Raw genomic sequence first — 128,821 nt, 5'->3', positions numbered from 1 at the left:
ATATAATTAAGACGGCCCTTGTTGTGGACCCTGGGATGCTGTGAAAGGTGGCCAGGGGTTCCGCAGGCAACGCTGGCCTCTGTCCCTCTTTCCTTCGCTCCCTCCTCAGATGCCTTCTTGCATCTCTGCCTCCCAAAGTCTTGCACAGCTGTTTGTTGCAGTAGCCTTGGCTACAAGCTCCGCAGTCAAATGGTGCCTCTGGGGCCGGGCAGGGGCTGCTTCCTAAGCCCCTGTGGGGCAATGTGAAGAGGCACCCCTCTTTGGGGCAGCTCAGAGACCGGGGGGGGGGGCAGCTGCGGCTGTCCAGAGGACCCCAAAGAAGAGCTGGTCAGGGGACCTGTGGACCCGAAAAAGTTGGAAACCTCTGTTCCATGGGGCCCGGGGGCATAGGCGCCGACTCCATGGGGCTTGAGGGGGCCCGAGCCCCCTCAAAAATTCGTTTGGGGGGGCTCTGCCCCCCCAATAATCTCCGGCGCCCCTCCAGCAGAGCGCCATCGCCGCCCCTCCCCCAGCCCAAAATACACAGGGTCGGGCTGCATGCCTCCTGCCCTCCCTCCCGAGCAAAAGCTCCACCCACTTTATTTGCATATTCATGAGCTTATTTATTATTCATGAGCTTTCCCGGGCCCCCCCAATATTTTTTATAAGTCCGCGTCCCTGCCCGGGGGCCGGATCCGTCCCAATCGCCTTCTCAACCCGGCCCACGGATGGTCCGTGAATCGACCTGTTTTTACATGAGTAGAATGTGCCCTTTTATTTAAAATGCATCTCTGGGTTATTTGTGGGGCATAGGAATCCGTTCATTATTATTTCCCCCCCAAAAAAATATAGTCCGGCCCCCCACAAGGTCTGAGGGACAGTGGACCGGCCCCCTGCTGAAAAAGTTTGCTCTGTTCTATGGGATTCATAGCATGCTAGAAGCATCTTCTCCGTGTGTTTTGACTCCTGCTTACCTGGGAAGATTTGCCATAACAACAACCAGAAGGATGGCATTTCTTTAAAATGACAAGGTGCTTGGCACAAGCGTGCAAAGGGTTATCTCATCCTCTGTTTTGGGCTTCCTTGTGGTGTTCTGCCCGTGTGGAATGGTGTCATCGTCGTCTCTGACCTGTTTTGTTGGTTCCCCACAAACAGGTGATCCACCTGTGCTTTGGTTTCGCAACAGCTAGGCTTGACGTCCAATTCCATCATCGTCATAATTTTGTTCTTTGCACCTCGTCCATCTGACTGGGTTGCCCCGGCCGCTTTGGGTGGCTTCCAACGTATAAATAATAATAATAAAATGTTAAATTTTAAAAACACTTCCCTATACAAGGCTGCTTTCAGAAGTCTCCTAAAGGTCCTGGGCTCGGGGGTCAGATAACGTCCTATTCCATCCCCTCCAACGTTTCTCCCGTGAAAATAGGGACATCCTATTCCATCCCCTCCAATGTTTCTCCCGTGAAAATAGGGACGTCCTATTCCATCCCCTCCAACGTTTCTCCCGTGAAAATAGGGACGTCCTATTCCATCCCCTCCAACGTTTCTCCCGTGAAAATAGGGACGTCCTATTCCGTCCCCTCCAACGTTTCTCCCGTGAAAATAGGGACGTCCTATTCCGTCCCCTCCAACGTTTCTCCCCTGAAAATAGGGACGTCCTATTCCGTCCCCTCCAACGTTTCTCCCCTGAAAATAGGGACGTCCTATTCCATCCCCTCCAACGTTTCTCCCCTGAAAATAGGGACGTCCTATTCCATCCCCTCCAACGTTTCTCCGCTGAAAATAGGGACGTCCTATTCCATCCCCTCCAATGTTTCTCCCGTGAAAATAGGGACGTCCTATTCCGTCCCCTCCAACGTTTCTCCCCTGAAAAGAGGGACGTCCTATTCCATCCCCTCCAATGTTTCTCCCGTGAAAATAGGGACGTCCTATTCCATCCCCTCCAATGTTTCTCCCCTGAAAATAGGGACGTCCTATTCCATCCCCTCCAATGTTTCTCCCCTGAAAATAGGGACGTCCTATTCCATCCCCTCCAATGTTTCTCCCCTGAAAATAGGGACGTCCTATTCCATCCCCTCCAACGTTTCTCCCCTGAAAATAGGGACGTCCTATCCCATCCCCTCCAACGTTTCTCCCGTGAAAATAGGGACATCCTATTCCATCCCCTCCAACGTTTCTCCCGTGAAAATAGGGACGTCCTATTCCATCCCCTCCAACGTTTCTCCCCTGAAAATAGGGACGTCCTATCCCATCCCCTCCAACGTTTCTCCCGTGAAAATAGGGACGTCCTATTCCATCCCCTCCTACATTTCTCCTGTGAAAATAGGGACGTCCTATTCCATCCCCTCCTACATTTCTCCTGTGAAAATAGGGACGTCCTATTCCATCCCCTCCTACATTTCTCCTGTGAAAATAGGGACGTCCTATTCCATCCCCTCCTACATTTCTCCGTGAAAATAGGGACGTCCTATTCCATCCCCTCCAATGTTTCTCCAATGAAAATAGGGACGTCCTATTCCATCCCCTCCAACGTTTCTCCCCTGAAAATAGGGACGTCCTATTCCATCCCCTCCAACGTTTCTCCCCTGAAAATAGGGATGTCTTATTCCATCCCCTCCAACGTTTCTCCCCTGAAAATAGGGACGTCCTATTCCATCCCCTCCAACGTTTCTCCCCTGAAAATAGGGACGTCCTATTCCATCCCCTCCTACATTTCTCCGTGAAAATAGGGACGTCCTATTCCATCCCCTCCAACGTTTCTCCCCTGAAAATAGGGACGTCCTATTCCATCCCCTCCTACATTTCTCCGTGAAAATAGGGACGTCCTATTCCATCCCCTCCAATGTTTCTCCAATGAAAATAGGGACGTCCTATTCCATCCCCTCCAACGTTTCTCCCCTGAAAATAGGGACGTCCTATTCCATCCCCTCCAACGTTTCTCTGTATATGCTGTATATATCATTTTATTTTACTTGTAATAATTTTTATATTATATATAAAATAAAAAATTCACACACACATACACACAAAGTCCTTTCCTCATCCAGAGAACGTTCTCGCATTTCATTTGCCTTTTTTCTGCAGCCTCTTTTTTAAAAATAAAAAAATAAAACCATTACAGGTACTTGGTACTTGCCTGCATTTTAAAATTCCTGATTCATTTCCTGACATCATTCCTAACCATTCCTGGGAGGGAGAAGAACTAGCCTAGATACATAACTTGGCCAAGTCAACAATGCTGACTCTACAGATGTCCAGCCAAACAAACAGGAAACTCTCTTTACTTCCGCCACAGATCTGCATAATATTTGCAAGACCGGCTCCAATTTCTCCTGCAAAATCTCTTTTTTGCCTGCAGAAGGCAGGTTCGATCGCCAGGGGAATATCCAGATAGGGCTGGCAGAGAGAGACACCCCCCCCCCGGCTTGAAACCTTGGACAGCAGCTGCCAGCCAGTGCAGGCATAATCTGGCTCTGTATCCAACGCTGCTGCTGCAGCCCTTTATTCAGAAACCAATGAGGACTGGGGTCTTATTTATTGATATTTATATTTACAGTCAAGGGACGCGGGTGGTGCTGTGGGTTAAACCACAGAGCCGAGGACTTGCCGATCCGAAGGTCTGCGGTTCGAATCCCAGCGACAGGGTGAGCTTCTGTGCTCAGTCCCTGCTCCTGTCCACCTAGCAGTTCGAAAGCACGTCAAAGTGCAAGTAGATAAATAGGTACCGCTCTGGTGGGAAGGTGTATATATATATATATATATATATGTAGGTTTTGGTGTCTTCGGGTGTCTTCCCGTGTAAGAGTTGGGGTGTCTAGGCGACGTTTCGACGAGGTCTCACTCGTCATCTTCAGGCTGGTGCTTTCGGCTTCTTGTTACTAGAACAGAGCAGGATCTCAGTGTTTGAGTTCCTATAAATACTGTTGAGGGGGTGTGGTGTATAGCCTCCAACGTTCTGGGCAGAGAGGAAGTTCCTAGGTTAATGTGCCTTTTCTTCTTTTGTTCATTAATTACTTGAGGGATATCTTGAGTGATTACTTGAGTGATATTCTGAGTACCACTTAGGAGGGTCATTAGGTGTGGATTAGTTGCTAAAGCTTTCGTGTCTTGACCTCTTGACCTTGTAAAGAGTTTTTCTGAGAAGATGGCTGTACTGCACTTAGTTGTGCTCTGGCTTGGCTACGTGTATAGGGGCGAGCTGTGGTTTTGTGCCCCTATACACGTAGCCAAGCCAGAGCACAACTAAGTGCAGTACAGCCATCTTCTCAGAAAAACTCTTTACAAGGTCAAGAGGTCAAGACACGAAAGCTTTAGCAACTAATCCACACCTAATGACCCTCCTAAGTGGTACTCAGAATATCACTCAAGTAATCACTCAAGATATCCCTCAAGTAATTAATGAACAAAAGAAGAAAAGGCACATTAACCTAGGAACTTCCTATCTGCCCAGAACGTTGGAGGCTATACACCACACCCCCTCAACAGTATTTATAGGAACTCAAACACTGAGATCCTGCTCTGTTCTAGTAACAAGAAGCCGAAAGCACCAGCCCGAAGATGACGAGTGAGACCTCGTCGAAACGTCGCCTAGACACCCCAACTCTTACACGGGAAGACACCCGAAGACACCAAAACCTACATATATATATATATATATATATATATATATATATATATAAAACCATGATTCCACCCACCACTCGGGAATCCTGGGAACCGTAGTTCTGCCCAGGGTGCCGGGAATTGTAGTTGGGGAAAGCTACAATTCCTGGAATTCTTTAAGGAGGAGTCATGCGCTTTCAAAGTGTTTTCAGCCCTGCGTTTGGACTGCAAAGGAGGCGTCCTCTGCAGCCTGAGTCCAGAGGGCAGGATTCTACCCCGTTACATCAGCCGACGAGCCGGTTTGTGCCTTCGTCATTTTAAGCCCTTTAACATAATTGCATTATTTTTGTATTTTCATTTCCCCATGAGCTCACGCTTGTTTACCTTTCCCCCTCTCCCTGCGCATCATGCAGATGGATATTTACGATGTCTGGGTGTTAGTCATACTCAGAGTAAGCCCATTGAAATGAATGGGCATGACTAAGGCACATGGATTTATTTTCTTTTTTAAGTTTCTATTTATACTGGTCTTTTTTTTATTTTATAAACATTTATTAAGTTTTCACAAATTTTAAAAACACATACAATACACAAAATGCAAAAATATACATACAATAACAAACAAACACGTATAATTTCAACTCCTTTTTTTCCTTAAACTTATTTCATCGACTTCCCCATACCTCCCCTTTCTGCATTCCAATTCCCAAAATTATTTCAGCAAATCCTTCCCCTTAATTTTATCCGATTTTTTCCTTTCCTTTTCTTTTACCTAATCTTTAACAGCTGTAATCCCTTACTTTATATAACCACAACATTTTAACATTCATTAATTATACTGATCAGGCGTATACATTCGTTTGGCAATCATTTTCACGTTGCAAAGTTTGACTTCCTTCCCCCCTCCTTCCGCGGTTCCTTAAATTTATTTTCAAAAATGCCTTCTGCATATGCAAATTCGTTTAATCTGCTGATTTAATAATATTATTAATAATAAATTTTATTTATATCCCGCCCTCCCCAGCCGAAGCCGGGCTCAGGGCGGCTAACAACAATAAAATAGTGCAACATTCTAGAAACATTTCATTATAAAAATTAATTAAAATCAACTCAAATGAATTATCCACTTTAAATATATACTCTTACGAAGCTTAAGGTTGTTACAGTCACCCTGCCAATGTTTTTCTCCGTTTGCAATTTATCTGTAAATATTCAATAAACCATTTCCATTCTTTTATAAAAAGTTTATCGGGATTTCTTAATTCTTCCTGTAGGTTTTGCACATTTCTGCATATTCTATAAGTTTTTTTAAAAAATCCATTCTTCCTTTGTTTTTTTCCATTTTGGGGCGAGTAACCTTCTTGCTGCTGAAGTCGCAAACATAAATAAATTTCTATACAATTCAGGTAGTTCTGTCCGTATAATTCCCGAAAGAAAAGCGAAGCTTCGGGAAAAGGACAATAGGGATTTTTGGGGAAAAAATGGGAACCTTTTATATTACATCTGTAGAAAGAAAGAAAGAAAGAATATTGACCAAGAATATTGGTAGGGTTTAAACATTCACAACTTGATGGATAGGGAACAAATAATGTAATATAAGGAAAAAATACGATATTGGTAGAAAATAGCAGAATATATTAGTGAGGTAAATAAATCAGAAATGGAAGTTGAGGGATGTCCAAAATCGGGGAGGGAGAGATGCTGTGTAAGTTGTATGTTATAAGTATATTTGTAATGGGAGAAAAGAAAATTAATAAAAAATAAAAATGTTGGAGGGAACATCTTTCGGAGAGCAGAGAATGCCTCTTCTTTTATCCGCAAAGGGGAACTTGCATGCACCTAGATATTATTGGAGGGATGCCTCTATCCAGAAGAGGCTTTTCCTCCTGAGAAAAAAGGGAGCTGCAGTTTTTTCCCCTTGGGAGTTGTAGTTTTTTCTCTCCTTGGGAGCTGTAGCTCTTTCTTGGGAATTGTAGCGCAGCAGAATCTGCACATCTGCCAATTCCATCTCCCTGCAGCTAATATATTGCATAAATAAATTATTATTGTTGTTATTAATTTTTTTAAAAATAAAATTATTGCATTTTTTTAAATGACAGGGAAGGCAGGAATTGAACATTACACCCAAATCTTCCAAAAATAAAAGAAAAAATGCAAAAAAGTAAAAATATAAAATGAAAACAAAAAGAATAAAATGCTAATATATTGGGTTTTTATGTGCATTTAAGCCATATATAGGGTTAACAAAAGCTCAGCAACTTTTGTGTCCCTAGCGCTACTCTTCATTTTTTCCCCCTGCCTAGTATCTCTATGGTCCCATCGTTGCTATAGCGACAGCAGAGCAACCGGAAGCGTTGGCGCCTGCGCAGTCCGGCGCCGGAGAAACCCAAGAGCCGGCAGGGAGAGAAAGCCTGCGTCGGGAGAACGCATGCGCAGAGAAAGGAACCCCACGATAGCTTTAAAAAAAATCGCGCGTGCGCAGAACTGCCATTGCTGGCGCTCGTTGGGGAGACAGTGAAGTCTATGCGCATGCGTGGAGTCTACCGTCATAAAACGGCGCCCGGGCGACGCGCTTTGCGCAGGCGTACTTTTGTCGGGTGCTTTGAAAACCTTATTGCGCCTGCGCAGCGCGTCCTTCGTGTTCTTCGAAGCTTCGCCGGGCGCCATGGACGACGAGGAGGAGACGTACCGCTTGTGGAAGATCCGGAAAACCATCATGCAGGTCTGGGCGGGCGGGCAGGGAGAAGGGGAGAAGGGAGCGGGGGTCGGAAGAGCCCGGGAACGGGGTGGGGGGAGGGGGCTGAAGAGGGGGGGCTCCCTTTTATAACGCATGCGCAGTACTTCGGAGGCCTACCTGGGAGGGCCGTTGTGCGAAGACAGTTCTGGAGGGGGAGAAAAGCAATGACAAACCTAGACAGCATCTTAAAAAGCAGAGACATCACCTTGCCAACAAAGGTCCATATAGTAAAAGCTCTGGTTTTCCCAGTAGTGATGTACGGAAGTGAGAGCTGGACCATAAAGAAGGCTGATGGCCGAAGAATGGATGCTTTTGAATTCTGGTGCTGGAGGAGACTCTTGAGAGTCCCATGGACTGCAAGAAGATCAAACCTCTCCATTCTGAAGGAAATCAGCCCTGAGTGCTCACTGGAAGGACAGATCCTGAAGCTGAGGCTCCAAGACTTTGGCCACCTCATGAGAAGAGAAGACTCCCTGGAAAAGACCCTGATGTTGGGAAAGATGGAGGGCACAAGGAGAAGGGGACGACAGAGGACGAGATGGTGGGACAGTGTTTTCGAAGAGGCCAAGATCAGTTTGACCAAACTGCGGGAGGCAGTGGAAGACAGGAGGGCCTGGCGTGCTCTGGTCCAGGAGGTCACAAAGAGTCGGACACCACTAACCGACTAAACAGCAACAACATCCCTGACCATTAGGTCCAGTCATGGCCAACTCTGGGGTTGCGGCGCTCTGAGGCATCTGAGGAGGGAGCGAAGGAAATAGGGACAGAGGCCAGCGTTGCCTGCGGAACCCCTGGCCACCTTTCACAGCATCCCAGGGTCCACAACAAGGGCCGTCTTAATTATATCCGTATAGTTCAAGCTATGCTTTTGCCAGTAGTGATGTACGGAAGTGAGAGCTGGACCATAAAGAAGGCTGATGGCCGAAGAATGGATGCTTTTGAATCCTGGTGCTGGAGGAGACTCTTGAGAGTCCCATGGACTGCAAGAAGATCAAACCTCTCCATTCTGAAGGAAATCAGCCCTGAGTGCTCACGGGAAGGACAGATCCTGAAGCTGAGGCTCCAAGACTTTGGCCACCTCATGAGAAGAGAAGACTCCCTGGAAAAGACCCTGATGTTGGGAAAGATGGAGGGCGCAAGGAGAAGGGGACGACAGAGGACGAGATGGTGTTCTCGAAACCACCAGCATGAGTTTGACCAAACTGCGGGAGGCAGTGGAAGACAGGAGGGCCTGGCGTGCTCTGGTCCAGGGGGTCACGAAGAGGCGGACACAACTAACCGACTAAACAGCAACATGACCTGTCCATCTTGGGTGGCCCTGCACAGCATAGCTCATAGCTTCTCTGAGTTATTCAAGCCCCTTCGCCATGACAAGGCAGGGATCCATGAAGGGGTATGACAAACCTAGACAGCATCTTAAAAAGCAGAGACAGGTTATCTTTGGATAAAATAACTGCTGTTTAGATTTTGGGAGCTAGCGGCTCTTTGGGGTTTTTTCCTCCCACCTCCCCCTACTCCACAGCCTCCCCAAGGAACCCTCTCTTCTCCTCATCCCTCTTTCCTCTTGTGCTGTGTCTTCCCTATCCTCTCTGTGCTCTGTCTGTTGGGCTTCCTGGATGAACCGACCTCTGTGAGAATGAAAGGCTCTTCCTTTGACCCGACTGCTGCAGGGCTCTCTATATCCCACGCTGGCTCTCAAGATGCCCTCTGAATAAATGGACCTCTCTCTCTCTCCCCTCTTGTTCTTCCTTACTTCCAAATCGCTCCAGCTGTGTCACGATCGAGGTTACCTGGTCACCCAGGACGAGTTGGACCAGACCCTGGAGGAGTTCAAAGCCCAGTTTGGCGACAAGCCCAGCGAAGGGCGACCCCGGCGGACGGACCTCACCGTGTTGGTGGCCCACAACGATGACCCCACCGATCAGATGTTTGTCTTCTTCCCAGGTGAGTCGATGGCATTCAGCAAAAGGTTTGATCCCCTTTCGACTGCTGGTTTGATTGTGTCATCTTCTTCTTAGGCTTGGCTAGCTTTCTCTTTTTTTCTTTCAATGGGATCTGCTTTAGTTTTTATTTTTGGAGCTTTTTATTTTGACAAAGTAATAATCATAAGTAAGAATAAAAATGTGCATCCCACCACTGAGACCATTCCGTTGTAACTGTCCAGCCTCCCAGAATTTCCGCACCTCTTGTGATGGTTTGACCCCTTTCCGTTTTAACAGCACCCATTCTACAAACACCCTCCATATCTCCTGAGTATTTTCCATCTTACCTTAATGGCACATGTTAATTTATCATTCATAGCTGTATCCCACACCTCTTTATACCATTCTTCCATTTTATATTCTGCTTGCCCCTTCCATCTTCCTAGCTATAATAATTCGTGCAGTTGTCAGTAAACATGTGAGCAAGTCCTTCATAGCCTGCAAACCTTCCATCCCATCATAAATTGATAATAATAATATTTTTTATTTATATCCCGCCCTCCCCAGCCGATGGTGGCTAACAACAATAAAATAGTACAATATTCTAAAATCATTCCACTATAAAATTAATTCAACTCAAAATGATGGCAACCGTTAGGCTAAAGTTCTGTGAAGATTGCCAAAGGAGGGAGTCAGGGTGTGCCCTGGCTAAAATCCTGGAGGAACAGCTCTGTCTTGCAGGCCCTGCGGAAAGATGTGAAGTCCCGCAGGGCCCTAGTCTCTTGTGACAGAGCGTCCCACCAGATCGGAGCCAAAGCCGAAAAAGCCCTGGTTCTGGTTGAGGCCAGCCTAACCTCTCTGTGGCCTGGGACCTTCAGGATGTTTTTATTTGCAGACCGTAGGTTCCTCTGTGGGGCATACCAGAAGAGGCGGTCCCGTAGGTACGAAGGTCCTAGGCCGTATAGGGCTTTAAAGGTTAAAACCAGCACCTTAAACCTGATCCTGTACTCCACCGGGAGCCAGTGCAGCTGGTATAGTACCGGATGAATGTGATCTCGCAGCGAGGACCCCATAAGGAGTCTCGCCGCGGCATTCTGCACCCGCTGGAGTTTCTGGGTCAGTCTCAAGGGCAGCCCCACGTAGAGCGAGTTACAATAATCCAGTCTGGAGGTGACCGTCGCGTGGATCACAGTGGCTAGGTCAGTGCGAGAGAGGTAAGATGCCAACTGCTTAGCTTGGCAGAGATGAAAAAAATGCTACATTTGGACTTTCGGTCAGCTTTGACCCAGTGATTTCTGCTCATTTGCCTTCAGTAGCAGTAAAGCTCTGCTGGATGAAATACAATTGCCTCTGGTCTATTTTTGGGGAATCCTGCAATGTGTTTAAGTTGTTACTCTGCTAACTTATACACTGGAATCCACTCTGGATCAATATTAAGTAGAATTTACATGACATTTCTCCCCGCCCCCCGCAAGAAAGATTTTCATGTATCATTAAGGGATGAGTTTTTGCTGGAAAGGGGACTCATTCTTCTCAGTTGTGGGGGGAGAAGGTCACCCCGAAATGAAAAGTTGGAATCATCGCATAGGTAACTCAGTGACTGCAGGAACTTGTCAGAAACCTTGCCCCCCCCCCAAAAAAAAACCAAAATAAGCATTGCAGGTATTGGAGAATCGCTGTTTAGGTTGTTACTCTGCATTGGAATGTACTCTGGATCAATATCGAGTAGAAGTTCAATGACAACGCTGTACGTGCAATTTCACAGGTGCCGCTTCGCCGTCACACTGAGGTCTGGAAGCTTGTCTTGTTTATTAAGAAACGAAAGTCTCGCCTGTTGGCTCTAGAGAGGGTGGTGGTGGGGACAAATTATTTCCTCACACCAACCGTGCCGTTTTCTGGTCCTGAATGTGGTCACTGTGCCCCTGAAGGACCAGATGCGCAGCCTGGGAGTCATTTTGGACTCACAGCTGTCCATGGAGGCACAGCTCAAATCCGTGTCCAGGGCAGCTGTTTACCAGCTCCATCTGGTATGCAGGCTGAGACCTTATCTGCCTGCGGACTGCCTCGCCAGAGTGGTGCACGCTCTGGTTATCTCCCGCTTGGACTACTGCAATGCGCTCTACGTGGGGCTGCCTTTGAAGGTGACCCGGAAACTACAACTAATCCAGAACACGGCAGCCAGACTGATGACTGGGAGCGGCCGCCGAGACCATATAACACCAGTCTTGAAAGACCTACATTGCTCCCAGTACGTTTCTGAGCGCAATTCAAAATGTTGGTGCTGACCTTGAAAGCCTTAAACGGCCCAGTAGACCCGAAGGAGCCTCTCCACCCCCATCGTTCTACCCGGACACTGAGGTCCAGCTCCGAGGGCCTTCTGGCAGTTCCCTCACTGTGAGAAGCCAAGTTACAGGGAACCAGGCAGAGGGCCTTCTCGGTGGTGGCGCCCTCCCTGTGTAACGCCCTCCCGTCAGATGTCAAGGAAATAAACAACTATCTGACTTTTAGAAGACATCTGAAGGCAGCCCTGTTCAGGGAAGCTTTTAATGTTGGATGTATTACAGTGTTTTAATATTTTGTTGGAAGCCACCCAGAGTGGCTGGGGAAGCCCAGCGAGATGGGTGGGGTATAAATAATAATTTATGATTATTTCTTCCCTTTCAGAGGAGCCAAAGGTTGGGATTAAGACCATTAAGATGTACTGCCAGCGGATGCAGGAGGAAAACATCACCCGGGCCCTCATCGTGGTTCAGCAGGGCATGACCCCGTCAGCTAAACAGGTAGCCAAGTCCGGCTGCGTGGTGTCCAGCCCAGAGGGCACAGTTGGCGCTAGTTTGGGCACGAGACGTTCGGTGGGCAACGAAACTTCACAGGCGAAGAAATACCGTACTTTTCTGTGTATAAGACGAGGGTGTTTTTTTTTACTCAAAAAAAGGTAAAGGGACCCCTGACCGTTAGGTCCAGTCGCGGACGACTCTGGGGTTGCGGCATTAGGGATGCGGGTGACGCTGTGGGTTAAACCACAGAGCCTAGGACTTGCCGATCAGAAGGTCGGCGGTTCGAATCCCCGCAATGACGGGGTGAGCTCCCGTTGCTCGGTCCCTGCTCCTGCCAACCTAGCAGTTCAAAAGCTCATTTTCCTTTGTTCGGCTTATCTACTGCCAAGGGGGTGGGGTGGGGGGAAGCTGATTCCCTGAAGCCTGACATTAGCTTAAGTCCCTTCTCCTCCCGCTCTTTTTCAGTCTCTCGTAGACATGGCTCCGAAGTACATCCTTGAGCAGTTCCTTCAGCAAGAGCTGCTGATCAACATCACTGAACACGAGGTGAGGCGTCTCCTCTGTTTGATTTAACACTGTGCAAATGCTGCTTTGGCAACAGAAAGCTTCCAAGATGAAAAGGAAACTAAACGGATGCTCTGGGGTGTTCTAAAATGGTGGTCCTGAAAGTGGGCGTTGGAAATTGGGGGGGGGGTGTTAAGTGAGGCTCCTTACGGGGTCCTTGCCGCGGGATCACATTCATCCATTGCTTTACCAACTGCACTGGCTCCCAGTGGAGTACAGCGTCAGGTTTAAGGTGCTGGTTTTGACCTTTAAAGCCCTATACGGCCTAGGACCCACGTACCTACGGGTCCGCCTCTCCTGGTCTGCCCCACGGAGGACCTTAAGGTCCACAAATGGCAACACTTTGGAGGTCCCAGGTCGCAAGGTGGTTAGATTGGTCTCAACTAGGGCCAGGGCCTTTGTTGGAAGCCGCCCAGAGTGGCTGGGTATAAATAATAAATTATTCTTAATCTTATTCTACCTTTCTTTCTTTCCGCCTTTGCAGTTGGTTCCTGAGCATGTTGTCATGACCAAAGAGGAGGTGACCGAGTTACTGGCCCGATAGTATCCTTCTTTTCGTTCTCCTGCGCTATCCTCATAGGTCTCAAAAGTCATGCTAAGTAAAGGTAAAGGGGACCCCTGACCATTAGGTCCAGTTGTGACCGACTCGGGGGTTGCGGCACTCATCTCGCTTTATTGGCCAAGGGAGCCAGCGTACAGCTTCCGGGTCATGTGGCCAGCAGGACTAAGCCGCTTCTGGAGAACCAGAGCAGTGCACAAAAACGCTGTTTACCTTCCCACCGGAGTGGTACCTATTTATCTACTTGCACTGGTGTGCTTCCGAACTGCTAGGTTGGCAGGAGCAGGGACCGAGCAACGGGAGCTCACCCTGTCATTGCGGGGATTTGAGCCGCCGACCTTCTGATCGGCAAGTCCTAGGCTCTGTGGTTTAACCCACAGCGCCGCCCGTGCCCCAAAGGTCATGTTACAGAAACACAAAATACATAAGGAAGATAATTAACGCTGATACTAATCCCCGTACCACGCAGCTTCTGTGTTGATTTCTCCATCCCCTTTTGCCCTCCGAATGTGGCCCTCCGAAGGGAGCGTGGCCCTCGGGCCAAAAGGGGTTGTCCCCCCCCCCACCGCCCTGCTCTGACGCTAGTTGCCACGAGCCAGGACTTGAATGAGTTCAGCAGCAGCTAAAAAAGCCAATGCAATTCTGGGCCGCATCAATAGGAGTATAGCATCTAGATCAAGGGAAATAATGGTGCCACTGTATTCTGCTCTGGTCAGACCTCACCTGGAGTACTGTGTCCAGTTCTGGGCACCACAGTTCAAGAAGGACACTGACAAACTGGAACGTGTCCAGAGGAGGGCAACCAAAATGGTCAAAGGCCTGGAAACGATGCCTTATGAGGAACGGTTAAGGGAGCTGGGCATGTTTAGCCTGGAGAAGAGGAGGTTAAGGGGTGATATGATAGCCATGTTCCAATATATAAAAGGATGTCACATAGAGGAGGGAGAAAGGTTGTTTTCTGCTGCTCCAGAGAAGCGGACACGGAGCAATGGATCCAAACTACAAGAAAGAAGATTCCACCTAAACATGAGGAAGAACTTCCTGACAGTAAGAGCTGTTCGACAGTGGAATTTGCTGCCAAGGAGTGTGGTGGAGTCTCCTCCTTTGGAGGTCTTTAAGCAGAGGCTTGACAACCATATGTCAGGAGTGCTCTGATGGTGTTTCCTGCTTGGCAGGGGGTTGGACTCGATGGCCCTTGTGGTCTATTCCAACTCTAGGATTCTAGGATTCTCCCCGAATCGAACCTGGCTCGTTACACTTGCCTTCTTTCTTCCCGGGGAGGTGAAGCGGATGGATTGCTTTCCCTTAACTGCTTTCCCCCAGTAAGCTCCGAGAGAACCAGCTACCCAGGATACAGGCCGGGGACCCGGTGGCTCGCTACTTTGGAATCAAGCGAGGCCAGGTAAGGACTTGCGGACAGGCCACACATGAATCGAAGGGGATGGGACCAGTTCATGCTCCATAGCAACTCCCAAGAGACTGTGATCTACTCACAGAGCTAAAAACTGGGGTTCAAGTCGAAGTTGTTGACCTTTTTTAGGGAGGAGGAAAAGCCCCATTTTTACCTGTTGGACATGTTTGTTTTACAGTCATGGGAAAGAGAACGTTACAGTAAATTTAAAGGGGGTGGGGGCTGTTTGACTTAGTCTCATGTTTTTTTTAACTACTGAAATTAGCTGCCATCACTGCTGCCAACAGATTCCAATACATGACGTGTGTATTGTGTGAAAAAGGCTACTGGCTCTCTGCGTGCCTTCTCCCAAATCAGTTCCCGATTTTGAAACCAGTACCTGCCTTCTCCCAAATCAGTACCTGATTCTGAAACCAGCACCTCCCTTCTCCCCAATCAGTACCTGATTTTGAAACCAGTACCTGCCTTCTCCCAAATCAGTACCTGATTTTGAGAACTGTCTGCTTCCAGGTGGTGAAGATCATCCGTCCCAGCGAGACGGCCGGACGGTATATCACCTACCGGCTGGTGCAGTAGCCGGCAAAACTACTTTGCAAGGTACTCTTATCTCCTTACCTTAAGAGGAAATGTGGGCGGCCTCATTTCAGAGAGATCTTCTTGGCTGAGAAACGCTTCTTTGACAGATTTTGAACCGCATACCTAACAAGATACCAACACTTCTCCTGTGCCACCTCGTGGCTCCGTCAATTTTTCGGGCAGCGCGTAGACGGCAAACCTGCCTTCCCAGTGACCGCAAGGATTGGAATTTGGGGCGTACGTGTTTGTGTCTCTTCTGGAAATCCCAGGTGGGTGGGAATCTTCTTGGACATACGATTGCTGCTTCGAACCACCCAAGCTTCGAGATCTCAAGATCTGAAGTGGAACCAGTTGCTAACGCCACAATAAGCACCCTTCAGATAATTCCACCCCCAACTGAACTGGGCCTGGGTATATTTTCCTTACGCTGATGGGGTGGAAGCAGCTTTTGGCTGTGTGTTTTGGAAGAAGAAGCGTGATGGAGGACCTATGTAGAGGCCTCTCTGCCTTTAGAGTTTGTGCTTGCAGTAAACCGTTTGTGAGAAAAAGGGTTTTCTGGACTCCTGAGAACATCCCTCTTCCTTTCTCTGTTTTGCTGATCACTGCTGGGGGGAATCCGCCTCTCTCAAAAGGAGCCTCGACTGTCTTAATAAGGTTATCATTTCAATAAAGCATTGGAACTAATAATTTTTTTTATTAGGATTATTATTGAGCACTTGCAAAGTGCCTAACGTTTTGTAGGAAAAAAACTGAAAGGGGAAACCATAGATGGAAAGATGGCCCCAGTTGTGTAATAATAATAATAATAATTCATTATTTATACCCCGCCCATCTGGGTGGGTTTCCCCAGCCACTCTGGGCAGCTTCCAACAGGATATTAAAAACACAGAAAAAGATCAAACATTAAAAACTTCCCTAAACTGTTTATTTCCTTGACATCTGACGGGAGGGCGTTCCACCACCGAGAAGGCCCTCTGTCTGGTTCCCCGTAACCTTGCTTCTCGCAGGGAGGGAACCGCCAGAAGGCCCTCGGAGCTGGACCTCAGTGTCTGGGCAGAATGACGGAGGTGGAGACGCTCCTTCAGGTATACTGGGCTGTTTAGGGCTTTTAAGGGGAGCACCAACACTTTGAATGGTACTTTCCCTCCCTATAAAACTTCAAACATTAAAAAACTTCCCTAAACAGGGCTGCCTTCAGATGTCTTCTAAAAGTTAGATAGCTGCTTATCTCCTTGACATCTGAAGGGAGGGTGTTCCACAGGGCGGGCGCCACCACCAAGAAAGCCCTCTGTCTGGTTCCCTGTAACCTTGCTTCTCGCAGGGAGGGAACCGCCAGAAGGCCCTCGGAGCTGGACCTCAGTGTCTGGGCAGAATGACGGAGGTGGAGACGCTCCTTCAGGTATACTGGGCCGAGACCGTTTAGGGCTTTCAAGGTCAGACCAACACTTTGAATTTAACAACACTTTGTTATTAACCAGCGAGGTATTACAGGTATTTTGGAGACTTCTTGCTAACGCCATTTCCAAGGTGGTTGTTAATTGTTGCAGGAGGGTGGGAAGGAAATTGACACAACGCCATTGGATGGTGTACGCTTACTTTATTTTCATACCTAACGAAAGCATCAGTCCAGGATTGCGAGTGCAGCAGTTTAAAAAGCAAACCAGCGAGCTGCCAAACAGGTAGGCTCTCCAACACAGGGAGGGGTACCTTATGTACAAATAATTAAGAAGCCGAGGTTATTAAGACCTGAACCTCCACACTCTTTCTTCTCATCCACCCTTGACATATGAAACAAAACTCTCACACACGGTACCGTTCCTGCCTTCTCTGGAAGCTGAGATTTCTTTTGCCTCTGTTCCCATTAAAGGTAAAGGGACCCCTGGCCATTAGGTTCAGTTGTGGCCGACTCTGGAGTTGCGGCACTCATCTCGCTTTACTGGCCGAGGGAGCCGGCGTACAGCTTCCGGGTCATGTGGCCAGCAGGACTAAGCCGCTCCTGGCGAACCAGAGCAGCGCACGGAAACACCGTTTACCTTCCCGCCAGAGCAGTACCTATTTATCTACTTGCACTGGTGTGCTTTCGAACTGCTAGGTTGGCAGGAGCGGGGACCAAGCAACAGGAGCTCCCATTGCGGGGATTCGAACCGCCGACCTTCTGATCGGCAAGTCCTAGGCTCTGTGGTTTAACCCACAGCGCCACCCTTTGCTGGGAACAGCCGTCCCATTAAAGCACGACGGAGTCTCGAAAGAGGCGCCTCGGTTCTTCGGAAGCCCTTGCCACTAGGCAGCGCCGTCGTGCTCAGCTTCTGCCAAGACACTGCGAGAACGGGGCGCTGGATTAGATTAGGTGGGTCTCTTTGGCCAGAACCAAATCAAAGCTCTCCTTAACGATGCTGAAAGTGGCTTTTGCATAGGATTTGGCAGGTTAGTTGGCCTCACGGAAGAGAAAGCTTTCTCCCCTGTTGCTGTCTTACATTTGCCGCAGGACTGTTGGCATTACCGGGAAGTGGATCGGGGCCCCCTGACACCCACACCTTTTGCCCTGGGTCCCAGACCTGCCCCCTTTTTAAAGCAATATAATAATTATTATTTATATGCCACCATCTGACTGGGTTAGTTCAGCCACTCTGGGCAGCTCCCGACAAAATGCTAAAAACATGTATATATATATATATAAAACACTTCTACAGGGTGACTGAGTGTGCATAGAGCTGGGCAGATATATCCATATATCGTCCAAAGCGGTTTGAAGTCTGTATCGTGGTGCCACTTTCGTAATTTTTGACCTGGCAATACATCGCGGATCGTGATGTTTGTGTACGCAAAAAATCACAATTGGGGAAACCGTGAAACCGGCCGACGCCTCTACATAGCTCCATCTTTATTTCAGACGTGGTAGATCAGTAGATAAACGCAGTGTTTGGCCGCTGTGTTGAAAACTAGGTTTTGCCCAGCCCTAGTGAGAGCCACAGTCACTGCCCTCTCGTGTTTTGTTCAGAGGTAAATATTCTCTTGGGTACCTAGGAGTGGCGAAATCGGAAACTGCCTAATGCCAAGAATTTGTCCTGAATTGATTTAAAGTTGTATTATACTGAGCCTTGACCACTGCTCCATCTGGCTCAATTCTGGCCACACCAACTAGCGACAAGACTCCAGGGTTTCGGAGAAAGGGAATGTCTCCCAGTCTAAACTGGGAGATACCGGAGATCGCAGCCACCTGAATGCAAAACATGCTCTAAAGCGCAGAGCCACAGCATTTTCCCAGCAACGCATCTATTGTTAGAGTCGGGAAAAGCCGCCTGAAATCTGAACTAAGTGATCGACACACCCATCTTGTGTTCACAAAAGGATGCAGGTTACGCTAGCTTGAAATCATGAGCTGGGATCCGCTCGTCCAACAAACCAGTCTCTCTGGGGGAATAAGCCTCGTATAAGAAAGACTTTTGCTTATTTCTTTTTCTAGCTTAATGAGCTAGGAGTAATTTTGGAGGAGACTGCAGAGAGCAAACTGTGACCGTCGCCAGCAGGCTGCAATCGGCGCTTGTCTGTTCAGTCGCAAGTCCGCGACAGCGTTTGCTTCCCGGAAAGCGTGGATCACAACCTTTCGAGTACCTCGTGATCCAGCAGGCCTCCCCCACGGTCAGTTTGTACCCTGACTTGTTAAAAAACAACACAATGACATAGCTGAAGGGGCTGGCATTTAAAAACCCAACCCTAATCCGTTGCAAAATAAACAAAAAAGAGTTCTGCTTTGCTAAAGTGAAGGACCTTGAAATCAGTACTTTTATAAAGGGGCTGCTTTTCCAGGTAGTTTCTGGGAGAACCGAGAACCTCTGCAAACAAGGACAGGACGGTGCAAATATAATATTGTGACGGGGTTGTATCTAGGACTGTTCTTTTTTAACACGCCACTCATGCAAAAGAGGTTGGGAGCCTGGTAAACCACACGGAAACCTCGGCACGCTCCGGTTTCGCGGCCGATCCAAAAACAGGCGAAAGGATAAACAGGTTTGCGTTGAAAAGGCGGGTTAGATAGAACCCAAGAACTGGAGGACTTGGCTTTTCTTCGTTGGCGGACCGTTCTTTCCTTCCCGTTTTCGAGGCTGGGGAAACTACTCTAACTCCTTGTAGCCGAAAGGCGGTTGCGGAAACGCCACGTTGTTCGACTGGTTGGTGTTGCAAGCCTCCGGCGGCCTTATCACCTGCCCTTCCGCACTCTCCCCGTTGCCCTCTCTCCCGAAAACCGCATCTTCGTCCCCATCGCAGCGGCCTTCCTCCCGGGCCGGGCAGCGCTGCAGCGGAGAGACGTCTTCGGAGTCCGACTGACCGACGCTGTAAGTGCGGCTCAGCGTCCCTTCCTCGCTGGCTTCGTCCGCAGACGGGGTTTCTTCGTCGCCGCTGGTCTCGCTGCCTCGCCGCGGGGGGCCCTCGATGCCCGCCTCTGCGGAGTCTTCTGGATCAGAGTCGGAATCGATGAAACGGGTGCTTTCTTCTGTGTTGGGATAAAATGAAACTCATTACTGCCTTCCTTTCTCTACTCCCTTATGCTTCTGCCAAGGAGATCTGTGTGGGTTCCCCATTTTATCCTCAATAATAATAATAATAATAATAATAATGATACAGTGGTACCTCAGGTTACATACACTTCAGTTTACATACGCTTCACATTACAGACTCCGCTAACCCAGAAATAGTACCTCAGGTTAAGAACTTTGCTTCAGACGAGAACAGAAATTGCACGGCGGCAGCGGGAGGCCCCATTAGCTAAAGTGGTGCTTTGGGTTAAGAACAGTTTCAGGTTAAGAACGGACCTCCGGAACGAATGAAGTACTTAACCTGAGGTACCACTGTATATTATTTATACCCTGCCGATCTGGCTGGGTTTCCCCAGCCACTCTGGGCGGCTCCCAACAGAATATTAAAAACGCCATAAAGCATCAAACATTAAAGACTTCCCTAAACAGGGCTGCCTTCCAAGATAGTTGTTTATTTCCTTGACATCGGACGGGAGGGTGTTCCACAGGGCGGGCGCCACCACCAGGAAGCCCCTCTGCCTGGTTCCCTGAAACTTGGCTTCTCGCAGGGAGGGAACCACCAGAAGGCCCTTGGAGCTGGACCTCAGTGTCCGGGCTGAACGATGGGGGTGGAGATGCTCCTTCAGGTCTACTGGGCTGTTTAGGGCTTTCAAGGTCAGCACCAACACTTTGAATTGTGCTCGGAAACGTCCTGGGAGCCAATGTAGGTCTTTCAGGACTGGTGTTATGTGGTCTCAGTGGCCGCTCCCAGTCACCAGTCTGGCTGCCGCATTCTGGATTAGTTGTAGTTTCTGGGTCACCTTCAAAGGGAGCCCCACGGAGAGCGCATGGCAGTAGTCCAAGCGGGAGATAACCAGAGCCTGCACCACTCTGGACAGACAGTCTGCGGGCAGGGAGGGTCTCATCCTGCGTACCAGATGGAGCTGCCCTGGGCACAAAATTGACCTGCACCTCCATGGACATCTGCGAGTCCAAAATGACTCCCAGGCTGCACACCTGGTCCTTTGGGGGCACAGTTGCCCCATTCAGGACCAGGGAGACCTGCACACCTGCCCGCCCTCTGTCCCCCCCAAAACAGTACTTCTGTCTTGTCAGGATTCAACCTCAATCTGTTATCCGCCATCCATCCTCCAACCACCTCCAGGCACTCACACAGGACCTTCACTGGTTCTGATGTGAAAGAGAGGTAGAGCTGGGTATCATCCGCATACTGATGAACACCCAGCCCAAACCCCCTGATGATCTCTCCCAGTGGCTGCATGTAGATGTTGAAAAGCATGGGGGAGAGGACGGAACCCTGAGGCACCCCACAAGTGAGAGCCCAGGGGTCTGAACACTCACCCCCTAACACCACTTTCTGGACATGCAACCCATTACAGTGGTACCTCGGGTTAAGTACTTAATTCGTTCCGGAGGTCCGTTCTTAACCTGAAACTGTTCTTAATCTGAGGTACCACTTTAGCTAATGGGGCCTCCTGCTGCTGCCACCGCATGATTTCTGTTCTCATCCTGAAGCAAAGTTCTTAACTCGAGGTACTATTTCTGGGTTAGCGGAGTCTGTAACCTGAAGCGTATGTAACCCGAGGTACCACTGTACTGCCTTCCTGTTTTTTATTCCCTTGTCCTTCTGCCAAGGAGATCTGTATTCGTGGCTCACCGTCCCCATTTTATCCTCAAACTAACCCTGCGAGGCGAGCCGGCTGAGAGAGAGAGCCTGCGAGTGTGTGCCTGCATTGACAATTATGGGACCGACTCGGTTTCAAACTGCTTTCCACATTGTGTTTTAATTTCCGCGACCTGCCTGGGACCTTAAGGTGAAGCTGGGAGAGTATAATAAATTGTAGAAATTAAAATATAGTATTATCACCCAGCGTCCAACCTTCGGACAGGTGTGTTCCGCCTCACCTCTGTACAGGTCCTCGTGAAAAGCAGCCTCTGCCTGCTCAGCGGAGGCTGTGAGGTACAGGTCTGTGTCGTCCGACGGCTGGCATGCGTCTTCCTGCACGTAGAATGCAAGACATTGCTGAGGTATTTTATTTATTTTTTAAAAAAAAACGTTTTTTATTTGATTACAAAAAATAAATTTACAACAATATCCATTGCAAACCCATTATAAAGAGATTGTTCTGAATCTCAAAACTTCACCCCCATCGCCTCCATGGATCCTAATATCAACACTTACAACTGCATAAAGGGAAAGGTTAAGGGACCCCTGACCATTAGGTCCAGTCGTGACCGACTCTGGGGTTGCGGCGCTCATCTCGCTTGATTGGCCGAGGGAGCCGGCGTCCAGCTTCCGGGTCATGTGACCAGCAGGACTAAGCCGCTTCTGGTGAACCAGAGCAACACACGGAAACGCTGTTTACCTTCCCGCTGGAGCGGTACCCATTTATCTACTTGCACTTTGTGCTTTCGAACTGCTAGGTTGGCAGGAGCTGGGACCGAGCAATGGGAGCTCACCCCGTCACGGGGATTCGAACCGCCGACCTTCTGATCGGCAAGTCCTAGGCTCTGTGGTTTAACCCACAGCGCCACCACAACGGCATATCAATCAGTTATCCACTTTTTTTCCATCTGAGTCCGAGCCTGAGTGTAATGGCCTGGGATTCGGACTCGGAGGCTGAACCTGAGGGATCCCAGCCTGCACAGGAGTCCCCGCCTCCAGAAGCAGCTGCGCCGGGGCTGGGGCTTCAGCCTGAAGGGTCCTCACCTGTGCTGGGTCCTCAGGTGAGTCTGCTCTGGCTCCTGAGGTGATGGAGGACCCATTGCCTGCAGGTGCTCCACTCCCAGCCCTGTCAGGGGAAGGTGAGGCTGCCTCTGGGTCCGGTAACCCTCCAGCCTCTCCTGAGCTGCAGAGACTCAGGGCAGAGAGGCGGAGGGAACTAAGTTCCTGCAGGAGGAGGGCTCGCCTCCAGGCCAGGAGAGGCGAGTCACCTGAGGATCGGGGCCGCCCTATGCCTCGGGGCAGATAAAAGCCGGCCAGTCCCAAGTTGCGGGAGCAACATGGTTGGTTGCTAGGTCCATCCTGAACCCTGTCCTGCTTTCCTGCCTGAGCTCCTGACCCGCCCTGGCTCCCTGCTTGCAAGCCTGTTCCTGACTTCACCCGACTCCCTGCCCTGCACCCGGCTTCAGCTACTACGGGCTGCCTCCACATTGCTCCTTTGACCACAGACCGGGCTTGGACCTCGCCTCTCGGGTAACCCACAGGACCAGCATACATAGTTTTCGTTACCAAGTTTTGTTACCTTTTCTTTACATTTCCAGCAGATATTTGTGCTTGTTCTATACATTTTTGCTATCTTAAAGGTAAAGGGACCCCTGACCGTTAGGTCTAGTTATGGCCGACTCTGGGGTTGCGGCGCTCATCTCGCTTTACTGGCCGAGGGAGCCGGCGTACAGCTTCCGGGTCATGTGACCAGCAGGAATAAGCCGCTTCTGGCGAACCAGAGCAGCGCACGGAAACGCCGTCTACCTTCCCGCCGGAGCGGTACCTATTTATCTACTTGCACTTTGAGGTGCTTTCGAACGGCTAGGTGGGCAGGAGCAGGGACCGAGCAACGGGAGCTCACCCCGTCGTCGCGGGGATTCAAACCGCCGACCTTATGATCGGCAAGCCCAAGAGGCTTGGTGGTTTAACCCACAGTGCCACCCACGTTAAGTTAGGAAGGATATTAAACAATACATCGTCTCCTGCCACCCTGAATATTCCCACAAATCCAGCAGCGGAAGTCACCGCAGGAAGCTCTCCTTGTGCAACAGCAACCCTCTCTGAAATGTCCCCCCCCCTTACCTGGTTCTCGGCCGCGTCGGCGTCTTCCCGAACCGTGTCTTCGGGGTTTTCCGGCAAAGCGCTGCCGGTTTCAAAGATGGCAGGGTAGAAGGTTACGAGGGCCTCGACGATGCGGGCTTGATGCGGGTAGTCGACCAGCGAGGAGAGGGAAACGGTGGCTTCCGTGGGTCTCGGGCGCATCAGCGTGGGGCCGAAGACGATGCCCAGATTGCCAGGGGTCATCTTGTTTTCTTGTTCGACTTCGACGATCCTGGGGGGAGAACGGGCAGGACAACACAGTTCACAAGGGAACTTAGGTCTGATTTGCAGCACCGAGGGAGCGGGGTCTTCTAATTCTAAATACAGTGGTACCTTGCTTCTCACAGGCCTTGGTACTCAACTTGGAACCCAAACCCGGAAGGAAGTGTTCCGGTTTGGGAACTGTTTTTGGAAGCCAAACGTGATCCGTTTTGAGTGTTTACGCTTCCGTTTTGAGCATAGCTGTCAACTTAAAGATTTGAAAATAAGGGACCAGCAGCCTCGAAAATAAGGGATCAGCAGCCAAAATAAGGGATTTTCCCAGCACAGGTATGTTCGACTTCTGAGCCCCTCCGAGCCAAAGGCAGAAAGCCCAGCCAGCAGCCAAACGAAGCCTCAAGCGGTGGTTCCCACAGCGCAGCAACCCGGCAAAGGGAATGCAGCAAGGAAAACCACCGTCACCTCTCCGCTGGGAAGCGCTGAGCAAAGGCGAGTCCCCAGGCAAGACGGCTGATTTGATTGGCACAAGGCATGCAAGCTCCACCCCCCAGTTGTTCTCAGACTCCTTATTGGGTGAGCAACGCAGCCAAACAACACAGTTGGAGCCTCCCTCCTCCCTGGCCGGCAGGGAGGGAGGGAGAGGAGCTGCTTCCTTTGAAACCCGGGAAATTTAAGGGACATCATCAATAAGGGACAGCAGCGGGACACGGCGCTGGGCTAAAGGAGTTTCCCGCCAAATAAGGGACAGTTGACAGCTATGGTTTTGAGTGTTACACTGAGATCTGTCTGTTTTCGCCATTTATTTTGAGTTTTTGCAGCTCGTTTTGTTTTTGCGACTATGTGGAACCCAGTTCAGCTACCGGTTGACTGATTGTGTGGCTGCGGAAATGGATAAAAGCCCCCCGGCCAAACAATGACTATCAACAGTGCAGGTAAGAAAAAAAAGTAATTTTAAATCTTATCATCTACAATACTGGATTATTCATTTTACAGTACACTACATTCATTTTATGATTCACTGGTCTCATTAGATGGTAAAAATCATGCTGTTTTAGGGGTTGTTTGTCAAAGCCTGGAACGGATTAACCCGTTTTGCATGACTTCCTATGGGAAAGCGTGCCTCGGTTTTGGAACGCGTTGGTTTTGGAACGGAATTTCCGGAACGGATTAAGTTTGAGAACCAAGGGACCACTGTACCGGCTGTTGTAGAAGGAAGAAGAAGAAGAAGAATTTGGATTTGATGTCCCGCCTTTCACTCTCTTTAAGGAGTCTCAAAGCGGCTCACATTCTCCTTTCCCTTCCTCCCCCACAACAAACACTCTGTGAGGTGAGTGGGGCTGAGAGACTTCAGAGAAGTGTTACTGGCCCAAGGTCACCCAGCAGCTGCATGTGGAGGAGCGGGGAAGCGAACCCGGTTCACGAGTTTACGAGTCTACCGCTCTTAACCACTACACCACACTGGCTCTCAGTGTGAGATCAGAAGGTTAGCGGTTCAAATCCCCGTGACGGGGTGAGCTCCTGTTGCTCGGTCCCTGCTCCTGCCAACTTAGCAGTTCGAAAGCACGTCAGAGTGCAAGTAGATAAATAGGTACCACTCCAGCGGAAAGGTAAACGGCGTTTCCGTGCAATGCTCTGGTTCGCCAGAAGCGGCTTAGTCCTGCGGGCCACATGACCCAGAAGCTGAATGCCAGCTCCCTCAGCCAGTAAAGCGAGATGAGCGCCGCAACCCCAGAGTTGGCCACGACAGGACCTAATGGTCAGGGGTCCCTTTACCTTTAAGGAGTCTCAAAGCGGCTAACAATCTCCTTTCCCTTCCTCCCCCACAACAAACACTCTGTGAGGTGAGTGGGGCTGAGAGACTTCAGAGAAGTGTGACTGGCCCAAGGTCACCCAGCAGCTGCATGTGGAGGAACGGGGACGCGAACCCGGTTCACCAGATTACGAGTCCACTGCTCTTAACCACTACACCACACTGGCTCTCACACTGGGAGTGAAAATCTCACCACCCCCCTTTTATTGGAGGCAGGGTCTCCAGCCAGCTGTCCCCTCCCTCTCCCACTTACCTCCTCAGATGCAGAACGATGTACTTTAGGGTGGACAAGTTCTCCGACGGAAGCTCCTTCAGAAGCTCCCTCAGCTTCGTCACCAGGGCCACGACCACCTTCTCGGTCTCGGGTCCTCTGTCCACCAGCTCGGCAATGCTCTTCCCGGGCCTTCCCTCTGCTCCTCCCTGCACACTCTCCTTTGCCAACCCCATAAGGCTGTTGTACATGCGGAATGGCATGATGGGTTCCGGGAGCTGCAGCCAATGATACAATGTCCTTGATCAGCCCAGTATACCTGAAGGAGGGTCTCCACCGCCATCGTCCAGCCCGGACACCAGGGTCCATCTCCCGAGGGCCTTCTGGCAGTTCCCTCCCTGCGAGAAGTGAGGTTACAGGGAACCAGGCAGAGGGCCTTCTCAGTGGTGGCGCCCTCCCGTCAGATGTAAAGGAAATAAACAGCTCTCTGACTTTTAGAAGACAGCCCTGTTTAGGGAAGTGTTTAATGTTTGGTGTTTTATCGTGTTTTTAATATTTTGGGAGCTGCCCAGAGTGGCTGGGGAAACCCAGCCAGATGGGCAGGGTAGAAGCAATAAATTAATATTATATCATCATCATCATTATTATTACTAAGCTATGTCTGGTCTTCCAGTGAGGAGGACAGATGGAAGGACAGATCACTGGAAGGACAGATCCTGAAGCTGAGGCTCCAAGACTTTGGCCACCTCATGAGAAGAGAAGACTCCCTGGAGAAGACCCTGATGTTGGGAAAGATGGAGAAGGGGGAAGGGGACGACAGAGGACGAGATGGTGGGACAGAGTTCTCGAAGCTGCCAGCATGAGTTTGACCAAACTGGGGGAGGCAGTGGAAGACAGGAGGGCCTGGCGTGCTCTGGTCCAGGGGGTCACGAAGAGGCGGACACGACTAAACGACTCAACAACAACAACAACATGTCTGGTCTGGAGGAGGGAAAATGGAGAGGCGTTCACGACTGCCAACTTAAAATATCTCAAGGGCTGTCACATGGGAGATGGTGCAAGCTTGTTTACTCCTGAACCAACAGATTCAAGTAAGAGTGTGGTGCCTGTAACACCGAGGTCACAATTCTATGAAAGGGGTTTCCGACTAAACATCAGGAAGAATTTTCTGGCGGTAAGAGCTGTTCGGCCATGGGATGGAAGATGGCGAACTCTCCTACCCTGGCAGGTTTTTAAGCAGTGGTTGGGTGGCCATCTACCATGGGTGCCCTAGCCAAGATCCCTGCACTGCAAGCAGTTTGACTGGGGTCCCTTCCAACAATTCTATGATTCTACGACCTGCGGACACCGTGGTCATAAAACAGGCATAGGCAGACGCTGGCCCTTCATATGTTTTGGGACTACAATTCCCATCACCCCTAGCTAACAGGACCAGTGGTCAGGGATGATGGGAATTGTAGTCCCAAACATCTGGAGGGCCGGAGTTTGCCTATGCCTGTCCTAAAATCAAGTGTTTCTTCCTTCTCCGCATGGAGAAGGGAGCCCTCGATATTGCCACCTTGCAGCCCAAAGACTACCCAGGCATAGCTGTCAACCGTCCCTTATTTGGCGGGAAAGTCCCTTATCCCAGCGCCGTGTCTCGCTGCTGTCCCTTACTCATGATGCCCCTTAAATTTCCCAGGTTTCAAAGGAAGCAGCTCCTCTCCCTCCCTCCCTGCCGGCCAGGGAGGAGGGAGGCTCCAACTGTGTTGCTTGGCTGCGTTGCTCACCCAATAAGGAGTCTAAGAACGACTGGGGGGGTGGAGCTTGCATGCCTTGTGCCAATCAAATCGGCTGCGTTGCCTGGGGACTCGCCTTTGCTCAGCGCTTCCCAGCGGAGAGGTGACGGTGGTTTTCCTTGCTGCGTCCCCTTTGCTGGGTTGCTGCGCTGTGGGGACCACCGCTTGAGGCTTCATTTGGCTGCTGGGTGACTAAAATCCCTTATTTTGGCTGCTGATCCCTCATTTCCAAATCTGTAAGTTGACAGCTATGTGCCCAGGTCCCACGCACAGCCCCGGGGAGACTCACCTGTCGCAGGTAGAGCTTCAGAACGTTGCTGATGTCGTGAGGATAGGCCTGGGACAACTCAACCAACTCTTTCCCATTCTCAAAGGCCTGGCACAGCTTCTCCACGCGGGTCTTCACGCCGTTGACGCGGTAGATGCCCTAGAGCAGAGGTGGCAAACCGTTTAGAGACCCGAGTGCCCAAACTTGCAACCCGAAACCCACCGATCGATCGCAAAGCCCCAACAACAGGGCAATTTAATAGGGGATAATAATGATTGTCTGCATGACTGGAAGAGTCCGCAATCAGAAGGAGGAGGAGTACCAGGAGGAATAGATGAAATTCAAAGACTATTTAGTTAAATACGCTAAGGTAGCTTCATTGGAAAAGCTTGCAAATTCCAGATAGGCTTAGGATTTAATTGTGTGATTTTTAGAGAATAATATGTTTAAAGTCAAAACGAAAACAAAGTAAGAGGTTAAGGGATTAAGTGAATCTTATGAGAAAATAGGTTTTGGAAAACTGTTAGAATGATACACAGCCAGGGGGATTTGAGGAAGTCACTTAACAATGTTACTAAGATTGGATCAAGTACAGTTAAGATGTCTGTCTGTTTGTTTAAAATTTTGGAAAACCAATAAAAAAAATTTTGGAAAATGAATAAATAAATAAATGATTGTCTGCATGCGCACATAACAAATAAATGTAAATCAATACATAAACCCAGCCAGATGGGCGGGGAATAAAGAATATATTATTATCATTATCATCATTATTATTATATGCTGTTTTTTTAAAAAATATCATTATTCATTTAAAATAAATAGATTTATGAAAAAACAGACGGACAAACAAGTAGACAAACATACAATCAAACAAACATATAACAAAAGAATCACCGCACTATAAGATACGTCAAGATTTGATTTCAGTACCAGGAATAAATATGATGATAGCTGTCATTATATATATTCCTGGTACTGAAATCAATTCTTATAGAGAAGAAAATTAATAACGACTTCCAATTAATCTCACTGTACTTTTAACTATCCATTACTTTATACACCGCACAGTTACATTGGTTTTTTTTTTTTATATCCACCCTGCTCACCTTAGTCTTCATGGCCCGCCTCTCGATCTCGCAGATGCACTTTTTCACGATGAAGGGAACCCCGTCGGAACTGAGGCGGCTCTGCTGGGCAAAGTCCCTGCCGAACAGCTGCAGTTTTCCCTGGAGCTTCTTGTGTCCACACTGAATGGCCAAAGTCTCCAAGCACTTTTTGTGGCAGGCGAGGTAGCACTGCGGGCGACGGCGGCAGGGGAAAAAACAGCGGCGTGAGAGGAGGGTGCCCCCCAGTTCTAGAAAGGGCCACCAGGTGGCGCTGCTTGCCCTGCCCCACCCCGGCTGCTTATAGACTAGGGGTAGGCTGATCGCCGGAGAATGGATGCTTTTGAATTCTGGTGCTGGAGGAGACTCTGGAGAGTCCCATGGACTGCAAGAAGATCCAACCTCTCCATTCGGAAGGAAATCAGCCCTGAGTGCTCACTGGGAGGACAGATCCTGCAGCTGAGGCTCCAAGACTTTGGCCACCTCAGGAGAAGAGAAGACTCCCTGGAAAAGACCCTGATGTTGGGAAAGATGGAGGGCCCAAGGAGAAGGGGACGGCAGAGGACGAGATGGTGGGACAGTGTTCTCGAAGCTACCAGCATGAGTTTGACCAAACTGCGGGAGGCAGTGGAAGACAGGAGAGCCTGGCGTGCTCTGGTCCAGGGGGTCACAAAGAGTCAGACACAACTAAACAACATTTATGGCGGACACGACTAAACAACTAAACAACAACAAGGCAACTTAAGGGATGCGGAAGGCACTGTGGGTTAAACCACAGAGCCCTAGGACTTGCCGATCAGAAGGTCGGCGGTTCAAATCCCCGCAATGACGGGGTGAGCTCCTGTTGCTCGGTCCCTGCTCCTGCCAACCTAGCAGTTCGAAAGAACCTCAAAGTGCAAGTAGATAAACAGGTACCGCTCCGGCAGGAAGGTAAACAGCGTTTCCGTGCGCTGCTCTGGTTCGCCAGAAGCGGCTTAGTCCTGCTGGCCACATGACCCGGAAGCTGTACGCCGGCTCCCTCGGCCAGTAAAGTGAGATGAGCGCCGCAACCCCAGAGTCGGCCAGGACTGGACCTAATGGTCAGGGGTCCCTTTAACTTTACCTTTAGGCAACGTAAGGGATGTGGGTGGCGCTGTGGGTTAAACCACAGAGCCTAGGACTTGCCAATCAGAAGGTCGGCGGTTCGAATCCCCGCGATGGGAGTGAGCTCCCGTTGCTCGGTCCCTGCTCCTGCCAACCTAGCAGTTTGAATGCACATCAAAGTGCAAGTAGATCAATAGGTACCGCTCCAGCGGGAAGGCAAACGGTGTTTCCGTGCACTGCTCTAGTGAGCGGCCCTCGGTGGGGCATGTGGCCCTCAGGGTGGGACCCCCCACTCGAAATGGTATCGTAGAATCGTAGGGTTGGAAGTGGGGGTTCCCCCAAAGGTCATGCAGCCCAACTCCCCTGCAACTTGCAAATCCACAGGCTTCCTACCTCCTCGCACTCAGCTCCCTGGAAATACACGTAGCTGCTGCACTCCCTGCATTTCGAAGGGGCCCGCAGCTTCCTCAGTCGGTGGGTCTGCGCAGCTTTGGATAAACCCATGTGGCGGAAAGGGCCGGTGGGCGTCGAGATCTCCGGGGTCATGTCGTCGATACCTGGGAATCAGGGAAGGGAAAGCGCCGGTGTGATGGCCTGGGATTCGGACTCGGAGGCTGGACCTGAGGAATCCCAGCCTGCACAGGAGTCCCCGCCTCCAGAACCAGCTGGGGCCTGAGCCTGAAGGGTCCTCACCTGTGCTGGGTCCTCAGGTGAGTCTGCTCTGGCTCCTGAGGTGATGGAGGTCCCATTGCCTGCAGGTGCTCCACTCTCAGCCCCGTCAGGGGAAGCTGAGGTTGCCTCTGGGTCCGGAGACCCTCCAGCCTCTCCTGAGCTGCAGAGGCTCAGGGCAGAGAGGCGGAGGGAACTAAGTTCCTGCAGGAGGAGTGCTCGCCTCCAGGAGAGGCAAGTCGCCAGAGGATCGGGGCCGCCCTATGACTCAGGGCAGATAAAAGCCGGCCAGTCCCAGTCCCAGGTTGCGGGAGCAACATTGTTGGTAGCCTGTTCCTGCCGGCACCCTGTCCTGCTCTTCTGCCAGAGTTCCTGACCTCTCCCGACTCCCTGCCTTGGACCCCGCTTCAGCTTTGACGGACAGCCTCCATACCACACTCTCGGACCTTGCCCCACGGTTAACCCTCGGGACCAGCACAGCTGGTTTAGCTGCCCCAAAAGTCCTGCTTTCAAGGTGCAAACGAGAGCAATTCGAACTACTGGAATGTAAATACAGTGGTACCTTGGTTCTCAAACACCTTGGTTCCCAAACGCCAAAACCCCGGAAGTAAGTGGTTTTCTAACGTTTTTCAGAAGCCGAACGTCCGACTCTGCTATTGTTTCTGGGGCGCCTTCGCCAATCAGAAGCCGCGCCTCGATTTTCAAACATTTCAGAAGTCAAACGGACCTCCGGAACGGATTAAGTTTGGCGCTTTTGTTTTTGCTGTTTATTTTGCGTTTTCGTTTGCAGTTTCACCCCAAATACAAAGGCTGTGTTGTATTGTGTACATTCTGCCCCTAGAGGTCGCTAACGTGACACTGTATTGTAATGCATACGATCTGCCGCTAGGTGTCGCTCTTGCAGTGGGCCCCAAGTACAAAGGCTCTGTTGTATTGTACATATTCTGCCGCTAGCAGGCAATCCCTGACCCCTGCAATCCCGTATTCCATGCTACTGTGTCTTTTGTCCTCAGGACCACCGGGTATCTTCCTTGCCCCCTTCCACGCCGGACCCCCTACCCCTCGGCTAACAACAGGCTGCACTTCTGCCCCCCCAGAACGTACTTTGCTCAAAGGAAGGCGAATTCCCGTCCAACTCGTCTCCGGGAGACGTCCCGTTACTTGGCACCGCCTGGGACTTCTGGGGGAACCCACCTACCCGAGAAGGAAACCTGATGTCAGGAGGGGAGATCAAAGCCCAAAGCACATTCGCACCCGGCTCTCTTTATGTCCCACCCAGGCGCAAAGAAGGGGCGGGGTCTGGGGAGAAGGGGCATGGCCTACAGAGATTCCCAATAGCCAGGGAGGTGGGTGGTTCAAGACCACCCAACTTGTGGGCCAGAATTCCTGCATCGCCGGCGGGTTGGGATGGATGACCCCACAGGGTCCGGCCAAGTCTTTGTGACTCTACCTGAGCTCGCGGTGGGACCGGATTCGAGGCTGCCCTTTGTCTCCGCAATAGCCGTCGGCCACGATTTGTGCAGCTGGTGGCCCCGCCCACCTGAGGAGCCAATTACAGGGCAAGGTTTTGTTACCGGGTCGTTTTGAGTTTGGGCGTGGCGAAATTCCCTGCCTTTGCGAGACTGTCCCTTTCAGGAATTGGAAAGGTGTGCATTTTATATATAACATATATGTATAGAATTGTTTTCATAGATATGTATATATCTTTACCCAAGTGTTTTAATTATTGCCTAAATTAATTTTTCAAATATCGTATCTTTTGCTCTGTAAGACTCACTTTTCCCCTCCTAAAAAGTAAGGGGAAATGTGTGTGCGTCTTAGGGAGCGAATGCAGGCTGCGCAGCTATCCCAGAAGCCAGAACAGCAAGAGGGATTGCTGCTTTCGCTGCGCAGCGATCCCTCTTGCTGTTCTGGCTTCTGAGATTCAGAATATTTTTTTTCCTTGTTTTCCTCCTCCAAAAACTAGGTGCGTCTTGTGGTCTGGTGCATCTTACAGAGCGAAAAATACGGTATTTTATTCCTTAGGTTACTCGGAAATGCCTCTGAAGATTCAGGATTCCTTGCTAGCCATTTACTCCCTGCAGGTGTTGCAAAAGGCGGTAGACTGCCTGCCGCCATGGAAGCTCTGCAAAGCGGTTTTTTTGCACGAGTTGCAATCTTGCCGAATTTGTCCTGACTGCAAAAATTGAGGTGTGTGTGCAGCTTTTATCGAGGGCTGCGAGTGCGAAAGAAGACTCACCTCGTCGCTCGGGGTTGGCCGGCCGGCTCGGCGCTCCCTCACCCTCTGAAGCCGCCGCCTCTTTGCCAGATGCTTCAGATCCGCTCGCTGCTGGTAAATCGCTGGTGGTGAAACTGCTTTTTCTCGCCCGGGCCAGAGGCGACCTGTGGGGGAAATAAACAACTATCTGAATCTTAGAAGACATCTGAAGGCAGCCCTGTTTAGGGAAGTTTTTAATGTCTGATGTTTTATTATGTTTTTAATATTCTGTCTGGAGCAGCCCAGAGTGGCTGGGGAAACCCAGACAGATGGGTCATGTGTAAGCAATTAATAATAATAATAATAATAAAATACTGCAGCTGCAAAGCTTGGCAATGCAAGTCAGGTTCCCTGTTGTAGCTCAGTACTTTAAAATCAGAACTGTAGAGTTGGAAGGGGACCTCGGGGGTCATCCAGTCTGACCCCCTGCAAGGCTAGAATTTATTTTGCGCAAAATGGGGTTTGAACCCGCGACCTTGAGGTCAATGCAATTCTGGGCTGCATCAATAGGAGTATAGCATCTAGATCAAGGGAAGTAATAGTGCCACTGTATTCTGCTCTGGTCAGACCTCACCTGGAGTACTGTGTCCAGTTCTGGGCACCACAATTCAAGAAGGACACTGACAAACTGGAACGTGTCCAGAGGAGGGCAACCAAAATGGTCAAAGGCCTGGAAACGATGCCTTATGAGGAACGGCTAAGGGAGCTGGGCATGTTTAGCCTGGAGAAGAGGAGGTTAAGGGGTGATATGATAGCCATGTTCAAATATATAAAAGGATGTCACATAGAGGAGGGAGAAAGGTTGTTTTCTGCTGCTCCAGAGAAGCGGACACGGAGCAATGGATCCAAACTACAAGAAAGAAGATTCCCCCTAAACATTAGGAAGAACTTCCTGACCGTAAGAGCTGTTTGACAGTGGAATTTGCTGCCAAGGAGTGTGGTGGAGTCTCCTACTTTGGAGGTCTTTAAGCAGAGGCTTGACAACCATATGTCAGGAGTGCTCTGATGGTGTTTCCTGCTTGGCAGGGGGTTGGACTCGATGGCCCTTGGGGTCTCTTCCAACTCTATGATTCTATGATTCTAAGAGTCTCGCATTCCATCTAACCTTCCCAGAAACTCCCATGAGGGTTTGAACCCGTTGCCTTCTACACAGAGAGCAGTTGTTCTGCCTCTAACCTTCCCTGAGCGCCTTCCCTCGGGAACTGGAAAGGGGTAGGGGTAGGATTCGAATCCGGGATCACCCACCAGCTGTTGTTGGAGACGTAGGGCTCGAAGTCGTACTGGGTCTCGGGCTCGTCTCCCCGCTGCAGCTGCTTGACGTGTGAGGCGTACTGCTGCCCGGGGTCGTAGAGTTTGCTGCTCTCGCACAGCGTCTGGAAGTAGACTGGCAGAGGGGCTGTCTGCATGTGCATGGTTTGGAAGAAGGAGATGGTAGCCTGGAGATTGCGGACGGAAAAAGGAGGGACACACGTCAGAGGGAAGGAAGCAGGAGGTCTGATCATAGCTGTCAACTTACAGATTTGAAAATAAGGGACCAGCAGCCTCGGAAGTAAGGGATCAGCAGCCAAAATAAGGGATTTTCAGAGCCCTGGTATGTTCGACTTCTGAGCCCCTCTGAGCCAAAGGCAGAAAGCCCGGCCAGCAGCCAAACGAAGCCTCAAGCGGTGGTTCCCACAGCGCAGCAACCCGGCAAAGGGGACGCAGCAAGGAAAACCACCGTCACCTCTCCGCTGGGAAGCGCTGAGCAAAGGCGAGTCCCCAGGCAAGGCGGCCGATTTGATCGGCACAAGGCATGCAACTCCACCCCCCAGTCGTTCTTAGACTCCTTATTGGGTGAGCAACGCAGCCAATCAACACAGTTGGAGCCTCCCTCCTCCCTGGCCGGCAGGGAGGGAGGGAGAGGAGCTGCTTCCTGTGAAACCCGGGAAATTTAAGGGTCATCATCAATAAGGGACAGCAGCGGGACACGGCGCTGGGATAAGGGGCTTTCCCGCCAAATAAGGGACGCTTGACAGCTATGGGTCTGATCCATTGCAGTGGCGTAGCAAGGGAAGGGGGTGCCCGTGGCAACGCAGAACCATCAGGGGCACCGAATTTCGACACCCGGCGCTATGCCGACACAGCTGTGCGCTTCTGTTGAGAACGAAGCAGGAAGGGACCTCTCCAGAACGACTCTTTTCTTATCTCTGTGGTCGCAATGCGCATGCGTACTCCGTCTATCCCCCTCCCTTCCCTAAGGCCCCGGGCACTGGCAACCCACGATACGCCTCTGATCCGATCTGCATATACCCAACTGTGTCCCCAACTCCATACTTCTGTTAAAAGCTGGTGAATGCCCAATTTCAACTCAAGCGTGGTGGGCTGCCCTAAAACATTGGCTCAGGATTTCAGTGTTTGATCTAGGAAAGGGTTTGTACCAACACCTGACCAATGAGGAATTTGTCAGCAAATGGCAGAAAACCATGGCTAAAAAGCCACCTCTATTGGTCTGTCACCCCCCCAACTGTATTATCTGGGTTATGAAGGCGCCCAAAAGACGTTAAAGCAAAGATTATGGGATAATGCACACAGTGACTTGCGATCTTGATCACACGCAGTCTGTAGTCGGCTGGCAGTAGGGGTACAATATGGGTATGTCTTTAAGTCAACATCTTACATTAAAAACCTGACAGTACCAAACTACCGAAGGCTTTTCACCAAAGCCAGACTAAACGTCTTTCCTTCTGCAGCGTTGAGAGGAGTTCCCTACCAGGACAGACTTTGCTTGTGTGCTCAAGACATCGATTCCATAAAACATATTTTGTTGCACTGTGCAAAATATGAGCATGCCAGGGCTGAACTGATACTACCCTTGCTGGTACCTTTCCCGGGAAAATCAGAGGCTCGCTATGTCAGGTTCCTATTGGAAGACCGGACAAACACTAGAACATTAGCAGTGGCCAAGTTTTTATCGGTGGTTGCAAGAACCAGTGATCCCTATTATTCTGAACAAAATGCTTGTTTAACCAAGGCTCACAGTGCGACCAAAGTTGGGCACGGACGTGTCTCTGTTGTGGTTTAAACAAAAAGCAAATTGCCAGTCGTCGCGGTGGCAAGGAGATGTTCGGAAGCACGACTCCGAGCGCTCGAGAGACCCACCGATTTGATGATCTGGTCGCTCTGCTTGACCACTTCGTGGAGCTGCCGCAGGGCGGTCACTTTTGTATCCTCCAACTCCTGCTTCTGCGTGTTGGCGTCGGCGATGCACGTCCGGTAAGTCGCCATCGCCTCGTCCGCCTGGAGCGGGCAAGGAGAGTTAGCGTCGCCAAGAGAGGCAAGAGATGGGTAGCGAGGACGGGCGCCCTCTGTTATTTCAGCTCAAGAAAAAAGGGGCTAACTATTTAAGCTTCTGGTGCAAGTCCGCTATGAGGAAAGCTTACAATGGTACCTTGGTTCTCAAACAATGTCCTGGTTCTCAAACTCCGAAAACCTGGAAGTGTTCCAGTTTTTGAAGGAGTTTTGGAAGCCAAACGTCCGGTGCAGCTGTCGGCTATTGTTTCCGGGGCGCCTGCGCCAACCAGAAGCCACGCCTTGGTTTCTGAACATTTTGGAAATCAAACGGACTTTCGGAATGGATTAAGTTTGGTGCTTTTGTTTTTGCTCTATTTTGCGTTTTCGTGGCTTTTTCGGTTCATTTGTTTTTGTGACTGTGTGGAACCCAGTTCAGCCACTGATTGATTGATTGATTGTGTAACTGGGGAAATGGATAAAAGCCCCCCATCCAAACAACGACTATCATCAGTGCAGGCAAGAATTTTTAAAAACATTATTTTTATCATCTACAATACTGCCTTATCTACTTTATACTACAGTACATTGATTATTGCTTTCATTTTATGGATCGGTGGTCTCGTTAGATAGCAAAATTCATGTTCAATTGCTGTTTTAGGGGTTGTTTTTAAAAGTCTGGAATGGATTAATCCGTTCTGCATGACTTTCTATGGGAAAGCGCGCCTTGGTTTTGGAACGCTTTGGTTTCGGAACGGACAGATTAAGTTTGAGAACCAAGGTACCTGTATAATGTTTTCAGTTGAGAACAGCAAAGCTCACCTTCCAGTGGAATATGCAGAAATGGTGAAACTTACCAGAACAACAAGAAATCAAGATAAACTGTTTATAAAAGAATGGAAATGGCTTATCGAATATTTACAGAAAAACTGGAAACAGATAAAAACATTAGCAGGATTATCGTAAGAACCTGCAGTCTTCATAAGGGCATATATTTACAGCAGATGATTAAATGAGCAGGTGAAACGAATTTGGATATTAAAAATTTTAAGGAACCGCAGAAAGAGCGAGGAAGGGAGTCAGGTTTTGAAAGGACAAATTGATTGTAGAACTAATGAAATGCATAGACTTGAAAAGTATAAATGAAAACTTTTCTTTAAAATCCGTGTCCAGGGCAGCCGTCTCCCAGCTCCATCTGGTACGCAGGATGAGACCCTATCTGCCCGGAGACTGTCTCACCAGAGTGGTGCATGCTCTGGTTATCTCCCGCTTGGACTACTGCAATGTGCTCTACGTGGGGCTACCTTTGAAGGTGACCCAGAAACTGCAATTAATCCAGAACGTGGCAGCTAGACTGGGGACTGGGAGCGGCCGCCGAGACCACATAACACCAGTCTTGAAAGACCTACATTGGCTCCCAAAACGTTTCCGAGCACAATTCAAAGTGTTGCTGCTGACCTTTAAAGCCCTAAACAGCCCAGTAGACCTGAAGGAGCGTCTCCACCCCCATCGTTCTACCTGGACACTGAGGTCCAGCTCCGAGGGCCTTCTGGCGGTTCCCTCACTGCGAGAAGCCAAGTTACAGGGAACCAGGCAGAGGGCCTTCTCAGTGGTGGCGCCCGCCCTGTGGAACGCCCTCCCACCAGATGTCAAAGAGAACAACAACTACCAGACTTTTAGAAGACATCTGAAGGCAGCACTGTTTAGGGAAGCTTTTAATGTTTGATGTATCACAGTATTTTAATATTTTCTTGGAAGCCGCCCAGAGTGGCTGGGGAAGCCCAGCCAGATGGGCGGGGTATAAATAATAAAATTATAATTACTATAAAAGAAAAAAGGAGCGTCTTTGTGGTTCTGAAGGATGGCAAACTGGACCTTTGCCCGTCAGTTTTTCCTGCACAGATTCAGGACCCGCATTTCAAGGGTCCATTTCCCCCCCTTCCCCACTTTCTGACCCACCTTGTTCCTGGCTTCCTCCTCTAGTCGCCTCTTTTTGTCGAGGGCTTTAGTGGCCGCAGTGCTGCTGCCCGCGCTGGACCCCAGCTGCTCCTCTTCTGCCTTCACCATCACATGCTTGGCTTTTTCGGACTCTTCCGATCGCTGCATGTACATCTGGCGGGCTTTTCTGAGATTGCTCTCGGCCTCTTGCTATTGGGGGGGGGGTCCACACAGGTTAAGACCCTGCCATGTTTCTCTCTCTTTTTAAAAAACTCAACTACCGTATTTTTCGCTCTATAAGACGCACCAGACCACAAGACGCACCTAGCTTTTGGAGGAGGAAAACAAGAACAAAAATATTATGAATCTCAGAAGCCTGCATTCGCTCCGTAAGATGCACACACACATTTTCCCTTACTTTTTAGGAGGGAAAAGTGAGTCTTATAGAGCAGAAAATACGGTATTTTATTTTCAATGCAAAATCATCACAAAAATTACAAACATTGAATCCCAAATAATGCTATGCAAACAAGAAAGAAAAACAGAACATACAAAAAAAAAGAAGGGAAGATGTTTAAAATATCTTTCAGTAAAAAACCGGAAGTATAATCACAAACGATATTACCAACAATCAAAGGAAAGCATTCCTTTATGCAACGACAGCTGCCAGGATGCTTATAGCAAGAAACTGGAAAGGGAGAAAAATCCCACCAATGAAAGAATGGCAAATTAAATTTTGAATATAGAAATCTGGCAAGACTCACGGCGTTCATAAGGGGACAATCAGACCAGAAATTCTTAAAAGAATGGGGATGCACTAAAGAGTATACGAAAAAACATTGCTCTGGAGTAAGCATATCGGTATGTAATGAAGGATGCTTTACAGGGTTAAAGAAAAAGAAAAATGGTGTAAAAAAGTAGAAAGATGGAAGTAATCTACATTAGACACAACAATGGAGGAAGAATAAAAATTTTGAGGTCTTAGAACTAAAGAAGGAAGCCAATATGTGTATATGTATGTACTGACTAGATTAGAGTGATGATATGGTTTTATTTGTAGATGTAGACTTTTTGGTCTTGTTTTTTTGTTTTGACCCTGTTTCTCAAAAACATGCCATCCCAAACAAATCCTGTTTCGTTTTCAGTAAGAGTTATGAGATCGGTGGATCAGGGGAACGCAACAGACGTAGTATGTCTTGATTTCAGTAAGGCCTGCGGCAAAAATTCCCCGTGATATTCTCTGAAGGAGCGTCTCCACCCCCATCGTCCAGCCCGGACACGGAGGTCCAGCTCCGAGGGCCTTCTGGCGGTTCCCTCCCTGCGAGAAGCGAGGTTGCAGGGAACCAGGCAGAGGGCCTTCTCGGTGGTGGCACCCGCCCTGTGGAACGCCCTCTCGTCAGATGTCAAAGAGAACAACAACTATCTGACTTTTAGAGGATATCTGAAAGCAGCCCTATTTAGGGTGCATGCTCTGGTTATCTCCCGCTTGGACTACTGCCATGCGCTCTATGTGGGGCTACCTTTGAAGGTGACCCGGAAACTACAACTAATCCAGATTGCGGCAGCTAAACTGGGGATTGGGAGCGACCACCGGGACCACATAAAACCGGTCCTGAAAGACCTGCATTGGCTCCCAGGACTTTTCTGAGCACAATTCAAAGTGTTGGTGCTGACCTTGAAAGCCCTAAACGGCCTCGGTCCAGTAGACCTGAAGGAGCGTCTCCACCCCCATCGTTCAGCCCGGACACCGGGGTCCAACTCCGAGGGCCTTCTGGCGGTTCTCTCCCTGCGAGAAGTGAGGTTACAGGGAACCAGGCAGAGGGCCTTCTCGGTGGTGGCGCCCGCCCTGTGGAACGCCCTCCCATCAGACGTGAAGGAAATAAGCAGCTATCTGACTTTTAGAAGACATCTGAAGGCAGCCCTGTTTAGGGAAGCTTTTAATGTTTGATGTTTTATCGTGTTTTTAATATTCTGTCGGGAGCTGCCCAGAGTGGCTGGGGAAACCCAGCCAGATGGGAGGGGTATAAATAAATTATTATTAATAATCTTATTATTAAGGAGTTGGTAAAATGTTGGTTGAACGAGGAAACTGTCAGGTGAATTTGCATCAGGTTAACTGACCGAACCCGGAGACTGCTCACTAATGGTTCCTCACCATCGTGGGGAAAAGTGGTAACGTTGTTCAATGCCACTCAGATTTGAATTTATTTTCTTCTATTCTGTCTGCAGCATCTTGAATTGATGCATACTTTTGTTTCGGGCCATCCTACCTATGCAGCCCGTTTAAAAGCACCTGGGTTCACCCAAAGAAGGGGGGTTGCGATCTTAAGAGGACACAGCATGAAAGGAAAGTAGATCAGGGAGGGAGGAGGAAAAATCAAAACTCGGACACCATGCATTTGGAGTTGGAAGGTCTATGGGCAACCCCCTGCAATGTGGGAATCGCGAGCCCCAGATCCTCACCAGTTTCCGCTGAGCCCGGTGCCATTGCTCCTTGACCTCTTTCCGTCGTTTTTCGTGCTCAAGGCGCCGGGTTGCCAACGGCTGAAGAGGAAAAATAACAGGGAGGGATGAGGAGTGGCTAAGTCCTTTGGCTGTAACTGGGCGACTTCTGGTTTTCAACATTGCAATATTGTGGTACCTTGGTTTTCAAATGCCTTGGTACCCAAATGACTTGGTTCCCAAACACCGAAAACCCAGACCTTCTGGTTATTGAACATTTTCCGGAAGCCAAACGTCCGATGCGGCTGTCGGCTATAGTTTTTTGGGGTGCCTGCATCCATCGGAAGCCGCGCCTTGGTTTCTGAACATTTTGGAAGTCAAACGGACTTCCGGAACGGATTACGTTTGGCGCTTTTGTTTTTGCTATTTATTTTGCGTTTTTGAGGCTTTTTCGGTTCATTTGTTTTTGTGACTGTGTTCAGCTAGTCACAAACCCAGTTCAGCTCTGATTGACTGATTGATTGATTGATAGATAGATTAAAGGTAAAGGGACCCCTGACCATTAGGTCCAGTCGTGACCGACTCTGGGGTTGCGGCGCTCATCTCGCTTTATTGGCCAAGGGAGCCGGCGTACAGCTTCCGGGTCATGTGGCCAGCAGGACTAAGCCGCTTCTGGCGAACCAGAGCAGCGCCCGGAAACGCCGTTTACCTTCCCACCGGAGCGGTACCTATTTATCTACTTGCGCTTTGACGTGCTTTCGAACTGCTAGGTTGGCAGGAGCAGGGACCGAGCAACGGGAGCTCACCCCGTCACGGAGATTCGAACTGCCGACCTTCTGATTGGCAAGTCCTAGGCTCTGTGATAGATTAGCTGATAGGTAAATCCGTCGCTGCCGCCACATCTGAAAGAACAGGGAACATGCTCTTTCCACCAGCTCCCCTCTTACCTGCAGGAATGTTTCTGACCGCAAGGTGATAGCCGCTTGCTGCGAATTGACCCCGAACTCGGCGTCTTGCTCCAGCGCCAGGGAGTAGATGGAGAAAAAGGGCATAAAAGGCTGAGAAGCAGGGAAAACTTGGGGTCAGTTTGTACAAGGAGCGAAAAGGACTGGACCAGAAGGCAGACAAAACATCTCTCATCTCTCCTCTTTTCCAGGCTAAACATGCCCAACTTTCCCCCAAGCCGTTGACAAAATAAAGGAAAATGTTATGTATTCAGTGGTCTCTGTTGGCCTGAGTTCGAGTCTGGACGAAGGATTCTGAGCTCCTGATTCGGTACGTGACGTCCAATCACAGGACATGTCAGGATTTGGGCCTCTGCCATTGGCCCTTGAACTCCCGAGTCGCGATTGGCAGCTTGGGAGTTTAGATAGCCAATCGCGTCGGGAGTGGGAGTGGCCCCGGCTTCCAGAAATGTATATAAGCAGTTGCTTTTACCTACACTTCAGATGATTTCCAAAGACGGCTGCATTTTGCGCCGATTCAAGAAAGAAAAGTTGGGTAAATTTACAGCCAGGTGTGAACTGGATTGAATGATTCCAACCGCCTCCGGAGCATCAGCAAAATACCCAATCCATGGGTACTGTATTTCTCGCTCTATAGGATGCACCCAACCATAGGACACACCTTGTTTTAGAGGGAGAGAACAAGGGGGGAAAATTCTCCCCCTCTCTGCGCAGCACCCCTTCAGTGAAGCGGCAGGAAAAACGGAGCCCCTTCCATTTCTCCTCCCGCTTCCCTGAAGGGGCGCTGCACAGAGAGGGGGAGAATTTTTTCCCCTTGTTCTCTCCCTCTAAAACAAGGTGCATTCTGTGCATTCATGGTGCGTTCACCGAAGCGTCCAGAGCGCACCGGGAGTTCCCGCTGGGCTCCGGAGGCTTCGGGTTGCTTTCGACCTGCTCTTTGGGGCTGGCGGGGGGAAGAGGAGGTTAAGGGGTGATATGATAGCCATGTTCAAATATATAAAAGGATGTCACATAGAGGAGGGGGAAAGGTTGTTTTCTGCTGCTCCAGAGAAGCGGACACGGAGCAATGGATCCAAACGACAAGAAAGAAGATTCCACCTAAACATTAGGAAGAACCTCCTGACAGTAAGAGCTGTTCGACAGTGGAATTTGCTGCCAAGGAGTGTGGTGGAGTCTCCTGCTTTGGAGGTCTTTAAGCAGAGGCTTGACAACCATATGTCAGGAGTGCTCTGATGGTGTTTCCTGCTTGGCAGGGGGTTGGACTCGATGGCCCTTGTGGTCTCTTCCAACTCTATGATTCTATGATTCTATCCCTGAAGCCTTCGGAGCGCAGTGCGAGTTCCCGCTGCGCTCCAGAGGCTTCAGGTTCCAGACTCTCCTGGTTTCAGCGAAAGGAAACTGAAGCCTGCGGAGCGCAGCGGGAACTCGCACTGTGCTCCGGAGGCTTCAGACGGCTATCCCTGAAGCCTGGAGAGCGAGAGGGGTCGGTGCGCACCAACCCCCCTCGCTCTCCAGGCTTCAGCGAAAGCAATGCGAACCCTCCGGAGCACGGCGGGAGCGCTCCCTCTGCGCTTCGGAGGCTTTGCGTTGCTATCGCTGAAGCCAAGGAGCCTGCATTCGCCCCATAGGAGGCACACACATTTCCCCTTAATTTTTGGAGGGGAAAAAGTGCGTCCTATAGAGCGAAGAACACGGTATTTTGGGGTAAATTCGGAATGTGGAATTGTCGGTTGCAACAAGTCTGCTTCCCCCGCCCCCGCCCCCATAAGAAAAGGTTGGGCTTTGGAGGAAAGGTGAGATAACAGGTATAAAAAATAAATTCAGAAATGGCTACAGCCCATTGCATTATAGGACGATGGTCTTACCTCCTGACTGATGGTCTGTTTGCAGGAATTGACCATCTTCTGAAGACCCTTGGCAAACTCCATTTCTGGGCAGAGGGAGGGAAAAGAGAGTATTTTTGTAAATAAAAATATATATTTAAAAAAAACCTTTCTTGCAAACTCTAGATTTCCCTTTCCTGGGTTATTGTTTCAGACTAGGACCTGGGAGTCTAATATTCTTTTAAAATAATTTTTCAGTTGAAGGATTGTGTCAAATTGGCAAATAATGACCGGGAGAATCAGAATTTAGGAAGATCAAAATAAGGAATGGGGGAAATTTATAATTTATCTTAAAAAAACAACAACACCATTGCAAACAGTTAAAACTGTTAGCAGGACTGGAATAACACTTGTAGGTTAATAGTGAATTTTGGGCATAATAGAGATGTAAAAGATTTGGGCCGGATTTCGGTTTGATGAGGCCCTCAGCTCCTGAAGGTAATGGGGCCCTTTCTATGTCCAGCTGTCCTTTGCGAACAACAAATTGTCGCTGTTTTTTGTGTTGAATATATGTTGTATGGTCATTTATGGACCTAATAAGTATCTCAATACATTTGCCCATGTGGCCGTGCAGCCAGCCCATGCAGAATGTAGGCACCCTATATATAAAAAGGAGCAAACCAGGGATATTTTAGGGAGCAGGTGGAGCCAATGACTTACATCAGTGATGGCCAAACTTGGCCCTCCAGCTGTTTTGGGACTACAACTCCCATCATCCCAAGCTAACAGGACCAGTGGTCAGGGTTGATGGGAATTGTAGTCCCAAAAGAGCCAAGTTTGGCCACCACTGACTTACATCAGAGGAGCCTACACAACACAAAACACTATTGCTGGATGTAGGTTTTATTTCATTTGTTTTTTGTCTTATACAGTGGTGCCTCGCAAGACGAAAAGAATCCGTTCTGTGATTCTCTTCGTCTAGCGGTTTTTTCGTCTTGCGAAGCAAGCCCATTGATGGATTAGCGGATTAGCGCTATTAGCGGCTTTTAGCGGCTTATCTGCTGATCGGATCAGCTGATAAGCGGATTAGCGGCTTAGAAAAAGGGGGGGAAGGGAAAAAAACCAGCAGGAACTCGCAAGACATTGTCGTCTTGCGAAGCAAGCCCATAGGAAATGCGTTTTGCGAAGCACCTCCAAAACGGAAAACTCTTTCGTCTAGCGAGTTTTCTGTCTTGCGAGGCATTCGTCTTGCGGGGCACCACTGTATTTTTGAAATGTGCATTCAGGGTTTTTTTCCCTTTAATTTTTTTGGGGCCCCCAAGAGAGTGGGGCCCTAAGCTAGAGCTTTTTTTAGCTTATACAGTGGTACCTCGGGCTACATACACTTCAGGTTACATACGCTCAGGTTACGGACTCCGCTAACCCAGAAATAGTTTAAGGTTAAGAACTTTGCTTCAGGATGAGAACAGAAATTGTGCTTTGGCGGCAGCAGGTGGCCCATTAGCTCAAGTGGTGCTTCAGGTTAAGAACAGTTTCAGGTTAAGAACGGACCTCCGGAACGAATTAAGTACTTAACCCAAGGTACCACTGTAGTCAAAGCTCTGGTTTTGCCAGTAGTGATGTATGGAAGTGAGAGCTGGACCATCAAGAAGGCTGATGGCCGAAGAAGGGATGCTTTTGAGTTCTGGTGCTGGAGGAGACTCTTGAGAGTCCCATGGACTGCGAGAAGATCAAACCTCTCCATTCGGAAGGAAATCAGCCCTGAGTGCTCACTGGAAGGACAGATCCTGAAGCTGAGGCTCCAAGACTTTGGCCACCTCATGAGAAGAGAAGACTCCCTGGAAAAGACCCTGAAGTTGGGAAACATGGAGGGCACAAGGAGGACGACAGAGGATGAGATGGTTGGACAGTGTTCTCGAAGCTACAAACATGAGTCTGGCCAAACTGCGGGAGGCAGCGGAAGACAGGAGGGCCTGGCGTGCTCTGGTCCAGGGGGTCACAAAGAGGCGGACACAACTACACGACTAAACAACCACCACCACTGTAGTAAATATCCAGCACTGTCCCCAACAGAGCGGAGGGAATCCTTGCCACTTCCCTCCCTCCCTCGCCCTACTCACCTAGGGCGGTCCTTTTCTCCAGGTAATACATCAGGTCCTTCATATACTTTGAGACGTTCTTGGCGTAATGTAAAGCCGCCTCGACTCCTCCCTCGCACCTTTGCAGGAGAACGTCCACCTCTTCGGCCGACAGACGGACTGGGGAGGGAAAGGGAAGAGAGGCATGAGATGTAAGAAGGTGTTACCTGCAGGATCTAGGCCACGAGCCCATATATTCTCTTTTTTGTAATTATTTTATTAGATTTTCCACCATTATAACAAAAACCGCAAAGCAGAACGACACACAGAAGCAGGAAAAAAAGAAAAACACTACAACGAACGAAAAAAGGAACAATAAACAATGACAACAAACTTAATTCTACACAAATCCAACCTTTTAAACATCTTAGCTGACTTCCTCTAGTCCCTACCTTCTGAGTTTCCTTGTAGTTGAAAGCAACAGCTTTCCAATGTCATTATTAAACTAAAACCGTTTCCAATTATAATCCACTTTATTCACTTTTCTTAATATTCTAAATCCCAGTTATTTAATTATAACTTAATCCAAGGCCTATTTGTTTCTTTCAAGTAATTTCTAATTTTTTATTTTACAACATTTATTCAAATAGTCCTCCAGTCCTCTTGAAACGCCTTTCTGGTCGTGGATTCTTCCAGTCAGGTCAGCTAGCTCCACTTCTATATTCTCGCAGGAGCCGCTAAGAACCCAAGAATCCGGATAGACTGGCATGGGAGCTGGAGGTTCCACGAGAACACGCAAAAGATCCCGTCTGCTTCCAGCAACCTGCTGCCTCCAACTACGGCTGTATCTGACCCCTGAAGGACCAGGTGCGCAGCCTGGGAGTCATTTTGGGCTCACAGCTGTCCATGGAGGCGCAGATCAATTCTGTGCCCAGGGCAGCTCCATCTGGAACGCAGGATGAGACCCTCCCTGCCTGCAGACTGTCTGGCCAGAGTGGTGCATGCTCTGGTTATCTCCCGCTTGGACTACTGCCATGCGCTCTACGTGGGGCTACCTTTGAAGGTGACCTGGAAACTGCAACTAATCCAGAACGCGGCATCCAGACTGGTGACTGGGAGCGGCCGCCGAGACCACATAACACCGGTCTTGAAAGACCTACATTGGCTCCCAGGATGTTTCCGAGCACAATTCAAAGTGTTGGTGCTGACCTTGAAAGCCCTAAATGGCCCAGTATACCTGAAGGAGTGTCTCCACCCCCATCATCCAGCCCGGACACCTGGGTCCATCTCCCTAGGGCCTTCTGGCGATTCCCTCCCTGCGAGAAGTGAGGTTGCAGGGAACCAGGCAGAGGGCCTTCTCGGTGGTGGCACCCTCCCTGTGGAACGCCCTCCCGTCAGATGTCAAGGAAATAAACAACCACCTGACTTTTAGAAGACATCTGAAGGCAGCCCTGTTTAGGGAAGTTTATAATATTTTATCTTTTATCATGTTTTTGATATTCTGTTGGGAATCACCCAGAGTGGCTGGGAAAACCCGGCCAGACGGGCAGGGTGTGTATGTGTGTGTGTAGTTTTTATTATTGTTGTTATTGTTGTTGTTGTTATTGTCTCAATATACTGTTTAGATTAGGAGGGCCTGTTTCCGAGCTTCCCAGAAGGAGATATTGTTTCTGGTTTCCCCAGGGTAAATTTCTTAAGGAAATAATTTTAGCATGGCGGGGCTACGCTCTGGAACCCCAGCATGCTATCGCTCATGAAAACAGCCTGACGTTCAATTATCTATGGCCCTATCAAGGTCCCATTCATGGGGGGTTGGATCAATGCACAAACATTAATGAAAAAGTGCGTATTAGTGGAAAAGGCGTATTAGTGAGAAAGCCACGAGGGAGACTCGCACTTACTTGAGGTGAAACCTTCCATGCCGTCTGAGATGCCTTCGCCACCTTGGCCAGGAATTCCCCCGTAGAGATTTTCCATCGACTGGGGGCGAGAAAACGTCGTTAGTCAAACGAGCGAGGAATTTCCAACCACGCGAAAGTCAGAGATGCACGTGCATATCTGAACATCCTCAATCTGGGTGTTACAGCGGTCCCTTGGTTCTCAAAACGCCTTCGAACCCAAACAACTGTTTCAGGGGTTGTTTTTTAAAATTCTCGCACGTTCTCAAACTTAATCCGTTCCGGAAATTCCATTCCAAAAACAAAGCGTTCCAAAAACAAGGTGTGCTATCCCATAGAAAGTCATGCAAAACGGATTAATCCGTTCCAGACGTTTAAAAGGTAAAAAGGTAAAGGACACCTGGATGGTTAAGTCCACTCAAAGGTGACTCTGGGGTTGCGGCGCTCATCTCGCTTTCAGGCCGAGGGAGCCGGCGTTTGTCCACAGAGAGCTTTCCGGGTCATGTGGCCAGCAGGACTAAACCACTTCTGGTGCAACGGGACACCGTGACGGAAACCAGAGCCACAGAAACGCTGTTTACCTTCCCGCCGGAGCGGTACCTATTTATCTACTTCCGCTGGTGTGCTTTCGATCTGCTAGGTGGGCAGGAGCTGGGACAGAGCAATGGGAGCTCACCCCGTCGCAGGGATTCGAACCGCCGACCTTCTGATCGGCAAGCCCAAGAGGCTCAGTGGTTTAGACCACAGCGCCACCCGCATCCCTTTACCAGGAGTGACATGTGGAGTCCTTAATCTATGCAGGCATGATTTTTGCACGGGTGGCGCTGTGCTCTAAACCACAGAGCCTAGGACTTGCCGATCAGAAGGTCGGCGGATCGAATCCCCGCAGTGACGGGGTGAGCTCCCGTTGCTCAGTCCCTGCTCCTGCCAACCTAGCAGTTCAAAAGCACGTCAAAGTGCAGGTAGATAAATAGGTCCCGCTCCGGCAGGAAGGTAAACGGCGTTTCCGTGCGCTGCTCTGGTTCGCCAGAAGCGGCTTAGTCCTGCTGGCCACACGACCCGGAAGCTGTACGCCGGCTCCCTCGGCCAGTAAAGCGAGATGAGCGCCACAACCCCAGAGTCGGCCACGACTGGACCTAACGGTCAGGGGTCCCTTTACCTTATATTTGCTTTGCTGTTCTTGTGGTTCAGTTTCAAACCAGTTCTTTGTATTCTACGCATTGTGGCCAATTGTGACGGCATTTAGCTTTCAGCTATAAATATTTCAGTCATTCGTTCATTAGCCGGGACGCCTCACCTGGTTGTGGTCGCTAGGAGGGATGGAGAGAAGGGTGCTGCTATCTAATTCCCCCATGAGGAGTTCGGAGACCCTGTTTTGTGGGAGAGAAAGCACATTCATAAAGCAAAAGGAGGGACAAAACAAGCACATTGATTTTGCACTTTGCTCAAATCGCTGTGGTTCATTCGCCTTCATTCATTACCCAACAGACCAGGGCGGAATCTAGGTGCATGTAAAAAAAGCCGTGAAAAAGGCTTTTTCAAAAAATATATTGCATTTGCCCTTAGCTCGCCATTGCCACCTAGTGTCTCGTTTGTGCAGGGCGCTGAAAATGCACATTATTTTTTCAGCTGAATTCCTTGTTCTGAAAATCATGTTGTTCCTCCTTATTCACAAACCCCAAATCGTATCCAGGTAACAACACCTTGAGTTACCGTATTTTTTGCTCTATAAGACTCACTTTCCCCCTCCTAAAAAGTAAGGGGAAATGTGTGTGCGTCTTATGGAGCGAATGCAGGCTGCGCAGCTATCCCAGAAGCCAGAAGAGCGAGAGGGATTGCTGCTTTCACTGCGCAGTGATCCATCTTGCTGTTCTGGCTTCTGAGATTCAGAATATTTTTTCCCCTTGTTTTCCTCCTCCAAAAACTAGGTGCGTCTTGTGGTCTGGTGCGTCTTATAGAGCGAAAAATACGGCAATTTAACATCTCCCCCCCCCCCAAAAAGCAATATCGTACCCAGGGACCAAAATCGCCTTCTGATTTCATCCAACAAAAGTCACTAAATACCCAGGAAAATGTTTAGGGTGGGCCTGGGTATCACTGGTGGTTTAAAAGCTGTTGTAACCAGCTGCCTCTAACCCCAATTTTTCCTCCCCTGAGTGGGGGTTGAGCTGGATATCCTCTAAAGGGCCCCTTCCGATTCTACGACCCGGAATCATGCGCCTTTAGGGAAAGCACAAAAAAGTCCTCTGCTTACGTGCCGCTGAAGGAAACGGCGATCATCTCCAGGGCCTTTTCGAATTCTCGTTTGTCAGCTTCGATGTTGGATTCGTAATGGAAACCTACGGATTATATTTTTAAAAAATTAATATCTTCATTGAAAGTATTGCAATGATAAAGGAATAAAGTGATACACAGGGGGGAGGGGAAATGAGGGGGGACGGACGAGAAAACAAATATGCATATATAAAAAATAAATTTAAAAAATTGCAATGTAATATACTCCCATACATTCTTACGAAAATTGATCTAGTGATATTACCCTAAGGTAAAGGTAAAGGGACCCCTGACCATTAGGTCCAGTCGTGGCCGACTCTGGGGTTGTGGCGCTCATCTCTCTTTATTGGCCAAGGGAGCCGGCGTACAGCTTCCGGGTCATGTGGCCAGCAGGACTAAGCCGCTTCTGGCGAACCAGAGCAGCGCACGGAAACGCCGTTTACCTTCCCGCCAGAGCAATACCTATTTATCTACTTGCACTTTGATGTCCTTTCGAACTGCTGGGTTGGCAGGAGCAGGGACTGAGCAACGGGAGCTCACCCCGTCATTGCGGGGATTCGAACCGCCGACCTTCTGATCAGCAAGTCCTAGGCTCTGTGGTTTAACCCACAGCGCCACCCGCGTCCCTTCCTGCGCTTTAGCAGGCTGCAAAATATGTAAGAGCCTTTGACTCTGCTGAAAAGGCTTTGCAGCCCATTCACTTTTTCTATTTCTCCCACACATAGGTGGGACAGGAGGTTTAAATGTCCCTCTGCAGATTTAACCCTCGATCCGTCTCCTTGGTCTGCTCAAAGAGTCACGGCCGCTAACCGGACCTCCTTGCTGTTGTGTGTCGCACTCAGGGGGCCGGGTGCTGGAGGTGGGTTTCGGCATGGCGATCGCCGCCACCAAAATTGAGGAGTTCAACATTGAGGAGCACTGGATCATCGAGTGCAATGAGGGCGTCTTCCAGCGGCTGAAGGAGTGGGCGAAAACACAGCCTCACAAGGTATGTCAGAAGATCCCTAAGGCTGAATCAGGTCATAGAGTGTGTGTGTGTGTGTGTGTGTGTGTGTGTGTATAGAGCAGCGCACGGAAACGCCGTTTTCCTTCCCGCCAGAGTGGTACCTATTTATCTACTTGCACTTGGACGTGCTTTCGAACTGCTAGGTTGGCAGGAGAATGGATCGAGCAACGGGAGCTCACCCCGTCATCGCGGGGATTTGAACCACCGACCTTCTGATCGGCAAGTCCTAGGCTCTGTGGTTTAACCCACAGCACCACCCGCGTCCCACAATATGCAGTGCTTTTTTATTTTAAAAAATGTTTAGTGGTACTCTCATTCAGACTCAAGAAAACCACCATTTTATAGTTAAAAATAAATACAGTAAATGGGGAAAAAATTATAGTGGTACCTCGGGTTACATGCGCTTCAGGTTACATACGCTTCAGGTTACAGACTCCGCTAACCCAGAAATAGTGCTTCGGGTTAAGAACTTTGCTTCAGGATGAGAACAGAAATTGCGTGGTGGCAGCAGGAGGCCCCATTAGCTAAAGTGGTACTTCAGGCTTAGAACAGTTTCAGGTGAAGTACGGACCTCCGGAACGAGTTAAGTACTTAACCTGAGGTACCACTGTACAAAGATTCACAAAATGTTTAGGGGTACGTGCACCTCTGTGTCTCACCCCCAGAAAAAAAGCACTGTCCTAGTGCATATATCACATTTGGGTTAAATTTACGGAGGTGGCGTTTTTTTTAGAAAATAAAGGAGAGTTTTGGGGAAGTGCGAAATGTCAGCCGTGCGTCATTTTCAAAGCGTGCGACTGACCTTTGACTTTGGAGATGAGGGTCCCCGCCGCGGTCAGCGTCTCCAGCGTGTTGAGAAGAGGGTATTTGGCGACCACCTGCCGCAGGATCCGCAAGGCGTCTCCCAGGGTCTCGTGCGCCAGCGCCCGCCGGGACTCCAGCCCGTCTGCAAAAGCAAGAGAAGAGCCGCCGGTTACGGCCCGTGGGTGCAATTTGCTCTGCACCTGTTGAATTTCTGCCTGTCATCCCGCTGATGCAGCAGCAGGGACTCTGCAAGAAGGACGAAACCAGAACAGACCCCCCAAACGGCTTGCGGCCCGTCGGTGCAATCGTAGCACGCACCGCACCTGTTCGATTTCTGCCTGACGTCCCTCTGATGCGGCAGCAGGGACTCGGCAAGAAGGACAAAACCAGAACGGACCCCCAAACAGTTCACCTGGCTACAGCGTGGAGCCGATAATGGCAAGGTTGCAGGTTCGATACCCATCTAAGGCAGCTGCGTTTCAGGGGGTTGGAGTAGATGACCGTTGGTTCCCTTCCCAACTCTATAGTTCCAATATTTGTATCTGCCTCTCACCTGCCTCTTGGGTTCCTTGCCTTCCTCCCCACAAGTCCCAGAACCCACAATTTCGTTATCATTTGCCCCTCGGGGCAGGAGAGATGCGCTGTCTTCAAACAGGGTCAGAAATCCAGCCGCTGCTTCGGAGGCAGCGGCGGTGTAGTGGTTAGAGCTATGGAGATGAGGATCCCTGCTCCGCCACAAAGCTCACTGGGTGATCGTGGCGATGCGAGATCCCCTATTCCTCCAGAGAGCTATATTAACCAGAGCGGTTTAACAATCAATCTGTCTTGCCAAAAAGGAAAAACACCCTCTGGGAATTGTAGTTCTCTTTGTTGGGGGGAAATAGGGCTTTCCTTTGCAACTTTCAGCACACCTTAAACTACATTCCCCAAGATTCCTTTTACAAGATGCCAAGATGGCAAACTACAGCTCCCATAACTCTTTCGGGCAGAGGATGTGCCCCAAACTACAGTTCCCATAATTATTTGGGGCAGAGCATGTCCCCATCCCATACTACAGTTCCCACAATTCTTTGGGGCAGAGCAAACTACAGCTCCCACAATTCTTTGGGGCAGAGCATGCGCCCCAAACTACAGCTCCCATAATTATTTGGGGGCAGAGCATGTCCCCATCCCATACTACAGTTCCCACAATTCTTTGGGGCAGAGCAAGCGCCCAAAACTACAGCTCCCATAATTCTTTGGGGCAGAGCAAGCGCCCGAAACTACAGCTCCCACAATTCTTTGGTGCGGAGCGTGCACCCCAAACTACAGCTCCCACAATTCTTTGGTGCGGAGCGTGCACCCCAAACTACAGCTCCCACAATTCTTTGGGGCACAGCATGCACCCCAAACTACAGCTCCCACAATTCTTTGGGGCAGAGCAAACTACAGCTCCCACAATTTTTTGGGGCAGAGGATGCACCCCAAACTACAGCTCCTATAACTTTTGGGGCAGAACGTGCGCCCCAAACTACAGCTCCCACTATTCTTTGGGGAGGAGCATAGCCCTGTTCCTCCCCCCCCCAAACCCGGTAAGTTGGCAACCTCTCTCTGTCCAAGGTCTTCTCTGGAATGTTTCCCTTCCTGTTTACATTCAGGAAGGGAAGATGGAAAGGAGGAAGTGACCGCCTCTTGTGACATTTGAGATAACCCGCTTGACCGCTGACCCCCATCCCTAAACCATCACCCGCCCAGATTGTATCATCGTTTCTGGGCATTCTCATCGCCAGGGAAGGACGGAGCGAACGTCGGGTTTTCGCTCCTAATTTCTCCAGTTCTGAAACTCGGGTTCTGCACGTTTTGCACCTGTTTGCAATAAAAACAAAATAAAAACTAAACTAAACTAAACTAAAAACTAAACTGAAAACTAAACTAAACTAAAAACTAAACAAAACTGAAAACAAAACTGAAAACTAAACTAAACACTAAACTAAACTAAAAACTAAACTAAACTAAAAACTAAACTAAACTAAACTAAACACTAAACTAAACTAAGCACTAAACTAAAAACTAAACTAAACTAAAAACTAAACTAAAAATTAAACTAAACTAAAACTAAACTAAACCCTTACGGCAACTCAGCAGAATATTAGTGCAATTTCCCATCTTGTACGCAGCTTTGACTAACGTGCTTTTCCCCCGGGTGGCGTCAATTTTTAATTACTTTTAGCGTTTATTATTTCCACCTTTTCCTTTCCCTTGCACGGTTCACCTCCTCCTCAACTAATCCTCCTGCAACAGGTAGATTAGGCAGAGAGGCAATCGACTGCCCCCCCCCCCAAGAGATCGTTGTGGCTCGGTCAGGACTCGAACCCAGATCTCCCAGCTCCTAGCAAGCGTGCAACCCTCACAATAACCCTGGGAGGTCGGTTCAGCCGAGAGAGGTGGCGGCTGCCCCCTCCCCAAGGATACCCGGGGCGAGTTTCGTGGCTGGGTCGGGATTCGAACCCGGACCTTGCGGGCGCGACGGCGCGCGACTGCAAGTCCGAGCCAGAGGACATTGCGGGGAGGGCGACGGGCACCAAGGCACGCCCGAGAAGGGTTTATCAGGGCGCTGCCAGCTGCCGCGGGCTCGGCGTAAACAGGAAAGGCAGGCGGATGAAAATAGAGGCAGGAAGCGGCAAATATCGCATCCCTCTTGCCACCGTCTGATGTGGCAACCGCCTCTCTCTCTGTCCCCAGAGGCCGTGCTCAGCTGGCGGTTGCAAAACCAGGCGCATGCGCCGCTCCTTTTCCCCCAAAGGAAATGAAACATTCATTGGCAATATGGAAATAATAATAATAATAATAATAATAATAATAATAATAATAATAATAATAATAATAATAATAATAATAATAATGTCTTTAAATCATGCGTCAGAACCCGTTCCGCTCCCTCCCCATCAGGCTGGATTTGATTTAAATCAGGCACGTCCAAAGTCCGTTTTGGGGGCCTAATCCGGCCCCCGTCTCAGTTTATTTCTGGGTAAAAATCCTTTAAAAAAGCTCAACCACTTTGGGGTAAAACCCTAAAAAAAAGGGGTTGAGAACGTCAATCCTAAATAAAGTATCTGAAGAAGTGTGCACGCACACGAAAGCTCATACCAAGAACTAACTTAGTTGGTCTTTAAGGTGCTACTGGAAGGAATTTTTTTATATTAATCCTAAATAAAGGTCAACAACTTTGGTCGGCCCTCGCGGCCCCTCACTTCATCCAATGTGGCCCTCTTTGAGAAAAGTTTGGGCACCGCTGCCATATAGCAGGCGTTCTGTACCTTCGGCCCTCCAGATGTGTCAGACTACAGTTCCCATCATCCCTGACCACTGGTCCTGTTAGCTAGGGGTGATGGGAGTTGTAGTTCTACAACATCTGGATCAGGCACCCACAAACTCGGCCCTCCAGATGTTTTGGGACTACAACTCCCATCATCCCTAGCAAAGAGGACCAGTGGTTGGAGATCATCAGGGGGTTTGGGCTGGGTGTTCACCAGTATGCGGATGATACCCAGCTCTATCTCTCTTTCAAATCTGACCCAGTGAAGGCAGTGAAGGTCCTGTGTGAGTGTCTGGAGGCGGTTGGAGGTTGGATGGCAGCTAACAGATTGAGGTTGAATCCTGACAAGACAGAAGGACTGTTTTTGGGGGACAGGAGGCGGGCAGGTGTGGGGGACTCCCTGGTCCTGAATGGGGTGACTGTGCCCCCAAAGGACCAGGTGTGCAGCCTGGGGGTCATTTTGGACTCACAGCTGTCCATGGAGGCGCAGGTGAATTCTGTGTCCAGGGCAGCTCCATGTGGTATGCAGAATGAGACCCTCCCTGCCCACAGACTGTCTCCCCAGAGTGGTGCAGGCTCTGGTTATCTCCCGCTTGGACTGCTGCAATGCGCTCTACATGGGGCTGCCTTTGAAGGTGACCCGGAAACTACAACTAATCCAGAATGCGGCAGCTAGACTGGGGACTGGGAGCGGCCGCTAGGACCATATAACACCGGTCTTGAAAGACCTACATTGGCTCCCAGTACGTTTCCGAGCACAATTCAAAGTGTTGGTGCTGACCTTGAAAGCCCTAAATGGCCCAGTATCCCTGAAGGAGCGTCTCCACCCCCATCGTTCTACCCGGACACCTGGGTCCATCTCCCGAGGGCCTTCTGGCGGTTCCCTCATTGCGAGAAGCCAAGTTACAGGGAACCAGGCAGAGGGCTTTCTCGGTGGTGGCGCCCACCCTGTGGAACGCCCTCCCACCAGATGTCAAAGAGAAAAACAACTACCAGACTTCTAGAAGACATCTGAAGGCAGCCCTGTTTAGGGAAGCTTTTAATGTTTGATGTATCACAGTATTTTAATATTCTTTTGGAAGCCGCCCAGAGTGGCTGGGGAAGCCCAGCCAGATGGGTGGGGTATAAATAATAAATTATTACTATTATATTTTTATTTAGGGTCCCACTACAACAGCGACACCTAGTGGCAGAACATACGCATTGCGATACAGTGTCACGCTAGAGACCTCTAGGGGCAGAAAATGCTCAATACAACACAGCTTTATAAGTAAATAAATTATTATTATTATATTATTAAGGCAAAACAAACGGCAATGTGTGGTTGGGCACAGAAAGGGCCCCAGGAGCTGAGGGCCGCATCTAAGCTCAATCCGGCCCCTGACCACTTACCCTCCCGGAGAACCACGTCCCGCAGCTTCTCCAGCGGCTCGGCCAAGCGGGTCACGTCGGCCAGCAGTTGGGAGATTTCCTCCGGCTCCATCAGGCTGCCCTCTCCGCCATCGCAGGGGCTGTAGGCCTTGGCGGCCTTGCCCAGGCCCCGGGGGACGGCCGGCGAGAGCGGGAACCCTGCGGCGCTGGCGTGGCGGCTGAGGCTGGTGGGGCGCTTGAGGGTGCCGGCCGGGGTGGGCGCGGAGAGGTCTGCCAGGCTGGAGGAGGTCGAGGAGTCCAGGCCATCGCGGCGCGGCAGCTCCTGGGAAGAAGGAAAAGGCATTCGGGTCACTCGGGGCAGAACCTTTGGCTCCACCAAGTTCAGAACTCATTGGAAGAACCAATAGATCACTCAGGGCGGGACTAGAACTCAGAGCCTTTGGCTCCACCGACTTCAGAACGCCTTGGAAGAACTAATAGGCAATCAGGTCAGGATTAGAACTCAGAACCTTTGGCCTGACCAACTTCAGAACTCATTGTAAGACGGAAAAGGCACTCAGGGTAGGATTAGAACTCAGAGCCTTTGGCTCCACTGACTTCAGAACACTTGGGAAGAACCAATAGGAACTCAGGGCAGGATTAGAACTCATAACCTTTGGCCCCGCCAACTTCAGAAGTCATTGGAAGACGGAAAAGGCATTCGGGTCACTCAGGGCAGGACTAGAACTCAGAACCTTTGACCCCACCAGCTTCGGAACGCCTTGGAAGATCCAATGGCCACTCAGGGCAGGATTAGAACTCAGAGCCTTTGGTTCCACCAACTTCAGAACGCCTTGGAAGAACCAATAGGCACTCGGTTCACTCTTTGTTTTGAATTTGGTGGAAATTTCAATTTTAAGAAATAATAAAAGGTGTTTGTGGGAGGGGGAGTCTTGATTCGTTTGTTCTGGGAAAGTGTCACTTTTGCACAATTTTCAAATTTAATAAAAAGAGGCATTTGTTCGAGGGGGGTTATTCGTTCGTTCTGACTTTTGGGAAAATTTCAAATTTAAGTAAAAATACTAAGTGTTTGTGGGAGGGGGGTTCTTGATTGGTTTTGACTTTTGGGTAAGTTTGACTTTTGGAAAAGTTTGAAATTTAAGCAAAAGGAATGGGCATGCAATGAATTAGTTGTGATTCGGGAATTTGCCGAATCCTCTTTTTGAAGGTTCACACGGGTGGAAAAAGGTCCAGCCCTTTGTTGCAAAAAAAAATCCACATTCTGCAAATTATTCCACGGAGGCGAGCGGTTGAGTCTCGTGGTATCTTAGGAACCACAATTGCTCAACAACGATGGCTTTAGCTTTGACGTCAATCTTGCCGGCGCTTGAGAAACCGTAGCCGTATGACCTCTGGCCAAAAATTATATATTAAAAAAACTATATGTTTTGGGACTACAACTCCCATCATCCCTAGCTAGCAGGGATGATGGGAATTGTACTCCCAAAACATCATTCATATATATATAAATTTTTGTTAGTTTTTTTAACATATCATTTTCAACAGTCATTAAAGATGCTTTTACATCTTATTCAATTTTTTTACTTCCATCAATCCTGTCTGAAAATTTTCCAATCTACAGGTGGAACTCAAAAAATTAGAATATCGTGGAAAAGTTCCTTGATTTCAGGAATTCAACTTGAATGGTGAAACTAATATATGAGATCGACTCGTGACATGCAAAGCGCGATGTGCTTCTGCTTCTCAGAGGTCCAATCTTGCTCAATTTGCAACCCTTGTTTTGCTGATTTCCTTGAATATTCTAATTTTCTGAGATGGTTAATTTGGGGTTTTCACCAGCTGTACGCCATGATCATGGCAATGATCACAAATCAAGGCTTGACATATCTCGCATATTAAAACACAATAATAACTCGCATATTAAAAACACAATAAAACATCTGACATTAAAAGCTTCCCTAAACAGGGCTGCCTTCAGATGTCTTCTAAAAGTCTGGTAGTTGTTATTCTCTTTGACGTCTGGTGGGAGGGCGTTCCACAGGGAAGGCGCCACCACCGAGAAGGCCCTCCGCCTGGTTCCCTGTAACCTCGCTTCTCGCAGGGAGGGAACCGCCAGAAGGCCCTCGGGAGATGGACCCCGGTGTCTGGGCTGGACGATGGGGGTGGAGACGCTCCTTCAGGGATACTGGGCCGTTTAGGGCTTTCAAGGTCAACACCAACACTTTGAATTGTGCTCGGAAACGTACTGGGAGCCAATATAGGTCTTTTAGGGCCGGTGTTATGTGGTCTCGGCGGCCGCTCCCAGTCCCCAGTCTAGCTGCCGCATTCTGGATTAGTTGTAGTTTCTGGGTCACCTTCAAAGGTAGCCCCACGTAGAGCGCATGGCAGCAGTCCAAGTGGGAGATAACCAGAGCATGCACCACTCTGGCCAGACAGTTCGCGGGCAGGGAGGGTCTCATCCTGCGTACCAGACGGAGCTGCCCTGGACACAGAATTGACCTGCACCTCCATGGACAGCGGTGAGTCCAAAATGACTGTGAGCCCCATATGGTCTTGGTGGCCACTCCCAGTTCCCAGTCTAGCTGCCGCATTCTGGATTAGTTGCAGTTTCCGGGTCGCCTTCCAAGGCAGCCCCACGGAGAGCGCATGGCAGTAGTCCAAGCCTCCGATGAGGAGAGTCCACCTTCCGTCCCACAGTCGAACAGCTCTTCCCGTCAGAAAGTCATTCCTGACGTTGAGTCGGTATCTCCTTTCCTGTTGACTTGAAGCCACGGGTTCGAGTCCTGCCCCCGATTCGGACGACGAAAAAGCAGATTCCGGGAAGAAAATTCCAGCAACATTTGACCATGGGACGGTCTCCTTGGAGGCTTTTAAGCAGAGTTCGGCTAGCCATCTTTCCGGGATCCTTGAGCCGAGATTCCTGCATTGCAAAGCGGGTTGGGATGGATGACCCTCGGACCCCTTTCTGATGTGACGTGAGCCACCTTAGAAAAGGCATTTATCTCTTACGTCGGGGGTGTCTGGGAATCTCCTTTGGCCGAAGGGCTGCTTCTGCTTCCAGAAAACCTCTGCTGGGGCCAGAGGCCAATATAGGTGGAGAAAAAAATCCGTATTTCCTCACACAAAATCTCTCATTCCTCCTTGCAGCCAGCTGCAAACATTCAAGGAAGGTGCCAAGCAATGGGGGCGTGGCCTGAGGAGAAGGGGCGTGGCCTGTGGAGGGGGCGTGGACACACCAGACAGAGACACCTGGGATACTGTGATGTACATAGGTAGCAAATATTATCGTTGTTTTAATAATACGGCATCCACTTTTAGCCCCGCTTTTAATTCGAAGGGTGGAATGACTCAGAGCAGGGAGACCACCTCTTCCTTTGCGTAACTTCACGTATGTTTCCACATGGATCTGTGATATATACCGTATTTTCGGCTCTATAAGACTCACTTTTCCCCTCCTAAAAAGTAAGGGGAAATGTGTGTGCGTCTTACGGAGCGAATGCAGGCTGCGCAGCTATCCCAGAAGCCAGAACAGCAAGAGGGATTGCAGCTTTCGCTGTGTAGCGATCCCTCTTGCTGTTCTGGCATCTGAGATTCAGAATATTTTTTTTCTTGTTTTCCTCCTCCAAAAACTAGGTGTGTCTTGTGGTCTGGTGCATCTTATTGAGCGAAAAATACAGTGTATATATATATATATATTGGTAATTTTACGATATACGATATCTTTATTGTCATTGTCCCATGCAGAACAATGAAATTGAAAATCTACATAAGCCCCTAAAAACTCTGAAACCCCATTTTAAAATACAATATACTATAGAGACTCCTTATGCTGTTTCTAGAACCAGAATTGCATTTGCGTAGAAACTGTTTCTCAGGCGGCTAGTCCTGGCCTATATAACCCTATATACCTTCTTCCAGAAGCTGAAAAAGATCATTTCCGGGGTGCGCACTATCCTGCGCTATCTCTGCCGCTTTCTTACGGCACCTGGAAGCGTAGATTTGATCCAAGGTGGGAAGAGTGCACCCAATTATTCTCTCTGCAGTCTTTACAACCCTGGACAGCATTGTTTTTCCCCTGGCTGTGCAGCTCCCAAACCGCACAGACAGACCATAAGTTAATACGCTCTCCACAGTGCAATGGTAAAATGCCATCAACAGGTCCTTTGAGAGATCGTTTTTCCGGAGGATTCTCAGAAAATATAACCTCTGCTGTGCTCTCTTCATCAGGTCTCTGCTGTTGAAGAGAGCACAACAGAGGCTATATTTTTTTAATCAAATTTAATTAAAAAAATGATTAAAAACATATATAAACATACAACAAACGATTTAGACTCCGAATATCCAGATTGCTCTGAATCTCCCGGCTTCCCCTCATCCCTTCCACAAGGCCTAATGATAATATTTACAACGACATTTCCACCTTTATCCAGTTTTTCCCCTTCTAAATTGTCCACACTTTCCGTTACTTTACAAGCATGGTTAAAATCCTACCAATGTTTGAACCTGCTTGCAGTGGTCTCATAAATAAATCACAAACTTTTCCCATTGTTTTTTAAAATGTTATGGTCTTTGTGATTTCCGATCTTCCCAGTTAACTTTGCCACTGGGATATCGTTTTTTTTAAAATGAAAATCCGTACAGAAATCTGCCTTCGGATTTGCATCGCGTCGCAGAAAACACATGGGAAGCCAATTTTTTAATCTAATGGGTGCATCTCTGCACCTAAAATACGCTTCTTGATACCACAACACAACATTAGGAAGAAAAAACACTTTGTTTTTGAGCCGAAAATTGCGTTGCAAAATTTGGAGAAGTGTGACAATTCGAAGGGTAGTTACCGTATTTTTTTGCTCTATAAGACTCACTTTTCCCCTCCTAAAAAGTACGGGGAAATGTGTGTGCGTCTTATGGAGCGAATGCAGGCTGCGCAGCTATCCCAGAAGCCAGAACAGCAAGAGGGATTGCTGCTTTCGCTGCACAGCGATCCCTCTTGCTGTTCTGGCTTCTGAGATTCAGAATTTCCCCCCCCTTGTTTTCCTCCTCCAAAAACTAGGTGCGTCTTGTGGTCTGGTGCGTCTTATAGAGCGAAAAATACGGCACTTTATAGTCCATGTCTTACGGCGATTTCTTATTTTAACAAAACAGGCGTTTGCTTTTGCCCTCCTCCCTCCCCGCACTGCTTTCCTCGCGTGACGTTTCTTTTCGATCGCCCGGGAACGGTTCCGCTATCCCTTTCTATCCACCTTGTCTATAAAGGGACTGAAAGGCGCTTTAAGCAAAGGAAATTTGGACCATTGCACGAGGAACATCGACCCCCAAAATGAGGTTCCCCCCCTCGAATCCACAGCCCCCACTGCCCTTCCGAAAACCCGGCGGGAGTTTGTCAAAAGTACCTTCAGCCAAACAATTCCTAATGGTGTGTTGTAATTTCAAGAAGTGTATTTTAGGTGTGGAGATTCACCCATTAGATTAAAAAACACACCTTCCAATGTGCTTTCTGTGACACAATGCAAATCTGAAGGCAGGTTTTTGCACGGATTTTCGTTTTTAAAAAATATCCCAGCAGCAAAGTTAACTCGGAAATCACAAAGACCATAACGTTTAAAAAAACAATGGGGAAAGTTTGCGATTTATTTATGAGACTACTGCAAGTGGGTTCAAACATTGGCAGGATTTTAACCACACTTGCAAAGTAACGGAAAGTGTGGCTAATTTAGAAGTGTGGATAAATATTGAAATGTCGTTGTAAATATTATCATTAGGCCCCGTGGAAGGGATGAGGGGAAGCCGGGAGATTCAGAGCAAGCTGGATATTCGGAGTCTAAATCGTTGTTGTATGTTTATATATATTTTTAATCAATTCTTTAAAATTACCAAAACATACACAGCCCCTCGCTGCCCTTCCGAAAACCTGGTGGGAGTTTGGTACCTTCAGCCAAACGCTGGCTCTGTTGGAGACGGTCTCCAAGACATGGCCGCCGGCTTTTGAGACTTTCCTCCGCAGTCCGGCCGAATACGGGCTGTAGCTGCTTTTGCCTCGGTTTCCGTGCATGGCCACGATCCGGCAGCCCCCCCCAAAAAACCACGAACCCCACTAGGTAGAGAGGGCGCGGATGATTTCAAGGCCTAGGGCGCCCCTCCAGCGCCCAGGCGGATTTTGAGAGCTGCCACACCCATGCTCGCTTCTGGAAACCTTGCGGGTTTTAGTTTTTTGGGGGGGTGGTTTTCCTATTTTCGAAAAAATTTACGACGCACCCAGCACCCACCGGGCGCAGCTTCTTAGAAGGGGTGGGCGGAGGGAAAAAAAGCCACAAACTTGAGCAAAGAGGAAGGCGGTTCGGACGGCTTCCTCTTTCTGCAGCTCTGAATTGTGCAGAACTGAATATCGATACAAAAGCGAGTTTTTTGGAGGGGTTTCAGACCCAGATGACGCCGCCGTATTTCGCTTTATTTTTTAAAGCAGCGCTGAGTTTATAGAGAAGGAAGTTTTTTAAAAATTCTCCTCCCCCCCTTTTATTTCCTTTTTTTTGTTTTGTTTAGTTTCTCTCTCTCTCTCTCTGCAATTATCTGGATTTGATGCTTTTGTCTCGTGGCAAAAAACTTTAAAAAATTCTTATTTTTTTTAGAAAAAGAGAGAGATAGGAGGAAAATGACAGGCAGGGCTGGTTGTCAGTAAGGGGCCTCTATTAAGCCTTTACAGCGATCTGTGAAACGAGAGATAGCCCCCCCCATTATGCAGAATTGGAGGGGCTCTGGCGCCCTCTACTGTTGACCTCCCTGCTATTATTATTATTATTATTATTATTATTATTATTATTATTATTATTATTATTATTAACACCCTGCCCATCTGGCTGGGTTTCCCCAGCCACTCTGGGCAGCTTCCAACGAAAGATTAAAAATACATTAAAATATCTGCCCTTCCATCTTCCACCCGCCTCCCTGGCTGTTATTTCACACCCGGCTCCAGCCGCCGGGTGTTATTTTGAACCCAGGTCCACTGCCAGGTTCCTGTAGCGAAAACACCCACTCAGACAACTGGATCTTGCAGGCTTGATGTCTTGCCCACCGACGGGAAGTGAAACTTCGCACAGAGCGCTTTCCGCAAAAACGAAAAGCGAAAAAACAAAACACCCCCAATATTGGCACCGCCGGATCTGTCCCAAAAGGGGGGGGGGTGCAGGAAATAAAACGACCACGGACTCCAGCTCCCATTAGCCATCGATAGCCCTCTCTCCTTCGTGAATTTGCCCTCTTTTAAAACCAGCAGAGACCTCACCTTGCCAACAAAGGTCCGTAGAGTAAAAGCTCTGGTTTTCCCAGTAGTGATGTATGCAAGTGAGAGCTGGACCATAAAGAAGGCTGATGGCCGAAGAATGGATGCTTTTTGAGACTACAATTCCCATCATCCCTGACCACTCGTCCTGCTAGCTAGGGATCATGGGAGTTGTAGTCCCAAAACATCTGGAGGGCCGAGGTTGATGAATCCTGGTTTAATGTTTTGCTGTGTTTTTATATGTGCTGGAAGACGTTAGCTGGGGCAACTCAGGGTACAAATAAATTATTATTATTATTTTATTATTTCAAGGTTTTCAAGGTTTAATGTTCTGCCATGTTTTTATATATGCCGGAAGCCGCCAACAGTGTCTGGGACAAGCAAGGGCACAAATAAATTACTATTATTATTATTATTTCAAAGTTTTCAAGGTTAAATGGTTTGCCATATTTTTATATATGCCGGAAGCCGCCAAGAGTGTCTGGGACAAGCAAGGGCACAAATAAATTATTATTATTATTATTATTATTATTATTATTATTATTTCAAAGTTTTCAAGGTTGAATGGTTTGCTATGTTTTTATATATGCGGGAAGCCACTCAGAGTGACAACCAAGGGTACAAATAAATTATATTATTATTCTTATTATTACCTTTTCTCTAAGCTAAGAAGCCCCCCCCCCAAAGCTACAACCTTTCCTCCGCAGAGGACTTCTTCCGTCCCCTGAAACATTTGAGCCGCCCTGAACCCTTCCCTCCAAATCCATGATGCCCTTTTTTCGGGGCGAGTCAGAGCCAATGAACGGCCGCCGCGATCCGTTGGCCGCCGTGCGGCGAGAGGGGAGGCGCAGCCGAGCGACCTCTTGCGAAAACGCCGCCCGGGGTGCCCACCCCCCCGTTTCGCAACGCAACGCCGTTACTCACCAGAGAGGACGGCGGCACAGGACTTCCTCCCCGGCCCTTCTTCGAAATCGAGGGCGTCTTGATCAGCTCCCGCTTCTTCCTCGAAAACATGGTGCCCTCTGAACCCCAAACCCGTCCCGGACGATTCGGCACCCCAGGGTGCCTTCACTGGCGAGGGGTTGTCTTCCCCGCCATCCAACGGACCACAGCTCCCCCCAAAAAAGGCGTTTCCGGGTGCAAAATGGGCTCAGGGTTTGGCGCGGCTGCCTGCGGCTCAGAGCACACGCTTGCAAACTTACTTCCTGGCTCGGTTTTGTCTGACACACACACCCTTCAAATCTACACAGGAAAAGCTCAGTGTGTGAGAGAGTGTGGTTAGGAGCAGAGGGGAAGTTGTACTTGTTGTTTTCTTTCTTCTTTCTGCCCCCTTTTCGGCCGATTCCTCTCCCTCCCTAACCCCGGTTTGCGGGCCGCAACCTGCGGGAGAGAGAGGTGCGAGCCGTCCAAAGGCAACCCTGTACTTTGCCTTTTAAAAAAATGTTTTATAGTGTTTTTATATATGTGTTGGGAGGGACGCGGGTGGTGCTGTGGGTTAAACCACAGAGCCTAGGACTTGCCGATCAGAAGGTCGGCGGTTCGAATCCCCGCGATGACGGGGTGAGCTCCCGTTGCTCGGTCCCTGCTCCTGCCAACCTAGCAGTTCAAAAGCACATCAAAGTGCAAGTGGATAAATAGGTACCACTCCGGCGGGAAGGCAAACGGCGTTTCCGCGCGCTGCTCTGGTTCGCCAGAAGCGGCTTAGTCCTGCTGGCCACATGACCCGGAAGCTGTACGCCGGCTCCCTCAGCCAATAAAGCGAGATGAGCGCCACAACCCCAGAGTCGGCCACGACTGGACGTTACGGTCAGGGGTCCCTTTACCTTATGACATCCGTGTTTTCCAAAATGAGACGGTAATTGTGCCTTCGACTGGCGCACTTCCCTGAATTTTGCAACATGCTTTTCAAACCCAGTAGTGAGTGCCGGGGGGTCTGTCTGTTAGCTGTGCAGTAAAATGCACTTGTCGGTAAGAACGATGCGTGAAATTTGGAGGAAACTGCTTGCTAAAAAAAGAGGCACAGGAGAACGTGCAGAACTTTGAATTTGGAGGGGGAGCGAATTTTGCTGCAGATATGAAGGGCTATTTAATCAGACCTTTCCCAGGTTCTGGGCTGGGGGGAATCCTACTATGTTGGTGCCCCCTACTGGAGGCAATCATCATCAAGCTATAAAAAAAGGGACAGACAATCATTTTCTATCTTGCTTAAAGGCCACAGTGGCTTCCAAGCAGTTTTGCAAGTGTAAAACCAACTGCAAAAATGTCAGTTTGCAGGCTTTTTGTGTTTTAGTTTGAGGTTTCCTTTGTTGCTCTTTTTGCAACACTACTGTTGTTGTTTAGATGTTTAGTCGTGTCCGCCTCTTTGTGACCCCCTGGACCAGAGCACGCCAGGCATTCCTGTCTTCTACTGCCTCCCGCAGTTTGGTCCAACTCATGCTGGTAGCTTCGAGAACACTGTCCCACCACCTCGTCCTCCGTCGTCCCCTTCTCCTTGCGCCCTCCATCTCTCCCAACATCAGGGTCTTTTCCAGGGAGTCTTCTCTTCTCCTGAGGTGGCCAAAGTCTTGGAGCCTCAGCTTCAGGATCTGTCCTTCCAGGGAGCACTCAGGGCTGATTTCCTTCCGAATGGAGAGGTTGGATCTTCTTGCAGTCCATGGGACTCTCAAGAGTCTCCTCCAGCACCAGAATTCAAAAGCATCCATTCTTCGGCCATCAGCCTTCTTGATGGTCCAGCTCTCACTTCCATACATCACTACTGGGAAAACCATAGTTTGAACTATACGGACCTTTGTTGGCAAGGTGATGTCTCTGCTTTTTAAGATGCTGTCTAGGTTTGTCATTGTCATTGCTACTAATGTATTACTACATTGCAATACTACTACTACCAGGTTTTGTTGACAGGGGGTTTGGGTCCACGATGAAATGTATTGCTGCCGAGTCTTTTGAGGGTTTTATAGGTCATAATCATCATTAAAAGACGCCTGCTTCTGGGGAAAAAAGCAATGACAAACCTAGACATCATCTTAAAAACCAGAGACATCACCTTGCCAACAAAGATCCGTATAGTTCAAGCTCTGGTTTTCCCAGTAGTGATGTATGGAAGTGAGAGCTGGACCATAAAGAAGGCTGATCGCCGAAGAATAGATGCTTTTGAATTCTGGTGCTGGAGGAGACTCTTGAGAGTCCCACGGACCTGGGCCAAAACGAGAGTTTTTTTAAAGAAAAGAAGCACTGAGTTATACCATAAAATTATATACCGACGGAAAGATAATTGAATGGAGAATGTAATGCAATAACTTTTGTGAAGGATTATTTATTACAACAGCAGTCCTAAAGAAGAAACATGAAACACACAGAAAAAAATGAGATATATGGGTTAGATGGCCGTGGCACTTTGCGATAAGTAAGTGGGTTTTGAGTTCCAGTTTGGGCAATCGGTCTCTAAAAGGTTTGCCATCATTGATCTAGGGCATGGGTAGGCAAACTAAGGCCCGGGGGCCGGATCCAGCCCAATTGCCTTCTCAATCCAGCCCGCGGACGGTCCGGGAATCTGCGTGTTTTTACATGAATAGAATGTGGCTTTTTATTTAAAATGCGTCTCTGGGTTATTTGTGTGGCATAGGAATTTGTTCATTATTATTTTTTCAAAATATAGTCCGGCCCCCCACAAGCTCAGAGGGACAGTGGACTGGCCCCCTGCTGAAAAAGTTTGCTGACCCCTGATCTAGGGGGAGCAGCTGCCTCCCTGCCCCCCTGCCCATGGAGACCCCCCCATCCTGCTTTGTCGATCCACTTGGACTTGAGCGACCAGTCCTCATGACGTCACCGGCTTGGCATCCAAAACAGGGAAATCACAGGGCGAGGGAGGAGAACCTTGCGGGGGTGTTTGTTGTTTCCCCCCTCCCTGGATGGCGCAGAATATTTTCTCTGGGGTGGGAGGGAATTGTAGCACACACAAAAAAAACCACCCTCCAAAAAATGTATGTTTGTGTAAGGAGATCCGCTCTCCTGGGGTGGCCACGGAGGAACCTTTGGTGAACAACAGAAGCTATTCCAAAAATCCCAAGCCTCTGCCAGTCCCATGACGTCCGATTCTTCAGAGACACGCCTCCTAAGAGATCAGGTTTTCAGGACACAGTTCCGAGGAAATCAGATAAGAGGGAGGGAGGCGGCGCCTTCCCGCCCAGAATCTCAGCTCAGCCAAATTGTGCATGGTTTTAAAGGGGTGCAGGAGGTTTTTGAGCCGGTTAAAGGGGTGCAAGGTGGTTCCCCCCTGGTTGTTTTAAATAAGGCCTTTTATGCCATTCAAAGTTTGGCCCTTCTCTAAATGCCCCCTCCATTCTGTAAGCTTTCTAAATACAGTGGTACCTCGGGTTACATACGCTTCAGGTTACAGACTCCGCTAACCCAGAAATAGTACCTCAGGTTAAGAACTTTGCTTCAGGATAAGAACAGAAATTGTGCTCTGGCAGCATGGCAGCAGCAGGAGGCCCCATTAGCTAAAGTGCTGCTTCAGGTTAAGAACAGTTTCAGGTTAAGTACGGACCTCCGGAACGAATTAAGTACTTAACCCGAGGTACCACTGTAATAATAATTCTTCTTAATAACAATTACAGTGATATACCTTGGTTTACTGGGACGCAGGTGGCACTGTGGGTTAAACCACAGAGCCTAGCACTTGCCGATCAGAAGGTCGGTGGTTCGAATCCCCGCAATGACGGGGTGAGCTCCCGTTGCTCAGTCCCTGCTCCTGCCAACCTAGCAGTTCGAAAGCACGTCCAAGTGCAAGTAGATCAATAGGTACCACTCTGGCGGGAAGGTAAACGGCGTTTCCGTGCGCTGCTCTGGTTTGCCAGAAGCGGCTTATTCCTGCTGGCCACATGACCCGGAAGCTGTACGCCGGCTCCCTCGGCCAGTAAAGCGAGATGAGCGCCGCAACCCCAGAGTCGGCCATGACTGGACCTAATGGTCAGGGGTCCCTTTACCTTTACCTTACCTTGGTTTACAACCATCATCCATTCCGGAGGTCTGTTTGTAAACCAAAACAGGTTGTAACCCAAAGCGCACTTTCGCCAATGGAGCCCCCCCCAAAAAAATATTTGTTTGTAATAAAAAAAAAGGTTGTAACTCAAAAAAAGGTTGCAAACCACGACCCGCACTTCAGGGTTTGAGTATGCAAACCATGGTACCACTGTATTAATATTTATATGCCGCCATCTGACTGGGTGTCCTGGAGAGCTGCGTTTAAGACGTGTGTGTGTAGATATCTATATATCTTTCTATACATATATGTGTGTGTGTATTCTGACCTTGTCAGATGAATAATTGTCAAATGAATAGTTATTATTATTCATTTATATCTCACCTTTTCATCAAAGATATCAAGGTGACATACTATGACTATGACTATTACTAGTACTACTACTACTAATTTATTACTTATACCCTGCCCATCTGGTTGGGTTTCCCCAGCCACTCTTGGCAGCTCCCGACAGAATATTAATAATAATAATAAAGCGATCAAACATAAAAAAGCTTCCCTAAACAGGGCTGCCATTAGATGTCTTCTAAAAGTCTGGTAGTTGTTTTTCTCTTTGACATCTGGTGGGAGGGCATTCCACAGGGAGGGCACCACCACCAAGAAGGCCCTCTGCCTGCTTCCCTGTAACCTCACTTCTCGCAGGGAGGGAACCGCCAGAAGGCCCTCAGAGCTGGACCTCAGTGTCCAGGCTGGACGATGGGGGTGGAGACGCTCCTTCTGGGATACTGGGCCGTTTAGGGATTCCAAGGTCAACACCAACCCAGCAGAGCACCCAGTGGCCACGCAGCCAACCCACAAACCTCACCGCTTGACCTGAGCTTCACCACTTGAATGACTGCCTTACTTCCAAATCTATATCAAGTCTTAACAGGGCAAAGTAATAATCATGATTATAGTAGTGTCCTCACACCATAAACAATGGCAAAAATACGTTAGGGTGTGAACCGTAACCTAAGCAGCGTGACCAAAAGCTTCCCCAGTTGAATGTCTACCTGTCACAGACACAGGAGGCCACCAGGAACCCATTACACGGCTTCGGGTGGAGGGCCACGCTTTTCCCCTAAGCAACTTAAGTTTCAGCTTCACCAGTTGAACGCCTGTCTGTCCCCAAAACTGGAGGACCCGCAAACCCTGCTAGGAGCCCATTATAAGGCTCAGGGAAGAGGGGACTTTATCACAGTCGGCAGGATTCAAAGCCGCTTTAAGTTTCAGCTTCACCGGTTGAATGTCTACCTGTCCCCAAAACTATTTCAAAGACGCAGGCAGAGAGGAAGTGGGGAGCAATGCCCGCAAAACTGCATTGCAGGGCGGGTTGGACTAGATGACCCGCAGGGTCCCTTCCAACTCCACGATTTCTATGACCTTTGCGGGGAATTTGCGCTTTTTCTCGCTTTTCCTTTTCGCTTTCTTTTCCTCTCGAAGGAGACCCACACACAGGAAACTACCATCCTGCAGGAATTCGGCACTTTCTGCCCTTATAAGGCTATTTCCACTGGCGGCCAATCAGCGCGCGGGAGGCGGCGCTGGGCTGGCCCCCAAAAACTTGGCCGAGGGCGGACGGAGGCGCGCGGAGCGGGTTCCCTTGCTTTTGGAGCGTGTGGCGAGCGCGCCTGCCCCGCCAGACAGCGCCCTGCCCCGGTACAGGATGAGCAACAACCAGTTCAACAAGGGACCCAGCTACGGCTTGTCGGCCGAAGTCAAGAACCGGGTAAGGGGTCCCGACGCGCGCCCCCTCGCCAAATGCGCCCCTCGCCAAATGCGTAAATGCGCCCTGGGCGCACGGAGGGGCCGCTTTGGAGAGGAGAGGCGCCGCCGCTGCCGCGAGCGCTCCGGGTTTATTCCACCGACGGATTGCATTTATTGAAGGCAGTCTAGAAGCCACTTCCCGTCCACCCCCCCACAAGGATCTCAATGTGGGTCTTTGCCTCCCACCCCCGAGTCCCCCAGCGCCGATTCAATCCCCACAACAACCTCGCGAGGTAGGACGCTTTGGAGAGGTGGCGCCGCCAGCGCTCCGGGTTTATTCGGCCGACGGGTTGCCTTTGTTGAACGCAGGCTAGACCCCACTTCCCGTCCCCCCCCACAAGGATCTCAATGTGGGTCTTTGCCTCCCCCCCCCCCAGCGCCGATTCAATCCCCACAACAACCGCGCGAGGTAGGACGCTTTGGAGAGGTGGCGCCGCGAGCGCATCGGGTTTATTCGGCCGACGGGTTGCCTTTATTGAACGCAGTCTAGCGCCCACTCCCCCCCCCCAAACATACGCATCTGGGACTCAAGGTGGCGTATGTGGGTCTCTCTCTCTCCCCCCCCCCGAGTCCCCCAGCGCCGATTCAATCCCCACAACAACCGCGCGAGTTAGGCCGCTTTGGAGAGGCGGCACCGCGAGCGCATCGGGTTTATCCGACGGGCGGTTTGCGTTTATTGAAGGCAGTCTGGAGCCACCACGCCCCCCACCCCGTCTCAAGGTGGCGTGTGTCGGTCTCTGCCCCCCCCCCCAGCCAGTGGCGTAGCGTGGGGGTGCAGGGGGGGCCGGCCGCACCGGGCGCAACATCTGGGGGTTAGGGGGCGCAAATCCACGGGTTAGGGGCGCAAATCCACGGGTTAGGGGGCACAACTTACTTGCCTTGCCCCGGGTGCTGACAACCCACGCTACGCCACTGCCCCCAGCGCTGATTCAATCCCCAACACAACCTTGCGAGGGAGGCGGCGCCGGGAGCGCTCCTGATTTATTCGACCCACAAATTGCATTCATTTAATGCAGTCCAGAGCCCATTCCCCCCCCCCGCCACCCACAAGGGACTCAAGGTGGCGTATGTGGGTCTTCTGCCCCCCCCCAGCACTGATTCAATCCCACACCAACCCTGCTAGCTAGGCAGCTCTGAAAACGCGGCTTTCTCCATGAGCGTTCTGGATTTATTTAATTTATTTATTACACACACACAGGATTTATGTTAGGGGGTAGGCTTTATGTTGTGCGGGGAGGCAGAACCTCAGTTAAATATTTTTATTGACGGGGTGGGGGCGCAGCTATGCCCATGTGCACATAGACATATCCACATTTTTCTTCCAAAGGGGCAACGTTTATGGATCATTTAATCCCAGCGACAACCCCGTGAGGTGGAGAAGTAGTGCGCCCTGGGTGCATTTTATTTTTATTTATTTCATTTTTTTTAAAAAAAATTATATATATTTATTAATTTAAAACGAATACGTTTATTAAAAAAAGACAAACAAGTAAAGAAACATAGTCAAACAAACAAGTAGCAGAAGACTCAGACAAACCACCACACTATAAGATACAGGAAGATTAATATAACTATCGTCTTATATACTCCTGCTACTGAAAGCAATTATAAAACTTATAGAGAAGAAAATTAAAAATGACTTCCAATTAATCTCACAGTTCTTTTATCTGTCCATCCACAGTTACATTTTCCTTATATAGTTTCTTTTTACCTCCCTACGAACTTATACAATACAACTAGTCTTTAAAGAATATTTAGGAAACTATGGTATAAAAGGAAACATCTTGGCTGAATTAGACTGATCCTTGTATTTTTATTTATTTCATACACACCAAAATGTATATCCTGTTTATTCAATTATTTATAGGCTTCACTTTTCATTTAAAAAATACAAAAAGGTTGTACAAGAAAGTTGCAGTGACTTTTCTGCCCCCCCCCCCCGGAAGCTCACTGGGGGAAAATTAATTAATTTCCCAGGCCTGTCTGGGAGTATCACAAGTTTTTGACTGATGCCTGAAAGTGAAAGCCGGGATGGTTCCTGCTGAAGGTTTACACTCCCAGAATTGAATCTCACATACCTCATTCCCCCTTGCAGCCAACATAGTGGGTTGTAGAGTGTCAGGAGACCTGAGTTCGACCCTCTCCACTCCAGATGTGGATCTCGCTTGTTTTGACCAGCCGCTAGGGCTCAGCCCTGCGGGGCTGCTGTGAGGATCAAAACTGCGAAGAACTGTGTAGGCAAAGTTTGAGGTTTTTGGAGGAAAGGCGTGTAGAAAGGACAAGCAAATACCTTATTTTTCGCTCTGTAAGACGCACCAGACCACAAGACGCACCTAGTTTTTGGAGGAGGAAAACAAGAAAAAAAATATTCTGACTCTCAGAAGCCAGAACAGCAAGAGGGATCGCGGCGCGGTGAAAGCAGCAATCCCTCTTGCTGTTCTGGCTTCTGGGATAGCTGCGCAGCCTGCATTCGCTCCATAAGACGCGCACACATTTCCCCTTACTTTTTAGGAGGGGGAAAGTGGGTCTTATAGAGCAAAAAATACGGTAATCTTTCGTTAAAAGCCTGCGAGAGGTGCTAGTCCCTTGTGAAACTGACCTGCAACTGGCCCTTCGCTTTTGTGATTGTCTCCTTTCACTTACCATCAGTGAAATAGGATGGCTTCTGTTTTTTTAACCAGCTCCTTTTCCCTTTCCTTTTTCGGAGACTCTGACTTCGTTTTCTTGAGTCCTGGGTTGGCTTCTCAGCTTTTGGCCTTGTGTCTTTGAGCCTGGAGCTGAGAGTCCCCGGTGTAATTATTTGACTTGATTTCGATTATTTGATTTCCGTGTTGTGGTTTAGTTGTGTCTGCCTCTTCGTGACCCCCTGGACCAGATCACGCCAGGCCCTCCTGTCTTCCACTGCCTCCTTCGAGAACACTGTCCCACCATCTCGTCCTCTGTCGTCCCCTTCTCCTTGTGCCCTCCATCTTTCCCAGCATCAGGGTCTTTTCTCTTCTCATGAGGTGGCCAAAGTCTTGGAGCCTCAGCTTCAGGATGTGTCCTTCCAGTCAGCACTCAGGGCTGGTTTCCTTCAGAATGGAGAGGTTGGATCTTCTTGCAGTCCATGGGACTCTCAAGAGTCTCCTCCAGCACCAGAATTCAAAAGCATCCATTTTTCAGCCATCAGCCTTTTTTATGGTCCAGCTCTCACTTCCATACACCACGACTGGGGAAAATACAGTGGTGCCTCGCAAGACGAAAAGAATCCGTTCTGTGATTCTCTTCGTCTAGCGGTTTTTTCGTCTTGCGAAGCAAGCCCATTGACGGATTAGCGCTATTAGCAGCTTTTAGCGGCTTATCGGCTTATCGGATCAGCTGATAAGCGGCTTAGCGGCTTAGAAAAAGGGGGGGAAGGAAAAAAACCCCGCAGGAACTCGCAAGACATTTTCGTCTTGCGAAGCAAGCCCATAGGAGATTCGTCTAGCGAGTTTTCTGTCTTGCGAGGCATTCGTCTTGCGGGGCACCACTGTATAGCTTTAACTATACGGACCTTTGTTGGCATTTGATTTCTGTACTGCTTGATCTATTTGAAAACATCTCTAAGCAGTGTACAAAAGCCCCAAGGCAACAGCAGACAGCTTAAACAAAGTTACAGGTAGGGAGCCGTGTTGGTCTGCTGTAGTCGAAACAAAATTAAAAAATTCCTTCCATTAGCGCCTTAGAGGCCAACTAAGTTTGTTATCGCTCATCCCAATAACAAGCTGAAACAAAATGTGACAAAAATACTGAGCTACAGAGGAAAAGGTTACATTAATACAAAGTTGCTAATACATAAAAATCAGTTGCAGTTCCTTTTGCTTTTGACATACAGTGGTACCTCGGTTAAGTACTTAATTCGTTCCAGAGGTCCGTTCTTAACCTGAAGCACCACTTTAGCTAATGGGGCCTCCCGCCGCCGGAGCCCGATATCTGTTCTCATCCTGAAGCAAAGTTCTTAACCCGAGGTACTATTTCTGGGTTAGCGGAGTCTGTGACCTGAAGCGTATGTAACCCGAGGTACCACTGTACTGTCTCCAAAATCTTCAGCACATTGTATCACCGTGGTGCAAGGTTTTGGGGGGGCTGTGGCAGCGGCATAGAGGGCACTGCCAACTTCTGAAACCTCCTCAACTTCTTCCCATTGCTTGCCTCTCTTCTTCCTTTTTTCTTTTTTTATAATATTTTATTAGGTTTTATCAATAGAAAGGTTTCGAAAAATACAGAAAACGAAAAAGATACAAAATTACAAAATACAAAAATACATACATTAAACACAAAAATAGGAAAAGAAGAAACACACATAAAAACAAACAAACAAAAATTCCCTCTTTCTTGGTTTCTCATCTTTAATTAACTTATTTTCCTGACTTCCTCACGTCTCCCATTTTTGTATCCCTTTTAGCAAATTCATGTCCTATTAATTTATCTATTATTGATCCCGTCTTACATTTTACCTTGTTGCTAGAACCCCTTCAACTCATTTCAATGTCATCAGCATTCAAAAATTTTACAGTATTTCTGCAAATAAGATTTAAACTTCCTGCAATCTTCTTCCACCGACTCTTCTCCCTGGTCTCGGATTCTGCCAGTCATTTCCGCCATCTCCATATAGTCTATTAATTGCCTTTGCCATTCTTCCAAGGTGGGTAGGTCTTGTGTCTTCCAATGCTTTGCAATGAGAATTCTTGCTGCTGCTGTAGCATACATAAAAAAAGTTATTGCCAGGTACGTTTTGCTATCGGCACAGGTCCAATTGGAGATTTCTGGGCACCAGGTTGGCGGCCGATAATAATACAGTGGTACCTCGGGTTAAGTACTTAATTCATTCCGGAGGTCCGTTCTTAACCTGAAACTGTTCTTAACCTGAAGCACCATTTTAGCTAATGGGGCCTCCTGCTGCTGCCGTGCCACCGGAGCATGATTTCTGTTCTCATCCTGAAGCAAAGTTCTTAACCTGAAGCACTATTTCTGGGTTAGCAGAGTCTGTAACCTGAAGCGTATGTAACCCGAGGTACCACTGTATTATTATCTCTGCCCAGCCGGTCGACTCACACACAAGTCCTCCATCGTCACATCAAGGAAAGTTAAGAGCAAGGCGGAGAGGGCAGAGGCGTTTGGCTGTAGTTCGAAATGTAATTGGCAAACGGTTTAAAAAACCTCTGCCCAGTCCTTAGTTAATGTCATTTACGTTTCCTTTGTGTGTTTCACCTCCTCCTCGCATACTGGGACTAAGTGAATTGTTGTCAGAACAAGCCACAGTCGAGCTGAGATCACAGAATCGTAGAATCTGTGGAAAGGGATCCGAGGGTCATCCAGCCGAACCCCAGGGTGAATAGGCATTCGAGGTGCCATATTTGGTGCCTGGCTGATATATCTCCATTTCTGACACTGCTCTGACCCCTTTTAACTTTGAAATCTTGCAAATCCTAGAGCTGCGCTCGGTTCCCCGGTTTCCTCCCGCCCACTCCCAGTCGCTTCAGTCTGGTGTTCTGGCTGTGTCCCAGAAACTGCCTGGGAACCTCTTTTGTTTTCGTTCTGGAGTCTCGTCAGAGCCATCCGATCGTGCCGAGACTTGGAAAAGTCTAGAAGGAATTCCCGTTTTTCCAGCCCGTGCGATTCCACCATAGGGCAGCGAGCGTGTGTTGATTTAATCCCTGCATTCTGGGTGCAATCGCAGGTCGCCCTGTTAACCAAAAAAAGCTCGAGAGAACACTGGTTAATGCGGCAGCAAAGTCACGCTTTTAAAATTTATTTGTATGAAAAGTTATGCAGACTACTTAACTCCTCTGCCCAAGGAGGCCTGCAAAATCACCAAGTCTTTTATTTTTAATTTTTTGAGAAGACGAGGTGTCAGGGAACTGCCATCAGAGCATCAGGTGGTGGAGGGACTCAGGCAGGATGAAAGAGACTCAACTGCTGAAGCAGGGACCAGCAGGGGGAGGAGTGATTCTCTGAGGGAATGTGAGCAGGAGGGAGGGCTCAGGGACGCTTCCAGCGAAAATAGTGGGGAGGTATCTGAGTCTCACATAGGGAGACCCATACCTCGCAGGAAACTGTCACGCCGTGAGTCCAGGAGACGCGTTTCCGTTAAGGAACTTCTTTGCTGGAAACGCTTCCGCAGGCAGCCACTGTCGGACTCTACTAGTGACTAGAGCAGACATGTCTGAGGAGCTCCGTCACACACAGAGGTTTGTGGGGGCACACAAACTCTGAGGGAGCACGTTTTCACGCACAAGCAGCTAATCAAACCCTCACAGCAGTCCGACAGTCTTTGTACGCTGCCTGTGCAAGAGAAGGCATCATGAGCGAACCAACCGGAACCGGAGGAGCAGGGGCTGGAGCTGGTCCAAGCTTGGAAGATAGATACCGAGCGTTGGAGGTTCAACTGGCCCTGCAGACGGCGAGGCTGGAGGAGAGAAGGGCTCAGGATGCAGACAAGAAGGGGAGAGCCACTCAATTCCCCAGAAAGGTACCAGGATTGGTGCAGAAATTTGGGGGGGACCCCAAGGACTACCATGCTTTTAGGACAGAGATGCAATATGCCCTTAATGTGCAGTTCGATGAGTTCCCTGATGAGGAATCGCGAGTTGCTTTTGTAATTGGGCATCTTGAGAAAGGGGCTAGAGACTGGGTTCGACCCCTAATGGCAACGCACAATGACATACTAAAGGACACAATGAAGTTCTTTCGTGCAATGGATATCATGTTTTCCAGCGATATTGAGGAAGGGGTGGTGCGCAGACAGCTAATGGCTTGTAAGCAGGGGAGTCGATCTGTCCGTGAATATTGGACTGAGTTTACCATGCTGATTCACAGACTGAGTTGGGATTTATCGGCGGCACCCGTTCAAATGCTATTTGAAGAAGGTCTTTCTTCGGGGGTGAAAGACGAGCTGGCACGGAGCCCCAGGGCGGAGTCTATGGATCAGCTGACCAAATCTGCGCTGACCATAGGAGCGCGGCAGGAGGCAAGAGCCTTGGAGAGGCGGGAAGGGAGAGGGGAACGTTGGAAGGAGTTCCGCATTCCAGACATTCCTGAGCCAGCTTTCCCGCCGGCAGAGCCGATGGAAATCGGAACAGCGCGCGCGCGCGCATTTTCAAAAACCAGCGAGGGAGCTAAGAAGGAGGGAAAGGGCCCCCGGAAATGCTATCTCTGCCAACAGCCAGGCCACTTTGCCAGAGTCTGCCCCCAGAGGAAGGAATGGCAAGGGATGGTGGGAGCTGTTGAGGGGGGAGAAGAAGGGGGAGAGGAGCAGGTAAAAGCCAACGCCTGGTTGCCACAATTGGGGCACTGCAGCCAGGCCAAAGAGCAGTGAAAGTGCCCGTGCCAGAAGCTCCTCGACCTGCTCTAGTGATTGAAGTGTCGCTAGAGCTGCAGAATGGGCACCCCCTAAAAATAAAGGCGCTATTGGACTCAGGCAGCTCCTGCAATTTTATGAGCAAGGAGTTTGCTGCTGAACACCAGATACAGACCATCCCTTTAAGCAACCCCCTGCAGGTGACCACGATTGATGGCAGGGAGTTGTTGGGAGGAGGAGTCCGCTTGCAGACTGTCCCAATGATAATGAGGGTGGCAAGGCACACAGAACTGATAGCGTTTAATGTGGCCACCCTGGGAGGCGCTCCCATTATTTTGGGAATGAGCTGGCTAGCTCTACATGATCCGCTGGTTGGCTGGCATCAAAGAGTGGTGTCCTTTGGTTCAGCACATTGCCTAGAACACTGCAAAGGGGAGAAGGGTTCAGTAGGGGTCCAAGCCACCCTAGCAGGGACTGAAGTAATGGGGAAGGTGAAGGTACCACCACAGTATGCAGATCTCAGCGACGTGTTCAGTGAGAAGGAAGCTGACCAACTACCACCTCATAGACCCTTTGATTGTCAGATCAATTTACTCCCTGGAGCACAGCTTCCCGTGGGCAAGGTGTATGCCATGTCAGACAGGGAAATGCAGGAGTTGCGAGGGTTCATTGACAAGAACCTGAAGAGAGGCTTCATCAGAGAGTCCAAAGCAGCAGGGGGGAGCCCAGTGTTCTTTGTGGACAAAAAAAATGCGGACAAGCCGAGACTTGTATGTGATTTTAGGCGGCTGAATGCAGTGACTGAACCGGTGGCGTTCCCTATGCCCAGAATTGATGATATTTTGAACATGGTGAGGAAGGGAAAGATTTTCACAAAGCTGGATCTAAGGGGGGCGTACAACCTGATACGCATAAGGAAAGGGGATGAATGGAAAACCACCATGTTTACCCCTTTGGGGGCGTTTGAATACCTCGTTATGCCATTTGGATTACAAGCAGGCTCCGCGTGTTTTCAATCTTTTATGAACCACGTGCTGGGCCCTTTGCTCTACAAGAATTGCGTTGCCTTTCTAGATGATGTGTTGGTGTATTCTGAGAATGAGGAGCAACATGTGAGAGACGTCAGAGAAGTGTTGAGCAGACTGCAAGCCAACAGGCTGTGGGTCAAACTGGAGAAGTGTCGGTTCCATACCAAGGAGGTGGAATTCCTGGGGTACCGCCTGTCAGACAAGGGATTGGCCATGGATCCCGGCAAGGTACAGGCAGTGCTGGAATGGAAAACACCCAAAACCAAGAAGGATGTGCAGAGGTTCCTAGGGTTTGGAAACTTTTATCGTAAGTTCATCCGCAACTTCGCCCATCTGACGGCGCCCATCACTGACTGTCTCAGCAGTAAGAAGAAGTTTGTATGGACGGCGGAGGCGGAGCGAGCGTTTGAGGAACTGAAAAGGGCCTTCGCCTCTGAAGAACAACTTCTGCATGTGGATTTACGAAAGAAGCTAAGGGTGGAAACAGACGCATCTGACAGAGCCATAGGGGCGGTGCTTCTTCTGCAGCCGGGGAAGGAGGAGTCGGAGTGGCGTCCGTGTGCCTTCTTCTCGCGGAAGCTGAACAAATCCGAGAGGAACTACACGGTGTACGACCGAGAACTGCTTGCTATTCATGAGGCGTTCCGGAGATGGAGGCATCTGCTGGTTGGTGCACAACATAAAGTGCAAGTGTGCACGGACCATAAAAATCTAGAGTACTGGAGAACGGCGCGAGTGCTCAACCAAAGGCAGTTGAGATGGGCCCAAGAGTTCTCCAAATTTAACTTTGAGATTTGTTATGTGCCAGGCCCAGAGAATGTTAGGGCGGACGCTCTCTCACGCAAACCTGAATATTTGGAGGGGGAGGGAGCACCCGAAGAAACCCATATCATTCCAGAGGACCGCTGGGTGTGTGGGGCGACTTTGGTGGGGCAAAGGGAATTGGTAGAGGGTACGGTGCAGGATGCATACGCCCAGGGGAAACTCAGGGATCTCAGAGGGGAGGAAGACAAACCCGGTGGTTTTGAGGAGAGAAATGGGGCATTGTATTATAAGGGAGCGTTATATATACCTGAAGGGGAATTGAGGGAGAAAGTACTCAAGCAGCTGCACGATAGCCCCACAGCAGGGCACTTTGGGCAACACAAAACCATGTGGCTGGTTACCAGGGAATTTTGGTGGCCCAAGGTCAGGGAAGATGTGCGGGAGTATGTGAGAGGGTGTGAACAATGCCAAAGAGCCAAGGGGGAGAGGCAGGCGCCGGCTGGTTTATTAGAACCACTGCCCACACCTGAGAGACCGTGGGAAGCAGTGGCAATAGATTTCATGACTGATCTGCCAAGGTCTAGAGGGAAAACAGCCATCATGGTTGTAGTAGACCTGTTAACTAAAATGGCCCACTTCATAGCCTGCTCACATGCGGTTACAGCAGAAGAAACCGCCAAATTGTTTGTAGAGAATGTGTTTAGGTTGCATGGCGCCCCCTTGAGGGTGGTTTCAGACCGAGGGAAACAATTTACTTCCAGGTTCTGGAGGAAGCTCATGAGCTTACTGCATGTAGAGGTTAATTTCTCGACGGCCCGTCATCCTGAAACCAACGGGCAGGCGGAAAGAGCAAATGGGGTTCTCCAACAATATTTGAGGTGTTATGTTAATGACAGGGAGAATGATTGGGTGGAGAAGCTGGCGTTGGCAGAATTTGCCTACAACAATGCAGAGAACGTGTCCACGGGGATGAGCCCCTTTTTGGCCAATCACGGGTGCCATCCCAGAGCCTTCCCAGGGGGGGAGGGGGAGAACTGGAGCGTTCCAGCTGCAGAACAGTTCGTGGAAGAAATGGAAGCGATCCATCGCCAGCTCCAACTCAACTTAAACAGGGCTAAGGAGGAATATAAGAGGCAAGCAGACAAAAACAGAAGGGAAGGTGAAAGCATCAGGGTGGGGGACCAGGTGTGGCTGTCTACCCAAGGGTTGCCATTCAAAGGAGGTTGTAAGAAATTAAGACCCAAAAGGCTGGGTCCATTTGAAGTCATACAGCAGGTCAATCCAGTGGCTTTCAGGCTCCGGTTACCGAACCACATGAAGCTGCACCCAGTTTTTCACAGGTCGTTGCTGTCACCGTATAGAGGAGACAGTGAGGGGAGGGTCACTAGGGGACCAGCAATGGAGGAGAAGGAACACAGCTACCATGTAGCAGAGATCCTCGATTCCAGGTGGAAGGGAGATCAAGTAGAGTATTTGGTAATGTGGGAAGGGGAACCGGAGTCGGAAAACACCTGGGTTAGGGCAGAGGATGTCAATGACGAGGTTTTAATAGAGACTTTTCATCAGAGGTTCCCACGTAAACCTCAGCCTGTAGCGAGGTTCCGAAGGGAATACTTTGCCACCACCGACGAGGAAGAGGAGTTGGAGGGGTTCCCAGATTCTGAAGAGGAGGAGGATTCAGCTGGCCAGGACGACGATCGATGGAGAGAATTGTTCGAGACGTCAGAAGATGAGGAAGATTCGTTTCGGGGTTTTAGCCCTTCACCTCCCAGGGGGGAGGAATTGGGAGGGGGTGAGGGGGGCCCTGGAGGGGAAGTGGATGTCAGGGAACTGCCATCAGAGCATCAGGTGGTGGAGGGACTCAGGCAGGATGAAAGAGACTCAACTGCTGAAGCAGGGACCAGCAGGGGGAGGAGTGATTCTCTGAGGGAATGTGAGCAGGAGGGAGGGCTCAGGGACGCTTCCAGCGAAAATAGTGGGGAGGTATCTGAGTCTCACATAGGGAGACCCATACCTCGCAGGAAACTGTCACGCCGTGAGTCCAGGAGACGCGTTTCCGTTAAGGAACTTCTTTGCTGGAAACGCTTCCGCAGGCAGCCACTGTCGGACTCTACTAGTGACTAGAGCAGACATGTCTGAGGAGCTCCGTCACACACAGAGGTTTGTGGGGGCACACAAACTCTGAGGGAGCACGTTTTCACGCACAAGCAGCTAATCAAACCCTCACACGAGGCATAAAAGGAAAATGGACGAGGAGGGCGGAGGAAATAAACAAACTCAGATTCGAGTCTTCAGTGAAGTAAGCTGCTGTGATGAGCAGCTGGGGTGGAGAAATAGAAGGAGATGAAACGTCAGACGTTGCGGATCTCTCACCTAGCACTAGGTAAAGGTAAAGGGGCCCCTGACCATTAGGTCCAGTCGTGGCCGACGCTGGGGCTGTGGCGCTCATCTCGCTTTACTGGCCGAGGGAGCCGGCATACAGCTTCCGGGTCATGTGGCCAGCAGGACTAAGCCGCTTCTGGTGAACCAGAGCAGCGCACGGAAACGCTGTTTACCTTCCCGCTGGAGTGGTACCTATTTATCTACTTGCACTTTGACGTGCTTTCGAACTGCTATGTTGGCAGGAGCAGGGACCGAGCAACGGGAGCTCACCCTGTTATTGCGGGGATTTGAACCGCCGACCTTCTGATCAGCAAGTCCTAGGCTCTGCGGTTTAACCCACAGCGCCACCTGCACCTGCCCGAATTTATGAATAGATCTAGTTATTGCTGACAGGTTGCAGTTTATTTACGACATCTTTTTCAGCGGGGTTTTAGCAGCTATCTGGATGGAGACTGGCCTTTGAGGGCATGGCCTGTTGCAAAAGTATTTTTTTCAAATCAAGGACAAGACCAAATCTGGAAAGAAGCTATCTATTGAAAAGGCTGGAAGGGAGTTTCCACACTCAGGCAATTTTGGTCTTCTCCCAAACTTGTGTGTGTGAGCAAATCTGAATCATTGCCATCCAAGTGTATCTCATTCCACTTCCTCATGAGTCGCTTATCTAGAAGCGCGGAGACATTGGAACAGCAATAAACAGGGGCTGGTGACTTGTGTCTGACGCAGGCATTCGCTGAGTTCCTGGGAAAGGCGAGATTTGAACCTGGAACTTCTGTAGCTAGCGCCTGGTTTGGGTCCCGAGTTTTCCCACCGGGGTCGCTATTTATTTTTATTTCGTTCCGCTCGTGGGAATCACTCCCCCAACTTTATTTCAGCCAGTGCTTTTTTTTTATTTAAAAAAAATGTTTAGGGGCTACTCTCATTTTGACTCAAGAAAATCACCAAGCCCCTGCAAAACAATGAGAGCGCACATTGAAAATAATATTTATTATTTTCAGTAGATAAACATAATAAAAAAGAATTAACAGTAATAAAAACAATTAGAGAATAAAACAGAAAAACGATGAAAAAAGATACATACAGCATATTACCACTTAATTAATTAAAATTAAGTACCATCCATCTTCATAAACATAGTACCTGACCTCCTCAAATCTCTTCCATCTGAATTTCTTAGTAGTTATATGTAGCAGTTTCCAATATCTGCTACATATAACTAGCAGATATAACTGGTCTGTGACCGTTTAATAAAATTTGATTTGATTTGATTTGAATATCAGTATTTCAAAAAACCGTATCACAGTACTAATCATATTACATCGTACATTTTCTTATTTATAGATTGAATCCCAGTTTAACCCTAGGCCTAATTGTTTCTTTCAAGTGGTTACATATCTTTAATATTACAGTATTTATTCAAAAGAGATTTTACTTTCTTGGGCTCCATGATCACTACAGATGGTGACAGCAGTCACGAAATTAAAAGATGCCTGCTTCTTGGGAGAAAAGCAATGACAAACCTAGACAGCATCTTAAGAAGTAGAGACATCACCTTGCCAACAAAGGTCCGTATAGTTAAAGCTCTGGTTTTCCCAGTAGTGATGTATGGAAGTGAGAGCTGGACCATAAAGAAGGCTGATCGCTGAAGAATGGATGCTTTTGAATTCTGGTGCTGGAGGAGACTCTTGAGAGTCCCATGGACTGCAAGAAGATCCAACCTCTCCATTCTGAAGGAAATCAGCCCTGAGTGCTCACTGGAAGGACAGATCCTGAAGCTGAGGCTCCAAGACTTTGGCCCCCTCATGAGAAGAGAAGACTCCCTGGAAAAGACCCTGATGTTGGGAAAGATGGAGGGCACAAGGAGAAGGGGACGACGGAGGATGAGATGGTGGGACAGTGTTCTCGAAGCTACCAGCATGAGTTTGACCAAACTGCGGGAGGCAGTGGAAGACAGGAGGGCCTGGCGTGCTCTGGTCCAGGGGGTCACGAAGAGGCGGACACGACGAAACAACTAAACAACAACATTTATTAAAATAGTCTTTAAATTTCTTCCAGTCTTCTTGATGTTCCTCTTCTTTCTGGTCGCGGATTCTCCCGGTGAGATCAGCCAGCTCCATAACCTCCATCATCTTCACCTGCCATTCTTCAATTGTTGGTAGTTCTTGTGTTTTCCATTTTTTTGGCAAGTAAGAGCCGTGCAGCAGTTGTGGCATACTGTCTGTTCCCCCTCTGGCTTGGGCGCGGAACGCGGCTGCAGAGGAGGAGAAGCGCTGAGCCATCGGGCGGCGAGATTCTCCTTTCAAAATGTGCTGATCGGCTGGAAACCGGGTGCCCTTTCGTTGCAAGCCAACGTTGCAGGCGGCAGGGGCAACGCTTTGCGTGCTTAATGGCGCCGCGTAACTGACCCCTAAGCGTTCCCCAAGGACCGGGGCGGTTCAGATAATATGGGCATCGGCTACGGAACCGGAGAGACTTGCCAAAGGGCACGCAACTAAAGTCTGCGTCAAAGCCAAGAGCTTTTTTCACTTGGCACCTTTGTTTTCGTGAGGGTTTAGCTCAGTTGGCAGAGACTCTTAAACTCAGGCTCTTTTCTTTTTCCTTCTGTACTGGAACTCCTATTTGGGGACTTCCCTGGCTTTTTTCTGGCCCGCGTAGGACCACTCTGGATAGTTGGCCTTGGTGAAGATTTGACGTTTTCTTTTTTAATATAATTTTTATTAGGTTTTCCATATTTTATTACATTTCAGGATCAAAAAATAACTTAAGACATTGCTTAAATAAAGCATCAACTCCTTCCTTCCCTCTAACTTCCGGAATGGATTAAGTTCGTAAACAAAGTAAGGGACCCCTGACCGTTAGGTCCGGTCGCGGACGACTCTGGGGTTGCGGCGCTCATCTCGCTTTACTGGCCGAGGGAGCTGGTGTACAGCTTCCGGGTCATGTGGCCAGCAGGGCTAAGCCGCTTCTGGCGAACCAGAGCAGCGCACGGAAATGCCGTTTACCTTCCCGCCGGAGTGGTACCTATTTATCTACTTGCACTGGTGTGCTTTCGAACTGCTAGGTTGGCAGGAGCAGGGACCGAGCAACGGGAGCTCACCCCGTGATTGCGGGGATTCGAACCGCCGACCTTCTGATCGGCAAGTCCTAGGCTCTGTGGTTTAACCCACAGCGCCACCCGCGTCCCTATAGCTTGTTTAGCTTATACGTAAATCTGGCGCTGCCCAAATCTCGTCTTCTGAGCGTCTCTACAGACACCCTGAAAGTTGGCACAGATGCCAGACCTGTTTGTAAGATGTGCCAGCTTATATAAGAAGACAGTTTCTGTCTCGTGCCAGGGCTGCAGGGATATGGACCTCTGTGCCTGGATCAGGCGTGTTTTTGTTCATAGCGGCATATTATTTGCCGAAATAGCAAAGTTTCAAATTTTATTGAGGCCGAGAAACGACCCCGAAAGGAAGAAGGAAGCGTACAACTTCTTTGCCAAGAAGGCCTGGCCACACACCTCTCCTTGTTTCTTGCTCATTCAGCAGGAAGTTGAGACATGCCGCCAGCTTGCGGCATCAAGCTTGCCCTGTTCGTCCAGGTTATTATGGGATTTCTTCATTCTCTCCGGGTTTTTTCTTTTCTTTCTTCTTTTGTAACTGGCAAGCACATTGGGGCAAGAAAGGCTTTTGATGACGCAAGCGCCCAAACTCATAATTGTCCAGGGGAAGGGCTGGAGCTTGGTGTTATAGAGCGTGCCGGTCCTGAGTTCGAATCTCAAAGTATCCCCCTGAGTCTGCAACCCTGGAGAGCTGCTGTTGCCAGCCAGCGTAGCCAGAGATTCTCAATCTTTCCCAGTCGACGGCTCCCTTGACTTAACTTCCTTTTCTCCTGTAGCTCCCCTGTGAGAAAATGGGGGGAAACTTAAGTTGCTTCGTCGCTGAGCTGTTTTGCGCTTTCGTTTTCTTTTCCCAGGCTTATAATTTAAGTAGCAGAACTTTGAAAAGGGTTTTAAATACGGTGGTACCTCGTGTTACAGGCGCTTCAGGTTACAGACTCCGCTAACCCAGAAATAGTGCTTCAGGTTAAGAACTTTGCTTCAGGATGAGAACAGAAATCGTGCTCCGGCAGCAGCAGGAGGCCCCATTAGCTAAAGTGGTGCTTCTGTTTAAGAACAGTTTCAGGTTAAGAACGGACCTCCGGAACGAATTAAGTACTTAACCCGAGGTACCACTGTAGATAGATAGATAGATAGATAGATAGATAGATAGATAGATAGATATAGAATGGTTCATAGCCCTGCTAAATGTTGATTTTGTAAGTTGGGGGAAATGAAGCAGGTTTAAATAATAGTACAGTCAAACCTTGTTTTGTGGACGGGATCCGTTCTGGAGGCCTGTCCGCAAGTGGAAAATGGACGCACATCCCCAAACATCTGGAGAACCATGATGGAGAAAAAGGAGATAGATAAATGCAAGGAATAAGCTCTTTCTGGTTCCCTGCTTAAGAAAGATGGAAGGGCCAGACAGATGGAAACGTCCATTGCCAACCTGGTGCCCCGAGATCTCCACACGGTCGCAACTGGACCCGCACCAGTTAAAAAATACAAGGCATGACCGGAATGTCCACTGAAATCGGACGGCGAGAAATATTTGAACATTTGTTGTTGTTTAGTCATTTAGTCGTGTCCGCCTCTTCGTGACCCCCTGGACCAGAGCACGCCAGGCACTCCTGTCTTCCACTGCCTCCCGCAGTTTGGTCAAACTCATGCTGGTAGCTTCGAGAACACTGTCCCACCATCTCGTCCTCTGTCGTCCCCTTCTCCTTGAGCCCTCCATCTTTCCCAACATCAGGGTCTTTTCCAGGGAGTCTTCTCTTCTCATGAGGTGGCCAAAGTCTTGGAGCCTCAGCTTCAGGATCTGTCCTTCCAGTGAGCACTCAGGGCTGATTTCCTTCCGAATGGAGAGGTTTGATCTTCTTGCAGTCCATGGGACTCTCAAGAGTCTCCTCCAGCACCAGAATTCAAAAGCATCCATTCTTCGGCCATCAGCCTTCTTTATGGTCCAGCTCTCACTTCCATACATCACTACTGGGAAAACCATGGCTTTAACTAGACGGACTTTTGTTGGCAAGGTGATGTCTCTGCTTTTTAAGATGCTGTCTAGGTTTGTCATTGCTTTTCACCTCCGTACATAATTGTAATTTTGTGGTTGCACGTTCGGATATTTCTCGCCATCTGATTTCTGTGACCATTCACCAAACTTTCCGGTCACACCTTGTACGTGACTTGATTTCTAACACCATTGGCCAGCCCTTAGGAAGTGCGCTTTGTGGAATTTTGAACCTGTTTCTCTTCTCTTTCCCCCTCCAGCTTGCGCTGAAATACGACCCTCAGAAGGAAGCAGAATTAAGGACATGGATAGAAAGCATCACCGGAAGAGACATCGGCCCCGATTTTCAGAAGGGGCTGAAAGATGGCGTTGCACTTTGCGAGTGAGTAGCCACGTGTGTTTCATGCGTGGTATATATTTTTTAAAATTTCATTTTATAACGGATGCAGGTGAGCCAAGGTGGCGCTGTGGGCTAAACCACAGAGCCTAGGGCTTGCCGATCAGAAGGTCGGCGGTTCGAATCCCCGCAATGACGGGGTGAGCTCCCGTTGCTTGGTCCCTGCTGCTGCCAACCTAGCAGTTCGAAAGCACGTCAAAGTGCAAGTAGATAAATAGGTACCACTCTGGCGGGAAGGGAAACGGCGTTTCCGTGCGCTGCTCTGGTTCGCCAGAAGCGGCTTAGTCCTGCTGGCCACATGACCCGGAAGCTGAACGCCGGCTCCCTTGGCCAATAAAGGGAGATGAGCTCCGCAACCCCAGAGTCGGCCACGACTGGACCTAATGGTCAGCGGTCCCTTTACATTTACCTAAGATTGTCTTCCATGAGCACGGTCTTAACGGGTAGGTAGCCGTGTTGGTCTGCCGTAGTCAAAACAAAATAAAGAAATTCCTTCCAGTAGCACCTTAGAAACCAACTATGTTATTGGTATAAGCTTTCGTGTGCATGCACACTTCTTCAGATACGGTCTTAACCGTGAGTCCGTAAGTGACTGTGGAGGCCAATTCTGGATCCACACCTCCTTCCACAGTGGGGACATAGGTTTCCAGACGGGAGTTGATCCCGGTGAGGGTTTGCCAAGCGTGCCTTCCTCTTAGCACGTTTCTCCCTCTTGTCCTGAGTTCGAGTGTCTTCAAAGCCCATGACACCTTTGGTCAAGGCTGTTCTCCAGCTGGAGCGCTCGCAGTTTCCCAGTTGTCGGTGTTTATACTACATTTTTAAAGATTTGCCTTGTCCTTAGACCTCTTTTGTTGACCACCAGCATTACGCTTTCCATTTTTAAGTTCGGAATAGAGGAGTTGCTTTGGAAGACGATAATCGGGTGTCTGAACAACATGACCGGTCCAACGATGTTGATGTTGGAGAATCATCGCTTCAACACACAATCTAACTCGCTGGCATATTTGTAACGATAGGAAGAATGGTTGAAAAACCGTTCTTTAGTTAATTGGGAAAAATCCTGCTCCAGCCCAACATGGCGTCGAAACCTTACATGTGTGTGTGTGTGTTTTCCTTCCCCAGGCTAATGAACAAACTTCAGCCGGGTTCGATAAGGAAAATTAATCGCTCAGGCCTCAATTGGCACCAGGTATGTTCGATACGAATTTGATACGATGAAGGGATTTTATTCTTTTTTAGGGAGGTGGCTTCAGGAATGCCTTTAAGGCTGACCTGTGTTCTGGGGGCAGGGGAAGCATACAGTGGTGCCTTGGTTCTCAAACTGAATCCGTTCCGGAAATTCCGTTCCAAAACCAAAGCGTTCCAAAACCAAGGCGCGCTGCTTTCCCATGGAAAGTAAGGCAAAATAGATTAATCCATTCCAGGCTTTTAAAAACAACCCCTCAAACAGCGATTTAACATGAATTTTACTATCTAATATGACCATTGATCCATAAAATGCATAAATCAATGTAAGGTAAAGGGACCCCTGACCATTAGGTCCAGTCATGGCTGACTCTGGGGTTGCAGAAGATTTGAACCGCCGACCTTCTTCTGCCCCTTCCGGAAACGGACCGATAATTCCCAACGCGAACCCCAGACGATTTAGAAGGAATCCCCTAATTTTGAGAGAAGTGGCTTCTAGGGGTCGCCAGCCTTCACCCGGCTGCCCTTTCCTTCGGCAGCTTGAGAATCTCTCCAACTTCATCAAAGCCATGATGAGCTACGGCCTGAAGCCCGTTGACGTCTTCGAAGCCAACGACCTGTTTGAGAACGGGAACATGACCCAGGTGCAGGTCTCGCTGTTGGCGCTGGCGGGCATGGTGAGTCAAGCTTGCGCAACCGGGCGCCTTCTAGGGGCTGATCGACAGTGCCCAGTGCCCCATGGCCTCTATGGGGAGGCTGATTGGCTGGGCTGTGCCAGGGTGGTGGCGGCTGATTGGTTGTGCCACACAATGGGGTGGCTGATTGGCTGGGCTGCACCGGGGGGTGAGTGGCTGATTGGCTGTGCTGCACCAGGGTGGTAGTGGCTGATTGGCTGTGCTGCAGAATAGGGTGGCTGATTGGTTGTGCCACACAATGGGATGGTGGATTGGTTGGGCTGTGCTAGGGTGGGGGTGGCTGATTGGCTGGGCTGGCCATTGTGGTGATGGCTGATTGGTTGTGCCACACAATGGGGTGGCTGATTGGCTGGGCTGCACCGGGGGGTCGGTGGCTGATTGGCTGGGCTGCACCAGGGTGGTAGTGGCTGATTGGCTGTGTTGCAGAATAGGGTGGCTGATTGGTTGCGCCACACAATGGGATGGTGGATTGGCTGGGCTGTGCCAGGGTGGTAGTGGCTGATTGGCTGTGCTGCAGAATGGGGTGGCTGATGGGCTGGGCTGCACCACGGTGGTAGTGGCTGATTGGCTGGTCTGTGCCATGGTGGGGGTGGCTGATTGGCTGTGCCACAGAATGGGGAGGCTGATTGGCTGGGCTGTGCCAGGGTGGTGGCGGCTGATTGGTTGTGCCACACAATGGGGTGGCTGATTGGCTGGGCTGCACCAGGGTGGTAGTGGCTGATTGGCTGTGCTGCAGAATAGGGTGGCTGATTGGTTGCGCCACACAATGGGATGGTGGATTGGCTGGGCTGTGCCATGGTGGTGGTGGCTGATTGGTTGCATCACACAATGGGGTGGTTGGTTGATTGGTTGGGCTGTGCCAGGGTGGTAGTGGCTGATTGGCTGTGCCGCAGAATGGGGTGGCTGATGGGCTGGGCTGCACCAGGGTGGTAGTGGCTGATTGGCTGAGCTGCACTGTCGGGATGGCTGATTGGCTGGGCTGTGCCAGGGTGGTGGCAGCTGATTGGCTGCACCACACTGGGGTGGCTGATTGACTGGTCTGCACCAGCATGGTAGTGGCTGATGAAAATTTTAACTCCTTCCGTACAGTCTTCTTTATTTGGTCCAGGGCTTTCTTCCAAAACTTAGTGAGCAAAGAACCCTGTAAGAAATTTAATTCCTAGCCTATGGTGTTTTTAAAATATAAATTCCTTAATATTCAGTTTGGTAGCTCCAGGCTTGTCCTGAATAAGTCTTTGCAAGGATGTGGCAAGAGGAGGCCGGCAAAACTCCCAAAGAGCTACCGTATTTTTCACTCTATAAGACGCACCAGACCACAATATTCTGAATCTCAGAAGCCAGAAGAGCAAGAGGGATCGCTGCGCAGTGAAAGCAGCAATCCCTCTTGCTGTTCTGGCTTCTGGGATAGCTGCGCAGCCTGCATTCGCTCCATAAGACGCACACACATTTCCCCTTACTTTTTAGGAGGGGAAAAAGTGAGTCTTATAGAGCAAAAAATATGGTATGTTAAGTAAATGTGGAAGACTCTTCCTGTAGGAAGAGTCCCCCCCCCTTCTGTTTGCAGAGTCTATTTCTCGTGGGTCATGAGGACTAGAGACTTGCGGAGACGCAATCAAAATCTGCAGAGGTTTTAAGCCAGTTTTGAGACTGACCGGGCGAGGTTTGCTTTAAGGTGCTTCTACTCCCCCTTCCAGGCCAAGACGAAGGGGATTGACAGCGGAGTCGACATTGGTGTGAAATATTCCGAGAAACAGGAGCGGTGCTTTGACGACGCGAAGCTGAAAGCCGGACAGTGTGTCATCGGTTTGCAGGTAGGTGATGCTGTTGCCGCCGGAGCCCAGCAATTACCTGGAGGTTTCCTCCTAAGCGAGCCAGCAATAAATCACACTGACCGAGCTGGAGTTCAACTCTTTACAGTGGTACCTCGGGTTAAGTACTTAATTCATTCTGGCGGTCCGTTCTGAACCTGAAACTGTTTTTAACCTGAAGCACCACTTTAGCTAATGGGGCCTCCTGTCACCACCGCACAATTTCTCTTCTCATCCTGAAGCAAAGTTCTTAACCCGAGGTAATATTTCTGGGTTAGCGGAGGTCTGTAACCTGAAGCGTATGTAACCCGAGGTACCACTGTATTAGCAAGAACACGGATTTGCACAGACGTGGTGGACTGTCAGGCCTAATGAACATCAGCTTATCCCTGGAAAGTCTGGCCTCATGGATAATAATAAAGGTAAAGTGTTGGTGCTGACCTTTAAAGGCCTAAACGGCCTCGGTCCGGTATACCTGAAGGAGCGTCTCCACCTCCATCGTTCTACCCGGACACTGAGGTCCAGCACCGAGGGTCTTCTGGCGGTTCCCTCATTGCGAGAAGCAAAGCTACAGGGAACCAGGCAGAGGGCCTTCTCGGTGGTGGCACCCTCCCTGTGGAACATCCTCCCACCAGATGTCAAAGAGAAAAAGAACTACCAAACTTTTAGAAGACATCTGAAGGCAGCCCTGTTTAGGGAAGCTTTTAATGTTTGATGTATCACAGTATTTTAATATTCTTTTGGAAGCCGCCCAGAATGGCTGGGGAAGCTCAGCCAGATGGGCGGGGTATAAATAATAAATTATTATTATTATTAAAGGGACCCCTGACTGTTAGGTCCAGTCGTGGCCGACTCTGGGGTTGCGGCGCTCATCTCACTTTACTGGCCAAGGGAGCCGACGTACAGCTTCCGGGTCATGTGGCCAGCAGGACTAAGCCGCTTCTGGCGAACCAGAGCAGCGCACGGAGACGCCGCTTACCTTCCCCCTGGAGCAGTACCTATTTATCTACTTGCACTTTGAGGTGCTTTCGAACTGCTAGGTTGGCAGGAGCATGGGACTCTCAAGAGTCTCCTCCATAGCTTTGACTATACGGACCTTTGTTGGCAAGGTGGTGTCTCTGCTTTTAGCCATAGTAACTCCCAAACCTCTCCGGTTTCAGATGGGCACCAACAAATGTGCCAGCCAGTCTGGGATGACCGCCTACGGAACCCGGAGACACCTCTACGACCCCAAAAACCAGATCTTACCTCCGATGGACCATTCCACCATCAGCCTCCAAATGGGAACAAACAAATGTGCTAGTCAGGTAAGGACAGTTGCCGCATAATTGTGCCAATTCCACGTCGGTAAGAACTCTGATCTTTGGAACTCCTTGCCAATTGATACCAGGCGGGTGACTTTTGCTGTATTCTTTGCTAAAAAAAATAATTCTTGTCGAGTCCAGACTACCTGGCTGTTTAGAAAGTAGATGCGGGTTTTGTTTTATTTTGCCAGTTAATTTTTTTTTTTACTGCTTTCCAAAATATTTTAACCAATTGACATCAGATTGAACACACATTTAAAAATTGACTTCCACTGCTTTGATGGTTCACCACGCAGCCCTTATTTGCTGCTCGATATTACATAGATTTCCAAATTACATTTAAAAAAAAAAGTACCTCGGTTTCGAGTGCCTTGGAAGATTAATTTTTCGGTTTTCGAACCCTGAAAACCCGGAAGTAATTGCTTCCGTTTTCCAACGTGTGACAGCCTAACTGTGCAGGAACCTGTCTATAAAATTGCTCTAAACTGATTAACTGTTTAAGCTCATCGAAGGTTCTAACTTTACTCGCTTCCACCCACCTGTCCAGAGCTTTATTCGGTTCCCCAGTTGGGCATAAATCTCTGCCGGTTTTCTTCTAATATCATGGAAGGGCTTTTGGCTCCATTCTGCAGTCAAGACCAGAGCACACTTTCGCTATCTCTTTAAATGTGAAGTAATCGGAGGTTTCATCCTCTCTGAGATCTGAGTCTATTTCGCTCAAAATTCCACATATCTGTGGGCAAAAGTACAGCACCCAGTTTCGCTCAGAAATGTTTAAATCTTTAGAAGTCTGTTCAGAACTAAATAGGAATGCCTGCACATCATCACCTTTTATATACTTCGGAAACCTCTTTTTTAGATATAATTTTTCCATATTTCATTACATTTCCATATCAAAAATAAAAAAAATCCATAACTAAGCATTGCTTAAATAAAGCATTGGCCTCCTTCCCTCCCGCTAATAGACTTCCACACAACTTTACCAATTTCTTCACATTCCTATATCCACTTTTTTACCTTATAAATCAATCTTACTTCGGAAGCCTCTTAATATTAGCGGAGGTAAAATCTTCGCTGGTCCAGCAAAACCAACTTTTTCGTCATGCAAGGTGTTCGAGAACCAAGGTACGACGGTAGTTAAGTTTTTTACCTCTACCTTCATTGCTGTGGCTAGTGGCTGATGTAAATAAATATTCTTCTGTTTCCGCTATCGCCCTTAACACTCTTTAATGGTGTTGTGCATACGAGCTCAAATTCTTCCTCTTTTCTTTTTAATACTTCCCTCCCCGATCAGGTGGGGATGACTCAGAATAATCCACTTGGCCCACAAAGGTGAAACAAACTTAGTCCATGCGCAGGTGTTCCACATGTAAGGTAAAGGTAAAGGGACCCCTGACCGTTAGGTCCAGTCACGGACGACTCTGGGGTTGCAGCGCTCATCTCGCTTTACTGACCGAGGGAGCCGGCGTACAGCTTCCGGGTCATGTGGCCAGCAGGACTAAGCCGCTTCTGGCGAATCAGAGCAGCGCATGGAAACGCCATTGACCTTCCCGCCGGAGCGGTACCTATTGATCTACTTGCACTTTGACGTGCTTTCGAACTGCTAGGTTGGCAGGAGCAGGGACCGAGCAATGGGAGCTCACCCCGTCACGGGGATTTGAACCGCCAACCTTCTGATCAGCAAGCCCTAGGCTCTGTGGTTTAACCCACAGCGCCACCTGCGTCTACATGTAAACATCAGTCCAAATTCACAAAAAAGAACTATAATCGATTTCAGTATTCAGACGTCCTCCTTATTCCGCTATCGCCCACCCTAACTCTTAACGGTGTTGTGCATACGAGCTCAAATTCTTCCTCCTTTCTTTTTTAATACAGGTGGGGATGACCGCTCCGGGAACGAGGCGGCACATCTACGATTCGAAGCTGGGGACGGACAAATGCGACGACAGCTCCATGTCTCTGCAGATGGGCTACAACCAGGGAGCCAACCAAAGCGGGCAGGTTTTCGGCTTGGGGCGGCAAATCTACGACCCCAAATACTGCCCCCAGGGGAACGCCGGAGAGGCGGCCAACGCGGCGCATAACGACGGGAATTCGGCGGAATATTACTACTACCAGGAAGGAGAGGAGCAATGAGTTTGGGGAATTGGGGGGGTGGGTCCCCCTCCCGATTTTCCCCTCCCGATTTTCCCCTCCCGATTTTCCCCTCCCCGGCAAATCACCATTGTACAGTTCCTGCCTCTTAATTGCCACAGATACTGCAATCTTTACATATTTGCGTCTTTAAAAAGAATGAGAGTCTTTTCTCCGTGTAGCAGAGATGAAAACAGGCTCCCTCAACTTCGGCCTTCCAGATGTTTTGGGACTACAACTCCCATCATCCTTAGCTAGCGGGACCAGTGGTGAGGGATGATGGGAATTGTAGTCTCAAAACATCTGGAGGGCCAAGGTTGCGGAAGCCTGGAATAAAACAAAGGTCTTCCGTTCGTTGTTTCTTTTTTTAAGAAAGGGAGTCTATGTGTTTACACCACCAACCCGCCTGATCTCTTGAAATCTCATTTAATACGCCATGGTGCAGAGATGTCCAAGCGGTCGGCCGCAGTCGGCAGGCAGATCCCAGGGAGATCTGGGTCGATCGCGGGATCATGACCTATCGCCGAATGGAAAATGCTGTGGAATTAAGGTCTCCGGCCCCCAACCCCACCCCTCTCTGTCGCTACGGCGCGTCCGGCGGGCGGTCGTTTGGCGTCTGCTGCTGACGACTGGACGCTCGGGTTGCGAACGTGATCCGTGCGGGAGACCCGTCCGCAACCCGTAGCGTTTGCAACCCGCGGGTTGCGATTCGGCGCTTCTGTGCATGCGCAAAGCACAATTTTGTGCTTCTGCACAACCGCCGAAACCCGGAAGCAACCCGTTCCGGTACTTCCGGGTTTTGGCGGTCTGCAACCCGAAAAAGCACAACCTGGAGCGTCTGTAACCCAAGGTATGACTGTAGTTTCCTGTAGTTGCATAGCTGTCAACCGTCCCTTATTTGGCGGGAAACTCCCTTATCCCAGCGCCGTGTCCCGCTTTTGTCCCATATGGATGCTGTCGCTTAAATTTCCCGGGTTTCATGCTCGCCCGGCTCGGGAGGGAAGCAGCGGATCGGGATCCTTCGCTGTGAGAGAGAGCGCACGCTGGCGCCGTTGTCCTGGCGCGAGGAGTTCCATCGGCCCTTCCCTGCCCAAGAGACTCTCGCCCATGCCACCCGCGAGCTCGGAGGCGGCAGCGGTGGCGGCGGCTGAGGAGGCGGCCTGAGGGAGGAGGAAGAGGAGGGGATGGGGAGGGACGCAGAAGGGCGGCGCTTCAGCGGCCGCCGTGGCGCCGCAACCGCCTCATGCCGGTTTGACAGCATCTGTCAATCCTACCAATGTATGCACCATATTTTTCGCTCCATAAGACGCACCAGACCACAAGACGCACCTAGTTTTTGGAGAAGGAAAACAAGAAAAAAAATATTCTGAATCTCAGAAGCCAGAAGAGCAAGAGGGATCGCTGCGCAGCGAAAGCAGCAATCCCTCTTGCTGTTCTGGCTTCTGGGATAGCTGCGCAGCCTGCATTCGCTCCATAAGATGCACACACATTTCCCCTTACTTTTTAGGAGGGAAAAAGTGAGTCTTATAGAGCAAAAAAATACAGTAACTCTTCACAACGGCAAAATCCCTTATTTGGGCTGCTGATCCCTTATTTTCGAGGCTGCTGGTCCCTTATTTTCAAATCTGCAAGTTGACAGCTATGGGTGGACGGTGGATATACAGTGGTACCTCGGGTTACATACGCTTCAGTTTACAGACTCCGCTAACCCAGAAATAGTACCTCGGGTTCAGAACTTTGCTTCAGGATGAGAACAGAAATCGTGCAGCGGCAGCAGGAGGCCCCATTAGCTAAAGTGGTGCTTCGGGTTAAGAACAGTTTCAGGTTAAGAACAGACCTCCGGAACGAATTAAGTACTTAACCCAAGGTACCACTGTATATATAAAGGGACAAGCTTTTTTTATACTGGGAGTAGATCGCAGACTCATGAGAGTTAGACGCTCCTGCAATAGGGATTGTTGCCATCCGACATTAGCCATTTGCTGAGACGACCCGTTGAAACCCTGGCCGATTGATTTTCCAGTGGGTTTACTCGGAGCGAAATGCACTCCGATGGCATTAACAACAACAACAATAATTTATTATTTATACCCTGCCCATCTGGCTGGGCTTCCCCAGCCACTCTGGGAGGCTTCCAACAAAATATTAAAATGCAGTAATGCGTCAAACGTTAAAAGCTTCCCTAAACAGGGCTGCCTTCAGATGTCTTCTGAAAGTCAGATAGTTGCTTATTTCCTTGACATCTGGTGGGAGGGCGTTCCACAGGGCGGGCGCCACCACCGAGAAGGCCCTCTGCCTGGTTCCCTGTAACTTGGCTTCTCGCAGGGAGGGAACCACCAGAAGGCCTTCGGGAGATGGACCCCGGTGTCCGGGCTGGACGATGGGGGTGGAGACGCTCCTTCAGGGATACTGGGCCGTTTAGGGCTTTCAAGGTCAGCACCAACACTTTGATTTGTGCTCGGAAACGTTCTGTTACAGATGCTTTAGCTGAGATTCCTGCATTTCGGAGGGTTGGACTAGATGAACGCTGGGTGTCCCTTTCCGACTTTATGATTCCACAAGGCTCTGGAGAGCCAGAGATAAATTGGGCTGGGCAGGCGAAATAAGCCTGATGTCGTGCAATCGCTTTCCTGAACTGGCGAGGAATCCTGCGTTGTCCGGAGACCACAGTGTTCACAACCATATGGTCTAGAAAACTGCAAATCCTGGTTGTTGTGTGGTTTTTTTTGTAGCAACAAAACAGCCCAGCCTTCTGTGCTCACATGGAATGGTGGTGTACACATATAGCCTTTTGAACTGCCCCCCACTTTAAAAAATAATCATAATTATTCTGCAAGGTCAATTTGATTTTTGTTTCCTTGATGTGAAACCCGAATTATGCAAAATTGACGACCCTTCGCACGCATTTTATTGGTCTCTTTTCAGAACGGAGGTCCTTTGTTTTATTTTTTTGTGCAAGGGATATTAACGTCGATTCAGGCGTGCGTATAAGCGCGGGGCGAACCGGGAAAAGGAAGATTAACTGGAGGGAAACGCCTAGAAACTCCACCGGCTTCAAGGATGATACCTGTTTTCTAAATACGTCCGTCACAGGGACCAGAAACTTAGATTATTATTTTTTTTAAATATGAAGCCTATGGAATCTGCAGCAGATTTCACACCAAAACTTGGCTTGTGGAAGGTAAAAAAATTAACATTTTTTTAATCTACAGCACTTAACGCGGTTCAGTTCACCTTGGTGCCTTCGATTTTGAAGTCAGGTTGAAAACTTTTTTTCTGCCGCTAGACCTTGACGTTCAGTCGAAACTGCAGCCCTGCAAATTTCTCGATTCACATGTCGACGACAATACTTATCAAAAGCTCGTTTGAAAGCTCAGATTGTCGAATGGAGGGCGAGATCGGTTTGAATGTTTTTAGGAAGATCTAGCTGCCGTCCCTGTCTTTGGGGATTTTTGATTGTGCCGGGATCGCTATAGCCTATTTGCGTAGTGCTTGGGACAGCAGAGGTCTTATATTTTGGGGTGACGGTTGCCTAACCCAATGAGGTCTAGCCACTTGAAAAAGCTTTCAAGATTGCAACTTCTCCTACTCTCCCCCCCCCTTCTCCTCAGAGGCCTTAGGCGCCCATTTCTTGCTGCTACATAACTATTTTTAAGGGACCAAGAATTCTTCCTTTCCTAATAAAAACCAAAACTCCTCTTTTTTTAAAAAAAGAAAGAAATTGAAAATAATTTTGTAAGCCTTTATATAATGCTTAAAGGATCTATTTTTGTTGTGACACTGATGGACCAATATGTTGTTGTTTTAAAAATATGTCCGCACATCTTAAATCTTTTATAAGCATTCCATCAATAGCCTTAATTTCTATGTAGGTAATCTTAGGATGATACGAGTCACTAAATTGTCTGTTTGCTAATGGATGTGAAAAAAGCCCACAGCCGAGGAACCCGTTAGAGTTCCCAAACTTTCCCAAAATTGGGTCTCCAGCTCTCGTTGGACTACAACTCCCATCACCCTGAGTTTCGCCGGATCTGTGGTCATGGATGATGGGAATTGTAGTCTTAAAAAACCAATCCCCAGTTTGGGGAAAGTAGAAAGCTATAGTCCACTAAGATGTTTCCTACTAACTCATACACTTGAGTAGACCTATATGTAAATGTCTCGTCGATTTCTATGGGTCTGCTCTCAGTAGGACTTTGGGGGGATAGTTGCAGACTTCAGAGCTACACAGATCTCTAGAGGACTTTCTCCAAAGACTTAAAATCTACAGAATCTGATCTGTGTCTCTTCAGAGACAAAGTCTGTTTCTGATTCCAAAGTGAGGGGGAACACTAGCCGTCTATGAACAACTCACATTGCCCGTCCACAATCTCCTGCAATCAGTGCTTTTTTAATAATAATACTCAAGAAAATCACAATTTTACCGTTCAAATCGGGGGAAAACAAATAAATGGACAAAAGTACAAAGATTCACAAAATGGGGGGTCTTTTCCAGCTCTGCCATTTTGTGTACCCCCCCCCCAGTAAAAAAAGCGCTGCCTGCAATTCTTATTTTGTCGCAGAAGTCTCTTGGTTTGCGCTCGCTGCAATAACAGGGGCGCTAGTCCTTAGGAATATGATTTCAGCGAAGATGTTGGGGGTTCTTTTTGCTATAAAAAGCCTCTTATTCCAAGCATGGGGAATCTGATGCCCTGGGCTCCCCACTCTCAACATTTGCCACATCGGCTGCCGGGAGTTCTAGTTCACGGCGCCAGGTTCCCGCTGTATTTAAATTTGGGGTTGGCCTTTCCAGATGGTTTCTGGACTTCCAGATTCTCCCTTCCCTGCTTTTTAAACCTTGAGGCCAATGCCATTCTTGTGTGTGTCTTAATTTTTTAAAAAGGCTTATCCACCCCCCCAAAAAATGTGGCTCTTTCTTTATTGCTAAACGTCTTCCCTTTTTTTAAACGGAAACTGGACAGTTTCCCCCCCATAACTGTACGGATAAAAGCCGCCGCAAACTTTACTTTCCTCGGGGGAGAGCGTTTTATCCTGTGAAACGGAAGAGGGACGTAACTGGGACAAAAAAATAAATAAATGTGAAACTGCAATATTTGAATATAAGCAATAAAATGCTTCAAAAGCAGAACAAACCTTGGTGTGCACGTTTTTTTTCAGTTGTGTGTGTCTGTCAAAAGGGTGATGACATTGTGTGTTTATATTAGGGTTGGGTGATACCTGGTTTTCCATTTTTGCAATAGACCATCCGCTAAACATCTGGACACACGGATAGATCAGAAGAGTCTTTACAGTGGCACCTTGGTTCTCAAACTTAATCTGTTCTGGAGATCTGTTCCAAAACCAAAGCGTTCCAAAACCAAGGCGCGCTTTCCCATAGAAAGTAAGGCAAAACGAATCGAGCTGTTCCAGACTTTTAACAACAACCACTAAAACACCAACTGAACAACGAATTTTACTATCTAACCAGACCATTGATCCATAAAGTGAAAGCAATAAACAATACATACACACACACACACACATGCACACAGCCACAGGGATACGCATACTGTATTTCCCCCGATTTGAGCTCTAAAATGGTGATTTTTTATTGAGTCAAAACGAGAGTACCCCTAAACACTTTTTTTTTAGAAAAAAGCACACTCCCTGACCCTCTCTGTGTATTTTATATCACACACACACAGTATGTATGTATGTACGTACACACACACAGTGTGTGTGTTTATATAATACAAACACACTGTGTATATATACTCTGTGTTTATACATATATATATAAGACACACAGAGTGTGTGTGTGTATACACACACACACACAAACACTGGGTTTTTATATCTAAAAATATATAAAATATAAAAATAAACTCGGATCAATAATTGAAGGCACCTGTGTATGACAGCTGTATGACAGATCAATACAAACACTCTCTGTATATACTCTGTGTTTATACATATATATAAGACACACACAGTGTGTGTGTGTGTGTGTGTGTATACACACAAACACTGGGCTTTTATATCTAAAAATATATAAAATATAAAAATAAACTCAGATCAATAATTGAAGGCACCTGCGTATGACACCTGTGTCCTTTTTACAATTTTTTAATGTGCTGCAAGCCGGCCCAGAGTGCCAATAAATCATAAAATCACCATCATCATCACCATCAAAATAGGCTGCTGCGTCACCTTTAAGGATGCTGAGGCTGACGTCACGCGCCCTCCAGTAACCCCTCCGCTTTAAATCGGGGCGGGGCTTCTGCCCACCGGCGTTCCAAATCCGAACGGGGCGTGGCCTGCTTACACAACTCCCTTTGATCCTGTTGCGAACAATGCGGGGGAGAGGCGGCGAGGGGGTCTCCCCTTAAAGGGGCCGCGCCGCAAAAAAAGAGGAGCCGGGCAGGTAAGAAATCAATCAATCAATCAATCAATCAATCAGTTGAAACCCCCTTGAAGGGAGCTGGGTTTAGGGAGGGGGGCGCCGGGGAACGGATGCCTTAGGAAACATTTTCCCGACCTTTTATTATTATTATTATTAATTATTATTTGCTGGATTTTTATACCTGGGGTTCTCAGGGCGTAGAATAAAATCAACAGCGAGATATAAAACCTTTTAAGCCCCCCCCCCCCGGAAACATCCCAAAGGATCCCAACTTTCAGGTCACTCTTTTAAAATATAAATTACAGTATATGCTGTAAAACTCCCTGTCTTTCGAGGTGTGAGTTAATTACCTCCTGACTCTAGGCAAAATGTTATCTGATTTTCAGACCCTGGCACGGCTGGGAGCTTGAGCTGTAGAAAGGTGTAGGAGACGACCAAGCAATTTACAATTTAGGAGCCTGGTATGTGGAAGCGTACAGCTTCTGGGTCATGTAGCCAGCAGGACTAAGCCGCTTCTGGCGAACCAGAGCAGCGCACGGAAACGCCGTTTACCTTTCCACCAGAGTGGTACCTATTGATCTACTTGCACTTTGACGTGCTTTCGAATTGCTAGGTTGGCAGGAGCAGGGACCGAACAACGGGAGCTCACCCCGTGATTGTGGGGATTCGAACCGCCAACCATCTGATCAGCAAGCCCTAGGCTCTGTGGTTTAGACCTAAAGGTAAAGGTAAAGGGACCCCTGACCGTTAGGTCCAGTCGTGGCCGACTCTGGGGTTGCGGCGCTCATCTCACTTTACTGGCCGAGAGAGCCAGCGTACAGCTTTTGGGTCATGTGGCCAGCAGGACTAAGCCGCTTCTGGCGAACCAGAGCAGCGCACGGAAACAGCGTTTACCTTCCCGCTGGAGCGGTACCTATTTATCTACTTGCACTTTGATGTCCTTTCGAACTGCTAGGTTGGCAGGAGCAGGGACCGAGCAACGGGAGCTCACCCCGTCATTGCGGGGATTCGAACCGCCGACCTTCCGATCGGCAAGCCCTAGGCTCTGTGGTTTAACCCACAGCGCCACCCGCGTCCCACTCCCTCAGCCAGTAAAGCGAGATGAGCGCCGCAGCCCCAGAGTTGGTCACGACTGGACCTAATGGTCAGGGGTCCCTTTGCCTTTACCTGATGTGGAAGCGAGGCCTGGGAACCGGGGGGGGGGGGGAGAGAGAGCCTTTGGATCTGAAGGTCTCTGAGCCTAAACAAAGTTCAGCTGTGCTGGCTTCCTGTCAATCGGGAGATATATTCTCACCATGCAGCCATTGGTAAATTGGTAATTAATCTAAAGAGATGATTGGTCCCTAGCCTGTTCTCCAGGTGGGTTTGCAAGGATAAAGGACTTGGGAGTCTAGATACAAATTGCAGAGTATCTTGCCCTGGTGCTTTTGAGCAGTGAAAGGACTCTTGACTGCTCGCTGTGTTTTGAACTATTGTTGCTGTGAGTATAACTTTAGCTAGTTACATTTTACAACGTTTTATTTTCTGTTTGTAACCTTCTAAGAAACGTGCAACTTTGTGAGTGGCTTGTTGAATAAACTTGGAAAAGGACTTTTTGTGTTTTGTACTGTGATAGGAGTTTTGAGGTCTTAGATGTAGGTATGATTTATCTGGGGGTGGTGGTCTTAGGTTACACCCCTTCTGTGATGTATGTATGATGTTTCTGGGGGTGGTCTTGATCTAAAGGTAAAGGGACCCCCTTTAGGTCCAGTTGCGGCCGACTCTGGGGTTGCGGCGCTCATCTCGCTTTACTGGCCGAGGGAGCCGGCGTACAGCTTCCGGGTCATGTGGCCAGCAGGACTAAGCCACTTCTGGTGAACCAGAGCAGCGCACGGAAACGCTGTTTACCTTCCCGCCAGAGTGGTACCTATTTATCTACTTGCACTTTGAGGTGCTTTTGAACTGCTAGGTGGGCAGGAGCAGGGACCGAGCAACGGGAGCTCACCCTGTCATTGCGGGGATTCGAACCGCCGACCTTCTGATCGGCAAGTCCTAGGCTCTGTGGTTCAGAATATTTTTTTTTCTTGTTTTCCTCCTCCTAAAACTAGGTGCGTCTTGTGGTCTGGTGCGTCTTATAGAGCAAAAAAATACGGTATATTGGGAAGCTGTTCCTCTGGACACCTGTTTGACATAGATATGGCATTTCAGATACCCGGGTTTCAAAACAGTCCAGATCGTTAAGGTTTCTTGGAATTCCTGGTCTTGGGCTGATGGTGGAATTATTGATGGCTTCCCGGCAAAAGTTTCTGAAGCCATGCATTAAGTGTGCATTAACCGTTTTTTAAAAACCATCTTCAAAGCTCCAAGTCCCAAAACTCCATAGCACATAGGATAGTAAAGGGCCGAGTCCAAAAAACCCTCCCTTAAAAGTTCCCGGTTATAAATGTTATTGTTATTACTACAGTGGTACCTTGGATCTCAAACCTAATCCATTCCAGAAGTCCGTTCCAAAACCAAGGTGCGCTGCTTTCCCGTAGAAAGTAATGTAAAACGGATTAATCCGTTCCAGACTTTTAAAAACGACCCCTCAAACAGCAATCAAACGTGGATTTTACTATCTAACCAGACCATTGATCCATAAAACGAAAGCAATAATCAATGTACCACAGTCACGCAATCGATCCATTAGTAGCTGAACTGGGTTCTGCAGAGCCACAAAAACAAACTGAAAAAGAGTTGCAAAAACGCAAAATAAATAGCAAAAACAGACAGACCTCAGGGTAACACTCAAAACGGAGCATGTTCAGCTTCTGAAAAAAGTTTGCAAACCGGAACACTTACTTCTGGGTTTGCAGCGTTTGGGTTCCAAGTTTTTTGAGTACCGAGGCGTTTGAGAACCAAGGTACCACTGTATTATAAAGTCCAGTTTATAACTACATTATATACCAGGGATCAGCAAACTTTTTCAGCAGGGGGCCGGTCCAATGTCCCTCAGACCTTGTGGGGGGCCGGACTATATATATTTTTTTTTGGGGGGGGGGAATGAACGAATTCCTATGCCCCACAAATAACCCAGAGGTGCATTTTAAATCAAAGGGCACATTCTACTCATGTAAAAACACGCTGATTCCTGGACCGTCCGCGGGCTGGATTGAGAAGGCGACCGGGCCGGATTCGGTTGCCTACCCGTGTTATATACCTAAATTCTGCTAGGGTTTTCACTTGTTTGCCGTTGTTCTCCAAATAAGGGGCGCGTCTAGCCTTCCTTATGGGGCCTATGGAACTCCTGGCCACTGAGTTGGGGCCATTGGGGATACCCGGCCCCGTCGGGCTCTGAATTCTCGAATCATAGAATCCTAGAGTTGGAAGAGACCCCAAGGGCCATCGAGTCCAACCCCCTGCCAAGCAAGAAACACCATCAGAGCACTCCTGACATATGGTTGTCAAGCCTCTGCTTAAAGACCTCCAAAGTAGGAGACTCCACCACACTCCTTGGCCTCAAATTCCACTGTCGAACAGCTCTGACTGTCAGGAAGTTCTTCCTAATGTTTAGGTGGAATCTTCTTTCTTGTAGTTTGGATCCATTGCTCCGTGTCCGCTTCGCTGGAGCAGCAGAAAACAACCTTTCTCCCTCCTCTATGTCACATCCTTTTATGTATTTGAACATGGCTATCATATCACCCCTTAACCTCCTCTTCTCCAGGCTAAACATGCCCAGCTCCCTTAGCCGTTCCTCGTAAGGCATCGTTTCCAGGCCTTTGACCATTTTGGTTGCCCTCCTCTGGACACGTTCCAGTTTGTCAGTGTCCTTCTTGAACTGGGGTGCCCAGAACTGGACACAGTACTCCAGGTGAGGTCTGACCAGAGCAGAATACAGTGGCACTATTACCACTGTAACCTCCAGGCCCCGAGATGTGGGGCAGTTCCCTCTGCGAAATTTCCCCCCCCCTCCGGAGGAGATCAGCCTTTTGTAAGGAGATTAGCCCAGGGAGAAGGAATTCAACCTTTGCCTCCGGCTCTTTCCAAAACCCTTTATCCATGTGGGCAAGAGGGATCGCCCGATTAGGGTTGCGGGGGCACAAAAGGGACACTGCTTCCTCGCTACGTGGGCAAGAGGGTCTCTCCTTGCTCCTTGCTAGGAAGAGGGTTTTTAAAATTAAATCAAATTCTCAATTAAAAAGGGGGAGGCTGTCGTGCTTCTGTGAGATGCAGGTGGTTAACTGGTCCCCACTGGGGCCGGTGGACTGGGAGCCCAGTTGGTAGGCGTTGCCGGCGAGAGGCGGAACCAACTCGTTGTGGTTCGCCTCATCCTCCCTCTCGAATTCTGCAAGGTCGAAGGAGCTGGCAGGCAGAGAGAGAGAGACACAGGCTGCTTGTAGGGAGGTGAGGTCAGTGGGACAGATTCGGTCAGTATAAATACCCCCCCTCGGGCTGAAAGTTCCAGAAACGGCAAGCACCGCCGAACATTTCCATGCCAACTTAATAAGGTAAGCGCAGGGTTCTGGTTTTTGGGGGAAAGAAAAAGAGAGCGTCGCTCAGTGGGTAGAGCAACTGCTTTGCACGCAGCACGTCCCGGGTTGGGTCCTTGTGTATTCCTGCCTTTTGGGGGGGTTGGGCTAGATGACCCCGCAAGGTCCCTTCCGACTTTACGATTCTAGGTTGCTGAGGTCTGAAGCCCCGGGGAGCTGCTGCCAGCCAGTGCAGGTTTCTCAATTCCTCTGTAGTCGGAGGAAATGAAAATAACGGCAGCTCTCAGCATCTAACATCCCTGAGCTTGTCACTTTTGGCTTCCTCCATTTCTTCCCCCTTGATTTGCCTGGAGGTGATGGGAGCAGTGGCCATGATCTTCGTTTTTTTAATGTTGAGCTTCATACCATATTTTGCGCTCTCCTCTTTCACCCTCAATAAAAGGTTCTTTAATTCCTCCTCACTTTCTGCCATCAAGGTCATGTCATCTGTATATCTGAGGCTGTTGATATTTCTTCCAGCAATCCGGGTTGGGATTCTAGGAAATGAATAAGCCGGCTGCCGAATCGAAGGCAAAAATCTCCGGAGGAAAAAATCTGAGCACTCCGTCCGTTCCTAGGGACTAGAAACTTGGAACGACGGAGTCTGGTCAAATGAGATGACTGGTGTTTGCAGCCGGGGTGTGTGTGCAAAGTTTGCTGGAGATGGTAAGGTCTAAATCCTCTTAACTTTGCCTGGCAGATCTGTTTCCCTGGCGACAGTGGTTTAATTGATATTTTGCCCGGGAGGATAATCACCTGGCAAGCTTGCCTGCTTCTTAAGGGGCCCGGATAAATTTCTCTCTGCGGAGCTGGGGGGTGGGACGAACAAAATGATTTGTGGCTCCCAAGGGTGCTAGTTGACAAGGCCCCTGCACTCTGATTCTCCCCATCCGCGAGAGAGACGCATAATTGGCGCACAATTGCCATGATGCCATAACCGCCTCCGGCGTTGTGGGTGCACAGGTGTTTTCCGGCGTGATACAATATCTCTTTGCAAGGCTTTCCTGTTCGTCGAGAGCGGACCCTTCATTTTTCCCTCCCCGCATTCTGAAATAAATTTATCTACAGTGGCGCCTTGGTTCTCAAACTTAATCATAGAATCATAGAATCCTAGAGTTGGAAGAGACCACAAGGGCCATCGAGTCCAACCCCCTGCCAAGCAGGAAACACCATCAGAGCACTCCTGACATATGGTTGTCAAGCCTCTGCTTAAAGACCTCCAAAGTAGGAGACTCCACCACACTCCTTGGCAGCAAATTCCACTGTCGAACAGCTCTTACTGTCAGGAAGTTCTTCCTAATGTTTAGGTGGAATCTTCTTTCTTGTAGTTTGGATCCATTGCTCCGTGTCCGCTTCTCTGGAGCAGCAGAAAACAACCTTTCTCCCTCCTCTATGTGACATCCTTTTATATATTTGAACATGGCTATCATATCACCCCTTAACCTCCTCTTCTCCAGGCTAAACATGCCCAGCTCCCTTAGCCGTTCCTCATAAGGCATCGTTTCCAGGCCTTTGACCATTTTGGTTGCCCTCCTCTGGACACTTTCCAGTTGGTCAGTGTCCTTCTGACCAGAGCAGAATACAGTGGCACTATTACTTCCCTTGATCTAGATGCTATACTCCTATTGATGCGGCCCAGAATTGCATTGGCTTTTTTAGCTGCCGCGTCACACTGTTGGCTCATGTCAAGTTTGTGGTCAACCAAGACTCCTAGATCCTTTTCACATGTACTGCTCTCAAGCCAGGTGTCACCCATCTTGTAATCCCTTCCGGAAATTCCGTTCCAAAACCAAAGTGTTCCAAAACCAAGGCACGCTGCTTTCCCCATAGAGAGTCACGCAAAACGAATTAATCCGTTCCGGGCTTTTAAAAACAACCCCTAAAACTGCAACGTAACATGGATTTTGCTATCTAACAAGACCATTGGTCTGTAAAATGAAAGCAATAATCAATGTGCTGCGGTCGCACAATTGATCCGTCAGTAGCTGGACTGGGATCCGCACATTCATGAGAACAAAACGGAAAAGAGCCGCAAAAACAGAAATGCAAAGAAAAAATAGCAACCCCCCCCCCAGACCTCAGGGGTAACACTCAGATCAGAAGGCCTGCTAGCCTGCTCCCTAAAATATCACTGCTTTGCTCCTTTCTATATATCAAAAACGAAGATCATGGCCACTGGTCCCATCACCTCCTGGCAAACAGAAGGGGAAGAAATGGAGGCAGTGAGAGATTTCACTTTCTTGGGCTCCATGATTACTGCAGATGGTGACAGCAGCCACGAAATTAAGAGACGCCTGCTTCTTGGGAGAAAAGCGATGACAAACCTAGACAGCATCTTAAAAAGCAGAGACATCACCATGCCAACAAAGGTCCGTATGGTTCAAGCTCTGGTTTTCCCAGCAGTGATGTATGGAAGTGAGAGCTGGACCATCAAGAAGGCTGATGGCCGAAGAATAGATGCTTTTGAATTCTGGTGCTGGAGGAGACTCTTGAGAGTCCCATGGACTGCAAGAAGATCAAACCTGTCCATTCTGAAGGAAATCAGCCCTGAGTGCTCACTGGAAGGACAGATCCTGAAGCTGAGGCTCCAAGACTTTGGCCACCTCAGGAGAAGAGAAGACTCCCTGGAAAAGACCCTGATGTTGGGAAAGATGGAGGGCACAAGGAGAAGGGGAAAACAGAGGGCGAGATGGCTGGACAGTGTTCTTGAAGCTACCAGCATGAGTTTGACCAAACTGTGGGAGGCAGTGGAAGACAGGAGGGCCTGGCGTGCTCTGGTCCAGGGGGTCACAAAGAGACGGACATGACTAAACAATAACAATAATATATAGGGTGCCTACATTCTGCTCTTTATAATTATTAGTAGTTTGCATCATATACTTACACCTCTTATTATTTCACGTTATAGCAAGTTTCTAGAGACCAGATGAGTCTTTGCAAACTCTGTTTCTAAAGGGACGTTTGTCGTTGCCAAATGCGTTTGCGTTATTCAGTTTGTTATGGATAAAAAAATCATTTTAAGTTAGAGCTTAATAATTATTTCACTGTTAATATGCTTCTTAATTGTATTTCACTATTAATATACTTCTTCTTAATTGTATTTCACTATTAATATACTTAATTGTATTTCACTATTAATATACTTCTTCTTAATTGTATTTCACTGTTGATATACTTCTTGATTGTATTTCAGCTCAACAAAGACTTTGATAAAATGCATTTTTTGCAATGTGCCAATGGCTTTAGATGCCTATGAGGTCCATCAATGACCATATAGCGTAAATTCAACACAAAACAACAGCGGCAATTTGTTATTGGCAAAGGACAGCTGGACATAGAAAGGGCCCCATTACCTTCAGTGGCTGAGGGCCGCATAAAACCTAAATCCGGCCCTGGTTGGGGGAATCGCTTCGCGGAATTGTAGAATCGGAAAGGACCGCAAAGGTCGGCTATAATTTTTAATATTTATTGTCGTTGTTGTTCGTTAATGGCACGCTGATTTCTTTTTCAAGGTCTCCTGCGTTAAGATCGCCCCAAGGCGCCACCTGCGATAGAGTATGTTTGGGGACCACAGACCTCTCGGCGCATGATGGGGTTCGGCATCCAACTGGCGCTGTTACTCTGGAAGAATTTCACCTACCGGCGCAGGCAGACGGTGAGTCGTAGCGCCACGGCTAGAGGAATTTGGGTTGCCTGTGTTTTCGGGCGCTTTGAGTTCTGCTTTCATATTTTGCTGTTGAAAAGGCCGTGGCACGAAAGGAAAAAGGACTGCAGAGGGATGAGGAAAAATATGGACGCAATTGTTTATATATTTTTTGGCAGATATAAGATCCTGATTCCTGCCCTTTTTGTCTCCCCAGTTGCAACTGGTCATTGAGGTCCTCTGGCCCCTGTTCTTGTTTTTCATCCTCATCTCCGTGAGACAATCCCACCCGCCGTTCGAGCAACATGAATGTAAGTGTGAAAGGAGCGCCCCCTTCTGGACGAAACACTTCTAGCCCTTTGCAGCCGGAGGTCTTTCCTTATGGAAAACCTTGGTGAAAGTAGAAGGGAGCCTTTTTGCATTCCGAACGAGCCGGGGATGGCGAGAGTCGTGGTTCCGTGATAAGACACAGAAAACAGAAATCGGACACCTGTTCTAGACTGTTGCTTCGTTTTTTTAAGAAAAATTAAAACCTGTTAATTAACAGTTGCAGGCAAAAAATAGTATACTGAAGTATGGTGTTAGCTTCTCATTGGTTCATCTAAGATGCCCTAAGCCTAGAACGCAGGGTGTCCCCCCAAAAAATTATCCCCAGTAAGGAGTCTCTATGGTATATTGTATTTCAAAATGGGGTTTCAGGGTTTTTAGGGGTTTTTGAATGTATTATGTAGTTTTGTGTAGTTTTTCAATTTCATTGTTCTGCAGGGGACAATGACAATAAAGATATCTATCTATCTATCCGCTTGGTTTTTGGGTCTTTCCACGCAGGTCACTTTCCCAACAAGGCTCTGCCATCTGCCGGGACTTTGCCCTGGCTACAGGGCATCGTCTGCAACATCAACAACCCATGCTTCCGAAATCTGACGGCCGGCGAGACTCCCGGCTTGGTGGATAACTTCAACCGATCCATGTGAGTTTGTGACAGGGCGGATTTAAAAATCGATTACTTTTTAAATGAAAAATGGAGAGAAAAAATCGGATTTTTAAATATTTAAATCAGATTTTTAAATATTTAAATCGGATTTTTAAATATTTAAATAGGATCCCCCCCCATTTAATTAGGATTTTTTTTACCGTTTCAATCAGATTTTTAAAATAAAATGCTTTAGGAGGAAAAATCTTCCTAAAGGTTTTCTATTTAAGTTACATTTATAGTCCAAAAGCTATTCATAAGGAAATAAAGGTTTGTTTTAAGTTTTTAATGTGTTCCAAAACTCAGTCTAGTTGTTTTTTCCATTGTTTAACCACATCAGTTAACAAACATGGATACATATACCGCAATGCTATTGTTTTAGTTAAATCAGTTGTTTAAATTGTTACAAAGGAAACGATTGTTTTTCTCCTTCCGACAAAGCGCGGCGGAAAAGTTGTCCCGATATAAACAGCCAACTTATTAAGCCTCACGGTAATTCCATAATTATCTGTCTGTGCATTTCAAATAGGGTAATCAAATCAGTAATTTTGGATAAAAATGTAAAAAAATACTCTGAAAATTGATTATTCCGAAAAGGAATCCTTCATCTAGTTGTAAATATTAAGGTGATACCAGCGAGAATGAGTATTTCTGTAAAAAGAAAATAAAAAATTAAATCAAGTCTTACGTACTAGTGATTTAAATCAAAACCACCCTGGTTTATGGTGCCCGTAAGAGTTGTAAGGTTGGAAAAAGGACCCGCCAGAGGTTCTCTACTCTAACCCTCTGCAATTTTCAGCATGTGTTTTCATCTCTGTTTTACATGCATTATCATGTAACAGACTGAAGTTGAATCCTGACAAGACAGAAGGACTGTTTTTTGGGGGGCAGGGGGGCAGGTGTGGGGGACTCCCTGGTCCTGAATGGGGTAACTGTGCCCCCGAAGGACCAGGTGTGCAGCCCGGGGGGAATTTGGGGCTCACAGCTGTCCATGGAGGCGCAGGTCAATTCTGTGTCCAGGGCAGCTCCATCTGGGACGCAGGATGAGACCCTCCCTGCCCACAGACTGTCTGGCCAGAGTGGTGCATGCTCTAGTTATCTCCCACTTGGACTACTGCAATGCGCTCTCCGTGGGGCTACCTTTGAAGGTGACCCGGAAACTACAACTAATCCAGAATGCGGCAGCTAGACTGGAGACTGGAATCGGCCGCCGAAACCATATAACAGACCTACATTGGCTCCCAGGACGTTTCCGAGCACAATTCAAAGGGTTGGTGCTGACCTTGAAAGCCCTAAATAGTCCATTATACCTGAAGGAGCGTCTCCAGCCCCATCGTCCAGCCCGGACACCGGGGTCCATCTCCCGAGAGCCTTCTGGCGGTTCCCTCCCTGCGAGAAGTGAGGTTACAGGGAACCAGGCAGAGGGCCTTCTCGGTGGTGGCACCTTCCCTGTGGAACACCCTCCCACCACATGTCAAGGAAATAAACAACTACCAGACTTTTAGAAGACATCTGAAGGCAGCCCTGTTTAGGGAAGCTTTTAATGTTTAATAGACTATTGTATTTTAATATGTTGGAAGCCGCCCAGAGTGGCTGGGGAAACCCAGCCAGATGGGCGGGGTATAAAGAATAAATTATTATTATATTATTATATCAAAGGAAAGGAAGTAAACCTTCACCGGAATAAAAATAAAGCCTGCTTCCTTCTTCTCTCTCGCCTCCCCAAACAGTATTTCTCGCCTCTTTGCTGATGTCCAGAAAGTCGTCCATCGGATGAACAATCCACAAGCGCAAAGCGGTTTTTCCAGACTCCTGTCCGCCTTGCGTCAGATAAGCGGAAACGTTAGCTCACAAACGGGTAAGGGCTTGTGAGAGCTTGTGATGATTTTGGATGGATGGATAGCGAATTTTTCGCTCCATAAGATGCACCAGACCACGAGACGCACCTAGTTTTTGGAGGAGGAAAACAAGAAAACAAAAAAATATTCTGAATCCCAGAAGCCAGAACAGCAAGAGGGATCGCTGCGCAGCGAAAGCAGCAATCCCTCTTGCTGTTCTGGCTTCTGGGATAGCTGCTCAGCCTGCATTCGCTCCATAAGACGCACACACATTTCCCCTTACTTATAAGGAGGGGAAAAGTGAGTCTTATAGAGCAAAAAATACGGTGGATAGTGTGATGGCCTCGGACTCGGAACCAGAGGAGACTCAGTCCACACCGGATCCTTTGCCTCAGGCATCATCTGAACCAAGTCTGGGGCCTGATCCTGAACAGTCCCAGTCTGCACAGGTTCCCCTGCAACAAGCCCCGGCTGGGCCAAGTCAGGGGCCTGATCCTGCCCTGGCTCCAGATGTGGCGATGACCTCGTTGCCCTCCAGATGGGCCATCGCTTACAGCTGCTCCACTACCGGTTGGGTCAGGGGAAACTGAGGCAGCCCCTGGGTCTAGTAATCCACCGACGTCTCCTGAGCTGCAGAGACTCAGGTCTGAGAGAAGGAGAGACCTGAGTACTCGCAGGATGAGTGCTCGCCTCCGGGTGAAACAGGGAGATGAGTTGCCGTGGGATTAGGACCGGCCGTTACCCCGACAAAGTTAAAAAGCTGTCGGACCCCGCCCCAGGTTGCAGGAACAACATTGCTGTATGCTAGATCCTTGCCTGGTTTCCTGCCTTGGCCCTGTCGGACTGACTCCGGATTCTGGACCAGACCTGGACCGCGTTTCATGGGTTACCCCCGGACCCAGCACAGATAGATAGATCTATAGATAGATAGATAGATAGATAGATAGATCTATCGATCAGTTTTTAAAAGCAAGGCAGTCGTCGTCCCCCAACCAGGTTGCAATATGGGGAAACGGCGACGGCATACGAGGCGAGAGGGATGGGCAGGGCAGAGGAAAAAGGCAAGCTCGGCCACCGATTCTTAAGGAGTGATTTGGGAGCGCTTTCCAGGATACGAAAAAAGGTTCCCATTTAAAGTTTAAAAAGCAAGATTTGTCCCTGCCTGCACGACACGCGAGGTGAAAGGGACCAGGAGGGCAGAGGAAAAACGCAAGTTCTTCAATAGTACGACCGGGTCCGGGTTCAAGATTTCCCCCTCGCAGCTATTTACACGTGTCCTCCTGGTTTCATCTGCTTCCTATTTCGGTTTTGTCAGCGTTCAGGCACCCTGTTTTTCTGGAAGTAATCCGAACTCGCTCCCCTTTACCAGATTTGCAGGTGAGGGCCTACCTGAAAGAAAACGAGACCTTTTCCCGTTTCCTCCGGACCGACGCCTCCCTGCCACCCGCTGCTGTGGAGGAACTGCTTGGGTCCCGACTTGACCCACGGGTGGTAAGTAAAAAAGAGAGAGAGAAAAATGAGCCCGCCTCCTTTTTGAGGACTAGCGCCTTGATGCGTTTAACCTGGGCTTGAAAGTGGGGAGAGTCTCAGGTTCCAGCTATAGGGGAATGGCTGTGGAAATGTCTCGGAAATGGGCTAATGAAATCGAGAAACTGGTATGGCTTATAACAAATAATTTGTGTTTCCGTTTTTAAAATTATTGGGGTGCGGCTATTGGAAGCGTTAGGCCTGAAAGTCATGTATTTACGCAAAGGCGTGAGTTGTGTGCATGCCTTGAAGCTGGAACAAATAACATTATTATTATTATTATTATTATTATTATTATTATTATTATTATTATTTATTTATTTAAAAGAAGAGCAGCCTCCTTCAAGAGGACTGGAAACTTGAGGCCGACAAAACATTGGGATGCGGATTTTGGAATCGTTGCAGGGGTTATTGGGTGGTTGTTTTTATTTTTCTTTAATTATGTATTCTGTGGTTTTATATTTTGATTTTTATTCTGAGACCTCCGGGTATAGAGCAATATGTAAATCCATTTTTTTTTAAAAAAGAAAGTCGTTTATTTACGTAAGGTGCGATTATACCCATGCCTTGAAGCTTAAACAAGCACCAATATTGCCATTTCTTTTTAAAGAAAGACTAGAAACTTGAGGCCGACAAAACACTGGGATGCAGAATTTAGGGAATGTTAGACCTCCGGGTATTGGGCGATATATAAATTCAATAAGTAAAGTAATAATAGGAAGTCGCATAACAGTGAAAGTTATATTGCGTTTTACAAGTAGCATGTGCTTATATTTTTTGTTTCCTTTTAGTATTGTAATGTGTTTTCTTGTGTGTGTGTTTTATGCAATTTGTGTGTATACTTTGAAGCTTAAACAAACACCAATATGATGATGATGATGATTATTATTATTTTAAGAAAAGAAGAGCAAAAATAATATTTTTTATTAATTTTTAGCATACGATTTTTTTAAAGACATACCGCACAAATTATTATGCATATGTCCTTGTTTGGACTTCCCTCAGCATCTCTGATAGCCTTCCGTCTTGATTATTTCTCCTGCAATTCATAGCTTAATATCGCCTTTACCTTTTCTAACAAATCATTTTTCCCTTTCCATTTTTACAATATTTCTTAAATTACTCCTCACAGAACTTCTTGTAGTCCTACAAACGTGATCTGATCATCGCAAATACCGTATTTTTTGCACCATAACACTCACTTTTTTCCTCCTAGAAAGTAAGGGGAAATGTCTGTGCGTGTTATGGAGGAAATGCCTACGGGTGGCATGCCTACGGATTTTCCTTCTCTAAAAACTACGTGCGTGTTATGGTCGGGTGCGTGTTATAGAGCGAAAAATATGGTACTTTTCAGATACTCAGTAAATTTAATCCAGTCTTCGGTAAACCTCTGGTCCCGCCAGTCTCAGATCCTTCCTGTTAGCTTGTCTCATTCTGCGTAGTCCATCAATTTCACCCTCCATTCTTCTAATGTCGGTAATACTTTTTGCTTCCACTTTTGGGCCAAGAAGTCGCTTGTTCTCACGGCGCCGATTCCTTTCTCTCCTCTTCCAGTTCTCCCTCGCCGGGACGCCTTTGACGCAGATCGTTTGCAACGCTTCCGTCCTCTCCCAATTTTTGGTTTCCGAAGACGCGGAGGCGGCCGAGGGGCTCCGGCAAAACCTTTGCGCTTTGCCGGACGGCACCCTCCGAGCCCTGGAACGCCGCTTCCTGTCCCAAGTGGACTGGGCCAAAATTCTCACGGTAGGTGTGGAGCGGTATACAATTGTATAGCGGTATACAAATGAAAAATAATAATACAGTGGTACCTTGGTTCTCAAATTTAATCCGTTCCGGAAATTCTGTTCCGAAACCAAAGCGTTCCAAAACCGACGCGTTCTTTCTCATAGAACGTAATGCAAAACGGGTTAATTCATTCCAGGCTTTTAAAAGCAACCCCTAAAACAGCACTTTAACGTGAATTTTGCTACCTAACAAGACCATTGATCAATGAAATGAAAGCAATCATCCATGTACTGTACTATAAATTAAATAAGACAGTATTGGAGATGATAAAAATTAAAATTATTATTTTGTTACTTGCACTGATGATAGTTCATGGTTTGGATGGGGGGGCTTTTATCCATTTCCGCAGTCACACAACCAGTCAATCAGTAGCTGAACCGGGTTCTGCACAGTCACAAAAACAAACGAAAAAGCCTCAAAAATAAAAACGCAAAATAAATGGCAAAAACAAAAGCGCCAAACTTAATCCATTCCGGAAGTCCGTTTGTCTCCTGAAAGGTTCAGAAACCAAAGCGTGGCTTCTGATTGGCGCAGGCGCCCCAGAAACAATAGCCGACAGCCGCGTTGGACGTTCGGCTTCCGAAAAACATTCGAAAACCGGAACACTTCTGGGTTTTCGGAGTTTGGGAACCAAGGCGTTTGAGAACCAAGGTAGCACTGTAATGATTTTGGTTACCGTTAGGAGGAATCTGTGTGGCGGGGCAGGGAGGGGGAGCGAGAGAGATTTGACGGAGCTCACTTTAAAATGTGGATCTACCACGTCTGCCCTTTCGGAAACTTCCGAAACGACGGGAGATAGTTGAGAGCGAAGGCCACCTGCCCCCAAACAAGGAAAAAACCTGTCTTTTCCCCAACAGGAGCGCATGAGTGCTGCGTCGGCCGAGGTTGCAAACACAGTGGATTCCCTCCGTACCCTTCTTCAAGGGACCTCATCTTTAGCCGAGGAGGTAATTCGTGGCATGGAGAGGAGCTTGTCTCTTTATATATACAGTGGTACCTCTGGTTAAGAACTTAATTCGTTCCGGAGGTCCGTTCTTAACCTGAAACTGTTCTTAACCTGAAGCACCCCTTTAGCTAATGGCGCCTCCGGCTGTTGCCGCATGATTTCTGTTCTCATCCTGAAGCAAAGTTCTTAACCTGAAGCACTGTTTCTGGGTTAGCGGAGTCTGTAACCTGAAGCTGTAGCCTTATTAGACTTTAGCGATGGTAGGGTGAGCGTTGCTCCCAGAACAGGGAGGAAGGAGTCAAATGACACCGAGGTTGATTCAGAGAAAGTGTTTATTCTGCTCTCCGGATAGCAGAAGGCACTTGCGTGGTCAGTTCACAGCAAGTTCAAAGAAATGAGAAATTTTATGCAGTATATATATCCTCCAGGCACCCTCTCCCCTCTTCCAACCACGTCAGCTTATACACGTAAGTTGACATCCATGACCATAAACAGATATTCCTGTTCCGGTACTCTTGACCATAAAAGAGTACCTGTTCCTATACTCTTATCTTGGGGCAGGAGGTCACCAACTCTAAGAGCACTCCCGGCACCATTCCCGGGTCTCTTGTCAGACCTGACAAGGTCTGTGTGTCTTTGTGGTCAGGATGTAAGATAATACCCAGACGTGCCATCCCTGCTCCACTCGGAACTGGCAAGGCCCTCCATTGCCGTCACGGACTGATAAAGGAGAGGGCTTTGAGCACTTGTTTATACAGCTGTCTTTCTGTTTATACATTGACTCAAAAGCTCAAGTTAATGCATTTTAGAAATGTTCCCTTGGAGGAGGAAAAATATGGATTTTGGGTCCCGTTTCAGACTGACTGCACAGAAACCCATTCCTTCCCCCTTCAAAGCGTCTGTAACCCGAGGTACCACTGTGTGTGTGTGTGTGTGTGTGTGTGTGTGTGTGTGTATATATATATATATATATATATATATATATATATATATATATATATATATAATTTATTTTTCCATTATACATTCACATCGTTATTACCCACTCCACCTCCCTGCGACCCAGATCTCCGCCACGACCAGCTTTGTGGAGTTCCGCGAGGCTCTCCGGATTCTCTCCGGCCAGGACCCGGCGTCTTCCGCCCGACAAACCTTCGAAGTCTTCTCCCGCCTGGTCTGCGGCCACCCCGAAGGGGGAGGTCTCAAGGTGCCCTCCTTGAACTGGTATGAGGACAACAACGTCAAGTCCTTCCTCGGTCGCAACGAATCGGAGCAAAAGATCACTTTGGACAATGGCACGAGTGAGTGACACACACTTGTCTTTTTATTTGATTTTATTTTTGGAAAGTTTTTATTGTTAAAATAATTCAGCATTAATGCACACATATTGCGAATATACAAACATACATTTCATACAATCCTTTAAAATGTTCAAACGTATCTACACTCAATCCCACAGATAATTCCTTTTCCCATCACCCCCCCTCACCCCACCTTTGTGTTAGACTTCCAATCTACTCAATTGCAATTTCTTTCCACTTCTATTACTTTCTTTCACACACCTTTAACCTAATTTCATGCTTCTTTTTCTATTACACATTGTTATCCATCTTATTTAGTATTCCAGTATTTAAAACGGAACTTGTTTATTCTAATAGGAGTTCTGATTTTTCAATATGGTTTTGCAAGTATCCTTTAAACACTTTCCAGTCCCTGTCTATCTTCTCTTTTGAGATCCTTCCAATTTCTCCCATTGTTTTGGATATATTGTAATACTCCAATAATTTGGCAAGCCACTCTATTTTTGTCGGTATAATACCGCTTTTCCAATTTTGGGAGCGTAGAAGTCAGCCTATTGAGTTGTATGGCCTCTAATAATAATTCTGGCATAAATGCCAAAATCACAAGAAAATAAAATGTGCTCCAAGGTATGAGGTTCCTGTTTACTACGTTTGCAGAGACGCTCTGATTCTGGGAGAGCTAAATATCTTCCTCTTACTATCATGCAGGGAAACATACTAAATCTGGCTAACATAAACAGCCTGCACAATTCACGATTCGTCAGATTTGGGGAATATGTGAAGGTTCCCGGTTGCCTTTCCCCTGACAATTACAGATTGCTTTTTCCACAGGCCCCTACTGCAAAGATTTGATCCGGACTTTGGAGAGCAACCCGTTCTCTCGCATCTTGTGGAGGGGGATCAAGCCCCTTTTCGTCGGGAAGATCCTGTACGCCCCTCCAACGCCAGCCACGCAGAAGGTCATGGCGGAGGTAGGATGATACCCAACTCTTATCTCTCTTTCAAATTGGAACCAGTGAAGGCGGTGAAGGTCCTGTGTGAGTGTCTGGAGGCGGTTGGAGGATGGGTGGCGGCTAACAGATAGAGGTTGAATCCTGACAAGACAAAAGGACTGTTTTGGGGGGACAGGGCGCGGGCGGGTGTGGCGGACTCCCTGGTCCTGAATGGGGCGACTGTGCCCCCGAAGGACCAGGTGTGCAGCCTGGGAGTCATTTTGGACTCACAGCTGTCCATGGAGGTGTAGGTGAATTCTGTGTCCAGGGCAGCTCCATCTGGGATGCAGGATGAGACCCTCCCTGCCCGCAGACTGTCTGGCCAGAGTGGTGCATGCTCTGGTTATCTCCCGCTTGGACTACTGCCATGCGCTCTCCGTAGGGCTGCCTTTGAAGGTGACCCGGAAACTGCAGCTAATCCAGAATGCGGCAGCTAGACTGGTGACTGGGGGTGGCCGCCGAGACCACATAACACCAGTCCTAAAAGACCTATATTGGCTCCCAGGACGTTTCCGAGCACAATTCAAAGTGTTGGGGCTGACCTTAAAAGCCCTAAATGGCCCAGTAGACCTGAAGGAGCGTCTCCACCCCCATCGTTCTACCCGGACACTGAGGTCCAGCACTGAGGGCCTTCTGGTGGTTCCCTCCCTGCGAGAAGCGAGGTTACAGGGAACCAGGCAGAGGGCCTTCTCGGTGGTGGTGCCCGCCCTTCAGATGTCAAAGAGAAAAATAACTACCAAACTTTTAGAAGACGTCTGAAGGCAGCCCTGTTTACTCCTGTGACCCCAAAGCTACATTCCCACCCATACATTAAAAGCAGTACGATGTCACTTTTTGAGTTATTTGGGGGGGGGGGGGAGAGCTCCAAAAGTTGCTGAGCTTTCAACGGGGAGGTTGGCCCCCATGCATTCACCATTGGGGTACAAGACCCCCCCAATTTTTGATTTTCAACCAAAAAAAAGTCCAATCGGAGGCACCATAATCTGATTATATGAAAATAAAGACTTCATTTTGAAAAGTTGATAATCAACACCTATCAGAGGCACCAATAAGCCACTCCCCAGTCTTCCCAGTTTACAGGAGAACCCAGCTGTGGAAATCAAGGGCTTTTTGGGGAAAATCTGGGCACCTAGGGAGGCTGCAGTAGGCAGACTATCAGAGAGAAAAATCTCCAGAATTCAGGGGAAAACATGCATTATAAAACTCGCAGTCTCTCAGTCTGGCTTACCTCGTAGGGCTGTTGTGAAAATAACATTGGGGGGGGTGTTAGCTGTTCTAATTCAAGGGAACCTTTTTTCCAGTTGAACCGGACTTTCCAGAACTTGGCCGTCTTGCGAGAAGTGAGGGGGGCGTGGGACGATTTGGGACCTCAACTCTACACGTTCATGAACTCGAGTCCGGAAGTGAGAGCGGTTCAGGTTTGTCTCTTGAACTTTCAAGCGGGGATGGAGGAGGGGTCTATTTATCAATCGAAATATTTACAGTGGTACCTCGGGTTAAGTACTTAATTCGTTCTGGAGGTCCGTTCTTAACCTGAAACTGTTCTTAACCTGAAGCACCACTTTAGCTCATGGGGCCTCCCACTGCCGCCGCCGCGCGATTTCTGTTCTCATCCTGAAGCAAAGTTCTTAACCCGAGGTACTGTTTCTGGGTTAGCGGAGTCTGTAACCTGAAGCGTCTGTAACCTGAGGTACCACTGTATGTGCCATTATATCATACAGAACATACAGTCGTACCTTGTATCTCAAATGCCTTGTGACTCAAATGTTTGGCTCTCAAACGCCGCAAGTGAGTGTTCCGGTTTGCGAATGTTTTTTGGAAGACGAACGTCCGACGTGGCTTCCGATTGAGTGCAGGAACCTCCTGCAGCCAATTGGAAGCCGCACCTTGGTTTCCAAACGTTTTCCGAAGTCTAATGGTCAGCTGGGATATAAGGGTTGGGGAGAGAAATGGGATTTATCCGTTCTGTGTCTGGAGAGGCGTTTTCTCAGGACCCCGCAAAATCCCGTTCGCCATCTCTCCCCACGATTGGTAAAAATGTAAAGGACCCCTGGACGGTTAAGTCCAGTCAAAGGCGACTATGGGGTTGCGGCGCTCATCTCGCTTTCAGGCCGAGGGAGCCGGTGTTTGTCCGCAGGCAGCTTCCCGGGTCGTGTGGCCAGCAGGACTAAACCGCTTCTGGCGCATGACGGAAACCAGAGCGCACGGAAACGGCGTTTACCTTCCCGCCAGAGCGGTACCTATTTATCTACTTGCACTTTGACGTGCTTTCGAACTGCTAGGTTGGCAGGAGCTGGGACCGAGCAACGGGAGCTCACCCCGTCACTGCCGACCTTCTGATCGGCAAGTCCTAGGCTCTGTGGTTTAGACCACAGCGCCACCCATATCCCTTTCCCTCACAATGGATGCCTTAGTTTAGGGAAGCTTTTAATGTTTAATAGATTATTGTGTTTTAATATTTTGTTGGAAGCCGCCCAGAGTGGCTGGGGAAACCCAGCCAGGTGGGCAGGGTATAAATAATAAATTATTATTATTATTTATTATTATTATCCCTTGCAGAACCTGCTGGAAACCCCTGGCTTGGCCCAGTTCCTGGAACAGCAGCTAGAAGGAACGTTTTGGAACGTATCTGCCTTGAGAGAGTTCCTGTCGCCGGAGACGGCCGGCAGCGCCTACACTTGGCGCCAGGCCTATGGCGAAGTGGACGCCGCGATCAGCACCTTGTCCCAGTTTATCGAGGTGCGTTGCCCCTCGCAGGAGCAGGAGAGGCTGCCTGCCCACCGAACTCAGCACTGCCCGCCCAGACTGGTAGCAACTCTAGACGGTTTTGGGCAGGGGGTTCTTACCCGGAGGGATCGGGTCCGGGATTAACTACCGTATTTTTCCCTCTATAAGACGCACCAGACCACGAGACGCACCTAGTTTTTGGAGGAGGAAAACAAGAAAAAAAATATATTCTGAATCTCAGAAGCCAGAACAGCAAGAGGGATCGCTGCGCAGCGAAAGCAGCAATCCCTCTTGCTGTTCTGGCTTCTGGGATAGCTGCGCAGCCTGCATGCGCTCCATAAGACGCACACACATTTCCCCTTACTTTTTAGGAGGGGAAAAGCGAGTCTTATAGAGCAGAAAATACGGTAAATGCAAAGCTCCGTCGCTGAGCTACGGGTCTTCCCCGGAAGACTAATCAAGAGGCTAGTCCTCATTGTCTGATTTAATAAGAAACTGCCTCATGCCAACTCAAGTCATCGCTGCGCACACCTCTGTGTTTTCTACATGGAATGGCAGCCTCTCGGCTCTTACCTGGCGGTGTTCTGTCGCTGATATGCAATCTTTTTATTTTAATATATGTGTACATACATATATTAAGTATTAAGTAGTAAAAGCTATGGTTTTCCCAGTAGTGCTGGAGGAGACTCTTGAGAGTCCCATGGACTGCAAGAAGATCCAACCGATCCATTCTGAAGGAAACCAGCTCTGAGTGCTCACTGGAAGGACAGATCGTGAAGCTGAGGCTCCAAGACTTTGGCCACCTCAGGAGAAGAGAAGACTCCCTGGAAAAGACCCTGATGTTGGGAAAGATGGAGGGCGCAAGGAGAAGGGGACGACAGAGGAAGACATGACTAAATGACTAAACAACAACAACAACATACGTAGAATTTTATTCACCGAGCTTTTTGTGGTATTTGTTTTACCCTTACTCTTATTAGGTATTTTGTATTTTAATGGTGCAAACCGCCCTGTAATCTTTGGAGGAAGGGTTGTTGTTGTTGAGTCGTTTAGTTGTGTCCGACTCTTCGTGACCCCCTGGACCAGAGCACGCCAGGCACTCCTGTCTTCCACTGCCTCCCGCAGTTTGGTCAAACTCATTTTCGTACCTTCGAGAACACTGTCCCCCCACCTCGTCCTCTGTCGTCCCCTTGCGCCCTCCATCTTTTCCAACATCAGGGTCTTTTCCAGGGAGTCTTCTCTTCTCATGAGGTGGCCAAAGTCTTGGAGCCTCAGCTTCAGGATCTGTCCTTCCAGTGAGCACTCAGGGCTGATTTCCTTCAGAATGGAGAGGTTAGATCTTCTTGCAGTCCATGGGACTCTCAAGAGTCTCCTCCAGCACCAGAATTCAAAAGCATTAATTCTTCGGCAATCAGCCTTCTTTGTGGTCCAGCTTTCACTTCCATACATCACTACTGGGAAAACCAGAGCTTGAACTATACGGACCTTTGTTGGCAAGGTGATGTGTCTGCTTTGGAGGAAAGGCAGTAATGTAAGGTTACTAGACGTCCCCGTTTCCCGGGGACAGTCCCCGGATTTACAAATCAGTCCCCATACATAATCCGTTGAAGTTGAAAAGTGTCGCTGGATTCATTGGGAGAAAAATCTGGTAAACTTACAGTACAGTGGTAGCTCAGGTTAAGTACTTAATTCGTTCCGGAGGTCCATACTTAACCTGAAACTGTTCTTAACCTGAAGCACCACTTTAGCTAATGGGGCCTCCTGCTGCTGCCGTGCCATCGGAGCACGATTTCTGTTCTCATCCTGAAGCAAAGTTCTCAACCTGAAGCACTATTTCTGGGTTTGTTTGTTTTTTGCAAAAAAATTATTAGTTTTTACAATATCAACTACAAACAAAAACAAAACACACAAAACATAACAAACATAAATCATAACCTTATTGAAAATAACAGTTATTTACTTTGTAAAACGACTTCCTCGTTTCCCCTTAGTTGAATTTCATTGCATATCCTTATAGCGGTTTTCCAAATCCCAATTTTAATACCCTTTAAATTAGACATTAACGTCTTTAAATCTTCTCCTTCTTGTATTAAACATAATATTTTATCAGTTAACATAAATACAATCCTAAGCCCATTAAGTGTCTGGACGCTATTTCCAGTTATTTTAGCTTAACAAATTTAGCAAAGTAATCATTAAATTTCTTCCATTCTTCGTGGTGTTCCTCCTCCTTCTGGTCGCGGACTCTTCCGGTTAGATCGGCTAGCACTATTTCTGGGTTAGCGGAGTCGTATGTAACCTGAAGCGTATGTAACCTGAGATACCGCTGTAATGTACAAATTTTAAAATAAATGCAAACCTGAAGGTGTCGGGAATTGAACCTGCAATCTTCTGCATAAGGAGCACAACTGCCCTCCTCTCTGATCCACGATGGGACTGTTTCTCTCCTAGTGCATTTCCCTGAACAAAATCGAGGCGGTGGACTCAGAGGACGAGCTGGTTCTGCGAGCCATGAGGCTACTGGAGGACCGCCAGTTCTGGGCCGGGGTTGTGTTCCTGCCGCCGGACAACCAGAGCGATTTCGGCGAGGTCCTCCCTCCCCACGTCCGCTTCAAAATCCGAATGGACATTGACGACGTCACCCGCACCAACAAGATCAAGGACAGGTGAGCCGCCGCCGTCCCGCCCGGTTTGAGAAAGATTCGTAGAAAGGGACCCAAGGGTCATCTAGTCCAACCCCCCCTTCTGGGCGTAAATATCGCGCACGCGCCTGCCTTCCTCTTGTTTAGAAGGGAACAGAGGATCCCGCCCCTTAGGGTTGCAGCCTGAAAAGGCACGGCACGAAAGGAAAGCGGATTGCGGGGGGAGGAGGAAAGAGAGAAACCTCAGACGAGCGCGCATTTGAAGCGCGTGGCGTTATAAGCTGTGGGTTAATGAAAGAATCCATGATTCTGGGGTTTAGGTGGCGAAACAGCTAATAAAATGGAGTAAACAAACACCGGGAAATGGTACGTCAAGAACCGGGTTGCCACATTTCATAAAGTGAAAATCCGGACACAAAAGTTCCTGAGCTTTTCTTGGCAAAGTTATTGAACTTTCTTTTCCTTTTTTTGGCCAAATTTGAGCTCATTTTTTCCTCCCCTCCCCTCCCCCAATAAATTGTTGAGCTATTAAGGAAATTCACACAAAAAATCAGTGCTTCCAACATGGGTTGCCAAATTTTTTCCCAGACATTTTTACCAATTTCGGGAAATTCCGCCCGGACGCTATTTCCGACGGACTAAGCCCTAGTCAATAAGAAAGTTTAGGGTTTGGGGTTTGTTTAATTGTATAATGTTCTGGAATATTTTTGGAGACTTAATAGAAGTCTCCTACTTTGGAGGTCTTTAAGCAGAGGCTTGACAACCATATGTCAGGAGTGCTCTGATGGTGTTTCCTGCTTGGCAGGGGGTTGGACTCGATGGCCCTTGGGGTCTCTTCCAACTCTATGATTCTATGATTCTATGATTCTATGATTGTGGTGTTTTTTTGAGGGGGGAGAGAATCTTATGAAGAGCAGCTAAGAAATCGAATAAAATGTTCTCCTGACCACAAAACAAACAAAAACGGATTGTGCACTCAGGATTGCTCAAAGGGACTCTCAACCCCTTTCCCTCTTCCTGCGAATGTTGACCAGGTTTTGGGACCCGGGGCCGGCGGCTGACCCCTTTGACGACCTGCGGTATGTCTGGGGCGGCTTTGCCTACGTGCAAGACCTCGTGGAGCAAGCCGTGGTTCGGGTCCAAGGCAAGGAGCCGTCTCCACAGGGCCGCGTGGGGATCTACATTCAACAGATGCCTTATCCCTGCTACGTCGACGACATGTAAGTCAGAAATGTGCAAAAAGAAGAAGCGTCCTAAACCACCAAAATTTCAAAACATGCTTTTTCCACACAAAAGATGGTAAATGTATACCCTCAGCCCTGGAAGTGTTCCAAGCTAGACCCCTTTGTTGTTGTTTAGTCGTTTAGTGGTGTCCGCCTCTTCGTGACCCCCTGGACCAGAGCACGCCAGGCCCTCCTGTCTTCCACTGCCTCCCGCAGTTTGGTCAAACTCACGTTGGCCACTTCAAGAACACTGTCCCACCATCTCGTCCTCCGTCATCCCCTTCTCCTTCTTTCCCAACATCGGGGTCTTTTCCAGGGAGTCTTCTCTTCTCATGAGGTGGCCAAAGTCTTGGAGCCTCAGCTTCAGGATCTGTCCTTCCAGTGAGCACTCAGGGCTGATTTCCTTCAGAATGGAGAGGTTGGATCTCCTTGCAGTCCATGGGACTCTCAAGAGTCTCCTCCAGCACCAGAATTCAAAAGCATCCATTCTTTGGCGATTAGCCTTCTTGATGGTCCAGCTCTCACTTCCATACATCACTACTGGGAAAACCAGAGCTTTAACTATACGGACCTTTGTTGGCAAGGTGATGTCTCTGCTTTTTAAGATGCTGTCTAGGTTTGTCATTGCTTTTCTCCCAAGACCCCTAGCACAGTTATTATATGGGGCACAGATCTGGACAGGCGCTCACCTTGGAGTTACGGAAGCTGTCCAGTCAAAGTTATTCAGGCAAATTTTATCTGTCCCGCCCTGTGTCCCAAACACATCATTGCGCCTAGACACTAATCTTCCCTCGGCAGAATGACGGATCTGCCGTAGGACACTCAACTCTTGGCTTCGCCTAAACTCAAATCCCTCCGGTCTAAAATCCCTAGTGCCGCAAGATCCCAAAGGCGCCTGGACTAAAATTGTCTTTCAAAAACTTCACTCCTCCACAAAGATAAAAAACTCTGGGTTTTCCTACTGGTTTCCCCGAGTAAAAGCAGTCAAAATCTGTGCCAACTACTTGGTGGAGATCACTGATCCCACCCTTCGGAGAGCTTTCACTATGGTACGGTTTCAAACATTGCCAACTGCATATCTGACCGGTAGATTCACAAAAACCCCAGTAGAACATCGTTTATGTCCTTGTCTTATGAAAACTAAAGAGGATCTTACACACTACCTCCTCTATTGCCCCATCTACTCGGGCTTTAGAGACGCATTGCTGCAAATTATACCCAACTCTATAACTAATCCTGAAGATAGAGTAAAATTCTTGTTAGTTGATGCAAACCCATGTATTACCCATGTGGTAGCGGTTTTTGTGATGAAGGCCATGAAAGCCAGGGAAAGATTTATGGATGACAATGTAAAGACCCCTTCACCGTCTGTTTAACTCGTTCCTTGTTTTCCCTCTCTTTCTATTTTGTGGGATGAAGGTTTTGTTGGCATAGTATCTAATGAATTTTAATATTTTTAACTATTGTTGTGTTGATGTTTGTGTACAGGCATGGTCCTCACAATAAACGGATTTGTTGTTAAACTTCACTCTTGTGGTTTATCCCCGCAACAGCTACTCACTTTGGGTTTTAGTAAAGCAAACAGTCTAATTTGCCAGCGCCTAAATGATCTTGAGCGTCAGAACAACTTGGCCACAATAAGGAAATTTTGCCCAAGGCATGACTGGTTTCCACCTTCCCATTTTGACTCTCCGGCACCCTCTCTGCATAACTGAGCAATTCCAAAATATAGACACGTTTTTACTCTCGTAAGATTGAATATCTTGCCCTCGGCTGGACTTGAGGGACGATTCCAACAGATTCCACATGAAAAACAGGCTGGACAATGGGGGTGGAGATGCTCCTTCAGGTCTACTGGGCTGTTTAGGCTTTCAAGGTCAGCACCAACACTTTGAATTGTGCCCAGAAACGTCCTGGGAGCCAATGTAGGTCTTTCAGGACCAGTGTTATATGGTCTTGGCAGCTGCTCCCAGTCAGCAGTCTAGCTGCCGCATTCTGGATTAGTTGTAGTTTCCGGGTCACCTTCAAAGGGAGCCCCACGGGGAGCGCATGGCAGGAGTCCAAGCGGGAGATAATCAGAGCATGCACCACTCTGGCAAGACAGTCCACGGACAGGGAGGGTCTCATCCTGCGTACCAGATGGAGCTGCCCTGGACACAGAACTGACCTGTGCCTCCATGGACAGCTGTGAGTCCAAAATGACCCCCAGGCTGCGCACCTGGTCCTTCAGGGGGACAGTTGCCCCATTCAGGACCAGGGAGTCCTGAGAAAGAAGATAACGTTTCTCACCCTATAAGAGGAGAGAACCTATTGCAATCCTTATTTATTTGAGTCCCCCCCCCCATTTTTAAAATTAGTTTTCCATAAAAAAATTTAAACTGACAAACAAATAAATAAACAAACAAACATACATCTCAGCTGTAATTAAACCAAACTTCATAACATTGTTAAGTGACTTCCTCGTATCCCCCTGGTTGAATTTCAGTGTATATCATTTTAACCTAAATTCTTAAAAATTTAACTTAATCACTTAACATCTTTCTTTCTTTACAATTCAACTTTAAACGTGTTAGTTCATCACATTATGTATTTAAATCCTCAGCCTGTCTGGTACTTGCAAGCTTTCCAGTTAAGCTAATTTAACTAAATAGCCTTTAAATCTTATTTCTTTGAGTTTAAAGGGGATCGCGGGGAAAATATTACAGGTGGGTACCGGCCCGTTTCTGTCGCTCCACCGATTGACGTGGATTCCCCTCCCAACCTGCTTTTTGCTAGATTCCTGCGCGTCCTCAACCGCTCCCTCCCGCTGTTCATGACGTTGGCGTGGATCTACTCGGTCGCGATGATCATCAAGGGGGTGGTCCACGAGAAGGAAGCCCGTTTGAAGGAGACGATGAAAATCATGGGGCTCGGCAGCGGTACCCTGTGGTTCAGTTGGTTCCTGAGCAGTTTTATCCCTTTCCTGGCCAGCGCCGCTTTGCTGGTCCTCATCCTCAAGGTGAGCGTCTTCCTGTGGGAATAATAATAATAATAATAATAATAATAATAATAATAATTTATTATTTATACCCCGCCCATCTGGCTGGGCTTCCCCAGCCACTCTGGGCGGCTTCCAAAAGAATATTAAAACACTATAATACATCAAACATTAAAAGCTTCCCTAAACGGGGCTGCCTTCAGATGTCTTCTAAAAGCCTGGTAGTTGTTGTTCTCTTTGACATCTGGTGGGAGGGTGTTCCACAGGGAGGGCGCCACCACCGAGAAGGCCCTCTGCCTGCTTCCCTGTAACTTAGCTTCTCGCAGTGAGGGAACTGCCAGAAGGCCCTCGGAGCTGGACCTCAGTGTCCGGGTAAAACGATGGGGGTGGAGACGCTCCTTCAGGTATACTGGACCGAGGCCGTTTAGGGCTTTCAAGGTCAGCACCAACACTTTGAATTGTGCTCGGAAACGTACTGGGAGCCAATGCAGGTCTCTCAGGACCGGTGTTATATGGTCTCGGCGGAACAGAAGAGACGACACAGTCTTTTACAAAAGTATAAAAAGAGTTTACTCACATTCTGTTCTCAATCAGATCCCAGAAGGCAGACTTAGGCTTAATGAAGTAATATACATTTGGAATCTATCTTATAAGAAGACAGTCCCTTTGTCCTCTCTTGGCTGGGAGCCAAGAGGGCATCTTTCGCTCAGTAGATGTTGTGTCTTTGATGCATGTGGTGAAAGAGAGAGAGATGTGCTTTTGTCATTACCTGCACAGGTGAGGCCACACCCACGTCTGGTCACATGTAGAGGAAGTCTGTCCCAGCCCAGAAGGGAAGTTTACCTGCTGGCTGGACAAACATCCCTCCCCATGTCTAAACATGTACACTCTAGGAATGTTGTACTTGACTGCTGTTGTGTTTCACATCCCACACTTTCCCCCACCCTGGCTCTTTGCCGCTCATCCGCCGGGGCATGTGCAGAGCGCCCCATTCGGGTTACAACTTTTCGACTTCAAACAACAACGACGTTACGGTCAGAATTTGCAGCAAGTGTTTTCCATAGTGTTTCCCCCTATTTCCCCTAACATAATGTCGCAATGTATGGTTGCATAAGTTTTGTTTAAACTAAAGCAAAAGGTCTGGAGAACCGTCATTTAAACAAAACTTGATACGTTCC

At 48.5% G+C, this 128,821-nt stretch overlaps 4 protein-coding genes across 7 annotated transcripts in view; 3 read left to right on the top strand and 1 right to left on the bottom strand.

Annotated features, from left to right (window-relative positions):
* The first annotated feature begins 7,145 nt into the window (after positions 1-7,145).
* POLR2E (RNA polymerase II, I and III subunit E) lies at positions 7,146-15,814 on the top strand. Of its 2 annotated transcripts, XM_081178086.1 has the most exons (8): positions 7,146-7,303; positions 9,088-9,262; positions 11,905-12,020; positions 12,483-12,563; positions 13,066-13,124; positions 14,464-14,542; positions 15,062-15,148; positions 15,235-15,814. In XM_081178086.1, the coding sequence occupies exons 1-7, from the start codon at positions 7,247-7,249 to the stop codon at positions 15,125-15,127; spliced, it is 633 nt and encodes a 210-aa protein (XP_081034212.1). In that variant the 5' UTR covers positions 7,146-7,246; the 3' UTR covers positions 15,128-15,148; positions 15,235-15,814. The 2 variants fall into 2 exon arrangements, with proteins under 2 accessions (XP_081034212.1, XP_081034211.1); XM_081178085.1 differs by having other exon boundaries at positions 15,062-15,814.
* Positions 15,815-17,589: 1,775 nt separating this feature from the next.
* ARHGAP45 (Rho GTPase activating protein 45) lies at positions 17,590-64,546 on the bottom strand. 3 transcript variants are annotated; one of them, XM_081177624.1, is made up of 23 exons: positions 64,233-64,546; positions 56,054-56,354; positions 51,365-51,508; positions 49,537-49,621; positions 48,580-48,652; positions 47,286-47,364; positions 45,427-45,564; positions 43,349-43,413; positions 41,466-41,576; positions 40,540-40,620; positions 38,098-38,286; positions 36,010-36,147; positions 34,117-34,307; positions 32,854-32,996; positions 32,065-32,154; positions 31,719-31,808; positions 30,339-30,502; positions 28,866-29,054; positions 27,778-27,915; positions 25,753-25,988; positions 23,453-23,702; positions 21,568-21,661; positions 17,590-19,619 (listed from the first exon to the last, which is right to left on the bottom strand). In XM_081177624.1, the coding sequence occupies exons 1-23, from the start codon at positions 64,320-64,322 to the stop codon at positions 19,240-19,242; spliced, it is 3,459 nt and encodes a 1,152-aa protein (XP_081033750.1). In that variant the 5' UTR covers positions 64,323-64,546; the 3' UTR covers positions 17,590-19,239. The 3 variants fall into 3 exon arrangements, with proteins under 3 accessions (XP_081033750.1, XP_081033749.1, XP_081033751.1); XM_081177623.1 differs by lacking the exon at positions 64,233-64,546 and adding an exon at positions 61,962-62,257; XM_081177625.1 differs by lacking the exons at positions 31,719-31,808; positions 32,065-32,154; positions 64,233-64,546 and adding an exon at positions 61,962-62,257.
* A 5,350-nt stretch (positions 64,547-69,896) lies between these two features.
* CNN2 (calponin 2) lies at positions 69,897-94,246 on the top strand. Its single transcript, XM_081178003.1, has 7 exons — positions 69,897-70,057; positions 86,939-87,060; positions 88,198-88,264; positions 88,800-88,937; positions 90,650-90,766; positions 91,924-92,070; positions 93,943-94,246. Exons 1-7 carry the CDS (start codon positions 69,995-69,997, stop codon positions 94,201-94,203), a joined length of 915 nt encoding a protein of 304 aa, XP_081034129.1. The 5' UTR covers positions 69,897-69,994; the 3' UTR covers positions 94,204-94,246.
* Positions 94,247-100,486: 6,240 nt separating this feature from the next.
* Positions 100,487-128,821, top strand: part of LOC308577404 (phospholipid-transporting ATPase ABCA1-like) — a 76,572-nt gene continuing 48,237 nt past the window's right edge. The window contains exons 1-15 of the mRNA XM_081177519.1: positions 100,487-100,603; positions 108,582-108,724; positions 108,930-109,023; positions 109,541-109,682; positions 111,416-111,543; positions 112,893-113,014; positions 114,605-114,793; positions 115,693-115,782; positions 116,848-117,082; positions 117,914-118,053; positions 119,376-119,492; positions 120,634-120,813; positions 123,253-123,467; positions 124,478-124,663; positions 127,442-127,664. Of these exons, the coding sequence (XP_081033645.1) occupies positions 108,656-108,724; positions 108,930-109,023; positions 109,541-109,682; positions 111,416-111,543; positions 112,893-113,014; positions 114,605-114,793; positions 115,693-115,782; positions 116,848-117,082; positions 117,914-118,053; positions 119,376-119,492; positions 120,634-120,813; positions 123,253-123,467; positions 124,478-124,663; positions 127,442-127,664 (2,130 nt within the window). The 5' untranslated portion in view covers positions 100,487-100,603; positions 108,582-108,655. The remainder of the gene's footprint in view (positions 100,604-108,581; positions 108,725-108,929; positions 109,024-109,540; positions 109,683-111,415; positions 111,544-112,892; positions 113,015-114,604; positions 114,794-115,692; positions 115,783-116,847; positions 117,083-117,913; positions 118,054-119,375; positions 119,493-120,633; positions 120,814-123,252; positions 123,468-124,477; positions 124,664-127,441; positions 127,665-128,821) is intronic.

The sequence above is a fragment of the Podarcis bocagei genome (assembly GCF_964188305.1).
Source record: "Podarcis bocagei genome assembly, chromosome: 18".
NCBI classification, from domain to species: Eukaryota; Metazoa; Chordata; class Lepidosauria; order Squamata; family Lacertidae; genus Podarcis; species Podarcis bocagei.
This window is presented reverse-complemented; position numbering and strand designations above follow the sequence as displayed.

Excerpts from the sequence above, each read along its gene's own strand:
- ARHGAP45 (XM_081177623.1), bottom strand. The coding sequence starts at position 62,084 with ATGCACGGAAACCGAGGCAAAAGCAGCTACAGCCCGTATTCGGCCGGA. Across the intron at positions 45,565-47,285 it reads CATGGAAGGTTTCACCTCAA|TCCGTCTGTCGGCCGAAGAG; the intron begins GTAAGTGCGAGT and ends TTCCCTCCCCAG. Across the intron at positions 32,997-34,116 it reads TACGTCTCCAACAACAGCTG|GTCGCCTCTGGCCCGGGCGA; the intron begins GTGGGTGATCCC and ends TTTCCCCCACAG.
- CNN2 (XM_081178003.1), top strand. The coding sequence starts at position 69,995 with ATGAGCAACAACCAGTTCAACAAGGGACCCAGCTACGGCTTGTCGGCC. Across the intron at positions 88,265-88,799 it reads CAGGCCTCAATTGGCACCAG|CTTGAGAATCTCTCCAACTT; the intron begins GTATGTTCGATA and ends TTCCTTCGGCAG. Across the intron at positions 88,938-90,649 it reads TGTTGGCGCTGGCGGGCATG|GCCAAGACGAAGGGGATTGA; the intron begins GTGAGTCAAGCT and ends TCCCCCTTCCAG.
- POLR2E (XM_081178086.1), top strand. The coding sequence starts at position 7,247 with ATGGACGACGAGGAGGAGACGTACCGCTTGTGGAAGATCCGGAAAACC. Across the intron at positions 9,263-11,904 it reads GATGTTTGTCTTCTTCCCAG|AGGAGCCAAAGGTTGGGATT; the intron begins GTGAGTCGATGG and ends CTTCCCTTTCAG. Across the intron at positions 12,564-13,065 it reads TCAACATCACTGAACACGAG|TTGGTTCCTGAGCATGTTGT; the intron begins GTGAGGCGTCTC and ends CCGCCTTTGCAG.